This window comes from Rattus rattus, chromosome 1 (genome assembly GCF_011064425.1).
Source record: "Rattus rattus isolate New Zealand chromosome 1, Rrattus_CSIRO_v1, whole genome shotgun sequence".
In the NCBI taxonomy this organism is placed as follows: domain Eukaryota; kingdom Metazoa; phylum Chordata; class Mammalia; order Rodentia; family Muridae; genus Rattus; species Rattus rattus.
The window spans coordinates 162,593,762-162,736,767 of NC_046154.1; the positions used below are offsets into that span (position 1 = coordinate 162,593,762).

The 143,006-nt window shown below is 44.9% G+C and overlaps 5 protein-coding genes and 1 pseudogene across 5 annotated transcripts; 3 read left to right on the forward strand and 3 right to left on the reverse strand.

Annotated features, from left to right (window-relative positions):
• The first annotated feature begins 10,047 nt into the window (after nucleotides 1-10,047).
• Bpifc (BPI fold containing family C) lies at nucleotides 10,048-52,853 on the forward strand. Its single transcript, XM_032890765.1, has 15 exons — nucleotides 10,048-10,171; nucleotides 14,996-15,116; nucleotides 18,687-18,815; nucleotides 20,944-21,099; nucleotides 21,224-21,287; nucleotides 23,580-23,640; nucleotides 30,910-31,001; nucleotides 32,721-32,897; nucleotides 34,645-34,698; nucleotides 36,102-36,272; nucleotides 37,061-37,128; nucleotides 47,989-48,031; nucleotides 49,598-49,661; nucleotides 50,716-50,792; nucleotides 52,387-52,853. The coding sequence occupies exons 1-15, from the start codon at nucleotides 10,048-10,050 to the stop codon at nucleotides 52,507-52,509; spliced, it is 1,524 nt and encodes a 507-aa protein (XP_032746656.1). The 3' UTR covers nucleotides 52,510-52,853.
• A 1,875-nt stretch (nucleotides 52,854-54,728) lies between these two features.
• Rtcb (RNA 2',3'-cyclic phosphate and 5'-OH ligase) lies at nucleotides 54,729-73,502 on the forward strand. Its single transcript, XM_032910254.1, has 12 exons — nucleotides 54,729-54,917; nucleotides 56,365-56,443; nucleotides 58,245-58,312; nucleotides 60,310-60,409; nucleotides 62,135-62,291; nucleotides 64,213-64,369; nucleotides 65,131-65,290; nucleotides 65,970-66,145; nucleotides 66,559-66,747; nucleotides 67,278-67,388; nucleotides 69,655-69,774; nucleotides 73,038-73,502. The coding sequence occupies exons 1-12, from the start codon at nucleotides 54,825-54,827 to the stop codon at nucleotides 73,143-73,145; spliced, it is 1,518 nt and encodes a 505-aa protein (XP_032766145.1). The 5' UTR covers nucleotides 54,729-54,824; the 3' UTR covers nucleotides 73,146-73,502.
• A 13,846-nt stretch (nucleotides 73,503-87,348) lies between these two features.
• On the reverse strand, nucleotides 87,349-88,740 carry Ascl4 (achaete-scute family bHLH transcription factor 4). Its single transcript, XM_032890766.1, has one exon. The coding sequence runs from the start codon at nucleotides 87,834-87,836 to the stop codon at nucleotides 87,399-87,401; it is 438 nt and encodes a 145-aa protein (XP_032746657.1). The 5' UTR covers nucleotides 87,837-88,740; the 3' UTR covers nucleotides 87,349-87,398.
• A 3,151-nt stretch (nucleotides 88,741-91,891) lies between these two features.
• On the reverse strand, nucleotides 91,892-92,639 carry LOC116889972 (annotated as a pseudogene).
• Nucleotides 92,640-99,092: 6,453 nt separating this feature from the next.
• On the forward strand, nucleotides 99,093-124,685 carry Prdm4 (PR/SET domain 4). Its single transcript, XM_032910263.1, has 12 exons — nucleotides 99,093-99,347; nucleotides 99,422-99,626; nucleotides 103,330-103,463; nucleotides 105,786-105,971; nucleotides 108,132-108,926; nucleotides 110,638-110,787; nucleotides 111,876-111,994; nucleotides 113,396-113,481; nucleotides 114,542-114,669; nucleotides 115,226-115,540; nucleotides 117,009-117,177; nucleotides 123,170-124,685. The coding sequence occupies exons 3-12, from the start codon at nucleotides 103,331-103,333 to the stop codon at nucleotides 123,483-123,485; spliced, it is 2,397 nt and encodes a 798-aa protein (XP_032766154.1). The 5' UTR covers nucleotides 99,093-99,347; nucleotides 99,422-99,626; nucleotide 103,330; the 3' UTR covers nucleotides 123,486-124,685.
• A 1,776-nt stretch (nucleotides 124,686-126,461) lies between these two features.
• On the reverse strand, nucleotides 126,462-142,148 carry Pwp1 (PWP1 homolog, endonuclein). The gene is made up of 14 exons (XM_032910273.1): nucleotides 141,986-142,148; nucleotides 139,840-139,898; nucleotides 139,530-139,714; nucleotides 137,701-137,883; nucleotides 135,981-136,091; nucleotides 135,229-135,359; nucleotides 134,747-134,808; nucleotides 132,758-132,854; nucleotides 131,994-132,055; nucleotides 130,480-130,591; nucleotides 129,297-129,387; nucleotides 129,080-129,201; nucleotides 128,045-128,150; nucleotides 126,462-127,317 (listed from the first exon to the last, which is right to left on the reverse strand). The coding sequence occupies exons 1-14, from the start codon at nucleotides 142,055-142,057 to the stop codon at nucleotides 127,208-127,210; spliced, it is 1,503 nt and encodes a 500-aa protein (XP_032766164.1). The 5' UTR covers nucleotides 142,058-142,148; the 3' UTR covers nucleotides 126,462-127,207.
• Nucleotides 142,149-143,006: the final 858 nt, after the last annotated feature.

The following is a 143,006-nucleotide window of genomic DNA, read 5'->3' on the forward strand; positions in this document are numbered from 1 at the left end:
GACACACCCAAAGAGGGCATCAGATCTCATTACAGATGGTTGTGAGCCACCATGTGGTTGCTGGGATTTGAACTCAGGACCTCTGGAAGAGCAGTCAGTGCTCTTAACCGCTGAGCCACCTCTCCAGCCCTAGTTTAATTATTCTTTTGTCCCTTTTCTATCTTACTGAGGTCCTGCTCCCTCACTTTCAAGCAGTCAAGTTAGTTCAGGCTTTTCTCATTGCTCCCTGCTGCTAGGAAAAATAATTTGTTCTTTGACAAAAATCCCTCTGGTGCCCATTTCAGAGTGACATTTCCACTTCCGGTCTTTGACTCCAGTGGTACTAATGTGGCCACCAGCAGTATGGTAAAATGTGGAAATATTCTGCACCAATTGGTAAAATAGCCTTCAATCTTAGGGCCTAGAAGGTTTGTCTCATATCTCACTGGCCCATCCCTTTGGGCCCAGTCTCCACCCCAGAATCCACCGTGTGTGTGTGTGTGTGTGTGTGTGTGTGTGTGTGTGTGTTATGATGTATATATGAGTGGGTGTGTTTTCACCTTTGTGTGTGTACGTTGCATAGGCAATCGGTTGGGTATTCCCTGTCTCTCTCTTCCTAATTGTTTGGGCAGAATCTCTCACTGATGCGGAGCTCGCATCTCAGCGAGACCTGAACCCTTCTATGTCTACTACATACCCAACATCTACCTCCCTCTAAGCAGCAGGGCTACAAACGTGCATTGCCACATTTGACTTTTACGTGAGTACTGGGGATCCAAGCTCAGCTCCTTCTGTTTGCACAGCGAGCTCTTTACCCAATAATCCATCTTTCCAGCTCTCCAGGATCTCTCGACGGTCCTGCCCCCGACCCCAGTACAATTACAGGATCAGAAAGGCTTAGGATATCCTGAGTACAGGATACTATTAATACCCTGCACTGTGCACTGTACACACACACACACACACACACACACACTATTTTTTTTAAACCTGGGCAGGCACAGTGGTCACCTATAATCCCAGCACTTGAGAGAGAATACATCTGGTATCAACTTCAGCCCTATGCATTCAAGGGCATGCACACACACACACACACACACACACACACACACACACACACACACACGTATGACATTGCATGCTCACATTCGTTCACACCACATACACACATCCAAACAAATAAAAATAATAAACTAGGGGCCATAATGGGGCTGGAGAGATGGCCCAGTGGTTAAGAGCACTGACTGCTCCTCCAGAGGTCCTGAGTTCAATTCCCAGCAACCACATGGTGGCTATCGACCATCTATAATGGGATCCGATGCCCTCTGAAGACAGCTACAGTGTACTCATATACAGGGCCATAAGGTTTCTGCAGCCTAGATAAAGAAAAACATGAGCAGTGGTTTTATTTTTCTTGTTTTGGTTTGTTTGTTTGTTTGTTTGTTTGTTTGTTTTTGAGACGGGGCTTCTCTGTGTGCCTTTGGCTGTCTGGGAACTTACTCTGTAGACCAGCTCGGCTTCTAACTCAGAGATTCGCCTGTCTCTGCTTCCCAAGTGCTGGGATTAAAGGCTTGCGCCACCACCGCCTGGCCATGAGCAGTGGTATTCATTATCTGGCCACTGTTCACTTACTTAGGGCCCTGAGGCTCCCTTTGGTTGGATCTTACATACATAGAGGAGACTCCTGAGAGGCCAGGCGAGAGAAGCAAGCAGGTCTGGGTAGGCTTACTAAAGATAAAGACAGACTCTCACAGGTGAGTCGAGACACTTTCTAATGCTGGGGCCCCTCCAGTAATATACTAATCTGAGCCCGGGCCCACTGTGTGAGTTTGGTGTTCTATACACTAGAGAAAACCAGTAATTGAAAGGATTAGTGAGGTAGCCCTTACTCCCCTCAAGCCCTCACATCGGTGTGCTGCTTTGCTAACATGCTCTCTCCACTGACACCTCTCTGCTCCAACAAGGGGACGTCTTTTTCCATTTCACCCAAAGGCCCAAGAAAGAGGAGCGACAGCCCTGCTTGCCTCTCCTGCCCTGAGCACACTGTTCTGTCCTTTGAAAGCAATTCTCTAGACAATCCATCTGTCTGCATCCTCATCTCCACCTCTGTGGTCTCACCTCTACAACTACAAACTCTGCAGATCAAACTTCTCATCTGCGGTAACCAAGCCCCACCCTGCCCCCTTACAATGACCTGCTTCTGTTCACCCGGAATGCTCCCAAGGTCTAAGCCCCTTCTAATGTTTATCTGGCCTCACTCCTCCTTCTCTCCAAGCACGGAACTCTCAGAAATATCTCTGTCTTGACCATCTTTCTTGACTGTTTTAAATCCATGTGACTTTGCCTGTGTGAATTCAGCAGTGATGGCTTGTCCAAACTGTAAACACCCCAAACAGGAAGCGAAGTTCGTATGGGTATTAATCATTTGGCTGCCATTGAAATAAGTCTATACCACTATTGCTATTGGCATCTGTCATTTAGCCGACAAGCAAAATAGGTTGGCATGAATCCACGGGGCGGCATTAATTGAACAAGCAAACAATTGTTTACTTATACATTCCAAACACGGGTGACATAACACTGGATGCAATGTGTTTCTTTTCCTTGGAGAGTATGTTTGTCTCGTCAAGATACATCTGCCTGACTACTTTGAGCCGGGCGCTGTACTAGACTCTGGAGCTACAGAAATAAAACACTCCCTTAGCGAAGAGACAGAGGAGTGAAGAGGCAATCACAATTCAGAGCCTTGAGCACCTCTTACTAAGGTCTCAGCTCTGCCCTGAGCTAAGTGGAAGCCTGTGAGGCACACGGGATTAAATTCATAACCTCAAGGAAGGAATGATTCATTCGTCCAATCCATCATTCAATGTTTGCCCATTGCCTACTGTGTTCCAGTTGCTGTCCCAAGTGCTGACACAATGAAGTCACTCCTTGTGGCACCGAAAAAATGTCCATTAAGGGGTGGGAGTGGGAACCCAACAATCAGTATTTAAATAATGATTAGGTTATAGCTTCTTAATCTAAGAATCACAGCTCCATATGATGTCTCATAACTGATGACACTGCACAAAAAAAAATGGTAACAGGAAAAGGTTATCTGAACACACAATCACCAAAAATTAATCCAAAAACTCATAATGAACCTAAAGTGTTTCTGGGAATGTACACCAGCGTTCCGCTGTGTGATGTCACTGCAGCCATCGCTCTGAACAGGTGGTGTGCTCACTGCCCAGGCTGTCAAACCATACAGCACCAGCATTTGCTGCGAAATACCTCAGCTCACACTAAAGACTATCTTGAAGCATGGACTTGCAGTGTTTTTACCGTGCATACGAGGTTTCATCCTCTCAAAGAAACACAATTGGTCTATTTACAGAAAACAAAGACTTTTTATTGCATTTGTGTGTGTGTGTGTGTGTGTGTGTGTGTGTGTGTGTGGTGTGGTGTGTGTGTGTGGTGTGTGTGTGTATGTGTGTGTGTGTGGTGTGTGTGTGTTTTGAAACGGGGTCACACAAGGGACAACGAGTGTGTGGAAGGCAGAGGACAACGTGCAGAGGTTAATTCTTTCCTACCATGTGGGTCCCAGAGATCAAACTCAGGCTATCAGACGTGGCAGCAGCTCCTTTACCTGCTGAACTGTTTTGTAGGCCATTTTAAAACAAACTTTTAGTACTTTTCCAGGATCATTACTCAGCACGTACGTGTTGAATTAATATATCTTTGGGTTTTGTTGCATTAGAATGTTTGGTTTTTACATTATTATTATTATTATTATTATTATTATTATTATTATTATTATTATTATTATTTTAGAATGTTTGATTTTTGAAACTGTTATTTTTTGTTACTGATTTGCGTCTCATAAAAAAGCATTAAATGGGTTTTGGATTACATATATCCAATGATTCTGTAATGGCCCTAAGTATACTTTTTGTACTGTACTTATGCAAAGTAACAGTCTCTATAGCGATGGTTTTTAAATAAAAATATTGATCTACTCTGAAAAAGATCATTGAAGGTGTTCTATGTTCAACAGCATCAAATATACAATAATTTAATTCTTTACATAAAAATAAATAAACACATCCCTCTCAATGGTATGCAACTTTCCTTTTGACCTTAACAAACAGTAAATTATATATATAATATATATGGCTGGTTTGTGTCCTTAGGAATTGATCCCAAGGCAAAAACTTAACTTTTCACCTCTGGCCTCAGCTTCCCTTTGTTACTTTAAAATAAATTTCTTTTTCGATGATCAGTAAATATTGGCTTTGTATGGGTATTTTTTTATAAGCCTATATAGCCAGAATAGAATAAAAAATTCTTGGGCAAAAAGGATTCTAGGTGAATTTTTTTTTCAAGAAGCAGTGTAGATGATACAGGCTTTGAAGGAAATTTAACTTTGAGGAAGAGCACAGGAATTGTCAGAGTCACAGTGGAGGGTCTTGCTTTGCATAGAGTAGACAGGAAAGACCCTCTGAGGTGGTGCTGGACATCCTAGGGAACGTGAAAGCCCTGGCACGAGTCCACCTAAGGAAGGCTGTGTGTGTGAGGCAGAGGAAACAAGTACAGAATAGAGGCAGGGTGTTCGGGGCATTCAAGAAAGGCCTAGTGAACTAGACTGCCTGGTAGTCCCCAGTGCGAATCCGGAGGAGGTCAATGAGGGAGCAGAGGCTGAGGAAGCCTTGGTTCTAGTGACATTCACACTGAGTGAGATGGGGAAGTGCTAGAGGGCTGTAGCAGAGCCAGCCAGAGGGGCTGACGTGATCCTACCTTCACATCCCCACTCACCACCCAGACAGGGACAAATACTGAAGCAGGAAGAGTAGAATGGAAGTTATCAAAGACTTACGTGTGACGTGACATGGGCTTGAACCAGAGACGAGCAAGAGGTCTATTTGCCTTCTAGCAGAGAGCAGCATGTGTCAAATGCCCCAACCCACATAATGCTATGATGCTTCGTTGGGGACTTTTTGTTTTGTTTTGCCGTTCTTGTTTGGTCATCTTGGCACAATGTGGAGTCATCTGAAAAGAGAGGAACTCAACTGACAAAATGTCCCCAACCGATTGGCCTGTAGGCAAACCTGTAAGGCAGTTTCTTGCTTAATGATTGATATAGAAGAACCCAGGTACTGTGGGTGATGTCACTACTGGGCAAGCGGTCCTGGGGTGTATAGGGAAGCAAACTGGGCAAGCCAGGAAGGACAAGAAGGAAGTAGTAGCTCTCCTCCGTGTTCTCAGCATCAACTCCTACCTCCAGGTTCCTGCCCTACTTGAGTTCCTACTTCCTTTCTCGGTTGGCTGTGCTTTAGAATTGGAGGCTAAAATAAACCCTTTCCTTCCTGAGGTTCTTTTGGTCATGGCGTTTGTTTGTTTTTGTGTTTTCAGATAGGCAACTGCCCCTTAAAAACAAGGTGGAAGACGTTTTAATTTTTTAGTATCAGTTTAAATTTCAAATCCAATATGAAGGAAAAAAAAAGTGAGAAAGATAGAGAAACCATCGTGTTCTATTCCCAAATCTTATTTTCACGAGGCATCAACATGTACATTTTGTTATGTAGATGAAAAATAGTTGATAAAATTACACCTTACAAATTTTAAAGACTTGATACTTCCTATGACTTATGTTATTTTTATGAGAATGTTCTGGTGCGTTTGGGGGCGGGCGGGGGTGAGCGGAGACCCTTTTTAGTGAAATGTGATTTGTTTTTATTGAAAATAAATTCTTCTCTCATACACTACATCCGCACCACAGTTGCCCCTCCCTCCACCCCTCCCAGCTCTCCACACTTCCCTCTCTCCCGGATCCAGTCTCCCTGTTTCCTCTTCAGAAAAGAGCAGTCCTCCAAGAGACAACAACCAAACACAATAAAACAAAATACACTAAGACAAGGCAGGAAGCCCTCATACGGAGGCTGAAGAAGGCAACCTAACAGGAGGAAGAGTCCCAGGAGCAGGCAAGAGTGTCAAAAACACACCGACCGGCTCCTATCGTTAGGAGTCTCACGGAAACACCCAGCTAACAGCCATAACATTTATGCAGAGGACCTGGTGCAGACTCACCAGGCCCTGTGCTTACCACATGAGTCTCTGTGAGCCCACATAAACCGTTTAGTTGATTCCATAGCCCATGCTCTCCTGGTGTCCTCCATGCCCTCTGACTTCTACAATCTTCTCTCCTCCTTTTCCACGGACATCACTGAGCTCTGAGGGGAGGGACCAGATGGAGACGTCCAACTTAGACTTTCTCTCTGCATAAAACCTGCTGCGGGTCTCCATCTGCTGCGGGAGGAAGCCTCTCTGAGGACAACTGCACAAGACACCAACCTATGAAAATAGCAGAGTATCGTGAGGAATCATTGCATTGTTCTGTTTTGGTTTTGGTTTTGCCAGTCGCGTTCGGGTCTACCCTATGTTTCTTGGCTATCCAGACTCTGATTCTGGGCTCCCTTTCGCGGTGTGGGCCTCAAATTAAATGAGATGTTAGTTAGCCAGTTCCGCAAATTCTGCACCACCATTGCCCCAGCACAACTTGCAGGCAGGACAGACTGTAGGTTGGAGGTTTTGTGGCTGGGCTGGTGCTTGCAGAGAACCTTCCCGCACTGTGTTCAGTGAGCTCTGTAATGTGACCCTGCTGTCAGTTTCCAGAGAGTGACCCTCTGTCCTAATATCAGCCTGGGTTATTTGGGGATCTCCACGAGACCAACTCAATCAGCAACTCAACCAAATGCAAGCCAGTCCCACCACGAGAAGCCTGGCCTGGCTACAAAAGCTGGTCAGTTCAGACCCTGGCCCCTCTGTTACTAGGAGTCCTCATGAGCATCACCTCCATGGAGATTCCAGGAAGTTTCCACTGCACTTGGTTTTCACACCACTCCCCGAATGTCCCCCAATTCCAGCCTTCTCTCCTCAGACTCTCTCCCTCCATCCCTTCCCTAACCTGCTCCTTCCTGCTCCCATCCCCACATCCACACATAAAATCTATTCTATTTCCCTTTCCCGGGAATATCCCATGCTTCCCCTCGAGAGTTCTCCTCTTACCTAACCTCTCTGGGTCTGTGGATCGAGTTTTGATTATCATTTACCTAACAGCTAATAACCACTGATAAGTGAGTACGTATTTGGCTTTCTGGGTCCGGGTTACCTCACTCAAGATGAGTTGTTTCTAGTCCCCCCCCCTTTTACCAGCAAATTTCATGATGTCATTGTTTTTAACAGTTGAGTAATAAATGCGCCATTGTGTAAATGTACCGTGATTTTTTTTTTTTATCCATTCTTCTGTTGAGGAATATCTAGGTTGTTTCCAGTTTCTGGTTGTTATAATCAAGCTGCTCTGAACATGTTTGAGCAAGTGTCCCTGTAGTACAGTGGGGCATCTTGGATATATGCCCAGGAGTGGTAAAGCTGGGTCTTGACGTGGATCGATTCCAAACTTTCTGAGAAGCCGCCATATTGGTTCCCATGGTGGTTATACAAGTCTGCACTCCTACCAGCAATGTAAGAGTGTTACCCTTGCTCTGTATCCTCCCCAGCTTGTCGCTCGTGTTATTGGTTTGGAATCTCAAAGCAATTTTAATCTGCATTTTCCTGATGGCTAAGGATGTTGAACATTTCCTTAAATGTTTTTCAGACATTAGATATTTCTTTGTTGAGAATTCTACATTTAGAGCTGTACCCCACTCTTATGTGGTCCATTGCTATCTGGTTTCATGAGTTTTTTTTTTAATATACTTTGGATATTACTGTTGGATGTGGGGTTGGTGAAGAGCCTTTCCCACTCTGTAGGCTGTCATTTGTCCTTTTGACAGTGTCCTTTACCTTGCAGAAGCTTTTGAATTGTTAATCTTAGTGCCTAATTTATTGCTGTTCTGTTCAAGGCATTGTCTGCTATGTCGATGCTTCCAATGCTACTCTCCAGCTCTTTCTACTAGGTTCAGGGTATCTGGCTTTATGTTGAGGTCTGTGATCCACTTGGCCTTGAGTTTGTGCAGGGTGATAAATATAGGTCTACTTGCATCTTCTATAGCAGACACACAGCTTGACCAGCACCATTTGTTGAAGATGCTGTTGTTTTTCCAATGGATATTTCTAGCTTCTTTATGAAAAAAAAAAATCAGGTGTCCATAGGTGCATGGATTTGTCTAGGTCTTCAGTTCAATTTTGTTGATCAATGCGTCTTTTTTTTTTTTAGTATCAATACCTTGTGACTTTTATTTTTACTGCTCTGTAGGGTTAATCAGGGATGGTGATTCCTCCAGCAGTTCTTTTATTGTTCAGGATTGTTTCAGCTACTCTGGGTTTTTTGTTTTTCCACATGAAGTTGAGAGTTGTCCTTTCAAGGCCTATAAAGAACTGAGCTGGAATTTTGATGGGAACCGCTTTGAATCTATAGATTGTTTGCGGTACAACGGTCATTGGGCTATGTTAATCCTACTGATCCACGAGCATGGGAGGTCTTTCCATCTTCTGATATCTTCAATTCTTTCTTCAAAGACTTGAGGTTTTTATCATACAAGCCTTTCGCTCGCATGGATAGAGTTAACTCAAGATATTTTATATTATTTGAGGCTGTTGTGAAGGGCGTTATTTCTCTAATTTCTCAGTCTGTTTGCCATTTATATATAAAAGAGTTTTTTTTTAATTACTTTTGCATCCAGCTACTTTGCTTGAAAGTGTTTATCAGCTGTAGGAGTTCCCTGGTTGGACTTTTAGGACCACTTAAGTATACTATCGTATCATCTTCAAATAATGATACTTTGACTTCTTCCTTTCCGATTTGTATCCCCTGGATCTCAAGTGGCCTGTGGTTGAGTAAAAGGTGTCTGCCTGAGTTGGGATCTGGGAATTAGCAATGAGGGAGGAGAAGGGAAGCAGAGGCAGGCAATAGTCTGTGGGATCCACAGGAGGTAGGGACAGGGAGAAGGGGAGGCCGCAGGTGGTGTTCTGTTGCAGCACTAAGGACATCCTGTGGATTGGGTCAGAGAGAACAGAAAGATGATCATGGGGTTTTATCCCAGCATGAAAACCCTAAGACACATCCATTTTGCAAGTGTGAGAGGGGTGTGTCATGAACCATACCTGCAGGAAGTGGTACAACAGAGAACATCACAGAGGAAACTGAAGCTGACCCAGGAGAATGATTTCACCCAATAGACTATGGATGGGTGACCAGAGTGCAGGACCTGGAACAGGGTGTACACACACACACACACACACACACACACACACACACACACACACACGTTGTGTATTCCATCGGGAGAGCTGAACAGAAGGCCCACAGGTGCTCAAGGACCAATAAGCAATGAGTAGCAAGCAGATGGTTCTGACTGGCCCATTTGGAATGTTCAGAAGTAGAGGTACAGCAGCTCAGAAGTGCAGGGACAATGAAAGGAAATCTTTTTGGTTTATTTTGTTCTTTGGTTTGTTTTGAGACTCTCAAGAACTTGCTAAAGAGCCAAGGCTGGCCTCAAACAACTGACCTTACTGCTTCAGCCTCCTAAAAGCTAAGATTACAGGTGTGCACCACCATGCTCGGCCTAAATGAGAGCTTGACTGCTATGCTAAGAGCTTCCATCAAGTCCTATAAAGGGGAGCTACCAGTGGTCTTTAAGCAGATGAAATATTGCTTCATGGCCATAAGGCTACACGACTGACTTATATGTTCTAAAATGAATTATTTTTCTGCATCTCACCCCAGAGACCCAGGATCCTTTTCATGGTATAGACCTACTGAAGCTATTTTACTGCATTGTGTTCTAAGTGTGTGTGTGTGTGTGTACACGTGCATGTGCACATGCTCATACACACATCCAGCTCACTCCCTAGCCCATGGGAAAACAAAGATGAGGGGTGATATTCAGGTCATCTCTACACCTACAATGTATTTTGCTATACATGATGCCTGAATGGATGGATGCATAGATGGGACAGCAAATGGGAAAAGGCCAAGATGGATGGTTAAAATCAGAGAAGTTAGCAATGAGACTTAGAAGGCCTAGAAACAGTGGATGGAGTGGCAGATGATGAAGATATTTAAAGGAACTCTATGTTGATCCACTACAGATGCAAACAAAGCAGGTCCCAGTCCTCTGGGCATGCTTCCTCCTGTGGAGTCTCTACATCGCCTCCTCCCAGACTGTTTACCCTGGAATCAAGGCGAGGATCACCCAGCGTGCACTCGACTATGGTGAGTCAGATGTCAGAAAGAGGAATCTTCTAATAGTCTCAGAGTGGTCTCTCCACCTTGTAAGTCATAGCAGTTAACAGATCTGCATGGATGTGGGTGTCCGTTCTACCCTTTTCCTCAATGCCCAGCCTTGGGTGTTGAACAGCTGGTCCCTATGTCACAGGTAGCAGGAGAACCAATTGAGTTCACCTGTGCAAATTCAGGATGGAGTCATGGAGATGAGAAGGCGCTGTAGTCAGAAAGCTCTCAGCATCTACAGTAACAGGCTATGAGTACGCTTCTATGTCCTCGAGTCGAACGTATTCCAATGAGAGCCCTGTGAAGAAGCTGATGTCACTTCACAGAAAGAGACTCTGTGCTGTCAGGAGTCTCATCCCAGCAGAGGGCTAAAGCAAAGTATAAACTCGGGTCCAGCTTTAGTCAGGTTTCCATCTCTGTGACAAAATACCTGAATAAGATCACTCATGAAAGAGAGAAAGAGAGAGATGCTTTGCTCCACGATTCCAGAAGTTACAGCCCACGGTCATGTTGCTTAATGGGCAATTCTCTTGTTAACTCTATGCCTGTGTTGAGGCCCACTGAGGTGCCCGTGTTGGCAGGGATTATGCAGGTAGAGCAAATTTGGTCATCTCGTGACAGTTGAGAAGCAGAAAGAGAGGACACAGCTACAGACAAAACATTTCCTCCAAGGACATTTCCTCAATGACTCACTTCCTCTGACCCACTTCCTTAAGTTCCCACCTCTTCCCAGTAACCCATTGAGTTATGAATCCATCAATGAATTTACCCCCCAATGGAGTTAAAGCCCTCATAATCCAGGGTCATGCCTTCACCACTTGAGTGCTGAAGAAATATTTTCTCTTTTTTCCTTTTTATATACATTTATTGTTTTTTCTTTTTTTCGGAGCTGAGGACCGAAACCAGGGCCTTGCGCTTGCTAGGCAAGTGCTCTACCACTGAGCTAAATCCCCAACCCCTATACATTTATTTTTATTTTAGTTTTTGAATATTGGGATTGGAGCCCAGGGCCTCAGACATGCAAAGCAAGTGCTCTCCCAACTGTTCTGAATCTCTAGCTGCACGGGATTGGGGATTTAGCTCAGTGGTAGAGCGCTTGCCTAGCAAGAGCAAGGCCCTGGGTTCGGTCCCCAGCTCCAAAAAGAAAAGAAAAAAAAAAGTCTCGCCTGAATCTCTAGCTGCTGGATAGACCTTTTTTAAAAATGTTTTATTGTCCTATGTTAACTATATGTAATTAATATAAAATTGCATGTTTCACTGTGGCATTGTCATACATGTATGTAATGTATTTTGATTGTATTCACGCCTTTGTTACTCTCCCTTCCTGCCTTTTCAATTTCACTAATTCCCTTCCTTTTCCTACCTAGCCCCCATAAGTGCGTGTGTGTGTGTGTGTGTGTGTGTGTGTGTGTGTGTATGTGTGTGTGTGTGTATGAATTTGTATCCTGATTAGGGTTGGTCAAAGAAGCATGGGTACCTTATCAGTGACAACACCACAGATAAGAATGTGTCTCCCTCCCTCATCAACCATTCACTGTGTATAAATCCTCAGGGAAGGGTGGAGCTCGCTAAGCCCTCCCACTCCCATTACAATGTGTCAACAGGCCCGATCAGTGCATATCTTGTGTAGTTAATCACAGCTGCTATGTGTTCAAGAATATAAAAACTACTTCATGTCCAGAAATCAGAGCTCCACACTTCTTCCGGATTCCTCCTCTAGCTCTTAGACTCCTCCCCTTCTTGAGCGATGTTCCCTGAGCATTGGAAGCAGGTGTTAGAGACACCCCATTTATGACTGAGCATTCAACGCTCTCTTATTCTCGGTACTTTAACTAGTAATGAGTCTAAAGCCACTACTTACCCCTTCAGAAAAAGCGCTCCTCAATGTGAATAAACATAGGTGTTCAGGAGGACATCTGACAGGCGTCCAGATAACAAAACAACTTCCCACTAGGGCCTGTGTCCTTCTCAGCCATGGGCTTTTGATCAGATTTACAGTATGACATACAAACTACCCTTGTGGACCAACTAGCAAGTCCAATCAGAAAGTGGTTGGCTACCCCACAACAGACTTGCCACTAATACTCCAGTAGGCTCACCCTGCCTGACTGACTGATATTGTTTTACACAGGACTCACAGTTGAGAAAAACTGTTGGAAATTCACCCCAGCCTTCTGTGAGGCACCTTCTGGCAGTAGGAGAAGTAGGCAGCCGGGGGTGGGGGGGGGGTGGGGGGGCTGCAGCCAAGTTCTAGTGTGGTTTCTGTATGTTTCAATCAATATGTCTTCAGCAGTAAGGTCTTGATTTCTAGTTCTGTGAACACTTACAAGCAGTAACAAGAGTCAGTATGGTTTTGCAGAACTTGCTGACCTCCCCAATCAAACATGGGGAAATATTTCCACACAGGTAGATCTCACCCTACAACATATGCCTATAGTTTTGTTCCTCATGCCTGATGACATTCACTGGCTATGGGATCATGGGCAAGTCAGTGACTCAGGCCGAGCCTAGGCTAGCTCCATTTGAGTTGGGGCAATGCCTACATCACTGAACTGATTTGAGACTTGAAGGGAAGAACCCACATAGAGTATGGACAGCCTTGACACATACAGGCCCTCCATACAAATTAACTCTTATTATTAGCCATAGCAGTGGTACGCCTCCATATGTTTACAGAACACACTTTGCTGTGCGTGTCATTTTAAAAACCACGCTTATGGGGTTGGGGATTTAGCTCAGTGGTAGAGCGCTTGCCCTATGGCGCAAGGCCCTGGGTTCGGTCCCCAGCTCCGAAAAAAAAAAAAACAACAACAACAAAAAAAAAAAAAAAAAAAAAAAAAAACACGCTTGCTTCTTTGTCCTGGCCGCGCTCTCACCTTAGCGCTGAGATCACACTCCCACCACCCCGCTCTACCTCCTTCCCGGGGCCAGCCTTACTTCCGATTCGCCCATTCCTTCTGGCTAGCTTTGCGGAGCCACCAGCAACCATCCCAGCTGCCCGCTTTCTCCTCCTACCCACCTTAGCTCTGAGGATAGAAAACTCTAGACAGTTTTATTATTTTAAAATTAGCCAGCTAACTCGATGGCTGGATGAAGAATTCCCTGCCCTAACCCTATCAGCCTGCTCCCTCCAACCTCCTCGGCCCCTGCTCGTGGTGGAAGCGACAAACTCTAGGTGCCCCAAGACCTACATGACTGCAGCTTCCTCCTTGTTCCAAAGCCTGGTCCAAATTCTCTTCCTTCCCTGCGTCCCTTCTCTTCCTCCTGGGACATGGAAGTCCCGCCTTCTTCCTTTCACTCAATAATTAGCTTCTACCTTTTTTTATTGACACAATCGAGAACCAATTAGGGAAAAAGTACCTCCTTGTGTGTCTCCCCTTTTCTGTCCAATGAAAACAAAACGAAACAAAAAACTCTTCTCCCATATACAAATTGAATCATTAGTAATAGCTTCAGGCTGCTTATCGAAGTGGACGTAATGGTGACGCCCGCCTCTCAGCTGATTTAGGAAACGAGTGAGTTCACATGTACAAAGCATTGAGAACGAGAAAATATTGGTGGCTGTCCCTTTCATATGCGTGACTAGATCCTTTCCTGGTCACCATCATTGCCAAGTCCCAGATGAGAAAAGTGAGAGACACAGAGGCCACGTCCCATAAGCTGGGTGTGTGTGCCCCAAGTGCACGACAGTGCTGGGTCCAAGTCTGAGCTCTTCAATACTACCTTTGGTTCTTACCTTTAACTCCTTTATACCATGTCTTTATAACCACCTATTACAACAGCAGCCACAGCATTTCAATAGGCTACTATCTCTTCCTCCTCTCCAGGGAAGATAGATCAACTGGGATGAACTAAAGGGAGAAAGGCAAGGTTAACAAATATTAGCTTTTTAAATAGCGTCTATAATTTAGCGTATGTGTGTATGTGCGCATGCGCGCGCGCATGTGTATTCAGATATGTATGACACGGTGCACATGAGGAGGTCAGAGGACAACGTGTCCTCTGTCTGTCCTACTGTGTGGATTCTGGGGGTCAAACTCAGATGGACAGGTTTGGAGGTAACCTCTTTTTCTGCTGAGTCATTTAGCCAGCCCGGGGGCTTACTTTTACCAGGTTCTCTTCAGCCCACAAGCTCAGAGCAAGGTGTTCTGTGGTGCTGCCGGGCAAAGAAATTAGTAAACCAAACAGAAGCAGTACTAGTCACTTCTTCTGAGTAAGGTAGTCCCTTGGAGAATCTGTGCTTCCTTTCCACTGAAAAACGGAACCCGGTAAGCACGCAACCTGCTCACTTTCTTTTACTGGAATTTCGGTGGTTCCCCAAGCCTCATGAACCTTTTGCCAAAACATCTGAGTTCAAAGAACCTGGAAAGAAAGAAGAAAAAGAACTATGAAGTTGGAATTGGCCACAACCCAGATTCTGGGCCAAATTGCTCGGAATTGGCTCCTAGCTCCCCAGAACCCATACTTTCTTAAGCAAAAATTAACAGATCAGATATGATATACAAGATATATGTCGTGCCTGGAGTAACGACAGCATCCTTCGAAGACTACTTTGTGTTTCCATAACAACACTGGGCACGTAATGAAAACTTCTCATGGTAGCCCCGTGGTCTCAGACAAGCTCCTGCACCTCTCTTAAGACTAGAGTTCCCCTATGTGGAGCCAAGAATACAACACCTCTTTTGTAGGGGTGTTGCGTTCTTCTCTGACATCCGGGCTTGCTCAATGCCGCGTCTGTAGGGTTAAAGATATTGCGTCACCGCCATCTTCCTTGTGATCAACAAACACTTCCTGCATCCCTCACAGGTCTTCAAGTTGGGATGGAAATACTGGAGCAGCTGGCAAAGGAAATCGTCATCCCAGATTTGAACGGTTCTGAGTCTCTTAAGTTTCTGAAGATCGACTATGTAAAGTACAACTTCTCAAAGTAAGAGAGCGGCGCAAGGGGTTGGGGATTTAGCTCAGTGGTAGAGCGCTTGCCTAGCAAGCGCAAGGCCCTGGGTTCGGTCCCCAGCTCCGAAAAAAAGAAAAAGTGGCGCATGCTGACTTAAATCGCAAGGGGCTCAAAACCAGTGGGGAAATCTATAGCAGCCCTAACTTATTTATCTTCTTTTTCTGTTTCATCTAAGTTCTGACTTCTATTCCCAAGTTTGCCTCATAGTTCAATATAGCTAATAAGGTTCCAACCGTCTGAAGTATATTTCATGTAGGTAAAAGGGGAAAATCTCTTAGAAGCCCAGTTGCTCTAAGTTAATTTAACCTCAGCTATGCTAATTTTCTTTTTGAGGTTTTGTCTGAGGCTCTAAGCTAAGCACATTCCATCTATACAACTTAGTCTCATGTCCAGGGATGTTTAGGGAAGGGGAAATGGGTATTTAAATGGCAACAGGGACCTAATAGGATTGCAGAAAGAGGGGAGGGATGTGTTTACAAACTTGAAATCAATCCTAAAGGGGGAGGGGAGAACAAGTTTCCTATGTATTATCTAGCATTAGAATTTACCATTTGCCACAACGCTTTTTCAGTTCCCTTTCACTCTGACACTTTCGGTAATAATCTCCCTGGTGTCAGTGACGACCTTCTATAAAATCACAAGGTATCCTTGTTGCAAAAGAGATGGTACAAGGAAATTCCCTTGCAAATGCCCTCACCTGCAGTAAACCAGCTGTTCAACCTGTGTTTCTTGAGCGGCTGCCTCACAGAGGGCTTTGTTCTAGACACAAGGAACGTTATAGTGAGTGCAGGTGTAAGTCCTTGCCCATGACGGTCTGGGGAAGGGATGGGCAGTGCATCTGTATCTGTAAGGATAAACATTTAACTGTGGTGATAATGACATGGCAGAAAAGTGCAGGGAGTTAGGTGCTGAGAGAGATGAGGAGAAATTAGTTGCTGACACATCAATACAACTTTAAACCACTCCTGGGCATTTGAAAGGTGACTTGTGTAACAGAGAAACTACATTTTTACTTACTTAATTTTAACTCAGAAAAGCTGACTCTTACTCAACCGTAATGGTGCGTGCTTATAATTCCAAAACTACACCAACCAGGTGAGGTGGCACACACCTGTACTTGGGAGGTAAAGGCAGGAAGGTCAGGAGTTCAAGATCATCCTTAACTACGTGTCAAATTCAAGGGCAAAAGAGGGATACACAAAAGACCAACAAATTAATGTGTAGACAAGCTCAGCATAGCTGATTGTCCGGGAGAACACACATCCATTACACACCGAGGGTGGCCCTTCCCACCCCTGACAACCTAGCCTAGAAACTTTCTAAGAGACATGCCCAGAGGTTTGCCTCCAAGGTGATTCCAGATCATATCAAATTGAAAGTCAACATTAGCCATCACAGTATATATATGTAGTCTTTTGACCCAGTAATTTTATTTCCCGGCATCCTCCCTGGGAACATTTAGTCCACAGTAATATGTGTGTTCCCAGTGGCATTGTTTACATGATGAGAACGGTCTAGAGAAGGATTTTGAAGTATTCTGTAGCAGTTATAAAGAATGGATTAGCTAGGTGTAATGGCTCAAATCTTTAATTCTAGACTCAGGAGACAGAGGCAGGCACATCTCTGTGTTCAAGGCCAGGCTGGTCTACATAGTGAGTTCTAGGACAGGCAGAGCTACATTGACTCTGCCTCAGTTAGAGACAGAGAGACACAGAGAGACACAGACAGAGGGGAAGAGAGAATGAGATAGACCTTATGTGTCAACTGAGCATATTTAAAGCCCACTAAGTGAATTTCTGCCATTCTCTTCCCACAGTGGGAAGGTAGAGGACAGGTAGGAGACCATGAATAGGGAAGGAAACAGCTGCCTCATTTATCTGCTAGCAAAGGTATGTTTAGACTTTTCACAGTCTCAGGTCAGAGCGACCTTTCTCCTATGCAGCACCTAGGCGTGGGTGAACTCGTTTCAATGTCGTCTTTGCATCCTCCCTGTGAGGGGCACTTCTTTTTAAATCACCGACTGGAAGAAGGTTAAGCACCTTGAGGTTGTACAGCTAGGACAAACCTTGACTCCAGGTCGAGCGCTCATTGTATAACATGCAGTGGCGTGGCCCGCAGTTAGGAGGAGTCTGAAATCAGATTGCTGAGGGTTCCAGATCTGGTTCTACCACTCACAAGTGACTTCGTAGGCCTTTCTTATATTCTTGTATCTGAACTGGAGCTTACACATGCACCACAGTCCTACAGGGAGACTGTGGGGGACACACAGCTATGAGGTAAAGTGGTTACCAAGAGGCCAGGCAGTTGGGGACCACCCACATCACAATAATTTGTCATTGAGCATGTAGTTTCTCTCTTCATGGATGACAGGCAAACCCACTGCCTTACAGGTTCCCGGGACGACCTGTTTGACAGCTCAGGGAATCTTTCAAGAAATCAGCTCTACTCAGCAGCTAAGCTAGGGAAAGTGCTCGCCACATGGGAGCACCTGGAAGCAGAAGGAGAAAGGCAGGCTTTGTCGTTCCAGTGAGTGGAAGTGGGGATACAGATGATGCACGTGCCAAACACCTGCCAGTGTATGACAGTGTATATGACAGTCCCCTGGAAAACAGCAGCTGCTTCATCAAAACAATGGATGGCATCCCCTTTACGAAGTGGTGACACTGGTATTTAAAGAAATAAAAACACAATGGCAGTGTTGTACCTGTTTTTTTTATTTTAAGAAAACACAAAGGGCTAGGGAGACCCCCTCAGTGGGCAGCCAGAGAAAGGAGGCTCACTGGCTTTTGCTGGCCACCAGCCTGCCTTTAAGTCTCTCATCTTCTGTATCCCCACTTCCACTCACTGGAACAACAAAGCCTGCCTTTCTCCTCTGCTTCCAGGTGCCCCCATATGGCAAGCACTTTTCCTAGCCCAGGAGTTTAGAAGAGCTGATTTCCTGCAAGATTCCCTGAGCTGTCAAACAGGTCGTCCCAGGAACCTGTAAGGCAGTGGGTTTGCCTGTCATCCACGAAGAGAGAAACTACATGCTCAATGACAAATTATTGTGATGTGGGTGGTCCCCAACTGCCTGGCCTCTTGGTAACCACTTTACCTCATAGCTGTGTGGCCCTCACAGTCTCCCTGTAGGACTGTGGTGCATGTGTAAGCTCCAGTTCAGATACAAGAAGATGGGAAGAAGATGAAGTGTAATAGAATAGAACATCTGCGTCCTCCTCTGGCTTCAGTATACACACACTTGTGCATGCATAAATGCACACACACACACACACACACACACACACATTAAATTTTTATGAGAAATAGATTATTTGATTATTTACAAATTTAGTTCTAAGCTTGATTACTTCCTCCCACAACTAGACTCAGGGCCTCTTGCTAAGAGGACTCATGAGACCGTGTGCAGACACCCCACTAGAGAACTAAGAGAGCTCTTCCTCTGTAGGAATTTGCAATCTCAGAGCAGCTCCAGCCTTTCCAAATTCACTCGCCTTATCTATGTCCAGAAGCATTGCCCTCACTTTCTTGTTTCTTGTTTTACAGCATAAAAATCAACGCCTTTTCATTCCCAAATACCTCACTGGCCTTTGTACCTGGGGTAGGAATCAGAGCACTGACCAATCATGGCACTGCCAACATCAGCACCAACTGGGATGTCAAGGCTCCACTTTTGTGAGTATTCCACTAATGTCCCGTACTGGTAAGGGGGAAATGGAGATAATTCACTGCTGTTTTCTATATAAGCTTCTTTCTCTCCATACCCATACTTTCTCAAGAACAATATCAGGTGAGTGTTGGCTCAGGAAATCCCTGCTTTGAAGGGAGGTGGAAGAAAGGTGCCCTCTTATAGAAGTAGAGGAACCGAGCATTTAAGATTTCCTAAGACATCTTAAATCCCACCTTTAGTTCCAGAACTAAGGAGGCAGAGCCAGGCAGATCTCTGTGTGCTCAAAGCCACCCTGGTCTGCAAAGTGAGGATGGCCAGGGAGGACAGACACACTGAGGGTCTGTCTCACAATAAATAAAATAAATAAATGTAAGAAACTTCATTGTCTATTTTGCAATATGACTTATTTTTGTCTCTCATTCATAAATAACTACTACACCAACTTGGTTTTTATATAATCCTGTTGCTTTTGATGAGCCCCATCCAAAATATCCATTGTAAGACAATACTTTTATGGTCTGACAATGTTGCAAAGCACATTAAATGATGCTATCTATGTAACTATGTATCTGTCATTTGTAAGTGTTTCTTTCTCTGCACATTGTTAGGAAGGATCCGTTTGTTTTGAGGTTTGCTTCATTCTTTTTCATTTCCAGGCAATGTCACATTACATGAGGGTAATTGTTTATTTATGAGATTCCCCTTCCTGTAGTTTGCTTTCAGAATGTTTACGTCTGATCACTTATGTTGACCCTTCATAGTATAAACCAAATTGCTCTGAACCTTCTTTGTTTGTGCCAAGAACATGTATCTAAGGGCTTCTTGGTGTCTATCATCAAGAGTAGAAGTCTTGAGTGGCAAGTATTGTGTTCATGAGAAAAGAAATACAAAATCTGCATCCAGGCCAGAAAAAAATAAATCCTAAGAACTTGAAGCCAACTGGGAGAAAAATTCCTATATACTCCATCTTTTCAGTTCACTGACCTGTGCCAGATGTTTAGTGCATTTCCCCGATTGCAGGGTCAACTGATGGAATGGAGCTTCCTGTCTCACATGGAGACTGGAGGGTAGCAGTTAGCTTGAGCCGCACTCTTCTCCAATCGAAAGATCCCTGTACCCTCACATAGAAGAGAAAGGGTTGAAGCCAGGTGTGGTGCCTCAATATCTGTAATTCAAATACTTAAGAGGCTAAGGCAAGAAGACTGCTGACAGCTCGGGCTATGTACTGAGTTCTTGACCATCTGGGTTACAGAGTGAGATCACATCTGAGAGAGTAGAAAACAGGAAAAGGAGGAGAAGAGAGGGATGAAGGAGAGGAAGGAAAGAGTAACAGAAGGAAGCTGTTGGGTTGGAGAGATGCTCAGTGTTTAAGACCACTGGCTGTTCTTGCAGAGAACCCATGCTGGATGGTTCAGGACTGCTGACCCTGTTAGACACCTGTATAATAGAGGGGGAGGGTGTTGAACTCAAAGTATACCTACAAACTGACTTCTGTAGACAAGTCTTTGACCCGGTATGTAAGTTTGGTCTGTCTTGATTAGTACCTCAAAATAACACATTCAACTATTCACTAAGGTACTTTGCAACAATTTATTGAGTGCCTGTAAATCATTTCCCTAGTCTAATAGATTCCAGATAAACAGCATGTTCCCCTATAAACAACACAGATTCCTATACTTCCTCACTTCTTTGATGGTTTAGCAGTCATGTGTTGGGGAATTATTCTGTGTAGGGCCCTCTGCAAAGTCTTAAGTAACATATGATCCACTGCCTCAAGGGCTCCCCACATGCTAAGCATCCCTCGCCCAGGTACACCCCTCCTAGGTAAGGTGTTCACCCCTGGTGCTCCCTCTAGAAATGAATACTGTATGTAAATGGTGCCCCATCTTGTCTTAGCCACAGCAGCCCCAGAGCACTGGGTACCACACAAGCACAGCATCCCCCACCGCCCATTTCCACTCGCCACCTCGTTCATTCAGGAAGCATTCATTCGGCACACACGATGCTCCTGAGTCTGTCGCAGATATTAGGGACCCTGATCTGAACATGACAAAGTCCTTGTCCATAAAGAGTGCAGCGGACCCATCTCCATGTACAGCGCAGCCTTGGGTAACCTTTCCACTCTCCGAACAGCCAAGACTCGGGAGCTGCCGATCTGTTTCTCTCTGGAATCTACTTTACCGGCATCATCGTCTTCACCCGGGATGACTTTGGTCACCCAGCTCTGGAACTGCAAGACTGCCATGTACAAGTGAGCCATGCCCGAGTCTCATTTTCTGGAGGCCTCAGGTGAGTGACAGCAATGAAGTGGAGGGGCCTAGCCCTGAGCCGGAACTTCCGGCTACCACGCAGAGAAGTCTCCCACTGGTGTCTGCTGGTCTCTGATAAGCTCCCGTTTTCATTTCTCCCCCAGTGTCCTGTATAACTCCTTTGCTGAGCCCATGGAGAAACCCATTCTGAAGAATTTAAATGAAATGGTGAGTGTTTAGAAGCTAGACAACCACTGTCAAATGGTATCAGCCGGACTATCATACTTTGATAATTTTATCATAATGCTTATTGAGCGTTAACTGTGTGCTAAGTGCCATCCAAGACACTTTCATTCATACTAGTGTATGCAATTTAATAATTTCTCATGGTTCAAGGACTGTGGCCGGAGACACAGAAATGAATAAAACTACATTTCCCTTCTTCAAGTTTCCCACCACAGGATGGACAAGCATTTTGTTCCTAATGGAGGCCTGGCTAGACTATGAACTACTGAGAAAGAAAAGAAAAGAAACAAATATTAGTCAAATATTAGAGGAAAACAAATTCAGGTTTATAAAGCAATACCTGAACCAGGGCTTGAATTTAATACATGGTCACGTGACAATGAGACTGACCCTGAAGGAGTTTAAAGAACAGGGAATTTTGTTTATTTAGGGAACTGGGCCTCAAGATATAGGTAAAATTTTGGTAGGTGGGGAATGGATAAGGGATGGCAGGTATTCCCAAGAAATAATTAAGAATACTTTTAAGGGGTTGGGGATTTAGCTCAGTGGTAGAGTGCTTGCCTAGCAAGCGCAAAGCCCTGGGTTCAGTCCCCAGCTCCAAAAAAAAAAAAAAAAAAAAAGGAAAAAAAATAAAGAATACATTTAAAAGGCAGAATAAGTTAGGTTGCCTTCTAAAACATTAAACGTCCTGAATCTAGGAGTCAGGGCTTGAAGGAGGGAAAGGTGGAATTGGCCATGTTCTTGATTCTTCTCACCATAACCTACCCTGAATCCCTTTCTCACATTTTGGAGGGATTAAGGACAAGGATAAAGGGAAGTAGAAAAGAAAGATGGGGCGGGAGCCTGGCACTTTCGTGACCCCAGTGCCTGGCTCTGTGCCTGCTAGACAGCAGGTGTTTAATGATTAATGACTGAAATCAACACGCACTCCAAAGCATGAAGCAGCTTGCCCAAGGGGACTGTAGAACTGGTCAAGGTGCCCTGAAGCTGTGTGGCCTTCTTTTATGCCCATCTGACAGGTGGCAACTACCAGTGAATATGGACCCTGAAATGTTTTAAATGGAGTGCGGTCCTGTGGCCCCTTATAGCAGGTTGATGAATATGAATTAGGGGTTAGGAGAATGGCTCAGTTGGTAGAGTACTAGTATAGCATGCACAAAGCCATGTGTCTGGTCCCCAGCCAGCACCACAGTGTGGTTGAGCATACCTGTAATTCTAGCTCTTGGGAGGTGGAGACAGGAGACTCAGAAGCTCAAGGCCAGTAAGTTTGAAACTAGTCTGAGCTACATGATTTCTTGTCTCAGAAAAAGGCAGCAACAGAGTTACCAAATACAGAGTGTGAGCTACAGTATCCTATAGACTCTTATCGGTTTCTCCTCACAACCGGAAGAGGTAAAGCTAATAATCATGTCCATGTTGTAGTGGGGAAACTGAGAGCAGAGTGAGAGTAAATTGCCAGTGGTTTCCACTCCGGGGCCTGGCTGCCTAGCCTCTGCTAAAACCACCGTGCTCTGTGAGGGTTTGTGAGCACATGGCTAACACATCTGTGTTTCCAACTTAAGAGTTTCTCTCTATAAGATACTTTCCTGGCATCCACTCGTTCAGAAATACAAAACAGGACTGGGAGTGTCTCTCAATTGGTAAAGAGCTTACTTGATGTGCATAAAGTTATGTATTTGATCCCTAGCATCACATAAACTGGAGATGGTGAGGCCCACCTGGAAGGTGAAGGCAGAAGTTCAAGGTCAAGGTCATCTTAGACTACATAGCAATTCTAAAGGTCAACATAGGCTACATGAAATCATGTCTGTAGGAAAGGAGAGGGAGAGGGGGCAATAGAGTCCTAAGTGGATTTCTAATTGTATGGCCTCTTTAGTTAGCCCAGGTAAAAGTGAAGGTTCCAACTGAAGCCACTTCAGGCAGGACTTAGAGCTGCTGGTGCAATGGGAGGTGGGGGTACCCAGATAGGAAAGACACAGCTAGTGTGGGAGCAGGTTCCTCTGGTGTGACGCCAAGAGTGTGGACAGAGCACATGCCGTAACATGTCTAGGAAGAAAAGCCAAGCTCTTTTATGGAGTTAATTGGGTGTGGTTCCAGTCGCTATGGAACTCAGCCAGAACTCAATGACATACTGCCCATACCTGTGGAGTCTGAAAACCAAGAGCGTCAACTAACTTCAAGGAGTGTTGCCATGGCCACAGGGATAACGTCTCCCAAGCAGAAGGCTTGTTTTCAATATGGTAACATGATTTTTCAAACGCTCTTTTGGTCCAGCTTTGTCCCATTGCCATCAGCCAAGTGGAAGAGTTCAACGTCAACATCAGCGCGCTGGAGGGTGAGTCTTGGAACTGACTTCTGGATGGTTCTCTGCCCAGCCTCAAACCTTACCGAGGTCTTTTTCTAGGCAACAACCTGCCCATTTGTCACTCACTCATATTTTTTCTTTTCTGCCTGAAAGTTGGAGTTCCAGGACTCCATATAGGACAGTGGACAATCCTTGTCACAGCGCATGCATGCACTTCTTGGCAACCAAGCAGCTTCGTTACTGCAGCAGAGAGGTGTTTCACGGTGATACACAGGGAAGCTAGGGAGAAAAACCTCTCCCTGGCTCTAACCCAAGCTATGGCACTAAATCCAGCTTCTTGGCCAGGTTATCTGCCCAACCTTCTCTAACCCCATCTGGGCTGCCTTCAGGATATATCAGTCCCCCCATCAGTACTCATTCTGCCTCCCTTCTCGCTCGCACCTTGGCTCTGCCCACACCGACCACTCTACGGAGAAGACCCTCCACTCTTCCTCCCTTCATTCCTTTGACAGACCTTTACTGGGCCCCCATTTCACACCAGTACTTTTCTGGTGTCCACAGACTTCCTACCCTTCTACCTTCTCTTGTCCTTTTCATTTCTCTTCTCTAAAGACTCAGCTTAAGAGACCTCGCTTCACACCCCACAGAGAAGCCTCCTCTCGCATGCTTCTTCATACATGTCTCTCTTTGCATCCCATCCATTTGTTTGCCGACACTGTACGAGAGAGCTTAGATCACCTGAACACTGATCTAGGGTGCCCGAGATACACAAAGCCTAGGAGATAGAAAACCCACCTTCGTGGGACTACCGGGAGGGAGCAGTAAACGAGCGAGTAAAACCTGTATTAGGGACATTAAGAGTGATAAGAAGAAAAAACAAGGGAGGGACTGAAGAGGAATCTCTGTTTTCGATAATGTGATTCGGAAATACACCACCGAGCAGGTGACATTAAAGAACGAGCCCAGGGGTTGGGGATTTAGCTCAGTGGTAGAGTGCTTGCCTAGGAAGCGCAAGGCCCTGGGTTCGGTCCCCAGCTCCGAAAAAAAGAACCAAAATAAATAAATAAATAAATAAATAAAAAAATAAAGGATGAGCCCAAAGGAACCAGAAAGTGAGTTTCCCCCCACCCCAATTCTGGGTTATCTCAGTCCTTTTTCCATGGCTGTGATAGAATACCAGAGGCTAGGTGGATTTATAAACAATAGAAAGATATTTTTCTGATGGTTCTGGAGGCTGAAAAGTCTAAGATTAAGGAGTTACATCTGGTAAGGGTTTCCATGACGAGTCTCAGCATGGCAGAAGGACAAGTGACAGCACACAAGACAGAAGAAATCAGGTAGGTTTTTAACAAGCCTACTCTCAAGTCCACTATCTAGTCATAGACTATTCCATGGCCTAGTCACCTCTTAAAGTCTGACTTCCCAATACCCATTCTGCTGGCAGCTAAATTTGTGAGGTTTAGAGGGATGTTCAAATCATAGCCTGCCTGCAGAAGAGTCAGGCAGAATAGATCATGTGCTCAAAGGCCATGAGGCAGGAATGTGCTCAGTGCATTGGAGAGACGATCGAGACCACAGTAGAATCAGAAGAAGGGCGTGGTTGAGAGGAGTTCAAGAAATGAATTTGTCAGAGAGGAGCCTAGCATAACTGTCACCCAACAGCTGACTGAAACAGATGCAGAGACCCACAGCTAAACATTAGGTGGAGCTCAGGAATCTTGTGGAAGAGTTGGGGGAAACATTGAAAGACCCAGAGGGCATAGGGACTTTACAAGAAGACCAACAGAGTCAACTAACCTGGACCCTTGGGCCCCACCAGAGTCTGAACCACCAGCCAAAGAACATACAAGGGCTGGACCTAGCCCCTCCCCTGCACGTATGTGCAGCTTATTCTTCATGTGGACCCCCTGACAACTGGAGCAGGGGCTGTCCCTGACTTTATTGCCTGCCTATGGATCCTGTTGTCCTAACTGTGCTCCCTTATCTGGTCTCAGCTGGAGATGTGCCTAGTCCTGCAGTGACTTGATATGACAGGGTGGGTTGGTACCAGGGGAGGGGGTTAGGGGGATTCAGTCTTTTCAGAGGAGAAGGGGAGGTAGTGATGGGAGAGGCTGTTGAGGGGGGAAATAGGAGGGGGCGGTCTGCAATTGGGATGTAGAGTGAATAAATAAATTAATGGAGAAAATAAATGAGTTTGCAGGTGGGGGAGGAGGTAGTTAGACTTGTTTAATGAGTTGTGTGGCTGTTGCCCCCCCTCAGGAATAGGGTCCTGCATCCTATCATTGTCTTAGGAACTGCCTGGGTGGTTTGGGGCTTTCTATGAGACCCCGTCGACTGACAATTCAATTGAATGCAACCCAGTCCTGCTACAAGAAGTGTCATTTGGTGACGAGATAGCTACTTGAGACTCCATATGCCAGTTAATAGGGGAATTTATTAAGATCACCTTCATATGTTTTAGGAAGTTTCTAATGCACTAGTTTTCATACCGTCCCTCACATGCCCCTCAATTTCACCTTTCTTTCCCTCCATTCTCTCCTTCTACTCCATTTCCCCTCTGGTTCTCACCAGATACTCCTGTTCCCATCCCCACATGCCCCCAATTCACTCGTAAAACCTATTCTATTTCCTCCTTCCAGGGAAATCCATCTAAGCCACCCTAGACCCTTCCTGTATACCTAACCTCTCTGGGCCTAGTGACCGTAGCTTGACTATTATATATTTAACAGCTAATATTCCCATATAGTCAAGTACATACCATATTTATCTTTCCCGACCTGGTTTACCTCACTCAGGATGATCTTCCCATAGTTCCATCCATTTGCCTGCCTATTTCATGATGTCATATTTAAGGGCTGAGTAAACACCCCATTGTGTAAATGGGTACCACATTCTGTTTGTCTGTTCTTCTGTTGAGGGACATCTAGATTGTGAAAAACCACAGTGATCATGGTTGAGTAAAAGTCCTTTGTGAGAGGATGGAACATCCTTCAGGCACATGGCCAAGAGTAGTGTAGCTGCGTCTTGAAGTAGATCAGTTCTCTGAGGAACAGCAATATTGATTTCCATGCAATCCTATTCCAAACTGGCTGTACATGTTTTCACTCCCACCAGCAAAGAAGTATTGTTCTGCTTGCCCCACATCCTTGTCACTTGCATTATTAATCTTAGCCATTCTCACAGATATACGATGGAATCTCAAAGTCGTTTTGATTTGCATTTCCCTAACAGCTACGGATGTTGAACATCTTTGAGTGTTTCTCAGCCATTAGAGATTCCTTTATTGACAATTATTCTCTTTTTTTTTTCCTTTTTTTTCAGAGCTGTGGACTGAACCCAGAGCCTTGAGCTTGCTAGGCAAGCATTCTACCACTGGGCTAAATCCCCAACCCCAATTATTCTCTTTTTATATCTGTACTACATTTGGGGAGGACAATATATAGCCCTGGCTGTCCTGTAACTCACTTTGCAGACCAGGCGGGCTTTGAACTCAGAGATTCGCCTGCCTTTGCCTCCTGAGTGCTGGGATTAAAGGCATGAGCCATAATGCTCTGATACCTGTACCCCATTTTTAAATTAGATTATTTGGGCTTGTGATATCTAGCTTCTTGCGTTCCTTATATATCTTGGATATTAGTGCTCTCTCAAATGTGGAGTTGGTATAAAAAAAAATCTTTTTCCATTCTGTAAGTTGCCACTTTGTCAGACTGACAGTGTGTCCTTTGTCTTACAGAAGTTTTTCAGTTTCATGAGGTCCCATTTATTAATTGTTGATCTTAGTGGCTGGGCTATTGGTGTTCTGTTCAGAAAATCATTTTCTGTGCAAATGCATCCAAGGCTGTTCCCCACTTTCTTTTCTAACGGGTTCAGTGTATCTGGTTTTACATCAAGGTCTTTGATCCACTTAGACTTGAGTTCTGTGCAGGGTTTTATGATAAATATGGATCTATTTTGTATTCTTCTACGTGCAGACATCCAGTATGACCAGCACCATCTTGTTGAAGATGCTTTCTTTTTTCCAGTGTGTATTTCTGGCTTCTATACCAAAAATCAGGTGTCCACGGGTGTGTGGATTTATATGTTGGTAGCTCCCGAATAATTAACAGGAAGACCTATTAAGTTTACTAACAAACTTTAAGCACCCTGACTGGCAGGTATTCATCTATTCTAACTTCCTAAGCTATTTCCCAGCCAAAGGCCTTGTGTTACTTGCAGTATGAGTCTGACTCTGGCTTGCTCTGCTCTGTGTGTCCTCATGTCTGCTCTCTCATTGCAACCTCATGGCCAATCCTTGGCAACCTCCTCATCATGTCTCCTCCTGGACCTGCTGCCTCACGGTCTCTCCACATGGTCTCTCTCCCTCCTTTCTTTGCGTTCCTTCTCTTACCCCTCTCTCTACCTGGGACCCCTAGCTGGGATCGGAAGTCTAACCTTCCTATCTCCTCTGCCCAACTATAGGCTGATTAGTTCTTAATTAACCAGCTGAAGTTAATTGAGGGGCATTCTTTATGTAGCATTGATACAGATGGTTCACTAATTCTGACAGTGCTAGTGTCTGGATTGTAACGAGATCTCTGGGCAGAGAAAGCAGCAACTAAATGTACAGTGTGCAAGGCTACCCCCCACAGAATGCCAATACCATCCCATTTGTATTACTATAGCCCTGTAGTACAACTTGAAAGCAGGGATGGGGAGACTCAGCAGTTCTTTGATTGTTCAGGATTGCAGGATTGTTTCAGTTATCCTTTTGTTGTTGTTGTTGTTGTTTTTGTTGTTGTTGTTGTTGTTGTTGTTTTTGTTTTTGTTTTTCCCATATGAAGTTAGGAATTGTCCTTTCAAGGTCTATAAAGAGTTGATTTGGAATTTTGACGGGAATAGCTTCGAATCTATAGATCGCTTCTGGTAGGATGGCCATTATACTATATTAATCCTACTGATCCATGAGCACGGGAGACCTTTCCGTCTTACGACATTTTCTACAATTTCTTTCTTCAAGGAATAGGTTTTGATCATACAAGTCTTTCGCTCGTTTGGTTAGTGTTACCTCAAGATATTTTATACTATTTGAGGCTATTGTAAAGGGTGTTATTTCCCTGATTTCTTTCCTGGTTCACTTGTAATTCATATATAGGAGGGCTACAGATTTTATTTTTAGATAATCTTGAATCCAGCTTCTTTCCTGAAAGAGTTTATCAGTTGTAGCAGTTCCCCGGTGGAATTTTGGGGTCACTTAAGTATATTACCATAGCTTCTTTCTGTCTTTTAGTCTGGATAAGGGTTTCTCTATCTTGTGGATTTTGTCAAAGAACAAACCCGTTATTTCATTGTTCTCTTTATTTCTATTTTGTTGATTCCAGGCCCCGGTTTTATTATTTCTTGTCATCTATTCTTTTCCGGTGTACTTACTTCTTCCAATTCTAGGGCTTTCATGTGCGCTGTTAAGTTGTTAATATGAGATCTCTCCCCTGTTTTGTTTGTTTTGTTGTTCCATTTCTTACACAGTCACTTAGTGCTATGAACTTTCCTCTTAGCACTGCTTTCGTCGTGTGCCATAAGCTTGGGTGTGCTGTGCACTCATTTTCATTCAATTCTAGAAAGTCTTTAATTGTTTTCTTTACTTCCGTCTCGACCCATTTTTCATTCAGTAGAGAGTTGTTCCATTTCCATGAGTCTGTAAGCTTCCTGTTGTCTCTGTTGTTGTTGACATCCAACTTTAACCCATGGTAGTCCCATAGGATGTATGGAGTTACTTCAGTTTTCTTGCATCTACTGAGTGAGACTTGTGTCCAAGTATGCAGCCAGTCTTTTTTTGAGAAAGTTCCATGAGGTACTGAGTAGTAGATATATTCGTTTTTGTTTTGGTGAAATGTTCTGTCTATAGCTGTTGGGTCCATTTGAATTATAATATCTCTGAGATCCCGCATTCCTCTATTTAGTTTTTGTCTGGATGACCTGCCAATAGGTAAGAGTGTGGTAGTGAAGTCTCCCACTATCCATGTATAAGGGTGAATATGTGATTTAAGCTGAAGTGGTTTCTCTTTTACAAACTTGGGTGCCTTTGTGTTTGAGGCATAAATGTTAAGAATTAAAATGTCATCTTGGTGGATTTCTCCTTTGATGAGTATGAGAGCATCCTTCCCCATCTCTTTTGATTAGTTTTTTTATTGTTGTTGTTGCTTTTTCAAGGTAGGATTTTTTTTTTGTGTGTGTGTAACCCTGGCTACTTTGTAACTCACCCTGTAGACCAGGCTGGCCTGAAACTCACAGAGATCTTCCTGCCTCTGCCTCCCAAGTGCTAGGATTAACAGTGTACACCAACACTTACCAGACTTGGTTAGTTTTGGTCTGAAGTCTATTTTGTTAGATATTAAAATGATTACATCAGTTTGCCTCTTGGATCCATTTGCTTGACATATCTTTTTCCAGCCCTTTACTCTGAGGTTATGTCCATCCTTAATGTTGAGGTATATTTCTTGAATAGAGAAGAAGGAGGGGTCCTATTTTCACATCCATTCTGTTAGTCTTTACATTTTTATTAGGGAATTGAGACCATTGGTATTGAGAGATATCAATGACCAATAATAGTTGATTCCTGTTATTTTGGTGGTGGTAGTGGTGTGTGTGTGTGTGTGTACTCAGACAAGTTGTCTTCTGACTATCAAACACATTTATATATATATACAATTAATTAATCAATGTCAAAAATATAAAATAGAACCATGTGGGCTAGTGAGGTGGCTCAGTGGGGGAAAATGTTTGCCACACAATCCCCAAAAACCATATGAAAAATGGAGAGGAAAATCTGTCCCCAAAGTTGTCCTCTGACCTCCACACAAGCACTGTAATATGTGTGCAGGCACAGTCACACACACCACACACAACAACAGTCACACACGTCACACACAACAACAGTCACACATCACACACAACAGTCACACACATTACACACAACAACAGTCACACACATCACACACAACAACAGTCACACACATCACACACAACAACAACAATAATATAATAATAATAATGTTTTAAAAATTAAAACGGAATCACAGGCATTGCATGTGAATGTTTCATGAACACGTTCATAATAAAAAGGTGTGTCAAAATTTTGCTAATGTTTCCCCGATAGTTGAAGATAAATACTTATTTTTTCTTTTGACTTACCTCTTCTTCCTGAGTTTTCAAATGGTTTCTTATGAAGCAGGAGAATTGGTGTTGCAAACATCATTCATAGGTCAGGCTTTTAATGAGAATAAATGTTCTTTTCTTTTCTTTTTCTTTTTCTTGGTCATTTAGTTTTAACCAAGATTGACAACTACACTGTGCTGGATTGTTCTCTGATCAGTCCTCCAGAAGTCACCGAGAACCACCTTGACTTTCATTTGAAGGTAACTATTGGTCTAGAGCACCCAGCCGGCTATGGTGAACATTGAGAGGATGGGTTATGTACAGAAGAAAAAGCACGAGCACGCTCTTCGAGCATTTTCATTTCCTATAGCACCTGCCGCACATCTACACACGTGAGCTCTCCTGACCACCCTTTCTTGGTGACTGTTTTTTATGTCTATCTTCTTGGTGAGAAATATCAAGGCATTTTTGCCTCTTCCCTCCGGGAGAAGATTCAAGGCTAGGAGCCTGCAGGAAGAATGACCGGCATTTATTAGAACCCAGTGCATCAGGGGGTGCTGAGGAGATGCTCAGTTGGGAACATACTCCCTACACAAGCCTGAGGACCTAGGCTGAGTCTCCTAAGGCCCATGTGAAAAAGGACAGGCAAGGCGGGACACACGAGGCAGCAATGAAACGCTCCCTAAGGTTTGCTGGCCAGCCATCGGGTGAATCCTCAAGCTCTGGGTTCACCGAGAGACCCTGACTCAAAATATAAGCTGGAGATTGACTTAGGAAGACATTCAACATCAACCTCTGAACTACACAAACATGCACACATACAACCCACACACAGCGAGAGAACACACACGCATGTACACACATGTACATGCACCCACAAATGCAAACGAACACTCCACATTCTCATGTACATGTGAGGAATTTAACACATCAGTGGATTGTACAAAGTAGCAGCTTTCTCTGAGGCTCTCTATGGAAATCATAATTATATAAAAATGGTGGTTACTGGTCCTGGGAAAGCACCATTGTGTTTGTGTTCAGTCTTATCCAAGTTTATATCTTTTTTCTATAAACAGTCTTTTTTCTGAAACAGGGTCTCACTATGTACCTACCTCTGGTTATCCTGAAATTCACTGCGTAGACCAGGCTAGACCCAGATTCATAGACCTCTGTCTGTCTCTGCCTCCCAAATCCCGGCATTAAAGACATATGCCACTATACCTGATACACTACAGGTTTTGGAATAAAAATTTGTTGATATTTCCTTCATTCACAGTCTTTAAAATCAGTTAAGGGCTGTTCGAGATAGTGTATTTAAATAATGCCCAAGACCTAATCAGACCAGGATTGAGCATGTCTCCAAAATGCCTCATTAAGCCACTCAGAGTCCCTGTCCCTCCTGAGTACTTCTGTGGCTCCCTAGTTATCCAGCAGTGACATATTCTAAAGGTCTAGAGCTAGTCATCTGGAAGGCTAGTACATAAGCTATACGGACGTACACCTCGACTGACAGCACCTCCCCCTTTATCTTAGAAAGCTTCAGCTAGGAGCATCCCTAGGGTTAATAGAGAGTCATAGATATTCTCTAAAGTCTCCTGAGCTCTGGGCCTGGAGAGATGGCTCAGCTGCTGAGTGAGTACACTGCTCTTCCAGAGGACATGAGTTCTAGTCCCAGCACCCACATCAGCTGGCTCATAACTCCAGTTCCAGGAGATCCAATGCCTTTAAGGGCACCTACACTCACACGCACATACAAAACACACGTACACATAATTTAAAATAGATCTCTTTTTATTTTTTAAGCCGAGAGTTTTAAAGCAAAGCTATTAGCCAAGGAGCTTAAAGACCTTGTCATGGTCTCATCCTTTTCTGAGAAGCTTCTGGGATTTTCTTTGTCCTGACTTGAGAGGTCCCCGTTTCTTTGTCTGCAATACTTGTGCTTTCGCCTGATAGGTGGATTTCCTTTCTGCCTCCCACAGGGTGCGTTCTACCCACTGGAAAGCCTTGCTGACCCTCCCTTCACACCAGCTCCCTTCGAGCTCCCAGAGAGCAGAGATTCCATGCTCTACATTGGCGTCTCTGAGTACTTCTTCAAATCTGCATCATTTGCTCACTTTGTATCTGGGGCCCTTGGTACCGTGCTGTCCACCAGGGAGGTGAGTAAAGCCTTGGAATGGTGGTTGTGGCCATCATCTTTAACCGTGTGTGTGTGTGTGTGTGTGTGTGTGTGTGTGTGTGTGTGATCATCACCACCACCACCACCATCACCATCTTCACCATTATCACCACCAGCATCTTCACAATCACCACCACCACCATCACCAACACCACTATCACCAACACCAACACCACCATCTTCACCATCACCACCACCACCACCTCCACCACCATCACCACCATCATCATCATCACCACCACCATCACCACCACCACCATCACCATCTTCACCATTATCACCACCAGCATCGTCACAATCACCACCACCACCATCACCAACACCACCATCACCAACACCAACACCACCATCTTCACCATCACTACCACCACCACCTCCACCACCATCACCACCACCACCACCACCACCACCACCACCACCACCATCACCACCACCACCACCATCACCACCACCACCACCATCACCACCACCACCATCACCAGCACCACCATCTCATCACCACCACCATCACCCCCACCACCACCACCACCACCACCACCACCACCACCACCACCACCACCACCACCACCATCACCACCACCACCACCACCACCACCACCACCACCACCACCACCACCACCACCACCACCACCACCACCATCACCACCACCACCACCACCACCACCACCATCACCACCACCATCACCACCACCACCATCTTCACCATCACCACCACCATCATCACCACCACCACCATCATCACCACCACCACCATCATCATCTCCTTACATTCTGCCAGTATAAGGATTTCTTATTAGTTATCACAACTTATTTATACCATCAAGCAGTAATGCTTGATCCTCATTGATTCTCTCTGCCATGTGCCTCTCTCTTTATCACAATGTCTCAGTTAGGGTTTCATTGCTGTGAAGAGAAACACCATGAGCAAGACAACTCTTGTAATGGACAGTGCTTAATTAGGGCTGGCTTACAGGTTCAGGGGTTCAGTCCATTATCATCAAGGCAGGAACATGGTGGCATCCAGGCAGACAAGATGCTGGAGAAGCCTAGAGTTCTACATCTCCATGCTCAGGCAGCAGGAGACTGAAATTCCACACTGGGTGGAACTTGAGCTTAGGAAACCTCAAAGCCTAACCCCACAGTAACATACTTCCTCAAAAAAGGCCACACCCACTCCAGCAAGGCCACACCTAATAGTGCCACTACCCTAGGGCCAAACACTTAAACACATGAATCTGGGGGGGGCCAAAGCTATTCAAACCCCCACACAACAACACCCTTCTCTGACTAGTCAACAAAAAATACCCATTTTAAATCTGTCCTTTCTGTGCATTGTAATCATATACACTGCTGTAAACCTTATGTTCACTGTGGTGAGGACAGCAGCACCAGGCGCCTTAGCCTTGAAAGAAATGCTTACCAGGTAAATTACTTAAGCACCTTGAGCCTTGGGGAATCTTTGAAAGTGATAACAATAACTGTAGAATGTTTGTATACAGATTGTGCACGTAGGACACAGTGCTCTCCAGTGAAGAGGGGATTTCTCAAAAGGAATGTGACTTTGGGCAAGTCTCTGGCCTTTTCTGGGTCTCAGATTTCCTAAGGTTGAGCTATGAAATAACCTTTGGGGCGCTGTGTCTTCACAGTTCACATTAGCGAGGACTCTACCCTTACCCCGAGTCAGCCCAGTTCACTGCACTTACGTAGCACTTTTGTTTCTGTCTTAGATTTCCAACTATTTCAATCAAAACGCTCAAGGAATTGGCAGCGTGCTCTCCAAGGTGAGTGCCTGAGGTTTGCTCCTCAGTGCTCAGTGGTGCATATGTTGTCACTGAAGTCACTTCTCAGAGACTCTTGGATTCTCCGCGTTCTCTTCTGATCCAGGCACGGGTCAATTCACCTTTCTATTATTTTTTCTTTTCCATTCTCTCTTCCTTTTCCTGCTTCTCTTCTCTTCCTTCTCTTTCTCTCCCTTTCTGCTCCCCTTTCTTCATTTCTTGACAATGTCTTAATATGTAACTTGGGTAAACTTGCGATTCTCCCTGCCTCAGCCTCCCATATACTGGTATCATAGGTGTAAACGACCATACTTGGTCAAATCAAATATCCAGAAATATTTTATGCATAAAATACAACTAAAGCATTGTAAATTTATAAAATAACCAATCCACAAAAATACCATCACCCTTAAAATAATTCATTTAAATATAGAAATGACTAGTTTGAATACAGTATTTAATCCTTAAATTACTTCATTCATTTATTATTGATTAATTAATTTATTTATCAGCAAGGTCTCACTAATAATCCGTGCTAATTCAGTTCAATATTTAACCCAGGCTAGTCTTTAATTTTTTTTTTTTTTCCCGGAGCTGGGGACCGAACCCAGGGCCTTGCGCTTCCTAGGCAAGCGCTCTGCCACTGAGCTAAATCCCCAACCCCTAGTCTTTAATTTTTGATCCTCCTGTGTCAGCATTTCAAGTACCAGGATTACAAATGTCTTTAGTAAACAACTCTTACTATTACTCCTTCATAGCGCCCCAGGTATCATACGTAATGGACCTACAGGCTTCAATTCATCTGGAAAGTCCGAGATGCTTCAGAGAAAGGCACTCAGGGTAGACAGATCTTGGGATGAACCTCAGTTCTACAATTTACTCTGTGAGAACTATGAGAAAAGCACTTAGCTTCTTCTCAGCTCATGCTCCATTGTAATACAGCACTATTGCCCCGAGGTGGTGGCACATGCCTTCAATCCCAGCACTCAGGAGACAGAGGCAGGAGAACCTCTGTGAGTTCGAGGCCAGCCTGGTCTACAAAGTGAGTTCCAGGACAGACTACACCGAGAAATGATAGATGATAGGTAGATAGATAGATGATGGGTGGATGGATGGACAGGTAGGTAGGTAGGTAGGTAGGTAGGTAGGTAGGTAGGTAGGTAGATAGATAGATAGATAGATAGATAGATAGATAGACAAATAGATAAAAAATCAACCAGCACTATTTAAAGTTTTATTTAAAGTTTATTTAAAGTTTTGTGAACAGTAGATAAGAGATGATAAGAGGTATTTTCTCTTATAACTGAACAATGCAAGATTCACTTAGCACAAGTCACCCCAGGTTTGCGGTTTCCCCTCATCAGCTCCTGACTCTCCATCTTTGTTTCTCTCCCTGAATGGAACAGATTGCGGGGATCTACATCTTGTCCCAGCCATTCATGCTGCAGATCATGGCCACAGGGCCTCCTGTGGTCAACTTACACCCAAACAATTTCAGCCTGGAGCTCCCTGCCGCTGTCATCATGCTCACTCAACCGGAGAACTCTACCATCCAACCCATCGTCTCCATGGACTTCGTGAGTTCAGGGATACAGGAGGGCAGCCTCTGGGCATCAGTCCTGTTTCTGCTGTGAACCTTTGGCCAGCAGTCTCTTGATGTTTGAAGTAAAGGGACTCATAATTAAGAGTGAGGATAGAGTAGATAATGAGCTGTCTAAAAACAGACCCGCCAACCCATAGATGGAAGTGGCCATCTATGGAGACAGAAGAGCTCATGAACCTGTGTGTAAAACATCTCACCTATTTCTACGTCCCGTGTTCGCTTCCATGTACATTAGAAAGCTGTAATCGAGATTTCCTGACCAATTAAAGGTGAAAGCAGTACCTTGATGGTAAGCAAAATTGCACACACGAATGAGAAGAGCCGTTTGGAAAAGGCGGAATTAAAGAGGGCGCTGGGGCTGTAGCTCATCATGAGATGCTCACCTAGCGTGTGCAACGTCCTGGGTTTAATCCACAGCACCACCAAAGACTAATTGAAAAGAAATCCTCAAAGAATAAACCTTTACACTTAGCTTCTCTCCCTGCAAGACAGTATTTCCAGAGCCACTTATTTGTTTGGCTTTGAGGCAGAACCTCCCATGTAGCCCAAAATGGCCTTGAACTCTCTTCATTCCTCCTTTCAAATCCTTTCAAATGCTATTTATACTCGCATGCATGCTGCCCAGATGTAAAGATAATTCTTGCCGACATCCGTCGAGTAAGAGGAAACTTTGAGCCTATGATGTCTCCACCATGGGAGATTATAGTTGTGGTCTAAATGGGCAGCTACTCACCTCATTAACAAGGGCTTTCTCATCTTTAGGTTGCTAGTACCAATGTTGGCCTGGCTATTTTGGGACAAAAACTGATCTGCTCCTTATCTTTGAACAGGTAAGATGAATCGGTTTGACTTGCTGGAAACCTCGGTAACAAATTAGAGAACATTCCCCAAAGACAAAGGGACCATTGAGAAAACAAATTGCTTTTACCACTGTGGGACTGTGAGTCAGTTCAGTGCCCTATCTCTAACAGGACAGATGAGTGCAAAGGTTGAACTCGGTAAAAGAAAATCGCACTTCTCTTTTTTCTCCTTTCTTCCCATGTGAGCAATGGTAAGATAAAATAGGGACAAGGTCATTGTAAAGATCACACTATCAGCATCCATTCTGGTGATGACTAAAGTTCCTCTAGGTGACTCAAGAGAGGGTATATTAAATGGGGATATTGCAAGAAAGGGGGTTCATGAGAATATTTGGGTGCAGTATACATCTTCAGAGATTAAGGGACCAGGTTTCAAAACCCCTCATTGACCTCATGGCCATGGTCAAGTCTTGCCTTAGTAAGGGTTAGCATTGCCGTGAGCAAACACCATGACCAAAAGCAATTTGGGAGGGAAAGGGTTTATTTGGCCTAAGTTACATTCCCATTGAAGGAAGCTTAGCCAGGAACTCAAACTGGACAGGAACTAGGAGGCAGGGGGCTAATGCAGAGGCCATGGAGGAGTGTTGCTTACTTGCTTGCTCCTCACGACTTGTTCAGCCTACTTTCTTGCAGAACCCAGGCCCACCAGCCAGGGTGGTACCACCAAAAATGGTGTGGTCCCACCTCTATCAATCACTACATCAATCACACTCTACGGGTTTGCCAAGGGCCTGATCTTACAGAGGCATTTACAGTTAGGTCCCTTCCTCTCAGATAACGATGGCTTGTGTCAAGGTGGCAGAAAACTAACCAGCACAAGTCTATTAACCACTTCTACTTCAAGTCTCAGTTTCCTTATGTGTAGCATAGTAGAACCGGACTGATCCAGTACCCCTCGAACTCTAACATCTGGGTTCTATTACTAGAATGCAGACTTTAGCAGGATCTTGGCCCATAACCTAGCTAGTCTCAGGGGAGGTGATAAGGTATGAAGGGGCATGAACAGTTTCTACATTCAGATCACTCACTGCACGCCACCTTCAAAGTCTGTGATCACGGAAGTCATGAACCCAAACTACCCAAGGGGAGAGTTTACAGAAAGATGAACTGACCCAGGATAAACTAATGGAAGAATAAGAGGTAATAAAAACAGAAAAGAACCAAATAACTAGCAGGAGAAAGGTGGCCCACCTTCCTACCTCTTTCAATAAAGTCATGTTAAGTAGAAAGGAATAGAAAACTGCATCAAGATGATAACCAGTTGTGCAGTGAAAAGCTTCGCACCTAGGCAGTAAACTAGATCAGCCATCACCCCCTCAAAAACATCAGGGTCTAAGAGTATGGGATTGGGGGTTGGGATTTAGCTCAGTGGCAGAGCGCTTGCCTAGGGAAGCGCAAGGCCCTGGGTTCGGTCCCCAGCTCCAAAAAAAAAGAACCAAAAAAAAAAAAAAAAAAAAGAGTATGGGATTGGAAGATTAAAGTTTTTCATAAAAAATATTCATTATACTATACTGTTTTACAAGAAGAAGAATCTAGTTTTAAAGGGTACTGTAGAATAGAGTCACACAGACAAGTGTTCTTGGGATGTTACTCAAACTTGCCCTCTAAGCACTACTGACTTTCCAGAAGGGTTCAAAGATAGGATATCTGGAGTTCAGCAAACTTAGGGACCGAGGAGAATGCATTCAAAGATCTTAAAGGAACAGCATTTGGGCATGGTGGTGTCATGTTTAATCCCAGTGCTGAGGGGCAGAAACAAGCAGATCCTGGGAGCTTCCTGGCCAGCCAAACTAGTTGAAACAATGAGCCTCAAGGTCAGTGGGACACCTTGTCACAAACAAACAAATAAACAAACAAATACAGAGTGATGGAGGAAGACATCTGACTGAGAACTCTGGCTTTCACAGGAGCACACACAGATGAGCACATCACACACACACACACACACACACACACACACACACACACGCAGGGCATGCATACACACATGCACATACAAGGTTTAAAAAGTTATGAGTAGTGTCAGAGTAGAAACTGAAGGAATCTGAAGGTGACTCCTACAGACGATGCTGTATTAAACTCAGGCACTGAGCCGGCTTTGGGCAAGGTTTGTGGGTGGGCAAGGTTTGCCTCACTTGGGCAAAGAGCCAGGGAGTAGCACTTAGCAAAGTTGCCCAGGCTGGGCTGAAAGGCAGTCTTATCCTTGGGGATGGGAGCAGCAGCCCCGCCTTCTGCATCATTCCCAAGCCAACTCCTCCACGCTGGGGCTCCCAGCTGGACCTTTCAGGCTGAGCTGGTTTGGTATTTGGCTGATGTCACAGAGAGTCATCAGGAAGGGCATGGGTGGAGAACCATGAGACAGACATCAAAGGAGGAGAACCAGGCAGTAATACAGTGTCTCCGAATAAACTCCCAGCCTGCCATGGCCTTCTAACCAACCCCTGGCTGAGCTGCTTGGCTTTGGTAGTGTGGATATGAGATGCAGAAACTCAAGGCAACCTCACGGAGTGGGATTCCGGTGAGTTAGAGAGCATGCCTAGCTGGGTTCGGGTCCCAGCACTGACATTTGTCAGCTGGGTAGTCTCAGGCAAGTTCCTTAACCTGTTAAACAAGTATTCTAAACCTCAGCCTCCCCTTTACCCGCTACAAGGTCACTTCAAGATTCTCCCTATTGAGAGAAGTTGTCACTCCCCTGTCTCACACCAGGCAGGGGCTTTGGGAGACACCCTCTGTTCCTCTTTGTTGTTGAGCTTTAAGTTCTACCCGGTCCCAGCACGACACCCTCTTTACTTTACTTTTCTTCTTCTCTCATAAATTACATCTGACTACAATTTCCTCTCCCTCCTCCCCTCCCAGTTCCCTGCCTCCACCACCTCCTCTCTCCCCCCAGACCCACTCTTCCAGTTCCCTTAACAAGGGAACAAAACAAAACAAAACAAGGCTGGAGAGATGGCTCAGTGGTTAAGAGCACTCACTGATTGTTCTTCCAGAGGTCCTGAGTTCAATTCCCAGCGACCACATGGTGGCTCACAACCATCTGTCATGGGATCAGATGGCCCCTCCTTCCGTTTGTCTGAAGATATTGAATATCTTATATGAAGAGCAGGCCTCCCAAGGGTTACCCACCAAACATGGCTTAACAAGCTGAGCAACTCAGTAACAGAAGAAGGCCCATGAGAGGGGGCCCACACCCGACACAGCCTAAATGACCAGGAACCAAAGTCCGGACAATGCAGACAGCACATGACGTCACTTAAATCCAACCGTGCTCTTGTGCAGTCACTTTCTTGTAGGTTGAGTTATCACCCCGAGGTGACTTGGCGGTCACAGCGCTTAGACAGCTTACTCTCAAGGTCACAGAGCTGTCCAATGGCTGGGCCAGAACTGGAACCTATTTCAGAGGCTCAGGTGTTTAATTACATTGTTATCTTGCCTTTGGCATAGGAAAGAGCTAAGGTGTAGAAAGTAGCACTTAGATCTGGGACTTAGGAAATATAGCTGTCTGAGTCAGGACACCCATGAACCCGGTGTCACGCGAAAACGAAAACGACAATTCATCGTTTCTTACTGCTAAGCATTGAAAGGCAACAAGAAAAGGCATGGAACAGAGTGTCCTTCATGGAGACAATACCAGCCCTCTCGCTGATGTTCCAGTAGAGAAAAGGAAGAAAGAAATGGACAGCCAGGAACACTGATCATAAACTTGACCTCTCTGGGAATGTCTAGTCCAGACTCGGTGTCTGGAGTCAGGCGTCTCTGGACATTTATGCTGCCTGTTACTTAGTGGGTGTGTGAAGTGAAACAAGCTATTCTAACTTGAGTGTCAGCTTTCTAGTCAGACAAGCATCACACTTGTGTACACATCTTACACACAAGGAAAGCATCTTACATCTGTACAGGCTGACGTATGAGTAGGTGGGATGATGGGTATGAAGGCCCTGGCACAAAGCCTAGCCGGTGCTGCTAGTCAGTTCATTCTCTCTTCCCATTGCAGGATCCAAGCTTGACCACCTAAGATGGGGTCCCCCAGATGCATGGCAAGTCAGAACGGCCTTAAAAGCTGTAGAATAGGCCCCCTACATCACAAGACACATACCTGCTCTTCTGTCGTGGAGCCCTTTGAGCCAAACAGAATTGTATTTGAAGGCATCGCTAGCACAAAATAGGTACTTTGTAGATTCACAGGCCAAGTTAAATGATAATCTCTCTTTCTTGGTCTTCATTCAGATATCTTAATTCTACCCCTCAATCACTTGTAAAGTTAGTTCGAGGCAGTCCATCGGGCCTGAGGAGATGGCTCAGTCAGTTAAGTCAGTTTGCTGCACAAACGAGAGGATCGGAGTTTGTATCCCCAGAACCCACATAAAAAGCTGGTCAGGCGTTGTGACAATGTCTGTAACCCCAGAGCAGAGAAGGCAGACGGGCAGACCCCTGAAACTCCCTGTTCAGCTAGCCTAGCAAAGTCAGGGAGCCCCAGGGTCACTGAGAGTTGGGAGTGGTTGAGGAAGACACCCACCATTAACCTCTGGTCTTCACACATGAGCACACATGTATATACATACGTACACACACACACACACACACGCACGGGGATGGGTACATACATAATGTATACATAAAAGCACCTTAACGAAATCAAGTGTACATTACTGTTGATTCACTTAAAACAAAACAAAGCAAAAACAATTTTTTTACTTTTGTATGATGAAATTTCGGGACATTCCCAAATTCCATACCTATTATCATGATCAACACACACACACTCACACACACGCATGCACATACACACACACTCACACACACTCATACACACTCACACTCACACACACAGACACACACACACTCACACACTCACACACACACACTCACACACACACTCACACTCATATACACTCACACTCATACACACACTCACACACTTAACTGCACACTCACACTCATACACACACTCACACATTCACACACGTGCACTCACACACACTCACACGTGCACACTCATACACACTCACACTCACACACACAGACTCACACACTCATACACATGCATACACATGCACACTCACACCCGCTCACATACTTACACTTTGATATATACTTATACACACTCACACACATTTACACACACACACTTGCACACATTCACACACGTACACATACTCACACACATGCTCGCACACACACACTCATACTCTCACACACTCACACTCACCCACCCCACACTCACACTCACCCACCCACACACATACACTCTCACACTCACATACATGCACACACACACACACACACACACACACACACACACACGCCCTGCAGCTTCTCCCAAGCAACATAGTGAGAAAGTACAAGTACAGCTGATTATTAACTCTTCTTCTCAGAGGTGGGGCAGGTAGATATTTCCCACCATGAGCCATCTGAACACATATCCAGATACAATGAGTCTGTAGTTTCCACTGTAAGGATGCTTTGGACTCTGGTAAAGGAGGAAACTGAATGGATTCTTCTCTGGAGAATTTCCAGGGAGGAACTAAGACTAAAACAGTGGAGAATTGTTGCCTGTTAGTGGGTATTTCTCCATGGGGAAAAAAAGGTTAAACCTACAGCTCGTTGGGTTTGTGTGTGTGTGTGTGTGTGTGTGTGTGTGTGTGTGTGTGTGTGGTTTGCTTGGCTTGGTTTTAAGTTCAAGGGCAATTGTATTAGAGTTAAAAAGAAAAACCCTGGAGCAGGCAAGCTGTAAATCTCAGCTGAGAGAGCCAAGCTGTTTGATCTCGGCTAGGAGGTCAGCCCAGAAGCAGATGCATAGCAAAAGGGGAAGGAGGGGTCAGAGAGAGGGGGGAAGCCCAAAGCCTTAGGGAGAGCACCACTAAAGCTCTTCAACTATCCGTCCTAGTTTCCAAACCGCAGCCCAGCTCCCCTGACTTCCTAAAATTTTGTTTAGAATGCCTTAAACCTCAAAGGGACCCCCATTCCATTCCAGCAAGTACTCTGTACCCATCTCTCTCTCTCTCTCTCTCTCTCTCTCTCTCTCTCTCTCTCTCCTCTCTCTCTCTCTCTCTCTGTGTGTGTGTGTGTGTGTGTGTGTGTGTGTTCAGTAATGATTTCTTAAGCACCTATTTTGTTCCTTGTACTGTTCTTGGCCCAGAGAACAGTAAGAAGGACAATGGTCCCTATCTAGTCTGCAATTAGTGGACTCAAAGTATCATTCTAGAGGCGTATGACGTGTTTTCCTCAAAGGACAACTTGTTTTGCCCCAGGACTGCCTTTCCCCACTGTACACACATGTCTGTACGTCCGTCCTTCTAGTCCCCACTGACTTCTCCCCCTTTTCACACAGTTTTAGAATTCCTGGGTCATCTTTATTGGACGTAAATCCACAAAAGAACCACCTTTGTATCATCCTCTGGGAACTTAAACTCTTCAGGCCCTAGCTGGTGGCTGAGCATTGAATGAGCACCTAGGAAGCTCTTGGCCTGTCATCTCTCAGCCCCTTGCATCCTCAAAGCCTCTAGAGTGAAGATTGAATTCCACGTGGTGGGGGTCACCCAGTGTGGGCAGCCTCATCTGGTTCTCCGGCACCATTTTCCTGTGCTCTCTCTCTCTCTGGGATTCTGTTCCCTCAAAAGACCTCTGCTAGGCCCCCTTCCCTCTGCCTTCCAGTTTTCCTTTTCAACTCTGCCCATCCTGGTTCAGCTCAAGAAGTCTTCCTTTGGGAACTTTCCCCCGCACCTACCAAGCCAGGTCAAGTGTCTCTGTCATGTGATTCGATGACTCGTTTCTTCCCTTCAGATCATTCATCCCGATTTGTGGTTAAACTTTGTTTGTCGATAATGCTCCCGACCTCCCACCAGGCTGTGGGCTCCCTGAGAACTCTGGCCGGTCCGATTGTGCCCACGGTCATCTCTAGCACCGCCCCCTGAACTAACACGTTAGGTGCTCAAGAAACATCCGACTGAGCCATGCTGGGTGCTGAGATGTGTACTCAACACCGAGATACAATCATTAAGACTAGATCTCATCCCTTAAGAAGTTTACGGTCACAGACTGAAATAGAAACAGGAGGGCAGAGGGCATCGGGTAGTAAGTAGGACTGGCTTTCCTCGTCTCCCTTGGGACGCCCGTCGGAGGACCCCTGCATTTGACCTTGCCTCTTGGCTTTTGTTATACCGATTTCACCATATTGACTCAGGTCACGGATGGCCTCTCACTATGCTTAAGAGTTTGCAGTTTTACTCTGGTTTACAACACAGGTAATACGCTTTCTCTAAAACTTTTTAAGTGGGCTGTATTCTCTGTGTGCCTGCATGCATGTGTGTTGCTAAGAATGGAACCTTGCGCCATGGGCATACTAAGTGGGCTCCGTCCCTGCGCCTCACCCCTAGCCCAAGAGAGAGTATTATTTGTCTTCAAGGAAGGGCCCTTTGATCTTGCTCGCTTCCTTCTCAACCACTCTATGGCCCAACAGTAGGAGTTTGCTCGAGGTAGCAGCCAGATAGAAGATAGTTCGAAAACTGAAGTCAGGCGTCACCTAGTGGTCTGAGTTGGGATTGTCTTTTTCAGAGCCAGGACAGTGGTTTTGGTTTCAGCAGCTAGAGACAAGAATCCCCTAGGAAAGGAAGATGTGAGCACGCCAAGTGATTAAGGTGGCCCTAGGAAAAAGGCAGCGTATAGTTCAAGCGCTTCCCAGGCATGCGCTCTTGTGCAAGTGCTCCTGAGGCAGCCGCGCACGCATTGACTGGTCAAGAAGGAAAGGAGACTTAAGGCCGTGCTCCCACATGATTTCTACATGAGAATAGACAGCGTGCTCCGGGCGGGGGGTGGGGGGGGCACCTTCCTCCCATTTCCTCAACAGAGCCTTTTAAGATGCCCCATGGATCCTCCAAGATCAGTGCCAGGGACATCACCTCTGCTCTGTGCCACATTTAAGGTTTGCAGCATTACTTGTGGGTTGAAAGCTATCTCAAACCTGGTACCTGGTAATCAGTTGATGCCTCCATGAGAATCTGTATTTTAACTGCAGTCACAGAAAGATTCTCAGAAGAGGTAGCAGGTACTCAAAAGAGCTGACCAGGCCAGCAATATGGATTAGAAGGTAGAAGTGCTTTCGGAGCAAGCCTGACAACCTGAGTTCAATCCCTGAAATCCACTCATGGTGGAAGGACCAGCTGACTTCCAACCTCCAAACACACACACACACACACACACACACACACACACACACACACACACACACACTTAATAATAAATAGTAACAATAATAACTATTATAAATTGTAAAAAAGTGAAGGTTAGCCAATCAAAAAGAAAGAAAAGGGGCCCAGTCCTAAAACAGAAAACACCCCAAGTGAAAGAGAAAATCCAACACATCATGAAATGTGTAAAGAAAGGAAATCTCTCTCAGGTATAAGATCTTCCTCTGCCCCTCTAATGTTTGGAGACTCCGGCCTAAGGTATATTACATATATTTAAATGTAATATAGAAAATGCATCTGACTGTGGACGGAGTTAAATTGAAGCACGTGGGAGGCAATAATGTTATTTTAGGTGAATATGTGTTATTTTGGGGTATGCATTTCTTTTGGATATGCATTTGGTGCCAGTACCTTTTTAAACCTCAGCTCAGTAATGCTTGGTGGATAAAACAGCATCTCATTTTATAGTTCCAGGCCGATGAGGATAAAATTCAAGATTCAAAAGCATCTATAGTCCATGCAGAAGAGGCAAATGGGAGGCAAGGTAGAGGGAAGTCTCTTGTGCTGTGTAACCAACTTGAACTTTACTATGAGCCATTAAAAAGTTTTGGTCAAGGGGTTGGGGATTTAGCTCAGTGGTAGAGCGCTTGCCTAGGAAGCGAAAGGCCCTGGGTTCAGCCCCCAGCTCCGAAAAAAAAAGAACCAAAAAAAAAAAAAAGTTTTGGTCAGGGATGTGTCTTCATCGGACAGATCCATACCACAGCGTACCCTGGGTGTGGCAAAGAAGGTGGAGTGGAGAAGATCAAGTCTAGAGATGGGCAGATTCAGAAGAAAGCTGGAATAGACCTGGGCATAAGTGAACCACAGAAATCTAAGGAAGAGGGGAGATGAATGGACATCAGGAGAACCAGGTTCTAGCCAGGCGTATTGCACAGGGCTGCAATCCCGGTACTCGGGAGGTGGAGTTCAGAGCCAGCCTCGGCTACGTAAAAAGATCTTGTCTCAAGGTGGGGAGGTAGCTCCTGCGTTCTTATCCTACATTTACCATTTATTCACTTTTGACTTCAGTTTTCTAATCTGCAAAATGAATTACAAGTTCTAATTACACTAATTACAAGTTCTCCCTGTTACCCTCACTGTTGGATAAAAATGTGAGGCCGGTACCCTGGGGAAAGCCCTTAGGAGGACGGGAAGAGAGTGTTGTTTGGGAAAAAGATAGAGAAAAGGCGTTGTTTGGTGGGGTGTGTATGGTGTGGGGGAAGGGGGAAGGGGGAAGGTCGTGCCTCTGTGGGCCCATTCAGAGGCCCCTTCCTCCCTGAGGTACCAGCCACATGACGGTGTAGTATAGAATAGAGTTTATTCAGGGAATGAGGAGGGGTGTAGAGGGAGGGAGAGGGAGAGGAGTAGAGGCCGGCCATGAGCATGGGACGGGGGGGATAAGGAGCAGGCCCTTTTATAGTGAGTCAGACACACCTGACTGTTGCAGGTAACTGTGGGGCAGAGCCTAGATGAAAGGGCAACAGAGAGACCATGTGGCATCTTGCTATTTGACAGGGAATCACAAGAAAGTTATGTGCTGGCCTTTGGCGTTTTGCACAGTGCAGTAATAATATACTAGGTACCCATGCTGACCTTTTACAGCATTATCTCGGTCAATTTTCACACACACACACACACACACACACACACACACACACACACACACACACATACACCTATTTCACAGTTGGGAAAACAGAGGCCTAGGGCAAGTCATAAGATCTACACAGTGTGCAAAGATGCTTTGCATTCCAGACTGCCAACCGTAAAGGCCCACATGTAGGCCAGAGCACTGACGGAGTCACTCCAAAGACAGATCCAAGCCGTCTGCTTGGTTCTAGTCTGTTTCTTAAGCAGCTAATTACCAGGGGGGAAGATGCATGCTGTAGACTCCATGGCCTTCCAAGTCTGTCTGTGGATCGTCTGTTGGTGTTTGTAGTAATATCTTGCCAGGTAGCCCAGGTGGGCACAAAATTCCTAATCCTGATTCAGGCTCCTGAATGCTGAGTTCGGAAGTGTCCGCTGTCATACCTGGCTATGTGCAAGTTTTTCATTAGTGATTTGTTTTCTTTTTTTCTTTAAAATGTTAAAAGGTAAAAAGAAATCTACTTTACTTTTGTTGTTTTGTTTCTTATTATTTTGTTTGGTTTTTTTTTTTCCGTTTTGTTTTGTTGTTTTTGGGGAGCAGGGTTTCTCTGTGTAGCCCTGGCTGTTCTGGAACTCACTCCATAGACCAGGCTGGCCTCGAACTTAGAGATCTGCCTGCCTTTGCCTCTGGAGTGCCAGGATTAAAGGTGTGCACCATCATTTCTTATTATTTTAGAATTTGCCTTTCTTTTACAAGAAAATTTTTTTAGATTTTATTTAATATGTATGAATATTTTGCATATATGTGTACCATGTGCCTGGTTCCTGCGGAGGTCAGAAGGGTCATTGGATCCCCTGGAACTAGAGTTACAAATGGCTGTGACTCACCATGTGGGTGATGGGGAATTGAACCCTGGTCCTGTGCAAGAGCAACAACCGTTCTTAAATCTTAACTTCGGAGCCACCTATCCACCCCCATGAGTCTACCTTCCTTCAATCTCCTCCCATTTCCTTCCAGATTCCGCCTCTCTTTGCCAGAGAACAGCCCGCGGGATGCTAAGGTAGGAATGCAAGCTCTCAGGGCTCCCTGAGAAAGGCCTGAGAAACAGAATTCTGTTGTCCCGTGGCTTGTGTATGTTTTTTTTTTCCCCGGAGCTGGTGACCAAATCCAGGGCCTTGTGCTTACTAGGCAAGCGCTCTACCACTGAGCTAAATCCCCAACCCCGTGTATGTTGTTCTTGATGATTTTTCAATAATTCTAAGTTTTAGCTTTGGAATTTATTGTTCAGTTGTTTGGTTGATTTTGCAGCACAGGGGACTGAACCTGGGGCCTTTACATGATTCATTCATTTACAGTTTAAGCCCCTGAGCTTAGCAATATACTTTACACATTACAGAGCTTTGAAAAGAACTGTAAAGACTATGTGTGGTGCTAGAAAAACAGGCATTCTCATGGGGGTTTGTTACCTAGATAAAATGACCCCCTCCAGTTAAATGTAAGCTCCAGAATTTTGTGATTAACTTCATCACCCTGCCTGGGAGTAGACACCCTGTATTGGCTATTTTTCCGTGGCTGTGATAAAATGCCATGGCCGAAAGCAACTTAAAGAAGGAAGGATTTGTCTGGCTTTATGATTTCACAATGGCAGGGATGGCCTGGTCTGGTAGCAGGAACGAGAAGAGGCTGATTACATTTTCAAACTTGGAATGTCCATACTCTTAGATGTCAAAAACCTCAGGCAGTCCAGACTTTCTAAGTTCACAAATGATGCTATCACGGAGGGTGTAAGCACATGGCTTTTGGTGTCAAATTTCCTGGGTAGCATTCTGCCTAGCATATGCTCACACACTGAACTTTTCTTTTATTGGATTCTTTTTACATTTCAAATGTTAACACCTTTCCCGGTTTCCCCTCCGGAAACTCTCCATCCCCTTTCCCCTCCCCCTGCTATGTCATTGTTTCCATTAGAACTTCTTACTGAGCACAGCAATGTTCAAGACACATGTCACCCTCGTGGCATTAACATTCTCCACAGTGATTCTCTAGCAGGGTCTTAGTCCTTCAGGGACCTGTGTCTATCTTGACCTGGAGTGGGAAGAAGCATGATACAGGGACAAATGCTGGAGATGCTTCTCAGCTTTCCAGAGCACACCAGCCAGCCCCCACAGCATGTGAGAGAATGTGCATGCTATTGCAACGATTTGGAGGGGTACAAATAGTGAACCGATATACAGTGCGTATGTGAAAATAATGTTGAAAAGGCTGAGTCAGCATTTGGAGCGGGGGTGGAGGTAGGGATCACTCAGGAGGGCGGAGAGGATCAGCATGGTAAGTGGTAGGAAATAAGTAAGTAGTACGGTCGTTGTTTCTCCTAAATTACTACATGCGCTACTATCCCAGCTCTCTGTTTGCCATCACCAGTGTAGAAGGAACCAGAAGCGTCGTCCTGGTAGGGAGGAAAGAACCCGGTGGCATTGCTTCCCACAAAGCATTATGGTCCTCCGGGGAAGCTCTGCTCGTGGTTTCCTACCCAGTTGAGCTCCGGGGACTTGCGTACCCAACCGAGGTCTGCTGCTCTCAGGGATTCCCCAACTCGGCACTGATCCAGTCCCCCTTTGCATTCTAGGTTGTGAGATTTGAGAATATCCTGTCTTCCATTCTTCACTTCGGAGTCCTCCCACTGGCCAACAGTAAGGGCTTCCTTAAAAAATTACGAGACGCTGGTATTGGCTAGGCTGTGGGTTTTCTTTGGACCGTTTACCCTGATGCCTGCATGTTTAGAGTGTCATTGTGAATTGGGGTCAGAGCCAGAACTTTGCAGTGTACTGCATTAAGAGCTGAAGGAACCAGTTAACACGTTTCTGCTCGTTAGCAGCAAAATTTATAAATTCAGCAAGAAAGGCTAACTTAGTTTGAGTTAAAGAGATAAAACGTCTGTCTCCTCCAGGTCACCTGGAAATGATAATATTCTCTGTTAGTTACGGTTTTCTTTCTTGTGAAGAGACACCATGACCAAGGCAACTCTTATAAGAACAACGTTTAATTGGGGCTGGCTTACAGGTTCAGAGGTCCAGTCCATTATCATGGCAGGAAGCCTGGCAGTGTCCAGGCAGACATGGTGCTGGAGGAGCTGAGAGTTCTCCATCTTGATAGGAATGTAGCTAGGAGAGACTGTCTCATAGGCAACTAGGAGGAGGGTCTCAAAGCCCACCCCCACAGTGACACACTTCTTCCAACGAGGCCACACCTCCTAAAAGTGCCACTCCCTGGGCCAAGCATATAAAAAGCACCACAGGGATGGAAGTGAAAAATGACACTGAGGTTATTCTCTGGCCTCTGCACACATGTATGTGCACACACATAATACACACACATAATACACACACACACACATACACACACACACACACACACATATATGTTTTATGAATATGTAGACAATGAAAAACATAGTCAGGCATGGTTAGTACTTAACTGAGAAAAAACAGAAAGTGTTTTTGTTTTGTTTCAGCATCCAAATATTCACAATTACGGGTACTTTTTTTAATGAATGTAAATTAATTACTAACCTGTCCAACAAAGTGCTAGGGGCATATCAGTGTGAAGTAAAACAAGACCAGGAACAATGATAAGATTAAAGTATAAAAAAATGCTTCTCGCTCATCCCTTTCTAAAAGGTCTGCGCAAACATCTGTACCCGTGCCCAGTTAACTACCTTACGCCTTTTTTTTTCCTACACTGCAGCAAAATTGCAGCAAGGGTTTCCTCTTCCCAACCCCTACAATATCTCATTTGTCAACTCGGATATTGAAGTTCTTGAGGTAAGAGTCTGAATCTCTTCTTCTACTATTTATTTTCACAGTAGAGCAAGCTCCCTGTTTTGCTCATTACTGTTTCTTTAAAGATTTATTTATCTTATTTTGTACGGATATGTGTGTGCATGAGTGTATTATGTGTGCCACATTTATACTGGTTCCGCCCTCGATCCCTTGGAATGGGAGTTACAGTCAGTCGTGAGGCACACAGTGTAGATGCTGGAAACTAACCCCAAATCCTCTGTAAGGACAGAATTCTCTTACCCATGGAGTCTTCTCCTCTCTTCGCTGTGTTTCGTTTTGCTTACCATAGACTTTTGCCTGCCCACAGAGTTTCATAAACAAAGCACCCAGCTATTAAAGCTTATAAATGACAATAGAAAATGTAAAAGTCAGACCGAGTCTATTTTCACTTTGAGGTCATGTTTAATCCCCCCTCAGAATAACGAAAGCAGTTTAAAAAGTGTTTTTATTTCACCAAACAAGTTGTAAGATTGAGATTATGAATATCATTTTATGAATAAAGAAAGTAGACCCAAAGAAGTGTATATATAGTGTCTTGGGTAGAAAGAAAAATGGGCGTTGTATTAGGCATTTCTCTTGTAGCAGTGACCAAATGCCTGACAGAATACAGCTTAGCACTTGGGAGATAAAGCGTTTGTTAGGGTTGGGGATTTGGCTCAATGGTAGAGCCAAAATGGTAAAGCCAGCGCAAGGCCCTGGGTTCGGTCCCCAGCTCCGGAAAAAAAAAAAAGAAAAGTGTTTGTTGTCATGGTGGTGGTGGTGGTGGTAGTGGTGGTGATGGTGGTGGTCGTGGTTGGTTGGTTGGTTGGTTGGTTTGGTGGTTGTTTTTTGGTTTGGGGTGGGGTTTTTTTTTCCTTATAGCTCAAAGGGACATAGTCCACCACAGCAGGGAAAGGTGTGGTAAGAGAAACATCAGATACCTGGTTCCATTTCCTAGAAGTCAGGAAGCAGGGTACAGGAAACAGGCCAAGCCATAAAGGCTGAAGACATGGCCCACCGGCCCGCTTCCTTCAGCAAAATTTTACCGCCTGGGGTCCAAAACTTTCCAAAGCAGTGCCACAAGCTGGTGGCCAAGTTTCTAAACATATGAGGCTGTGGAATATTTTTTCATAGGAACTATGACAGCTAGGAACCTAATTGGCTCTTTGACCCTTTCGGTCAAATGACTCTCAGGGCCTTCCCCTGAAGACCATCCTCAGGAGGCTCCCTATTGAAAGCCGCTTCCTGGGAGCTTCTAATGAACTAACTTCACGGGACTGCTGCCCCTTCTTCTCTGTGTTTTGTCGTTGTGGTTCAGGAAAGTAGAAATATGTTTCAGAAAGCATCTCCTGCCTACACACTGGTGCACACTTCCTCACAGCTCCCAGGCTCCCTCCTCTGCACTCCCCACTACCTAAGTCATATCTAGGGACAGTAATCCAAAATGGTGACTTCTTACATCAGGGGCCCTCACATAGGGCACAGGGGTTGAGAACGGCTTGATGCTTTAGGGCCTGACAAAGAAACTTTCCTCCCCTCATGCAAACCCAGATATGGCCTTAATTAAAAAATTGCCTTCATCCTGCATTCCTCTCAGGGTTTCCTTCTGATTTCTACTGACGTGGCACATGAAACATCCTCAAAGCAACAGCCAAATCTCCACAGCTGGGGGCATCTGAACATGGTACATGGACCACGGAGAAAACAGCCAATCTACTGACGGCCTGTGCGCAACCTACCCCAGGAAGTAAACAGCCTTCAGTCCCACAGAAACAGTAAACTGGAAGGTGAAGGCACCTTGGGTATTAAAGCCCTTGTGAAAACAGTCTCTTTCTGGAGCCCTAAGAGACCTAAAGTGAGGCCGACTGAGTTCAAGTGCAGAACAGGGGCAAGGTAGTGGGAGTGGGCTATGTATGTGAGCATATGTAAGCACGTTGTGTGCCTGTGTTTATCATTTGTGGGAAAGAGTGGGGCATGTGGATCTGACCAGGTGGGTAAGGAACTGTGTGTGTGTGTCTGTCTCTCTCTCTGTGTCTGTCTGTCTTTCTCTGTGTGTCTGCCTGTCTCTCTGTGTGTGTCTGTTTGTCTGTCTGTCTGTCTCTCTCTCGTGTGTGTGTGTGTGTGTGTGTGTATGTGTGTAAGACTGTCTTCTCTACTTTCGTTGGACTTTGTATTTTATGTTTACTATTACTGTCCTGTGCTTAATTAAAATTGTTTTCTATCAATGTCAGTACCTGTGTGTGAAAGCTCCTGCCCTGAATTTATTTTAATAAAATATGACAAAAAAAAAAATGGAAAAGACTTCATTCTCTTTCCAACTTTGGCAAAGACTGAAGTTCTACAAATAGCAATATTAAAAGGGAGTTGAGAGCCTCTTAAATCTTTCCACGGCCGTCCTCTGTCATTTGTTTACCTTTGTGGACGTGTCCTTTCAAAGATGGATGAAATGAGGGCTGGAGAGATGTCTCACTGGCTAAGAGCACTGACGGCTCTTCCAGAGGTCCTGAGTTCAATTCCCAGCCACCACAGGGTGGCTCACAACCATCTGTAATGGGGTCTGATGCCCTCTTCTGGTGTGTCTGAAGACAGCAACAGTGTACCCACATACAATAAATAAATAAATAATTCTTTTTAAAAAAAAGATTGGATGAAATGGTAGTTCAGCTTTCTAAACCTAGGAGTTCACAGTTGACATTGGTTATTAATCAGCAGGGTGAGACTGCACAGAGGAACAGGAGATGGGACAGCCAGGATAGATATGTAAAAAATGAACAGAAGCCACACCCTTTGTTTAACTCCTTAGGCTACTGGGGGATAGAAGAGAACTGTGTAAGTACTTAACACCCTGGTCTGGCTACCGCTCCACTTTCATTTCTGTGGCCTTCAGAGCCACTCTATGAAGAATTATGATCCCATTTCATGGAAGTGAAAACAGAGGAATTTATCACACAAAGGTGGTAATGGCAGAGGTGAAAACCGAGTCTTCCTGATGGCTACTGTGGTGTTCTTCACAGAGTAGGACTATCCTGCAAATCACTGCAAGCTCTCTTGTCCCAAGAGCAAGAGCCAATTGAGTTTAAAGGTACCCTCACAGGACATACTCCAAACAAAGCTGGGCTACAAAACACAACGATTCCCCAGCAACTGGAGTTCACTCATCTTCGCAGGGCATCGCTGGCCAGAGCAGATTCCCTTCATAAACATTTGTAGAAATAAATGATACACTGTCATGATGTGCTTCTTTGGGATGCTCTTTTTGTAATGGAGAATGTTCCTTGTATATCCTCAATTTCATTCTTGATACATTACAGGCGTCTAATGTGTCGTTCGTTAGTATTTTGTCTTGCTCAGCTGTTTCACTAATGGGGGCATGAACTCCAAACTACACATTCTATATAGTCGTTGACCTGATCTGGAGTAGAGTTTTCAGGAGCTGCTCAAAAACATTCCCAAGCAGCATGTCTTCAATAGCGGTAGTCAGGAGATATTCGCAAGTGTACCTCTGAGAATTCGGGACCAACCTGGATACATAGCGAGTTCCAGGCTCACCGAGGCTAAATAGCTTTACTCTAAGACCTTACTTTTAAAAACAAAACCAAAAACTTATTAAGACCTTACTTTAGAAAAAAAAAAAAAGAGAGAGAGAGAGAGAAAAGGGGGGGGAAGAAGGAAGGAAGGAAGGAAGGAGGAAGGAAGGAAGGAGGGAGGAGGGAGGGAGGGAGGAGAGAGAGAGAGGAGAGTAAGAGAGAGGGAGGAGAGAGAGAGACAGAGAGAGAGAGAGGAGAGAGAGAGAGAGAGAGAGAGAGAGAGAGAGAGAGAGAGATCAAAAGTCCAAGATTAGTGGTGTAGCCCATTGTAACATGATGGAAACGACTCGTGCGACGCGTTTTGAGCCTCGGCGCCTGCCATCTTCCCTCCTGGGGCGGAGCCGGTCGCGCCTGCGCACTGAGAGGCGGCGCTGCGTGGAGCCGGTGGACAGTGCGGCTGTTTCTCTTTCTACGTGTAGCCGGGAGCTATCGCTAGCTCGCCGCCACCATGAGTCGTAACTACAACGATGAGCTACAGTTCTTGGACAAGATCAATAAGAACTGCTGGAGGATCAAGAAGGGCTTTGTGCCCAACATGCAGGTGAGTGGGGGCAGTGGCCTTCGGAACTGCAGGCCGCGACTCCACCGCGAACCGGTCTCCTCCGCCCAGCGCCGGGCGGGCCGACCCCTGCAGGGTTCCACGTCTCCCTCCCCAGCGCTGACCCACAGACTCCACGCACGGGATCCACACACGAGGACAGTTGCAGCGGGGGGCTCACGCGTGTTTTCCCCACGCGCCATCAGACAGGATGTGTTCCTGGTCTTTCGAGATTTCTGTGAACTTTTCCAAGTTGGCACCGCTAACCTGAAACTGTTCCTCTCGAGTCATGGTAGTTATTTAGAAAAGGTTTACAGATGGCATTCTCCAAACTTAACTGGCTTTTAATGTAACGACACATCGGCAAGATTCAGGCTTTTAATTTGCTTTTCGAGAAGGACCCCCGAGGATCAGTTGGTGGCTGACCTCTCTGTACCCATCAAGGAAGACAACCCTGACCTCTTGTCTAGCCCACTTCATTTTCTCAGCCTGGATGATATGTTTCCACTGAAGATTTGGGAGCGAGAGACCAGGATCTGAAACCCTGGGCCTGATGTTTCCACCATCGTTTGTACTCAGGGGTTCCGTTAGAGGAAGAAAACACTTGGGAGGTTTTGGCACATGTTAAGTGACTCAATCCCTTAAATGCCATGAGAATGCAGTAAGGGTTTGCAGCCCTTTTAAGTTACTGATAGGCTTCCCTTGGTGGCTTGGGGCTATAATCCCTGGAGACTGGGAAATGGAAGATCCTATGTGAGAGGACAGTTTATTATATGAAGCCAGCTAGAGTAACTTTAAGTAAGACACCCTCTCAAAGCACAAAATTTTATTAGAAGTGGTAATGCACGCCTCTAATCCCAGCATTCAGGAGGCAGAGGTAGGCAGATCTCTTAAATTTGAGGCCAGACTGGTCTGCAAAGTGAATTCAGGACTTGTTACACAAACCCCTGTCTCGAAAAACAAACACACACAAAACTTCCTTTTGCACCACTCTACAAGGTACTAGGGAGGAAAAGTCCACAGCAGTGAAACAGTGTTTTCCTTTGTTGTATGGAAGAAGGGAAGGTTGGTTAGTAGAGTTACTTGCTAATTTTTTAAGTGACACATGAAAATTGTACATTATATCCATATATATGGTGTTTTATTAATATATATGGTTTTTATTAATATATATGGTGTTTTTAATAATGTATAAGTTATATAATGGCAAAATCATGGTAGACATATATCTTCTCAGAAATTTTATGAGCAGTTATTTTGATTTTGAGATAGTTGATTAGAATTTACTGGTTGAACATTTCCAATTTAAACCCAGGTCTAAAATGCTCTAAAATCTTTGTAGTTCATGGTTGTAAGTTTTTCTCTTAAAGGGAGTGATGTGGTAGTTTCATGCAGAATGAAGCAGTACACTTGGGTTCAGACAATGTGCTTTTCTTTTCTTTTGTATCAGGTTGAAGGGGTGTTTTATGTGAATGACGCTCTGGAAAAGCTCATGTTTGAGGAGTTACGGAATGCCTGTCGAGGTGGTGGTAAGTACACTAGAGATTCTCATGTGGTGTGGGCAGCACCTTCCCTGGTCCCTGAAGAAAGGAACTCGACCAGTGTGGAGTAGTTTTAAGGAGTGAATCAAAGTCCTTATATATTTGTGACCACACGCTGGGGCATGCTGCTGTATTGGAGTTTGGAGCTTGGGACTTGTTCTCAGGTAACTGCACCCAGTAATAGCCAGTGCCGCTGTTCATCTGCACTCAAGGTGCCTAGTTTTTAAACCAGTACTCTTTTCCTTTGGGCGGGGGCGGGGGGTGCTTCTCAGCTATATTTATTAATACCACACTGTAAAGTAGGACCAAGACCACAGGGCACACCAGATTGCACAACAAAAAGCAAAACCGGTAGTCTTAGCTGGCATACTAGCTCTAGTGAGTGTCAGGCTTGAGACTTATTTCACATGGCTGTAGGCTGGTGTAGAGATCAGGGCGTAGTGCTCTAGAACGATACTCTAAAGTGGTAGTAGGATAGGATCTTTTAGCCCTTCTCAGTTTTAGATTAACAATAAATTCCTTCTTCCTTGCTTGCATATGTTCACTTGTGTTAAATGGCACTGCTTTGGCTCTGGCCCAGTGAGTAAAGTGCCAGCGCTATAACAAGAAGACCTGAGTTGGGATCCCTAGCACCCTGTAAAAGTCAGGTTCAAGGGCACCTCTGTGATCTCAGCACTTGGTGGAGCAGAGCTTGCTGGTCAGTCAATCTAATCAGTAATTAAGACCCAGATTCAGTGAGAGACCCTGTCTCAAGAAAATAAGGTAGAGAGCTAGAGCGATGGCTTAATGGAAACAGCACTCGTTACACAAGCCAGCCTTGAGACATGGGTTCAGCTCCTAGGACACATGTAAAGACAGGAGGATAGAGCTGGCTCCACAAAGCTGGCCTCTGGCCTCCCTGTGTGTGCACACAATTATAGAGTGAGTAGATCCTAGGGAAGGCACCTACTGTTGCTCTGTGGCCTCCACATACATGCACACACACACATTATTTTTAAAAAAATAAACTGCAAACACTTGGGAAAGCTGGACTTGTCCTCCATCTGCCCTGACTCTCAAGCCATTGTTTGGGTTCCCAGCTCATCCCCATTGCCCTTCTTTGTCACTTGATTAAAACACTGTGACTGATTTGGTGTAGTTTTGTTTTGAAACAGTCTTGATCCCCTGACACTTGAGTTGCAGATGGCTAGAGGTAGTGGTGAGCTGTCGTGTGGATGCTGAGACGTGAACCTGGATCCTCTGTAAAAGCACCCAGTACTCTTTTTTTTTTTTTTTAAAGATTTATTTATTTTATGTATGTGCGTACACTGTGGCTGTCTTCAGACATATCAGAAGAGAGAATCAGGTCCAATTACAGATGGTTGTGAACCACCATGTAGTTGCTGGGATTTGAACTCAGGACTTCTGAAAGAGCAGTCAGAGCTCTTAACCAGTGAGCCATCTCTCCAGCCCCTGCACCCAGTACTCTTAACCACTGAGCAGACGTTCCAGCCCCACTGTTGATATCTTTACTAGGAGTTATTGAAAGAGTACATTTTATACTGGCAACATAAAAGTTAATAGTTAATGGCTTTTATCCCTACTGCATTTGCAAACCAGCTTCTTAAGCACACAGAGCGCTGGCAGGCATGTTGAACTGTCCTGTGTTTCCTGTGAATGTGCTTTTGTCTTGGAAGTTCTCTCCCCACTTCCATTTCTGTAACTACTGCCTCTTCATGTATGTAACTAATGTTGGACATCAAATGTGTCGTTTTTCTAAGACTGAGGTTTTGGGTTTGTTTGTTTTCAGGTGTTGGTGGCTTCCTGCCAGCCATGAAGCAGATTGGCAATGTGGCAGCCCTGCCTGGAATAGTTCATGTGAGTCAGAGTCAAGACCTCAGTCATCTATATTGTCTAAAGTTTGTTGAAAGAATGCGGGCTCCACCTAATTGACGCTGGTGTCATTTAGACTATGGCCTTTGATCATAGCAGTGACCCTTGGAGCTAAGAAGTGAATCTGAATGGCCTCTTAGTCTCTGGAATCTAAGCATTGTAGGTCGTTATTTCTCCCCAGTACACCTTTCTCGGTTCTACTGTGGCTCTGTACAATTGGAGAGGAGATAAAGAGAGTGAGCTGAACCCAGCAGAATGAGACAGGACCACCTACCTAGCTATCTAGTGCCCTTGGAGCAGTGACAGTAAATAGTGTGGAAGTGGATTTGTGAATGGGCCTCTACTCCTCTAGCTTCAGACTTCACCTGCAGAGTATTGGGAATAGTTCCATTTACCAGCCTTCTATGAGGCTTCTTAATGCTGGTTGCAATGCTGTGCAATGGGGGTAGAGGGTTGGGAGTGGGACTGATAAAAGTTGTAGCTTGTGTATTTATGAATTGATGGTTCTAGTTTTCTCTGTGTCCTCACCTTATTTGACCTCTTTCTGTTTGGCATGCCATCCTTCATCTCAGCCAGAGATGTATGAAGTATACTATATTCATGTTACCAAGCAGATTTCGTTTGTGAAACTCCTCATGACCTATAGACAAACCCTGGCAAAGCCATAGTTCGCCAGTGTCTTAAGACAGTTTCAAAAGGTAGCAGCACCTTTACTTAGTGTGTGATTCTCCCGAGAGTGCTACTGAGGCTTCTCTGTGGCAATTAGACTTCATGAAAAGACGTCCTTAACTGTATTCAGCCTCGTAAATAGATAGGAGTCTGTAGATGAGTGGCCCTCCAATAGAGACTCGGAATTGCTGGAGACCAGCTCCAACTACAAGGTCCAGGTCTTGAGATGGGGAAGGGATATCAGCAAATGAAGATATTGACCACCCACTGACTTTCAAACACGTGGCCCTAAGTAGTTCTAGCCATCTTTATTTATTTAATCACAGTCCTGTTTGCCTTAGCAGTGACATCATTGGTTATTTTATTAAAAGAAATCATAACGTCAGCATTATAAAAGCTCTCTTATTACAAAAGACCCCCAATAGTTTCTATTCCTCCTTCTCCCTTCCGCTGGGTCAATCACCCCCTAACCTTATTTTGCACTACAAAGCACACTTTCAGCAAGCCAAAAATAAATGTCTAGTCAGGCGTGTCCTGTAGACACGAGCACATACCCAGCTCGTAGCAAGTGCGGTTACACAGTTACACAAGGCGAGAGACAGATTAAACACTTGTGGGTATCCGTCCAGTCAGCCGCCATGGTGCGGATGAAGACATGCTCATTATACCAAGAAACCTTTCCTGATATGCACTATCAGTTCCTGATACCATCCTTCTAAGAACCATTTTCAAGTCTGTGTTAATCAGACATAGCTTCCCCATTTTAGGTCTCTGTGGATCAGACATACCTTCCTCAGAACAGTTATGCAAACAGGACCCACTGCTGTCCACAACTGCCTCAGGTTCAGTGTGACAATAGCTGTTTCTCTAGGGACAAGACTATGTATCCTAAAGTATCCAGGATTAATGGTCACATTTGCAGGATCGACAGAAGCAGAGAGAGGAGAGGAGGGATTTGTCCCTCAAAAGAGTATTGAGAAAAACAGAATCATGCACGGGGCTTTCAGCCTGTGTGGTGTGTGATCCCGGCCTTGCCCATAACTGACAAAGTGAAACTAAATTCTGCTATGCATTTAGACAACATAGTGAACACGAGGAGAGCTTGTAGCACTCTCGATCTAGGTACTAAGCATAGACGCCACCGAATTTACCACAGGTCCTTGACAGGAGGGGAGGGGTCTCCATGGCCTCACCACAGTAGAGTCCATCAGTGCAGATGCTGCATGGCCACTGCCACAGAATCAAGGACAGGCCCATCAGGCAGCTAGGGTGCAGAGTGGAACAGCCGTGCTTCATGTCTCTTTCTCTTCCAGCGGTCTATTGGGCTTCCTGATGTCCACTCAGGCTATGGGTTTGCCATAGGGAACATGGCTGCCTTTGATATGAATGACCCTGAGGCAGTTGTATCCCCAGGTAAGGTCCCTGTCCCCTTCTGGGATTACAGTGTGGCTTCTCCCTGTGTTGTGTGACCTTTCTGAGACAGTGGATTTGTGTGCATTTCTCAGTCTCAGTGTATTCTTGAGGCCTTCTTTTCCACGTTAAACTTTGTTTTAGTCAGTTGAGCTGTTAAAATATCAGCCAAGCTACTTATTGAAATCTTTGGGGACTTTGTCAGATGCCAGGCAGTATCAGACACTGGCTACAAAAGAGACACTTCTCTGGCTCCCTGTGTGCACCCCTGGGTGAATGCACATCTGTGTGTACCACAAACGAGAGGCTGTTGATCAAAGGAGATGTACACTGTTGGTGAGACTGAATTGATGAAGCCGTTGTTGAGAACAGTTCATGGGAATTCTTTTAAAACATTTAAACCTTTCTATGACTCAGCCATGCATTTTCTGGGTATGTATCTAGAGGAACTGAAATCATTTCAAAGTGATATCAGCATTGGTGTGTTTACGCTAGCATTAATTCACAGGAGACAAGCTAGGGAACAACCCAAATGTTGGTTAAAGGATGAACAGGTAGATGAGAGTGGGATAGTACTCAGGAAGAAGGAGATCCTGCCTATTTGGTATAGCATGGGTGAGCCCACGAGCAAAATAATCTACACCGAGAATGCAAATACCACGGCCCACTCACATAGAGAATGGTGGTTGCCATAGTAGAGGGAGGGTGGAGAGATGATGTGGGAGATGTTGGCTGAAGGATTCAGGTTACAGATAAAGTGAATTACAGTCCTGGGGACCTAATGTACAGTATGGTGGGTACAGAGACAATAACATACTGTGTGCTTGAGATCTGCCAAGACATCTGGTCTTGAGTTCTCTCCCCAGGGAAAAGGTGTGAATGATAGATATGCTAAGTAGCTTAATTGTGGTGATCGTTTCATGGCGTGTACACATAATACTTCACATAAAAACTGTACCTCATCGGTTATCTCAATAAAGCTGGGAGACATGGTTCTCAGAAATACTCAAAATCCCATTTTTGTATGCAAATATACTATAGACCCAAATGTTCAGATCAGGAAAGAAGGGGGGCTGAAATATCTTTCCTATTTTAAAAATCATGTTTATTTAATGTATATGATGTTTGATCTGCATATATGTCTATGTACCGTGTGTGTGCCATGTGCCTGGCCAAAGAGGGCATAACTGATCCCAAGGGACGGTGAGGTTGCGAGCGACCTTGTAGGTGTTGGGAATCAGCTAGGGCCTCTGGAAGAACAGCCAGTACTCGGCTCTTAACCTCTGAACCATTCTCCAGCCTTCTGGAATATCTTTAAAAATTAGAGAAAGAATAACAATTTAGACTAGCAAAAGGCAAAAAGTTGGAAGTCATTAGGAAAAAATATAATAAAGATACACAGAAGAAAAGGTCACCGAAGGCAAAGGTTGGCTATTTGAGAAGACTGTCAGAACACATCAGAGCCTGATGTGAGAAGGATACAGGGAGACATGTTACTCCTTTTCCTCTGTCTGCCATATTCCCCACTGTTGGTGAAGTGTGTGTGTGTGTGTGTGTGTGTGTGTGTTACTTGCATGGTTTTAGTGTTGGCAGACTTGACTCAACAGAGGGCCGCATGCTTGTCTTTGAAATAGTGAGTATCCTTTTAACTCTGTATTAATACTAAGGAACTTCAAGTAATGCTTTAACTATCTGATTTTGCTAACATTTGACTTCTGTATGTTGTAGGTGGTGTCGGATTTGATATTAACTGTGGTGTCCGCTTGCTAAGAACCAATTTAGATGAGAGCGATGTACAGCCTGTGAAGGAACAACTTGCCCAAGCTATGTTTGACCACATCCCTGTCGGGGTGGGATCGAAAGGCGTCATTCCAATGAATGCCAAGTAAGAGCACCAGTTCTGGGAAACAGAAAGGGAGGGGGGAAACCACACGCTCTGGGCTCGGGTCTAGACTCTCTGCTTCCAGTTTAAACATTTCTCAGTCGCTCCTTAGGAAGTGCAGACAAGTTGCTTTTTAAAACCATGCTCACTAGAACAGACCTTGACCTATACTTGCTGGAATACACCTGTAGTCCCAGCCTCGGAGGAGGATCACATGGTAGGATCATTTTAACTCAGGAGTTTGAAGCCGCCCTGGGCAGCATATAAGACTGTGTCTAAAATTAAAAAGAAAAGGCATGTGGCAAGAAAGATACCTCAGTGGCTAAGACTACTGGCTGCTCTTCCAGAAGCCCAGGGTTCAATTCCCAGCACCTGTATGGCAGCTCATGACCATCTGTAACTCTAGCCCTCTGTTCTGATTGTGGATCCTGCATGTACATGGTGCACAGATAAATGGTTGGGCAAAACTCCCACATACATAAAAATTGATTAATTAAAAAAAGAGAAAAAGCCATCCGTGATGTAGAATCAGAGCATAGGGCACCGTGCCTGATGTTTCGTCCAGATGGTGAGCACCGCTAGAAGAAAGCCAAGCGAGTGAGAGAAGCAGTGGTGAATTAAGCTTGGACGAGATGTCAGGCTTCAGACCAGAGATCTTTGCCTTTCCGACAGGCATTGTTCTGAGTTCCATTCAGTGAACCCATTCGTCTCCATCTCCTTCTCATCATGGAACGGAACATGTGCTTTATTTACTGAGTCATGCAGTGATACAAGGCCAAAGTGCTACTGTCTGTCGGGTACCTGAGGACAGGGCTACACACTACTCGTGTATAACCACACACCAACCACGCACCTGACACTCAGCACAGTATTCACTGCATCAAACCTGCTTGTAGCCAGGCTGGCCTTGAACTCATGGGCCCCTGCCTTGGCCTCCCAAATACTAGGATTGCGTATGCACCACCGTACCGTGTGCCTATCAAGTGTGAGTCAAAGATGTCCTTTGACATCAGCACTAAATGAACTCTGCATTGTAAGTTTTAGCAGCACATATTAATGCAGAAGCACTCTTAACTGTTACCTTTCACACATTCCCGCCCAAAAAGAAAGGAGGAACAGTTGAGGGGAGTTACTTTAGAAGATGCCTAGCCTTGTGTTCATACAGTGCTGCTCCACTGAAAAGCGAACATGAACAGTGAGTGACACGAAGCATCTTTACAAATACTGAGGTGGGAGTTTTGTCCTAGTCCACACTGTTTGTGAAGGACTGTCATTGAGGGAACCAGAAAGGGAGCGCTAAAAGCTGAAGTCTCTTCTGGCTGTGCTCAGGAAGCCTGGAACTTGGGTGAAGGTGAAGGCTTCTAAGTGGTTAAAGACCATGTAAAATGGAGGTAGATAGTAATATCTGATTACGATCACAGCTTTTATTTGGATAATTAATTGCTCTCAGGAAATTCAGAATCAGAGGCACAAATATAATATAAAAAATAGTAATTAAAAAGTACATCACAGGGACTGGTGATGAAGCTCAGTTGATAGTGTTACCTAGTGTGCACAGAAACTAAGCACAGTGGTATACTTGGGAGAGAGAGCCTGAAGTATCTGAATTTATGGTCATCCTTGGCCACAGTGAGTTCAAGGCCAGCCCAAATTACATGAGAACCTGTTTTCTTTGTCTGCTCTTAAATACAGCAGACCATGAAAATAAGTGGAACTGTAATCATTGTAATGGCACTGCTGCAATTTTAAATGGTGACCATGTGACTGCTTTCCTCAAAACAAACAAACTAGAGGACTTAAACTCCAGAACAAAACATAGTACATAGGAAGTGGTAGCTGTCACATATTCCCGTGCTCTTTGAGATGTTCCTTCCTAAGTTTTACTGTCCATTGCTGTGAAATGACTTGAGTTCCCTTATCCCAGAGACTTGGAGGAGGCATTGGAGATGGGTGTGGACTGGTCCCTGAGAGAAGGCTATGCCTGGGCTGAGGACAAGGAGCACTGTGAGGAGTATGGAAGGATGCTACAAGCCGACCCCAATAAGGTCTCACCCAGGGCAAAGAAAAGGGGCCTTCCTCAGGTACGTCACTGCAGGGCCAGGGCTACGTCAGCTTCTGTGAAGGGGACAAAAAGGCTGTCCTCGGAGACTGTTTTTATACTACATCAAAAAGAACAGAAATCTGCCTGCTTATGAATCATTTTTCTGAGAGGTTATGCAGAGCTTTCAAATACTCATAAAAAACTCTGAGTTATAAATGTATAGGAGAAAAGCGGGGTATGATTTATGATTATGAGGTCTACAAACTCTGTCAGAGTTTAGATTTTAAACAGTGCTTTGAAAATGATGGAGGTAGTGAGGTGCTCGGTGGGTGGGAGCACAAGCCTCCCAGCTGGGCTCAGTCTCCAGAGCGGAGTCCAGAAATGTGAGCCCGGCCTCTCCATACATGCCGCTGCACACATGCCCACGCATCATACAACAGCAGTCATGAGACAGTCTCTGTGACATGGTGTTTCCTGGTACCAACATAAAAAATGATGTAAAGAAAATCATTTCAACCCGGGGCGTATCTGAGAATCAGCATTCTTCCTGGAATTTGTCCCATCTCAATGATACTTAAACTTCTGTATAGAATACTTACTGTCTGATGTTCTAGACCTCCAGAGCAATCCATGCTGTTTTTGAAACGTAGTAATAAATTTAGAATTTTTTCATTACATGAAACACTATAAGGCTATTTTGTTGTTCCTTTATTTCACCTATTTGCTTTTTTAAATGTTTGTTTGTTTGTTTGTTCTTAACTAGAATAGAAAACGTTTAATCAGACATTCTTGCATTTACAGTTGGGGACCCTGGGAGCAGGCAACCACTATGCAGAGATCCAGGTTGTAGATGAGATTTTCAATGAGTATGCTGCCAAGAAGATGGGCATCGACCATAAGGGGCAGGTGTGCGTGATGATCCACAGCGGGAGCAGAGGCTTGGGCCACCAAGTAGCTACAGGTATATTCTAGACCTCAATTTTTACTTGGAACTAAAATGTGTATTTATGGGGGGACAAGACAAGATTGCTAATTGAGTGCTAATTGGAAGATAAATGGGTTACAAAGTGAAACCCTGTCTTTAAAAAGAAACTACGATTGTAATAAAACATATGCTCTACTCATTCACTCACATGTTGGGAAGGAGTGACTAAACCCGTGTTGCTGTTGTACACATCCCATTTCCCGCTTCTAAAGGCAAATGCTCTCTGGGTTTCACATACTTATGTCACTCAGATTCTCAATCAATACTTCTTTATAAAAATGAATTTAAAGGCTCTGTGTGTGTGTGTGTGTGTGTGTGTGTGTGTGTGTGTGTGTGTGTGTGTGTGTGTGTGTGTGTGTGTGTGTGTGTGTGTGTGTGTGTGTGTATCTGTCTACTTGTCTGTATGTGCCCATGGGGGCCAAAAGAGGTTTGGGTTCCCTGGAACTGGAGTGAACAGACAATGGTGAGCCACTGTGTGGATGCACCCAGGCCATCTGCCAAGAGCACCCAGTGCTGTTACCTGCTGAGCTGTTTCCAGCCCCAAATAGATCTGAACTGAGCAAATAGGTGACCACAGAAGTGTACTTTCTGCAGTCAATCTGAGTGGTTTATGTAAGAGAAACTTTGAGGGGTCTGACCTGCGGTTCTGCTGCAGACGCACTGGTAGCTATGGAGAAGGCCATGAAGAGAGACAAGATTATAGTCAATGACCGGCAGCTGGCATGTGCTCGGATTTCATCCCCAGAGGGACAAGACTATCTAAAGGGAATGGCTGCCGCTGGAAACTATGCCTGGGTTAACCGCTCGTCTATGACCTTCTTAACCCGTCAGGTAAAGTAAAATTGCTCTCTTGAGTTTGTCAGGAAGTTAAGCATGTTTGGTTTTAGAAATGTGCATTCTAGATGCTAGGGAAGTGTCTTAGGGTTTTGGTGTCGTGGGCCAGGACAGTACAGCAGAGTGACTTAATTTTGCCTTGAGCCTCAGCAAGAATGGAAATGCTGTTCTCTGTGATTGAGAAGGCTGGGCAAGAATTGTCTCTGCAGGCCAGATCGGAGTAGTGAGCAGCCTTTCTGCCTGAGGTAGACTCTGTAGCAAGCCTATGGTCTAACCGGCAGTCCCTGCTTCATATGGAGACTAGTGACTGCTGTCTTAGAACTCGGAAGTCCACCGTTCACTAGCTGGAAGCAGAAAAATATGTTCTCAAGAGTAGAACTGGCTGCTTGTAATGGAACCTGTCCCTCTAGGCTTTTGCCAAAGTCTTCAACACAACCCCTGACGACCTGGACCTGCATGTGATTTATGATGTTTCTCACAACATCGCCAAAGTGGAGCAGCACGTGGTAGACGGAAAGGAACGGACGCTGTTGGTGCACAGGAAAGGGTCCACCCGCGCTTTCCCTCCTCACCATCCCCTCATAGCTGTTGATTACCAGGTATGTGACCCGGGGCTTGTGTTTGAGGAATGGGATCAGGAGTAGGGAATTCTAGAACAGGTTCAGTAAAGCAGGAAAACAAGTGTGAAGAAAATGTCCTGTTCCCATGACAGCATGGTTCCTAGTCTGCACCAGTGACACCCCAGCCCATAGTGAGTGCTGTCTTAGTGCCACACTATGTAGGTTTTACTCTCCTGAACTGAACATGGCCTGGAGGTTATTGAAGGCAGAGAGAGGTAGTGTTGCTTTACCTTACTCTTATGGTTTTGCAGATGAGGAAACAGTATGGAAATCCTAGCCATACTTCCCTCCAGTTGATTTTCTATACTACATTCTGTCTGTTGCAGCCCTTATAGCTTCCTTCTCTTTGTTTTCCCAAGGAGTCAGAAATCCCAAGTAACGCCTTAGTGTAGCTACAAGAGCACTGAGTTTAGAGGTTAGGGTTCTTCACAGTTCTACCACACAAGAAATTTCAGGCATAGAAAGCACGTGCCTTTCTGAAATGTGATGTTGGTTTTGTGTACCCTCAGCTCACTGGACAACCAGTGCTTATCGGTGGCACCATGGGGACCTGTAGTTATGTTCTGACTGGCACTGAACAAGGCATGACTGAGACCTTTGGAACAACCTGTCATGGAGCGGTAAGGAGAAGGAAAGCTTGCTTAGAAACGTTCTGTCAGTTTAGCTATGGTGCATCTTGACAGGTAAATACCTGATTAAGTTTAGTGCGGTTTGAGTGTGTCCTGACTGCCTCTTGCAAATTATTCTGTTCGTATACTCTACTCTTTAGTGAACTGACTGTAGGACCAGATCCATCCTCATCTTCAAGTGCAGAAAATCCAGCTGGACAGTGGGCAGAGTCGCTGAGTTTATTGCAGCTGGCTCATAAGTGGCCTAAGGAATTGTACTGCACTGAGTTCATGACCCTGGTCAACAGGCCATTGGACCTACTCATTTGTCTAATTGTTCCTTTCCTTTGACAGTCCACTTCAGATTTGGGGGTATGCACTCTTTGCAGATCAGCACCGTCTGTTTCTGTGTGTTGCCTCATGTCTTCTAAGCCACCTTTTAGTGAACTGTCTGTAGACAGCCAGGAGACTCAGGGCTATACACTGATCTGCCACAGTTCAGCTGTGCCACTCTAGGACAAGAGGAACCATAGTGCGACGTAAATGGCCATTGCTGTGTTTGGAAACATTTTACTCACAGCACAGGTGGTTGGCTGAATGATCAAACCGCTTAGTCAGTGTTAGAGGGGAAATAAAACCCATCTAGATGACCGCCTCAAACACATCTTAACATGCCTTTCCCCTCTAATCACTCCTTGTTTCCAGCCATCTGCCCTCCTAGTGTCACCCAGTGAGTCTTACCAGTGTGAGCTCCCTGCTCCTCTAGAGGCATGGACAGCATCTGGATTCATAATCAGTGACCGTGGTTCCGTTTGGAAGGGTGTTACCTGTATCTAGTGGTAAAGCCACGAGGCTGCTAAATAGCTTAGGAATTGCAGGGCTGCACTTGATAGTTATGTAGTTCAAAATGTTAAGTAGAGAAACATTTAAATCACAAAAAGCTATATATAACAGAAAAATAACATTTATATTGACATATAATCAGTGGTATTTAGAAGCATACAAAAATCTTTACAAAATGCTTTAGGTAGAAATTTATTTTCAAAAAAGAATGTGATGAGGCTTCTTAATAAAGCATAGATGATAAGGTTAAAGTAGAAAAGAGGTTTGGTTTGTATGCGTGCTCGTTAGCGGTGTGCATGCATTCGCGTAGTCAAGAGTCCTGCGCTGGTTCTCTTCCTCTATCCCTCTCCACCTTATTTTGTGAAACAGGCTCTCACTGAAGCTGCTGCTCACTGATAGCTAGACTGGCTGGCTAGCAAGCCCTTGGGATCCTCCTGTCTCAGCTTCCCCAGTGCTGATCTGACAGGCTTGTGTACCCATTCCTAGCTTTTATATGTGGGCCAGATTCAAGGTTCCATGTTAGTCCAGCAAGTGCTTTATCTACTGAACGATTACCATAGCCCAGGTCATTCTGCTTGATCTTAAAGTTTTTATAACTTTATTTTTTTCTTTGGTGCATGTGGGTATGTCAGGACTTGGGGTAGAATGTGACATAGCATGCATATGGAATTCTGCACAATTCAGTAGCTTTGGGATCTCTCCTTCCATGTTATGAGTTCCAGAGACTAAACTTGGAGGTTAGTTTTGGCAACAAGCACTTTTACCCACCTTTCCAGCTCAATAACCTGTCGGGTTAGGTGTTTGTTTGTTTGTTTGTTTGGTTGGTTGGTTGGTTAGTTGGTTGGTTGGTTGGTTGGTTTTAGTATAAGATAATAGGAAAACGAAGACTCGTATAGTGGTCTTAGCTCCTCAGAAGGCTGATGTAGAAGTACAAGCTCAGGGCCTGCCTGGACCTTGTCAGCAGCAGAGCAAGACTTAGCTCAGAGGTGAACAAATAAGTCGGGTGAGATCGCTCAGGGGGTAAAGCTCTTGCAAACCTGATAATCCTAGTCCCAGCCCTGGCACCCCCACACCTGTAATCCCAGCCTCCTACACCAAGATGGGAAGACTAGAGATTCGCCAGAAGCTCACACACCGGGTTTCCTGGAGTTCACAGCAGCAGCAGAAACTAGAGACCCTGCCTCAACCAGGTGGAAGGAGAGAGCCCACTTCTGACCTCCACACACATGCCACAGCGATTGTACATACATGTGCTCATGCACTCACTAACAGTAAAGAGGGAAATGAGTAATACATAGTAGAATATGATCATGGTGAGAAATTCATTATCAAGGAAAAGGCATAGAATTCCAAGAGCTTAAACTGGAGTCAAATGGCGTTTTAGTTCGAAATGCATAAACTGGTTACTCCTGTCCTTGGTGCTTTCTCCCTCTAGGGCCGTGCTTTGTCCAGAGCAAAATCACGTCGTAATTTAGATTTCCAAGATGTCTTAGACAAGCTGGCAGACATGGGAATCGCCATCCGGGTTGCGTCCCCCAAGCTGGTTATGGAAGAGGTAAGTGGCATCGGGAAAGTATTTAACAGAAAGCCGTAAGGCATAGCCTGCGGGCAGAGGCGGGAATTTGGGGTCACAGAACTGAGATAGGTTGTCAGTGGCTTCAGTTTGGGTGTTTGGGGTTTTGTAATTTGCTTTTTCACTTTTTGCTGTTTTGAGAATTCCATCCACAGATAAAACTTGTTTTTGTCGTGCCTGCTCACCTCACCCTTGCAGTTCCTCCTTATTACGACCCCACCACTCACTGTCGCAGAGGAGGCCAACTCCAGCCTCCTCGGCCTTGAAACAGCCCTCAGGTTCCGTGTAGAAGGTTCACAAGTGTGAGCGAGCTACTAGTCCTGGTTCTGATCTTGTTTACCTCATTTTATATTATATTGCCCTTTGTTCTGAGATGAAGTCTATTGCAAGCTAATCTATTAAAGGGATTTTTACTGCTCGTACAGTTCCTATCTACATTACAGTGTTAAAAGTAGGTTGTAAGGACCAGCGTGGTGACCTGAATCCCCAGGTCCCATCTGTTTGAAGATAAAGCTTACTCTTTCAAATTGTCTCCAACAGCCACATGAGCACTGTGTGTGCCACAGACAGTAGAATTTAGTTGTAAAAAAGGGGGGGGGGGGTGGCTTGTTTTTTTCTTTTCTGTGTTGACCTGGCTGTGCTGGGACTCACTCTGTAGGCCAGGCTGGCCTCAGACTTGGAGAATTGCCTGCCTTGCCTGTCAGCCTCCTGAGTGCTGGGATTAACCGTGAGACACCACCACCTGCAATTGTAAAACCTTAGGAGTCATGCATAGACGTAGTTTAAGATGACCCATTGACTCTTGCTATTCGTTCTTCACTTCTCTGCTCTCTTCTCCTGCGTCCCCATCTCTTCTCTCCCCATCCCACCCCCCTTCCCTTCCTGTGCTCAGGGCTGGCCTCATCACTCCTCTCCTCTCCTCTCTCCTCTCTCCTCTCCTCTCCTCTCCTTTCCTTCCTCCTCTCCTCCCCTCCCTCCTCTCCTCTCCTCTCCTGTCTCCTCTCCTGTCTCCTTTCCCCTCCCCTCCCCTGCCCCCTTCTCCCCTCCTCTCCTCTCCTCTCCTCTCCTCTCCTCTCCTCTCCTCTCCTGTCTCTCCCTCCCCCTCCCCTCCCCTCCCCTCCCCTCCCCTTCTCCCCTCCTCTCCCCTCCTCTCCTCTCCTCTCATTAAACCTCTCCACGTAGGAAAAAAAAAGACGACCCATTGACCTTGATTTTGTACAGTTGTATGATTACATTCCAGTTTAGGACAAATTTGAAAAAGGAGGGAGTCGTGGTTAGAGAGAAACAATTTGTGTTTAGTTCACAGAGAGGAAAAATTGTATTTAAATGATCTGCATGAACTTAAAAACCCAGTTATCCCACCTCTCCTTCATTTTGAAGAGCACTTACCACCATGTTTCCTGATGCTGTTTTAAAGTTGAAGTTGTCAAAGTTTCTCTGTCCTTTTAAAAATGCAACTCCTAAAGCCCTTTACTCAGTGCTACCGGGTGAGCCGCTGGGCTTCTGGTCACAGTGGACATTCACATGGCTTCCCTTTGTTTGCTGCTATAAAATATGTTGTAAAAGCATGTTCATTCTTCAAGCTTTTGATAATTAGAGGCCTCAGGGAGAATTACTGAGCCAAGCTTGGGTTTTTTGTTGGTTTATTTGGGGGGTGTGTGTTGTTGTTTTTTGTTTTTGCTGTAACTTGATTTTTACCTGTTTTGAGGAGTACTACATTTGGGGTTGGGGGCTGGAGCCATGGCTCAGCTGTCAAGAGCATTCGTTTCTCTTTCAGAGGCTCTGGGTTCAATTCCCAGCAGCCACATGGATTTTTAAACCTATTTATAACTCCAGTTTAATTAACTCTGCCCTCTCCAGGCACCAGACAGAGACATAAAACATACAGAACACTCCTACACATAAAATAAGTACATCTAAAATAATAATCACAATCGAAAAGGAAGTAACTGCTTAATTTACACAATGTGGAACACAAAGAAAAAAGGATGTGTGAGGGCCAGGGGACAATTTAGTGGAGTCAGATCTCTTGTACTTAAATGAGTTCCAAGGGTCAAAATTGGGTTACCAGGCTTCCGCATTCACACTGAGCCATCTCACTGGCCTGTCATGCCGCATCCTTCCTCTCTGTGGGGTACCTGGTCCATTGGTCTAGGTGCTCCACAGTCTGTGTTCTTCACTGGACCTGAAGGGGAAACGGCAGGGTCTGGGACAAGTGCCGTGGTTCCAGTCTCCTCTCTGGGCACCCAGGTAAACACTGGGGGTCAGGAACAGTGCCATGGGTCTGCCTTTTCCCTGGGGTGTTTGCACGACAGGCATCGAGGGGAGGCAGATCCCTTGGTCTGTATGGGAGTGAGGGCTGAGTATACCACCCATGGGGGTGGAAGAGGAGAAGGCCTTCCCTGTTGGTACTTAATGAAGAGACAACTCTTGCTTGTTCATATTGGTTTATTTGATGGTGGATGTGAATGCATACCCCTTATTAAGGGTGAACCAGGGATTAAATACCTTTTATGGGAAGGAGTACCAAGGAAGGGAACTCATTGGCTAAAGGCTTGGAGCTGTCTAGATACCTTACTCCAGTGTTTATGCTATGTGACCCGGTGCTGGTTGGTGGTCCTCAGTGGGGTGTCATGGTTACGTATTCCAGAGCAAGGAGAGGCAGGTAGGGAATGGCTTCTGAGATTCCCATGGTTTGAGCTCTTTCAATCTTACCATTTCTTATGCCTATATGATACCAAGGTCTTACATGTCCTACACTGGCCCCTGCTTTTAAGTATACAAATAATATACATACATACACACACACATATACATACACACACACACACACACACACACACACGCACACACACACGCATACATACACACACACACACACTTTTTTTTTTTTTTTTTTTGGAGAAATTAGAAAATTCAGATGAATATGTAAGACTAAGTATTTATCTCATACTCCTTTCCAGCATTTAGTTTACTCATGTTTTTAACCTTGGCTAATTTTTTTTTCAGACAGGGTTTCTCTGTGTAGCCCTGGCTGTCCTGAAACTCGGGCTGTCCTCAAACTCAGAGATCCCTCTGCCCCTGCCTCCAAAGTGCTGGGCTTAAAGATGTGAGCTACCACACCGGGCTAACCTTTGCTAATTTAATAGAGAAAATAGTATCTGAGTATTTATTTCAAATAAAGCTTAAAAGTTTGAAAGATTTCCTATTAGTGGATTTTACAGTGTTCAATTCCTTCCCTGTAGGCTCCAGAATCATATAAGAATGTGACAGACGTCGTGAACACTTGCCATGATGCTGGGATCAGCAAGAAGGCCATTAAACTGAGACCAATTGCTGTTATTAAAGGATAGACCCGAGACTGTCAGCATCTCTGAGGTGCCCATGGACTGAGATCCCTAAGACACCCACTCGAGGCCTGACAAGATCCGAATGGCAGAGCTGTCACTATGCACACCACAATGGCTGCTGTCACACACAGGTTGGAAGATAGCCTTCCAGAAGACTTGTATCTCTGTTGGGAGCAGTCAAGTGAACCTGTCCCACGGGGTTCTGTGACTCTTGGGGTGTGGGAAGGGATGAAGAAATGCCCTACTTGGTCATACAAGTCGGTAATCAGCAGAGTGGACTTCTTTACACCAAGCTCTGTTTGTAGCCCAGTAGGTATCATGAAAACATTCTATTAAATAGGTTTTTGAATGTTTCCTTTCTTCTCTTACTGTGTCAGTTTTGTCCGCTCATCTTTGGCATTTCTCTACAAGAAGCAAACTCAAATTCCCTTCTCATGGAAAGCACCAACTACCCAAAGTGTTTTAATCAAGATACTAGACAAGGGCACAGTGGGGGATGTTGAGGACATGTGGTATGCTAAGGGATAGGGCAAAGGAGAAAGTAACTTTCCATAGCCTTCCTGTCTGTCTTAAGCAGAGTACCTGCAGCATGACGACAGGTGATGACTCACTAGTGAGGCTGGCCCGGCCAGCTTCGAGTAATGCTTTGCAGTGACACCACACTTACATTTTTATTTAACTATTATGAAAGCACTAAGTGACCACAGCTAGGAATAGTTGCTTTGTGTGGCTATCTTTTGTCACCTTGTGAGATCTTGCGTTGTAGATGGTAACATCTTAAAGATGCTTTCTATTATGTCAGGGAAGACATAGTCAGAGCCGGAGGCAGCTGGTCACATTGCCTGGCACTCAGGAAGCAGGGGTGAATTCTGGTGCCCAGCACAGAGTGGGCCATCCACATTCATGGTGGGTCTCCCCAATCATCCCAATGTCGACTTCCTCACAGGCATACTCAGCTTGTCTCCTAGATAATTCTAGAGTCTATCAAGGTGACTGTGCTAACAGTCACAAACGAGAAGGCTGTGCATTTTCAGTCGGGCACTTTATATACATGGGTGGGAGGTCATAGGACAACTTGCAAATGTTCCTATGTGGGCTTTGGGGATCAAACTTAGGTTGTCAGGGTTGGCAGCAAGTGACTAATACTCGCTGAGCCAACCAGACAGACTTAATGTCATTGTTGATTCCTGTCTTTCCTGACCTTCACCTAAGTCTTGCTAGTTCTAATTCCTGGACATCTCTAGTCCTCCCCCTCTTCACTTAAATCCCTATCTCATTCTTAAGATACTTACCAGCTCTCAAAATACAGCAGCCACACGCATCCTTTTCTGGTAACCCCCATCCCAACTTTCAGTTTGTGTAGATGAGCTGACCACACACGGGCTCACACTAGAACACACAAATTGCTTCTTCCAGTTCCTGACTTGAGGAAGTGGCATGTGATAATTAAATACTGGAAGTTCTTTCACTCAAGAGCAAGGTGCTGTCTTCCCCCAGGGTTGCTAGGATAGTATAATAAAAGTCTAAACCTGTTAACAGCCATCTTGCTACAGAACCACCACCTCCCCACCCCCCACCCCCCACCCCCCCCACCAGAACAGAACCCACGTACAGGTTCTGAAGGGAAGAGAAAGCATGAATCCAGTGCATTTTGGGAACTCATGGATTCATCTGTCCCAATATTAGGAGAGACGTGGACTCAGTGTGTATGTGAAAAGGGACCATCAGTGTGGTGGTGGCCTATTTGAAGCATAGAAGGATCAAGGATGTCGCTGGAATTTCCAACCCAATAAAAAACATACTTCAATTATTATAATTAGAAGCTATATGCCTAGATTGGGCAGATTTAACACTATACTAACTCCTGAGCTATGAGACCCCTTGCTACCTGCAGCTTCTCCTGGCCATATGGATCCAGGCTTCCTCTTCTTCCATCCTCTCTCCTTCCCCTCGCATCCTCTTCTCTCTACCTGCCCCATTCTCAAACCTCCAGTCCCATCTTTCCCCTCTACTGCCCAGTCATAGGCTCTAGCCTTGATTGATCAGTTAAAATAGGGAGAAGGTCCACATGAGATCACCAGAGTATATGATATACTGCTCATGGGCAACCCCTCTTGAGGAAGCAGAATAAACATTAGAATACAAACAGCACCAGCCAACCCACATTTCCCCCATTTTGTCCAATTAAAAGGCTCTTTCTCTTACAGTAACAATACACAGTAGGAACTATTTTGAAGCAATTATGAACATTAAGTATGAATTACATTTATAACTGGGCAATAAAGTCCTAACTAAAATGATTTACAATTCGGTACCTCAATCATGTTCGATTTTAACTTTTATTACCATCTGAACACCATCCTTTCAAATCAAGAACATCATCTTTAATGTTAAATAACTTAAGTTCAATTGTGAGACTATAACTAGTCTCAGCCCCATCAGAGATTTGAGAAGGAATAAATATTATCTGAATATGTAGGACTCACAAAGACATATTTTGCAAAATTTATACAATTGGCAGAGAGAAACAGCTGACTCTGGTCGATCCCCAATATTCCTTATCATGTTGGAGCATCTGTCTTCATCCTTCTGGCCCAGAACCATATGACAGACCTTATATGAAGCAGGACTTATGAAGGACTAGCTTACCCTGTCTTGGCAAAGCTTAACAGTCAACTATCCTGCATTCATTTGTCTTTTTTTTGGGGGGGGGCAGTATTTTGTAGATGAAATTGGGGCATTTCTTGCCCAGTGGCTAGCTTGCCACAACTGAAGCAACTTTGCCTGGGGGTAACGATACTCAATATCATCCTTGAAGTAGAATGGGGGTACTATCAGGAGCAGATATGTCTCATACTCAGAAGATCTTTTAATAATGACATAGCACTAAATGTCATATTCTGGGGATCTCTAATGCTTTTGAAGACCATCTATCTCTATACAGCATAATTGAATTGTTAAACATTGGTTATTCTTAGCTACTCACTATTTGAATAATCTTGAGAACACTGTTATAATTAACTAAATGAGAGTCTAATCTGACCATGAGTTTACTATCTGGTTCTTAACTTGCATTAAGTTAAGAACATCCCAAACAGTTTGTAATAGCAGCTACTAAAAAGACTGGGTCTAAGCCTTGTATTCTTAAATGAGTTGCATAGGTTCAATGCCTACCTAACAGCAACAAAATTAACTTAAAATTTGTATCACTATACAACAAGACTGCAATGTTTGTGGGTTGGTAAAGGATGAGGAGATGAACTATTGTGGACATGGTTTCTGGGAAAAGCATCTGCTTTATTGCATGTGAGCAACCACTTACATAGTGAAAGCCTAGTGACTGTGATGGTTGTATTGGTCTGACCTTTCTTTGCTATGCTCTCATTCTTCCCTGATTGAATGGGAATATTAATTCTGTGCCTCTGTATATTGGTCATTTATAATTTATTTTATTGCTGTTCATTTAAGAGATTGCCTTGAATCTCAAAGAAGACTTAGACTTTCAAGCAAAGTTGGAATTGTTAAGCACTATAGGAATTTTAAATATGGACAGAATGCGTTTGTGTAAGGAGATGAGGACAAGACGAGGTGATGGTTTTAAGTGATGGGTTTGGATGTCAAGTTGACAAGCAACATAGACTAAAAAGCCTTTGGACACACCTATGAGAGATCAATTAAGGTAGAAATACCTACCCACTGTAGGCACCATCATTCCACAGGCTGGGAGCGAGGACTGAAAGAAAAAGAATGAGCTGAGCATTCATTGCTCTATGTTTCTTGAATGTATATGTGCGATAACACACTCTTGCCTTCCCCACCATGATGGAAAGCACATGTGAATTGGGAGCCAAAGTAACTCTCCCTTAAGTCTCAAGGTATTCTTTCATAGTGACAGGGAAAGTAACTACTACAGCAGGATTCATCATTATTAAGCCATTTTGATTTGGGGTTTGGGGTGTCCATGTCATGAAAATTCAAGTAAGGCTGATTTTAAAATACTGGACCAATTTATTTGCCAGAGAACAATTTAGGGCAGTATAATACTCCGGTGGTATCATAGCTATTGTTCCGAGGATTACCCAGACTCACAGTGAAAAGGAAAGCAGAGAGACAGGAAAAATGGGAGACATCTCCAAAGAGGAGGACGCTGAGCCTGATTCACATTGCAAGCAGTGCTGGGCAGCTCGATGAGGAAGGAAGTGTGAATCCAGTTAAAGTGAAGGTCAAGGCAGGCTCGAGGAGATTGTAATTGTTAAAGACCTTAGCATCACAGGGCTGGGCTTTGAGGTTTCAGAAGCTCAAGCCAGGCCCGGTGTCCCTCCCTCTCGCCCTGCTGGTTCAGATGTAAAAGTCTCAGCTACTCTCCAGCATCGTGTCTGCCTGCACGCTTCCATCCATGACCAAGCTCTGAACCTGTAAGCCAGCCCTAATGAAATGTTGTGCTTTATAAGAGTTTGCCATGGTCATAGAGTCTCTTCACGACAATAAAACCCTAACTAAACAAGAAGTTGGTACCCAGAACTGGAGAATTTCTGTGACAGACCTGACCATGCTTTTGTTTGGAGAAATGTGGACTTTGGGACTTAGAATTACAAAAGCAGTTGACTGCTTTAAGTTTGGCTTAGTGGAACCTACTAGTAATAGCATGAAAGACGGTGGTTCCGAGGGTGATTTGAGCTGTGGGTGCCCACCTTAAGAAGTTTCAGAAGAGAAGACTATCTGTGTGTGACCTAGAGACAGTTAGAATGTGGCTGCTTTTTTGCCCTTGTCAGAAAAATCTGCCCGAGGTTAAATTGGGTTTTGGATTAATTTTATTGAGAGAGGAAATCTCAAAACAGCATAGTATTGACTCTGTTATGTGACTACCAGTGTTTACTCTTATACAGAGTGATGAAAAGGAGCAAGTTGAGCAAGAAAAATAGAGAAATTGTACAGTTTGAGAACAGGGGTTCCAGGAAGTGGAGCTAATCCTGTGTTATCAAGGAGATAAATGGATTAAAAATATTAAGTGATGTAAAAGCTAGAGACAGCAAACCAGTAGCTAACATTAAACTAAATGGACAGAAACTTGAAGCAATCAGGGACTAGACAAGGCTGCCCACTCTCTCCCTACTTATTCAATATAGTTCTTGAAGTCCTAGCCAGAGCAATAAGACAACAAAAGGTCCAAGGGATACAAATTGGAAAGGAAGAAGTCAAAATGATCACTATTTGCAGATGATATGATAGTATACTTAAGTGACCCCAAAAGTTCCATCAGAGAACTACTTAACCTGATAAACAACTTCAGCAATGTGTCGGGGTATAAAATTAACTCAAACAAATCAGTAGCCTTCCTCTACACAAAAGATAAACAGGCTGAGAAAGAAGTTAGGGAAACGACACCCTTCATAATAGTCCCAAATAATATAAAATACCTCGGTGTGACTTTAACCAAGCAAGTGAAAGATCTGTATGATAAGAACTCCCAGCCTCTGAAGAAAGAAATTGAAGCAGATCTCAGAAGATGGAAAGATCTCCCATGCTCATGGATTGGTAGGATTAATATAGTGAAAATGGTCATTTTACTATAGCAATCTACAGATTCAATGCAATCCCCATCAAAATTCCAATCCAATTCTTCATAGAGTTAGACAGAACAATTTGCAAATTCATCTGGAATAACAAAAAACCCAGGATAGGGACAACTATCCTCAACAATAAAAGGACTTCAGGGGGAATCACTATCCCAGAACTCAAGCAGTATTACAGAGCAATAGTGATAAAAACTGCATGGTATTGGTACAGAGACAGGCAGATAGACCAGTGGAATAGAATTGAAGACCCAGAAATGAACCCACACACCGATGGTCACCTGATTTTTGACAAAGGAGCCAAAACCATCCAATGGAAAAAAGATAGCATTTTCAGCAAATGGTGCTGGTTCAACTGGAGGTCAGCATGTAGAAGAATGCAAATTGATCCATTCTTATTGCCCTGTACAAAGCTTAAGTCCAAGTGGATCAAAGACCTCCATATCAAACCAGATACACTCAAACTAATAGAAGAAAAAGTGGGGAAGAATCTTGAATACATGGGCACTGGAGAAAATTTCCCAAACAAAACACCAATGGCTTATGCTCTAAGATCAAGAATCAACAAATGGGATCTCATAAAGCTACAAAGCTTCTGTAAGGCAAAGGACACTGTCATTAGGACAAAATGGCAACCAACAGATTGGGAAAAGATCTTTACCAATCCTACAACTGATAGAGGGCTAATATCTAATATATACAAAGAACTCACAAAGTTAGACTGCAGGGAGACAAATAACCCGATTAAAAAATGGGGTTCAGAACTAAACAAAGAATTCACAGCTGAGGAATGTCGAATGGCTGAGAAGCACCTAAAGAAATGTTCAACATCTTTAGTCATCAGGGAAATGCAAATCAAAACAACCCTGAGATTTCACCTCACACCAGTCAGAATAGCTAAGATTAAAACCTCAGGTGACAGCAAATGCTGGTGAGGATGTGGAGAAAGAGGAACCCTCCTCCATTGTTGGTGGGATTGCAGACTGGTACAACCATTCTGGAAATCAGTCTGGAGGTTCCTCAGAAAATTGGACATTGCACTACCTGAGGACCCAGCTATGCTTCTCTTGGGCATATACCCAAAAGATGCCCCAACATATAACAAAGACACATGCTCCACTATGTTCATAGCAGCCTTATTTATAATAGCCAGAAGCTGGAAAGATCCCAGATGCCCTTCAACAGGGGAATGGATACAGAAAATGTAGTACATCTACACAATGGAGTACTACTCAGCTACCAAAAACAATGACTCCATGAAATTTATAGGCAAATGGATGGAACTAGAAAATATCATCCCGAGTTAGGTAATCCAATCATAGAAAAACACACATAGTATGCACTCATTGATAAGTGGCTATTAGCCTAAATGCTCGAATTACCCTAGATGCATAGACCACATGAAACTCGAGGACGACCAAAATGCAGATGCTTCACTCCTTCTTTACAAGGGGAACAAAAATACCTATAGGAGGGGATAGGGAGACAAAGTTTAGAAAAGAGACGGAAGGAACGGCCATTTAGAGCCTGCCCCTACATGTGTCCCATACATATACAGCCACCAAAACTAGATAAGATGGATGAAGCTAACAAGTGCAGGCTGACAGGAACCAGATGTAGATCTCTCCGGAGAGACACAGCCAGAATATGTCAAATACAGAGGCGAATGCCAGCAGCAAACCACTGAACTGAGAATGGGACCCCCGTTGAAGGAATCAGAGAAAGGACTGAAAGAGCTTGAAGGGGCTTGAGACCCCATAAGAACAACAATGCCAACCAACCAGAGCTTCCAGAGACTAAACTACTACGCAAAGACTATACATGGACTGACCCGGGGCTCCAAATTCATAGTGAATAGACTTCTTGGGGTACCAGTAGAAGGGGAAGCCCTTGGTCCTGCCAAGGCTGGAACCCCAGTGTATGGGATTCCATACACTGTTGTTGGGGGGCAGTAATGGGGGTTGGATGGGAAGGGGAACACCCACATAGAAGGGGAGATGGTGGGGTTGGGGGCTGATGGCCTGGAAACTGGGAAAGGGAATAACATTTGAAATGTAAATAGGAAATACCCATTTTAATAAAAATGGAAAAAATATTAAATGAAATAAAGGGTGTGGTGACCCCAGGACAAGATCCCACCCAGCTAAGCTTCCGACTTGTGAAAAGGAATTAAAGAAAAGCTCAGAGCCAGGTGTGGTGATGCACACGTTTAATCACAATGTTCAGAAGGCATAGGCGGGAGAATTTCTAAGTCTGAGGCCAGCATGGTCTACAGAATGACTTCTGGGACAGCCAAGCGTAGGCAGTGAAGGAAACTGTGAAAAACGGAAAACTGACAAATATATATTTCAACAACGGGGCATATTCCAGCCCCAGCAAACAGCAGAGTTTGGCAGCTTAGGCCATGTAGTTCTGGCTTTAGAGTCAAGGCTATGAGAATGGGGTTACGGAATCTCCCTCCATGGCTAATGAAAGCTGCTGAGCCCAGGGATGTGTCAGGGGTGTCCTGCAATGGAGGCTTTGAGAGAAGCTGGGGGTGAAACCTGGATTGTTTTGGAGACCCCACAAGGGTGGAGATGCCAGAGTCATGGGATACCTGACAAGAAAGCTGCTAACAGGTAGTGGAACACCAAGAGAAAGAAGTGTGTTGCAGTTAACAAACCTGAAAGGAGTTGAAGATGGGAAGAGCGCTTTGACATCAAACATGGAGACGCAGAATTTGGAGTTTGCCCGGCTGGATTCCGGTCTTGTTTTAACCCAGTATTTCCTCACTATGCGTCCTTTCCTCCCTCTTGGAATGGTAATGTATATCCTATGCCACTGTATGTTGGAAGTTTGTGATCCTTCTTACTTTGATTTTACAGGGGTGACTTAGTTAGGGTTTCTAGTGCTGTGACAAAACACCATGACCAAAAGGCAGGCTGGGGAGGAAAGGGTTTCCTTATTCAGTTTACACTTCCAGCTCACAATCTCATTGGAGGAAGTCAGGACAGGAACTCACACAGGGCAGAATCCTGCAGGCAGGAGCTGATGCAGAGGCCATGAGGGTTGCTGCTTACTGGCTTGCTTCCCCATGGCTTGCTTGGCCTATCCTTTTATAGAACACAGGACCACCAAGCTCAGGGGTTGCACCATCCACCATGAGCTGTAACCTCTCCCATTGATCACTAATTGAGAAGATGCCTCACACCTGGACCTCATGGAGGCATTTCCTCAGTGGAGGCTCCTTTCTCTCTGATAACTCTCGCTTGTATCAAATTGACACACAAAACCAACCAGCACAAAGGGTTACAATTAAATGATTAACATGAGTCCCTGAAGAGACTTTGGATTTCTAAACAAGGTTGAGACTGTTACAGACTATGGGAATTTTGAAATTTGACTATATGCACTTTGAATCATGACATGGCTACAGGTCTATGGGGACCAGGGAGTGGAATGTGATGGTTTGAATAAAAATGGCCTCCATGTGGCATTTATTAGAGGTATGGTGTTGGAGTAGGTGTGGACTTGTTAGAAGAAGCGTTGTCATAGGAGCTGAGCTTTTGATGTTTCATAAGCTCAAGCCAGGCCCAGTGTCACTCTCTCTTCCTGCTGCCCACCAATCCAGATGTAGAACTCTCAGCTGCTTCTTTAGTACCATGTCAGCCTGCATGTTGCCCTGTTTCTCAACATGACAAAAATGGCCCAAGACTCTGGACCTATGAGCCAGCCCCAATTAAATGTTGTCCTATACAAGAGGTTACCATGGTCATGGAGTTTATCCCCAGCAATAAAACCATAACTAAGACAGTGTCATTAAGGAGAAACCTTGGGCTTTGCACCAAAACAGTAGAAAAGATTTCCTGAAGGCAATACTCCAGTCATCCAGAGTCGCAGGATGGAATAATACAGACTCATCTAGAAGATTTCATCTGAAAAAAGAGTGAATGAACAAAGGTCTAAGGCTGTCTTAGTTAGGGTTTTGCTGCTGTGAACAGACACCATGACCAAGGCAACTCTTATAAAGGACATTTAATTGGGACTGGCTTACAGGTTCAGAGGTTCAGTCTATTATCAGCAAGGCAGGAAGCATGGCAGCTTCCAGAAAGACAAGGTGCTGGAGAAGGAGCTGAGAGTTCTACGTCTTGATCCAAAGACAGGCAGGAGGAGACTGGCTTCCAGGCAGCTAGGAGAAGGATCTCAAAGCCCACCCCCACAGTGACACACTTCCTCCAACAAGGCCACACCTCCTCCAAAAGGCCACACCTCCTAATAGTGCCATTCCTTGTGCCAAGCTTATTCACGTATTCATGACCACAAAGGCATTCTGATTCAAGTAAGGCTTTAACTGGTAAGTGTTTTTCCAGATCAGCCTGGAAGGTATAGTCACAGCAGCCGTAGTCTAAAAAAGTAACCAGCCTACATCTCAAGTTGGAAGCAGAATTTGGTGCCGTATATACACATACATATACACATATATATATACATATACACATACACATACATATACATATACACAAACATATACATATACACATACACATACATATACATATACACATACACATACATATACACATACAAATACATATACACATACACATATATATACATATACACATACACATACATATACACTGCATGCTTTTAATTTTTTTAAATTTAGATTCATTTGTTATTTTTTGTGTATTTGAGTGTTTTGCCTGCATTGAAACCCCTTCTGAAAAAACCCCAAAATGAACCAAACAAAGTAGGGTCTCCCAGTTTTGAGAGTGACATAAGACTTGGAAGAATTTTAACAGTGGTAAAATTGTTAGACTATGGAGACGTCTGAAACTGAACTTAGTGCGTTTTACATAATAAGATGGCCATGGGCCAAAGCAGAATGCTATGGTCTAGATGTAACACAGCCCCTAAAGGGCCACAGATTTGAACACTTGGTCCCTAGCTGATGCTACCTTGAGAGGTTGTACAATTTTTAAGAGAAGTAGGGAATCAATGGAGAAAGTAGCAGGGTCAAGCCTTGAGATTTATAGCCTTGAATCTCTTCCTGTCTTGAATTGTCAGGTGCAGCCAAACTCCCCTCACCTTGGAGCCACAGGCTTCTATGCCTTCCCCAGGTATAGCCTGCTCCAACCATGAGCCCAGATCAGCCCTCCCGGCTTAAGTCTCTCCTCCACTGGGTGTTTCCTGAAGCAGTGAGCAAAATAACGAGAGTCGTCAGTTCCTCTCTAAGCCTCGGGCTCTGCGTCTTTACAATGGAGACGACACATCCATCCTTTCAGACCGTTGTGAAAACCAGCTGAGAATAGTACCTAGAAGGGCTAGCCTGCTCTACAGAATAACCTCAGGACCTGCTAGCATATGGAATGAGCTGCCTTCAATTGTTTTAAAAAAAAAAAAAAAAAGGAGGAGGAGGAGGAGGAAGAAGAGGAAGAAGAGGGGGAGGAAGAGAAAAAAGAGAAAAAGCAAAAGTATATCTGAAGATGAGTAGGTGCCTGGATTGTTCAACCCTCATTTGTTTAAACCTCTGGGAACTAGATCAGATTATCTCCCAAGCCCCTGCCTACAGCCCACAGATAGAATTCGTCCACAAACCACCTTTAGAAGTGGCCCTCTCTAGGCCCACTCTGAAAGCAAAAACCAGTTCGGAGAGTTCTGATGTCTGGATGGACACCTTTCTGCCGTACGCAGCTGCGGTTTCATTCTGGCTGCAGTTAACGACGGTGAGAAAGCAAACATGAAAGGATGACGGACAGGTCTTCAGGCGAAGGGCGCAGACAAACAGCTATGAGATTAAACGCCAGCCTCCCCACCCAGAGAGCATACAAGGAAAACACACGTGCAACTCAGTGACAACAATCAAAGGGCTGGAGACGCTCGTAGTTGTCCTGGGCCTGCCCTGTAAAGGAACTATAAAGCAACTTCAGGCCTCCCGCTCTACCCCAGTAAGCAGGGAGTGAAAGATGTTCAACGGCCAACAGAGAAAGGTCAAAGGGGGGGTATCTAGTGGGATCCTACCTGCAGCCATAACTGCAGTGGAGGATTCTGGGAAGCCACATTTCTAACCAAAGCCTCACTTCCAGGGTGACAAACGAGATTACTAATTTTGTTTTTTTCTGAAGACAGCAAAGATAACTTCAGGTGCTTTAAAGAGAACCTGCCTGAATGGAACTTCAAAGTTTCTGACAATGGCATCCCTTTAGGGCCTGTGTACTCAGTTACCATGGGTACTGGCACATTCCCGTAAGTTTCCCTTGGCCAGATGGGACGGGACTTTGAAACTTCAGGTAAGGCTTTGCCTCAGGTGGCTTAAAGAGCAAACGGTTACTTCTTAACTCTGAAGAGTCCAAGATCAGGGTTCCTTTTTCCTTGCCCTCAGGGAGTGTGTGTCACAGTAGCTATCAGGATATCGGGGTTCCAGGAGGAATATCTGACTGCCAGGAAGCATCACCAAGGGGGAATTCTAGGCTGGGGAAAACCAAACCACCCAGGGAAGACTTCAAAGAACATAGACACCTCTCTTCTTTCACAAACCCTTTATCTCTACAATGTAACATTCCACTCCCTAAACAGTACCCGGGCTTGGTTTTGTTCTTTTAGAAGGCACAGTGTTCTTTAGCTTAGTGGAGCGCTCCATCCCAAACAAGGGAAGAGCAAATGTTTTGAAAGTTCTCGTTCCTGGGGCCTGACTTAACATTCGTACCTCACCCCTCCACATCTCCTGTGAAATAGTAGGAAAGAGATAAACAACACTGTGGGGGCCGGCATCTGACAGGACAAAGCTGCCCTGGGCCTCAGAGCCAGGCAGACAAGGAGGCAGCTCAGCCGGTCCTGGTAACACTGACTGGCTCAAGGCATATAATCTCTTTCGCTTCATCTTCTTACTATTTACTTTTATTTTGTGCAAGTGCTTTGCTGGTATTGTGTAAGGGCGCCATTCGTGTCCAGTGTCTATGAAATCTTTAAGGGGGCATCCAATCTTCTAGAACTGAAGTTACTGATGGCTGTGAGCTACCACGGGGCTGCCGGGGACCAAACCCAGGTCGTCGGAGAGCAGCAGGTGCTCTTAACTACCCAACCATCTCTCCAGCCCCCTACTTCTTCTTCTTTTTTTTTTTTTCAGAGTTGGGGACCGAACCCAGGGCCTTGCGCTTGCTAGGCAAGCGCTCTACCACTGAGCTAAATCCCCAGCCCCCCACCCAACTTTTTAAAAATAAAAAGAGGGTGGTTCGTTTGTAGACAGTTTCATCACACGGAGCTGGCTATGGAAACCTCTCTGGCCTTGCATTTAGCAAGGCCCTCCTGCCTCTAGTTCCCAAATGCTGAGACCAAACGTGTGCACCACCATGCCCAGCTCAGGAGCAAGGTCCCACTGGGATACACTCTGTTTTACATTGTAAGTGAAATATATGGGTGTAACAACCAGCCCACAAATATTTGAGAATAAAATAAGGCAGAATTGAAAAATTAACAAAGTCTTAGTAAGGAAAAGATAGCCTCTGAATAACGGGGCAGGCAGTAAGAGGCTGAGTGAGGTGTGTTGGAGAGTGCTTGGCTCCTCTTAGCTCAAGCTACCTCTAAAGAAAGGGTAACTCATGAGCTTAGAACGAGCATATGGTTGGGGTGTAGGCCAGGGAAAGGGCATTTGACTGGCATGCATTAAGCCCTAGATTCAACTCCCAGCACCCCAGAAAGGGGGGGAGGCTGGTGGGGTCAGGAGCTTTAGAAGTTTACCCTCAGATGTCAACAAGCATCTAGCGAATTCTATAATTCATAACTGTTTGGGTGAGGTAGAAGGAATGACCATAGTTAAATATCGAATACGCTGGAAAGCTTTCAAAGACAAATGGCTTGGACGTGTAGCGGGTTCTACCCAACCCCGTCGTCCATAGCTCTCATGCCAAAAGGCACTGACTGAGTCTGTTTGCTTCTCATTTGTCAGGTCAGCGTCAAACACCAAAAGGCATCAAGCATATTTGCTTTTTTATTTTTTCCAACCAAAGGTTAGACGGCATGAGAACGGTACAGGGGAACATACAGAGAAAAGGGCCAGGGAAACAGTGGGCAGAAACTGGGAGAGGAGATGGCCATTCAGATCTCCAAAAAGATCATTAAGATCGCGACGCTTTATTACCTGCCAAAGTTCCCAATCGAACTCTTGCGGACAAACCAGTATGTGTCAAGCATTGTCCTTTTTAGCACGGCGATTCAGGCCGGTGTTCGGGTCCAGCAGATGCTCCACGAATGTCTTATAGAGTGTTATCTCAGCCACCTTCACCTTCAGTGATGTGTTGATAAGATTTCCAGTGCATTTCCCAAAAGGAAAGGGATGAGAACGTTCCTCTCACATGAAGGACTGTCCTGTGTGTGTGTGTGTGTGTGTGTGTGTGTGTGTGTGTGTGTGTGTGTGTGTGTGTGTGTGTTTCTTTTCTGGCAAAGGTTCCTTACAGCCCTTTGTGTTTTTAAAATCACCGCATAGATTTGAGATGGTCCTTCTGTGCTTCATATATACAAGAAATGAGTTTCCTTAAACATTTGTAAGCTGAAAGCTCTGAGCGAATGAAGGTGGAAAGGGGGAAAATCCCCAAACCCTCTAAACATTAAATTACCTTTCTTTTCTAGATCCAGAAGCACTTAATTGTTTTTAAGAACTGAGCCCAGAGAGGCAACCATGAAAGCTTGGTGGGCAAGGGCGCTGCTAGCCACGCTCCTCAGGCTCGCTGCTACAGGGCGAGGCTCCGGAGGACGCTTTGGACTCGCCATCGCTGTTGAGGTCCGGCCTGTGACGCTCCAGCAGCTCCTGCAGTTGCTTGATGTAGCCGATGGCGGCGCGCAGCGTCTCCACCTTGCTGAGCCGCTGGCCAGCCAGCTCGCGCGGCAGGTGCTGGCGGAGGCGCGCGTAGCCCTCGTTCACACAGCGCACGCGCTGCCGCTCGCGCTCGTTGCGTTGGCGCAGAAAGGCGGGCTCGGCGACGCCCCCCGGCGGCAGGGACGGGCACGGCCGTCTTCGCGCGCAGTCCGCGGCATCCTGGCGCGCGGAGACCCTGCAGGGCTCCCTCCGGGCCAGCGCGCCCAGCGGCGAGGCTCGTAGCGGGGAATGCAGGGCAAGCAGTCCAGCCGATTTGCATTTTTCCATTCCTTGCGGAAAAGCACGCAGTTGACTCACCTTGAAGACCAGACTGGAAGCTGTCGTAGCCGGGATGCTGGTCCATCCAGGCTTCCCGGTCTGTCTTTGGAGAAGTTTCTAGGTCCAGAAGCTAGGTACCTGAGCACACTTGGAGGGGACTTTGCATGGTTTCCGAAGCTCGTTGCTCTCCTTCGGTCTTTATAAAGCTTCAGAGAAGAAGGGGCAAAGATAGAGGACGAGCCTTATCCACGTTTGTATCCATGTGCCTCCTCTGATCTTAGTTCAAGAGTTAACAAAGGGTCCCAGCCTGAATAGGCGATCGCACTCTAAACAAATTAATCTTTCAAAGCTGCCCAATTGCTGTAATTCACTCCTGGGTCTGCAAGTGTGGCTATCAGGGAGCCCGAACTTGTTCAGGAATTGAGCAGAGACCCTCCCAAGGCACAGACCGATCGGCTGGCCGGCAGAGCGAAAGTTTACTCCGGCGTTCTTCTTGAAAATCCAAACTTGACTGCCCTTTGTGGTTTCCGGCGTTCGGGTCTGATGGAAAGAGCTTTCAGAGTGTTTGCAAACATAGCCCGGCTCTTTTATTTCTCGGGAGGTGGAGAAGAAGCGCTCTTCAAAGGGAAGACTGCTCTCTTGTGGTTAGAAGATGTGTCAAGTCCTCCTTGGACCTCCGGGGAAGCCCGAGGTTTTCTTCTGCGAAATAGAATCTTTTAAAAACCAAATTAGACACTTTTCAAAGGTAACAAGAATAAACTGTATGTGCTTTAGCATCAAATTTAAGGATTGGCAAATTGTGTTCTAACTTGACGCCCTTTATGCTCCTTCTGCTCTGTAAAAACACATCAAAAGCCCGAACAGTAACACTTTTAGCCAGTTAATTCTCAGAGTGCTTACTGTAAACACACCTTTAGTCCTGCCTCCCAACCTCCTCTAATCCCACTCAGGATATAATGATATCTTCCCAGCAAAGCCTTTCCCATTGTATTCTGTCATTAAGTTTATTTCTCCCTTGAGGACTGGAAAACAGCATTTGAAAAGAGGAGAGCCCCAATCCTAAGGAGAAAGGATTTGGCTTTGAAGGCTTGTCTTTTTAACACCCCCCCTCCCAACGTGCGCGCGCGCGCACACACACACACACACACACACACACACACACACAAATGAATAATTAATCCATCTGTACTGGTAAAGGGCTTTGAAGATGAAAGTGTCATTAAAAATCCAACTATACTGGTTAATGTCAAAGACTTATCACATGGAAAAATCAGGTTTCCTGTACCGCAAACCAACACATTAAAGGCATCTTCTACTTGAAAAGTCCAACTTAAAAACAAGTGATGCAAAACCCCCTAAGTTTATAACCAGACTTGCCTCCTTTCTGGAAGCTGGGGTGTCGCCCTAACATGTTTTTTTGTTTTTTCTTTTCTTTTCTTTTTTTTTTTTTTTAAGGAGTCCTCTGCTTTTTTGTTTACTAAAGTTTAAAGTCTAACTGATCAGCCTGAAGCAACTGGAAAAACATTTGCATCAAGGTAAGTGAAATAGAAATAATTATTCCTTTTCTGCATAAGTTAGTCCCATTTTAGAATGTGTAGCTCCCCCAGGAGCTTATACTGGGCAAACAACTCAATGTGGCATCACGAATTCTTACGCCACGAATTCTTACGTCATCACTTTTGCATGAGTGGAGAAAGCCTCCTGCAGGGCACATAGGCTCCAGACCCTGAGTTCCTGCGTATGGCCAGGTCAGAGACTTTGAACTTCCTGCTAAGAGTGACAAGAGAAAATGAGATAATTCCAAACAGGAGCATGACATAGGTCTGTTTTTATTTCTCAGGCTGACAACAAATAAAATAGACTGCAAGCCAGGTGTGGTGGTGCACACCCTTTCATCCCAGCCTTGGGGAGACAGAAGCAAGCCAGCGTGGCTTACATAACAGGTTCCAAGCCGGCCGGGGCTGTTTTATTTTTATTAAAAAAATAAAATAAAATAAAACAGGTAAAGGCCAGCTAACAACTGCCCGTGTTGAGGACTTGGGGGAGGGGCAGAGTCATAAATCACTCAAGGGTTCGGGGAAGGAATGATTATAATTCACAATGTATTTATTTTCCTACTAACTTTGATCCAGAACTGCTGACAGTTTTGTCCCACAGAAAGAAATACATCTCTACAGGTTTATGTGTAACTACAGATAAACACTGAGCACAGCATCTGTAGTGAATTAAAAAGGAAACCAGGGCTGGGCCTGGGGCTGCATACAGTAATCCCAGCTACTACGTTGGGAGGCTTGGCAGGATGGTTGCAAGTTCAAGTCCTATATGGTGCTACCTGAAGATATGTTTTCCAGGCTGACCATGTGGTATTGGATAACCGATTTGTGTGCTCGCCTCTGGGGAAGATTATTTCCCTGCTATCAGCATTCTTAGTAGCCTGTAGTTCCCTGCATGGGGCTGAGGCTTCTTGGGTTTTCCCCTGTTCACATTAGCATGTCTATGGCTGCTTGTTCTTCTTCTGCTCACGTTTAGACAGTAGTGCTAGTGAGTCTGACTTATGTATTGAGGAATATATATATAATGTTTATAATATATATAGATGTATGTTTCAACAATTAATGAAAAAAGAGGCTGTAATTTGAAAGAGAGCAAGGAGGTGTATAAGGGAGGGCTTGGAGGGAAGAAAAGGAAGGGGGAAGTGGTGTGGCTATATTATAATCTCAAAAAAATGTATAAAAGAAATAACTGGTATTTTAAAAAATAAAAGAAACCTTAAAAAGAAAAGAAAGTTCAAGGCCTGCCCGGGCTGCAGAGTGAGTCAAAGCCAGTCAGGGTAAAACTGCGTGACTGTGTCTCAAAAGACGAAGTAAAGAGACGGATGGGGCTGGAGAGATGGCTCAGCAGTTAAGAGCACTGACTGCTCTTCCAGAGGTCATGAGTTCAAATCCCAGCAACCACATGGTGGCTCACAGCCATCTGTGATGAGATCTGATGCCTGAAGACAGCTACAGTGTACTTATATATAATAAATAAATAAAATCTAAAATAAAAAATTAAAAGTTAAAAAAAATCCAGTACTCTTTTAAAAAGAGAGAGGGGGAGGGTGATGGTGGATGGTAGTGGTGCACACCTTTGATCCCAGCACTCAGGAGACAGAGGCCGGTGAGTATCTGTGAGTTTGAGACCAGTCTGGTCTACGAGTGAGTTCCAGAACAGCCAAGGCTACACAGAGAAAACCTGTCTCATAAAACAAACAAACCAAAAGGGAGTACATGAGGAGGATACAGGACACAGTCTGAATACTTCTCCATAAGGAAAAGACTAATACAGATTTTATGTTATTATTAAAAGTAACATAAGTATGTTTACATATGCTATATGTAAGCACTTATAGGAGTATAAAATGTATTAAACGAAAAAAGAAAATTTCAGACTAATGTTAACAATAGGAACATGAAACAATTTTACATGGTTTATTTATTTTTGTTTCTGCCTTTGAAACAGGATCTCACTGTGTAGCCCAGGCTCAAATTCGACATCCTCCTGCCTCGGCCTCTTGAGTAATGGAATAACACTGTAACGGGTGACGTCCATGCCTTTATGTGTTTGTGCAGACATGGAGAATGCAGTAGAAAGATGTATACTAAAATTTTGTCGGTTGCCTAAAGAGTATGTCACTGGGCTTAGAAGCATGATCATTGTCTTTCATAGATCTCACTGCTGTTTGCTTAGTACGAATTGCACACGCTTCATATTTTCAAATTGATGAGTTTTAAAATAATAAAGAGGGAATGTACATAGCATATAAATGATACACTGACTCGAGCCAGACCTACAGATTTATTAGTAGTAGTAAAGGCTATTGGACCAAGTTTTCTTATAAATTCTTTCTCTGGGGAATGTGGTGTAGTTGTTTGCCGCACACTTGACATGAGCAGCAGCATCCTGACGCAGAGAGGCTGAAGTGATCCCAGGAGACCTCGGTCACCATATTGACAAGGAAACATGAAGAGTGCATATTACTTAGCAAGGTCTATGGGGATGGGACAAACATTTCCTCTTTTTTCTTTTTTTAACAATTAAGTCAATTTATTTAAACAGTTGACTTAGGCATCTGCAATGGTGACTTCGACCTCCACTCCTGCCTCAATACTGATGGAAGTAATCCGCTTAACAATCTCAGAAGGACTGTGTAAGTCAATGAGTCGCTTGTGGATTCTCATCTGGAAACGATCCCACGTCTTGGAACCTTCACCGCAAGGTGTTTTTCTGGTAGTGTCTTGGTAGGCATGCACACCGGTCCTTTCTCTTTCAGATTCTTCTCCTTTGCACCTCTGATCAAGTCCGCACAAACCTTCTCCAGCGACTTCACGTTGCGGCTGGTGAGCGTGATTCGAATCCGGTGAATCGCCACTTCGGGCTCCACGGGAGTCTTCCTGGTATCTTTAAATGCCATGGCTGAGGCGCGGCTTCCTGACCGACTTGTTCCTCAGCAGGAGCGAACAGCAGTGAGTCAGGACAGAGCAGACTGGACAAGGCTCCACAGCATAGCACGCACCACAGGTCTCCCAAACATTTCCTCTTAAAGAGGGGAGGGGTCACAAGAAACTCCTTCTAGGTTCCATCAGAGCTATAGAAACATAGGTAAGTATGATAGGGCATACCTGTAAACACAACATTTGGAAGGAAGATACAGGAGGATCAGGAGTTCAAAGCCAACCTTGGCTCTAGAGAGAGCTGAAGGCTAGTCTCAGCTACACTGGATTCTGTCTCAAAGAAAAGAGGTTTAAAAAAAAAAATGCCCGAGAGTGGTGGTAAGACTTTTCTATTGTACAGTTGCTCACAAGTTGCTCGTGCTCCCATAAGCAATACTAATAAACTTACTTACATGTTGAGTTGCATGGAACCTTTCTTAGGTCTGTCTGCTCCTTCTCTATTTGAGGTGAGTGCATGTTTCTTTTAGGTTTCGGCAGGAAGGTTACGAAGCAGGGAGGAATAGGTACAGGATTTATAAAACTCTAGCAAAAACCATCCACATGCTAACTTTACCATCTGTTTCCATCTAAGTTTCTCTCCAACCTATGATGTCTCACATCAGGCTGGATAGGTAGAGATTCAAATTTGTTACAGCACCCAAGATTGCTTGGAACTCGGTTTGTGCCATCTCATTTGGATCTGTTCATCAAAGAGGAAGAGGACTCACTAATAAAGGTCAAACCCATTAGGTTTCAAGGTGTCCCTGGGGAAGAGGAAAATTTCCACCCTTACAGCTCTCGCACGCACCACCGGCTCGATAGAGAATTGACGTTGGCTCTCCTTGCAAAATATTTCATGTTGCATTACTGGTTCTCTGGGACTGTGACATAGAGGTATACATGTGCTTCTGGGCCTGGGCCTGGAATTTGCATAATGCACCACAAGAGATAAACAAGGATCCATATATTAGGATCTCATGCTAGAATTCTACTGGGTATAATTCAGTCATAAATTGATTATCTTACATGGGTGTATTCAATTATCCCTTCTCCAGATAACTCAAGTATTAAGTATTTGTATCACAATGTGCTGAATCTACCAAGTCTAGCTGTGGCGATTTGAATAGGAATGGTCCAAAGACTCAGGTGTTTCAGTGCTTGGCCCATAGGAAGTGGCTATATTAGGAGGTGTGGCCTTCTTGGACAAGGTGTGGCCTTTTTGGAGGAAGTATGTCGACGAGGGGGCAGGCCTTGAGGTCTCATCTGTTCAAACTCCTCCCAGTATGACACACAGTCTCCTGCTGCCTGCAGATTAGGATGTAGAACTTTCTCCTGCACCACGCCTGTCTGCTCCACGCTGTCACGCTTTCTGCCACGAGGATAATGAAACTGTTTGCCAGCTATAGGGTACCTGTGCTAAGATCCTGTTCTCCAATTGGTTCCTGATCCATCAATAAAGACGCTAGCGGCCAATGAGCTGGGTGGAATAGGCAGGACTTCCGGGTCCTGGTCCGCAAGCTAGCAGAGGTTTGGGAGAGAGGAAAAATATTCACCATTCTTCGGTGAGGGGAGAAAAGTCAACCAGCCTTGTGAGATCTTGGGTAGAGCGGCCGTAGGCAGCTTCTCCAGGAGGGAGGCTGCGGTGTTGAGCTGGGACTGAAGGTGACCGAACGACTGAAGTTAGGACAGATTTAGGATTTAGGACAGATTTGGGAGTATTGGGAAGGGCATGTTAGCTGTGGTAGATTGGAGGTGCCCAGCAGTTGAGCCAAAAGGGCAGGTTGAAATGGAACAACTTGTGTTTTTCATCTGTGAATCCAGTATTCTCTGGGTGGGAGCATTAAGGCGGGTAGCAAAAGCTACACGCAACAGCCAGCCCTAATTAAATGTTTTTCTTTATGAGAATTGCCGTGGTGTCTCTTCAGAGCAATAGAAACCCTAAGACAACTAAACTGCTAGTCTGTATAAAACTATATTTTTAAACCCCAAATCATTTGGAAAGATGAAAGTCAGGAATGAAAGATGAAAATGAAAGATGGAAGCTCAGAAAAAGGGCATGACGCCATCTCAGAGTATGGTAATGGGTTTGTCTTCTCTAGCAATTAAAAGAATTAAAATGCAGGAGAGACGTTGATAGATATTCACCCCAGTCAAGTGGCAGAAAAGGCGTTTCCTTCAGTGGACTTCCCTTTATAAACTTTGTAATCTTTGTAAACCTCAAGGTAGGGACGTGGCCAGGGCTGCATCTGAGGGGCTCCAGCAGCCAGGCTCCTACCCCAGACTTTCCAGTCTTAACTGTCACAAAGGTCATTTCCAGCCCCTCAACAGGACTCTCCTCAGATAATGCTACTTTTAGGTGAAATGTCTGAAGAAAAACCCCCCAATCCCCGAGCTCCCCCAAGCTCAGAAACGTGAAATCCCCCCAATCATCGTCCTGGAAATCTCCACCCTGGAATGCTCTACCGCGCCCGCCCCCCCCCCGCCTTCCCCCCCGCCCCCGCCCCCGGCTCAACTCCTACATAAGCACTGTGCTTTGTCCAATGCCCCGCTCTGTCTGCTCCCCTTTGGGAGCATTGGCAGCTACTCCTGAACTTGTTTCTCTAGACCCCGGATCCTCCAATAAATCTCTTTTTATGAAATTTGCTGCCTGGTGTAACTCATTGGACGATGACAAGAAGCCATGGAAAGAAGGGAAGAAGTGACAGGAAGGAGCAGGGCTGAGGCTCCTGAGTGCCTCAGCTCAGCTGGAGATACCCACCCCTGGGAGCTGCACCGCCTTTCCTGAGGAGGATTCCTCTCAGAGCTACGTGGTTCCTGGGCTTCACCTTCCCATCCAAGCAGAGAGGCCACAGAAGTGATACCTGAAATCTCAGGGAGTCCCCATAAGAGCTACATATGATACGTGGGAAGTCAGAATCCCCTATTGGAGTTCTTAGTTTTGTTAAAAGAATTTAAGAATAGATTCGAACGGGATCTCAAGGACAATTTGTTAGAGTTTAAAAGGAAAACTCCCAAGTTAGGCAAGCTGCTAATCCCCAGCTGTGCAGAAGGGAGAAGGAGAAAAAAGATAAGGTGGTAGGAAGGTCAGCCATAGGATGGTTGGCAGTCTAGATCATTCGAATGGGAGGTTTAGAAAGAGCAAGGAAGCCCAGGGCATTAGTTAGGGTCTTTAAAAGCATACTTAAGGATCTAGCCATCAGCCGAAAGAAAAAAGTCAAAAGAGAGTAAGATAAATAGGTCTTTCTGAGTTTGGCTTCAGAAAGATGAGCAAACACCAGCTGAAGTTCTTGGTGGTTCTGGTAGTAGGGGATTCACCAAGGGACAGGAATTCTGGAAAGGAAAGGGACATCTAACATGAACCAGCCTTCCCAGGAATGGTCCCCTGGCCAGGGCCCTTCCCTATTAGATTAACCCTTAAGAGAGGAGGCAGCGACCTGTCTCCACCTAGAAGTAGATTCCATTTTTTTAAAAAGATTTATTTATTTATTTCATGTATGAGTACACTGTAGCTATCTTCAGACATACGAGAAGAAGGCATCGGATCCCATTACAGATGGTTGTGAGCCACCATGTGGTTGCTGGGAATTGAACTCAGGACCTCAGTGAGTGCTCTTAACCGCTGAGCCATCCCTCCAGCCCTTACATTTTATTTTTTACAGCACAGGTGTTCCATCTGGAATCATTGCAGCAACCCAGGATGATGCCCCAGACCTCCCCACTGCAGCCAAAGAATTGCTGAGGTGCAAAGATACAATATCCCCATCACACAGATGCTGCAGCCACCTGAACCATGAGTCTTGCCCTCGGGGCCAGTGTTTCTTGTCACCCTTCCATAAGAGGAGCTTTAACTGACCTCAGAGGTCTCAGGGAGTCTCCACACTTAGGGAGGCCCAAAGCTACAACCTCTCATCCAGTATTTATGTCTTCCCATCTAAATCTAATTTGCCCATGAAACAGTTGCTTTAATGTGTGTGAGGAGGTCAGGGTTCAGGACATGCAAAAGGAGGTTAGGTGAAGATCAGTCGCCATGTAGAAGGGAAAAGCTTTATCATTCTTTTTCCACACCCTTACATTCTAATTTAGAGATCGTATTATTTCCAACAACAGGTAAAGAGCTGTAATTATTCAGTGTTATTTATTAGTGTTTTAACTGTCCTTTTCAAACATTAAAAAAAAGTTAACCTTGTCTACAAAGACTTTCATATAGAGATTAATAGGTAGGAGAGATAGGTAGGCAGATATATGGGTAGGTAGGTTGGTAGATAGGTAGGTAGATAGGTAGGTAGGTAGATAGGTAGGTAGATAGATAGGTAGGTAGATAGATAGATAGATAATAGATAGGTAGAGAGATAGATAGATGATAGATAGATAGATGATAGATAGATAGATAGATAGATAGATAGATAGATAGATAGATAGGAAGGTAGGTAGTCTGTGAGTGCACACACATCAGCGAATTGACCTCAGAGCCTCAGGATTACCAGGCAAGCATTCTACCACTGAGCTGCATCACTAGCCCAGCAATTTCTTTAAAAGTTTATTTTTATTTATGCCTATGTGCATCTGTGTGAGTATATATGTGTGCCTGCACGTGTAGGTGCCTTCTGAGGCCAAAACTGCATATTGGACTCTCTTGAGCCGGAGTTACAGGAGGTTGTCAGCCACTGGACATAGGTGTCAGGAACCTAACTCGGGTCATTTATAAGAGCAGTATATACCCTTGACCACTGAGCTATCTATCTATCCCCTGTTAGTTGGTTTGCTTGTATGGCGTGTATGTGCATGAGTACACACGCATGTACACGCATGTGTGTCATGCCGTGCATCTGGAGTTCAGAGTACAACTTTTAAGTTGGTTCTCTTTATCCACCATGACTGTTCTGGGAACTGAAACTGTTAGGCTTGGAAGCAAGTGTTATCTGTTGAGCCATCGTGGAAACTCTTTAAAAATAAAGAAAATGGATGAGTACGTGATGTGTGTGGGCACATGACCATGACACACATGTGGAGGTTAGAGGACCACTTTGTAGAGTTGACTCTCTCCTTTCACCTTTGAGTGGGTCCCAGGGATCAAATCATTAGGTTATATAGAAAGTATCTGTACATGCTACTGGGCTACATCCTGCCAGAATCTTCTGTAGCCCAGTGTGGTGGCTTGAATACGTTTGGGCCTGGGAGTGTCACTATTTGGAGATGTGGCCTTGTTGGAGTGGGTATGTCACTGTAGGCATGGGCTTTAAGACCCTCATCCTACCTGCCTGGAAGCAGTATTCTCCTAGTGACCTTCAGATGAAGATGTAGGACTCTCAGCACCATGCTCCCACCTTGATGATAATGGACTGAACCTCTGAACTGGTAAGCCAGCCTTAATTAAGTATTGTCTTTATAACAGTTGCCTTAGTCATGGTGTCTCTTCACAGCAATGGAAACCCTAACTAAGACGTCAGGTTTGTCTAGAACTTACTATGTAAACCAGAGTGACCTTGATTTTCTGATCCTTCTGCCTCAGCATCCCTAAGCATTGAGATTACTTGTGTGTACCACTGTGCCCAGCGTTTTACTTTTTAATGCATTAGTACATACGGCAAAGCTCACCAATCTTAACTTTACTATTTGATTAATCTTAATAAACATATACAGGCATGCAAACATCATCTGAAACAGCCCCTCATGTCTTTCTCTGTATAGGTAATTTCATCTCTTCACCTGTCACTAACTCCCAACATCCATCAGAGCTGTTAGTAAAGTCTTGGCCTTTTCTAGAAGTTTATACAGACTTGTAGTCTTTTGTGTCTTATGTTATTCACTCAGTGTAGGAAGCTTCTAGAGGTCTACCTACCTGCAAATAGCCTGTTACTTTTTAATGCTGCCTAGGGCTCCACTACAGTGATTTGGTGTAACTATTTATTGGTTGATGTATATTGAGATAGTTATAGATCATTATTAACAAAATTTCACGGAACTTAGTGCATATGTCTTTGTACATACATACATACATACATACATACATACATACACACACATACACACATATATTCCTGTGTTGGTACTTAGGTATGATTAGTGAATTGCCTGGTATAAGATATTGCCATATACAAACTGACAAGGGGGCCCAGAGGGTAAGGCCCCTTTTGATCCCTGGGACTCACATGTGGGGAAGAGAGAACCGAGTCTGTAAGTTGTTCTCTAACCTCCACATGAACGTTTGCTTTCTTGTACATATCCACTCACCCACCCACCCACCCACACGAATAAACATAATGTAAAAAGTAGGCTGTGGAGAAGGTGGTGTGGTTTTTAGTGACCATTCTAAGCACTGCGCATGTCCGTGCAGTAGGGATGGAAAGGCAAAGAGAGAAGAAGAAAACCTGCACAAATCCCAACATCATCATTTATGAAGTGTAAGCAGGGAAACTTCACATAGGGTACCAGAGCTTCAGAATCGAAACCCAATTACTCCTGGGCCACAGCACCGTCTGGTCCAATCCTATATTTAAAAACGTAGTCGTGTTATGTGGATTCATGCTTCCCTACTTGACGACATGCCATTAGGACCGAAAAGCAGAGTCTGGAGAACCTTGGAGTTCAGAACGCACCCCTAGCACGTGTATCAGTTTTAGTCTCCTAGCAACAGCGGGTCGATTACTCGGCGCTCGATTGGATCGGCACCCACCTGAGCTGCAGAGCTCTGGGTGGAGCGTCTCTAAGCCCGCCCACTCCCCCCGCGGCTCTGCCGTACACACGCACAGAGAGGGGGCGGTGCGTACCTACGGAAGGGAGGGTCGGAGCGCAAGCAGTGGGCAGGTTGCACGTACGCAGAATGGCTGGGAAGCCGGAAGCGGGCCCCGAGTGGCTGAGAAGCCGGAAACGCGCCCCCGAGGGTGCGGCCCTGAGAAGGCGGCGGGCCTGACCGGGCGGGGCCAGGCGGGAAATGTTTGGGGAGCTGTAAACTGGGCGCGGGGTCCCGGGAGGCAAGTGCGTCTGGGCCGACTTCTGGCCCGATGAAGAGCCAGGCGACTGGGCCAGTGCTCCCCAGCGCGGGCCTCAGGTGGGCGACGCGGCCGGGCGGGCTAGGGCGGCCGGGGCAGGGAAAGGCCACGGCTGATCGCTTTTCTCTTCTAGGTCGGCCAGTCTTGCTGCCAGCGCTTCTGGGAAAACAGCCCCGGGCGCCGCCCAGCATGCCCGGCATTCGGCGCCGAGCGCAGCCGCCGGCCCTCGTAGACGTCGGGCGATGCGGGGAGGCGCGGCCACCGGCGGGATGTGGTAGCACGTGACACCGGCCCCAGTGCGCTCCTATCAGACGCCGGCCCCTGCCCTGGACGCGCAGGTGAGGAGGGCAGGTGGGGAGGGCCGTGGGAGCGGGGCGGACACCCTCGGAGAGGGCGTCTTTGTTTGGGTGCCTTCGGGGCACGCGTGTGACCTGAAAATGGGTTTGAGCACCTGAACCCAATAGAAATATCCAGAGTACTAGTTGATTCCTGGTGTGATTGTTCCGAATAGCCACACATTGTTAGCTGCTTGGCACCTCTTTATCTGTCGTTGAGTTATTTTAGCTTTTGCTATTTTAATTTGGTCTGTTATCTTCGACCTTCACCTTTGGGTTTGCGGGTTACAGTAGCCAGGGATGGTGGAGTGCGGAGATGAAGTTATTAAATTGTGCGAGTCTCGTGAATTCTGTGCTAGAAGGTTCTGTGCTAGCACAGCACAGCAACAAACCAAAGACCGAGTAGTGTTTATTTAGCTGGTATTTTCTCCAAAAGCTTCTAAAAAGGCTGTCAATAGAATGGGGGGAAAAACATATTGATTGAAATTATTGGAGCTGGTCGATGCATTTTTCAAAGTGACCATATTTCTGTTAGTTTCTTAAATGTCATTTCCAGAAAAAAGTGTGAGGTCTGCAGCCAACAAATGATTTTGTAGGTCGGTTAGAAACATAAAAACAGTTACGAATGATTTGTGGACGACACAGTGGCAAGTCAGAACTCGGTATCCTTACTTTAGGCCTTAGGGCTTCATTTGAGATAGGTAGAATGGAATTGCCTTGTTGAATGGAAAGGCTCTTTGGGAATCACAATGTACATTCCTTCCTGGTGTCTTCTGTCTTTGAGTGCTTGTTACCTTTGGTTTGTGGCTGTTGAGGACATCACATTGTGGGGACTCTTATCAAAGCAGAAATCTGCTGAGCCTCCGTCACTAAAGTCTGGTTTGAGCTGGTTTGAGAAAATCCAGGATTATTTCACCCTCTTCCTCCTCCTCCTCCTCCTCCCCTCCTCCTCCTTCTTCTTCCTCCTCCTCTTCCCCTCCTCCTTCTTCTTCCTCCTCCTCCTCTTCTTCCTTCTTCCTCCTTACTCCTTCCTCTTCTTCCTCCTTCTTCTTCTCCGCCCCCTTCTTCTTCTTCTGATATTATATAGACTTTCAGGAGCTTTCAGAATGGGAGGTGAAGCCATACACTTTACTCTGCTGTAATAAATTACTGTAATCTGTGTGTTGTAGGCCTTGTGGTTCTGGTGATGGTTGTGTTTTAGGTATTGTTGCAGGTGAAAAAAATTTAGAGAAGTCTGTTTTAAACTAGCTGTAGCCTAGAAACTTTGCTAGTTAAAATTGCTAGTTAAAAGTACCAGTGGTTTCTTTAGGCTCTGAGTTCCCATTCTTCTGTGAGAAATGAAACTAAATCTTTTTTTTTTTTTTTTTTTTTTTGAGCTGAGGACCGAACCCAGGGCCTTGTGCTTGCTAGGCAAGCGCTCTACCACTGAGCTAAATCCCCTTTCTGTGAGAAGTGACATATTTTTGTTGATCTATGGTCCTTCAGATAGTGTACCTCATTTGCCCGTGGTTCCAGCTGTCTTTCTGGGTGACAAGTGGGTGTGTCTTTAACATTTTTTGGATGTAGTTGATATCCAAAAGCTAGTTTTATGATTACCATATAGATAGAGTGTAACTCTAGAAAAGGTCTGTCCATGTAGGACTTTATACCCCACAGTATTAGCCAGGTTCTAATGTAAATAGAACTGTGAAAAAAAGCAAAACCAATTTTTTTTTAAATAGGTAGTCAAGTTTCATACAATCAGTTTGACTTTTTTTTAAAGATTTATTCATTTATTATTTATAAGTACACTGTAGCTGTCTTCAAATACATCAGAAGAGAGCATCGAATCTCTTTACAGATGGTTGTGAGCTACCATGTGGTTGCTGGGAATTGAACTCAGGACCTCTGGAAGAGCAGTCGGGGCTCTTAACCGCTGAGCCATCTCTCCAGTCCCAAAACCAATTTTGTTTGTAGTTTGTTACTAGGTTAGGAGATTGGGAATCTTAAATTAGGTCTGAGTTCAAAACTCAGCTGTACCTCTGAGTAGTTATGTGATTTTTATGTTGTTTTTTTGACCTTAAAATCTAGGCTTTTTTATCATTAACATGGGACTGAGGACTAACGTACCAACCAGTCCAGGGCTGGGGAAGTGGCCCAGTGAATAAAAGCAGCTGTGTAGGGAGGCCAACAATTCCAGCCAATTCGGTCCCTGGAACTCACATCAAAAACTGTAAGTCAAGCAGTCCTCAGGGAGATGGGAGTCAGACACAGAAGATTACAGGAGTTGGCAATCACAGCAACAAAGGAGGAGGCAGGAGTAAACCACTTGCCTGTTGTTTCTTAGCTACCTGGGCTCACAGGAAGAATATGCTGCAGGAAATGGAGAGAAAGGATGGGAGGTCACTGAAGGTCTCCTTTAACCTCCTTTAAGAAGTCTAGCTTCTGTAAATGATAATATGACAGTCTCTAAATTCTGATTAAAACCTATTATATCTGCATATATTTAAATTTTTATTTTTAATTTTGTGTTTGTGTCTATGCCTATGCACTGTGTGCATGGCCCTCTGTGGCCATAGGAGGGTGTGGAACTCCAGAGTACAGGAGGTTTCTGAAAGCCCCCGATGACTCCTGGGAACTGAACATGGTTACTGGGGACTGAATTCACGACGCCCTCTGGAAAATAGCAAGGGCTCTTACCCCACGAGCCATCTTTCCAGCCTGTGCATTTTTTTTTTCTTTTTTTTTCTTTTTTTTTTTTCTGGAGCTGGGGACCAAACCCAGGGCCTTGCGCTCGCTAGGCAAGCGCTCTACTGCTGAGCTAAATCCCCAACCCCGTGTATTTTCTTTTGAGGCAAGATCTTGCTCTGCAGTGTAGACTGACCTTGAGTTTACCAGGCAGCCCACAGTAATCTCGGCAGTTCTCTTGACTCAGCCTCCCTGTTTCCATGCCACCACACCTAGCTAAAACAAATGCCTTTGATAACAGCCACCAATAATGCCGTTTCATAGCAGCATTCCCCGTGTGGTGCGGTTAGTGACAGTGCAGGATGGACTGTACAGAAAAGGCAACTCTCCTTTGCAGGGTGGCCGATGCTCCTCCTTCTATTGAACTACTTTATGATTTGAGACCTATGTTATGTCTTTGACACTTAAATCCTCTACCTTACTTTGCAGGATTAGTGTGAAAATTCAAAATTGTTTTAGTAGAGTTCTAGCAAAGCCTGTATGATGAACCTCAGTGTGTGAGGGTAGTAAGATTATTGCTTACTAAGGTATGGCTACAGATTTTAAGGAAATACTGATTCTTAGGGAGAGCATGGTGCGTCTTTCCATCTGAATGGGTCTTAGGATTATTTTTAACTCACTGTAGAAAGGGTTAGTAAAACTATCCCAGTACTTTAAAGAGAGTGCCCAGAAACTACTGGTTTGAGCTGATAAGCCAAATGGAGACAGTGATTACAATGAGATTGAAACAGAGTAAGCCACCTTGGCTATTGCTGGAGAGCGAAGACTTGTGTTGGGTTTGGAACAAGGCAGATTGAATCCACTCCTGTGTGTGTGTGGTGTACAGCATTGTTATGCATTAGCTAACCTTGAATCACAGTTCCTTGTTCTGGTTTCACTGACATATGTATAAAGAGAGTTGCTCAGGTCCTATTGCCTCTCCCTAGATTCTTGGCTCTTCTAACATGTGGACTCAATGGCTGTCTATGCTTTTTCCTAGGATGAATGACATGAACTTGAGCCCAGTGGGGATGGAGCAGCTGTCTTCATCCTCTGTGAGCAATGCCCTGCCAGTCTCAGGAAGTCACCTGGGTCTGGCTGCCTCTCCCTCTCACAGTGCCATCCCTGCCCCAGGTGAGTGGGAGGGGGCATTGTGTTCAGTTCTGAATGTGTTCAGGGTAGTACAGGGTAACTAGTGCGTGGCCTCTGCGAAGGACTGTATCCTGCTGGACAGGGAGGAGCAGCTTTTTTCTGATGCTCTCTTTTGGGTTAGTCTCTCTCATCCAGAGCTGAAACTGACTTGGCTTTTTGTCGGGGCGCCTCACACTCTTCTGGTTGACCCTTTGACATCATGCCCTTAATTAATAGAAGATCGGTTGGCCTTCCCCTGTAAGTTCCAACGCATTGAGATCGGGCTTGTTTTCTTTTAGATTGGAAACTGAGCACCTGTAGAAATGTACAAGGCCTGGCTTTGTGGGAAAGTGGTGCAGGGATGGAGGGCTTCTGTGGAACTTCCTGTGAGCATGCGCGTCCTCAGACACACAGGAGGGCCTTGCTCTTCTAGCCCATGCCTTAATACACAAACTCCTGTTGTTGTTGTTGTTGTTGTTGTTGTTGTTGTTGTTGTGAGGTTGTTTTGTGTGAGAACTGGTCTCACACACCCTGGGTTGGCCCTAGTCTTAATAGAACCATGATGGCCTTGTGTCTTGAGCCCCCTGGCTCCACCTACCAAGTGCTGGGATTACAGGCCTGTGCCACCACTCCTGGTTCTGAAGACCCTGTACTGTCCCAGTTTTTCTTTTCCTATTAAAATGAGCAAGGACATGTAGCGTTGTAATGTTGTATTGGACTTTATGTGTAATATTTTAAATAATATGGAAGAGGTATTTGATTCCTCATAGAAAATTATGTCCCGAATTAATAAGATGTAGCAGCCAAGTTATATTAATTGAAATTAGCATCTCTTAAGTGTCAACAAAAGAAATTTTAAAAAATTAAAGTTTATTTATGTGACTTGTGCATGTGTCTTGTCTGATTCTTGTTGAAAACATGGTGCTTCCTTATACACTGATACCTGAAGCAGCAGGCCCAGGGTCACTGTCTGTACCACATGTGTGCCTGGTACCCACAGAAGCCAGAATAGGGGTCAGATGCCCTGGAACCCAAGCTGCAGATGGTTGTGACCGACCTACCATGTGGGTGCTAAGGTTCTGACCTTGGGTCCTCCTGTATGTGAGCAAATGCTCTCAGCTGCTTAGCCATCTGTCCAGCCCCACAAAACAAAACAAAAAAGCCCTAAAAGAGCATAGTGGAATATGCCGTAATCTCATTGTTTTCAAATATAGGAAGGAAGATCAGTTGAAGGCCAACCTTTGACTTGGAACTGTCTTTGAAACTTGTTAACCCGTCTGTTTATCCCTTAACTATTCCTTTTAGGAAACAGTCTTACAAAGAAGAAAACGTTTATATTAAACAATATTCCCTCTGGTCAAAATATGCAGATTAGCACTGAGAAAGTTGGCAGGTATTCATTGATGGTTAGGCACAGGAAAAGTCATTTAAGCATTTTGCAGATGAGTACAATCCAGGGTGGATGTAGTCTGAGGTCAGACGTTTTTATTGTGACATACAGTGCGTAGAGAAAAGGGCTGAAAATACGCACATACAGATCTACGTTTACCTTTAATCTGGACAGATCCCCGGTACAGACAGACCTGATTTCTGTTTGTCATGTTTTTAGACAGGATTTCACTATGTTGCCTAGGCTCAAATTCAAAATACTTCTGCCTCCGCCTCCCTGGTCCTGGGGTTACATGTGAGTGTTGTAAAAGTGAGATGTGCAGTCATAAAAGAACACAGAGGTGTACAGAAAGTCATCACTGCAAGAGATCATACTGGGAATGGGTTTCGTTTTTGATAACTTTATTTTAAAGATTCATTTTTGATTTTATCGACTTGTGGGTGCCCATGAGGGCAGGTGCCTTGCAGAGGCGAGTCCTGGAGCTGGAGTTGCACTGATACGGTTGTTGGCAGTTGGCTAATTCTGGTCCTCTGGTGGAGCAGCGCGTTCTTGTAGCCACTGAGCCATCTCTCTGGACCGTTCTGTTGTTTTTAATACTATTTTTTTTTCCTTTTAGCTGTTACTGAAACTACAGTGTTAATTGTTTGGATATTTAGGAGAAACACAATTGGATGACTAGCGTAGCACTTTAAAAATACCTGATTTGCACACTTGCACACTGGTCTAATGTGAGGGCCAGGTTTGTTCATGCACATCTGTGATCCCAGCATTTTAGAAGATTGTAGTCGAGGTGAGCTAATAGACCCTTTCTGAGAAGTATCTTGGGTTATAAAGTGCTACCAGGGTGAGATTTTTGTTTTTGTTTCTGTAAGTTCTAAGAGTTTTTCTCAGTTGGTTTTAGGTACCAATCTTTTAATTTAAGAATTTTTTTTTAGGACTTCCAGTGGCAATTCCAAACCTGGGTCCCTCCCTGAGCTCTCTGCCTTCTGCCTTGTCTCTGATGCTCCCCATGGGCATCGGAGATCGAGGAGTAATGTGTGGGTTACCTGAAAGAAACTATACCCTACCTCCACCACCTTACCCTCACCTAGAGAGCAGTTACTTCAGAACCATTCTACCTGGTAAGTTTTATAGTTACTTGTTTGGTGGGGGCAGGGAGGGGGATGACCAACTTTTGATCAGTGTTGGGAGATTAGAGTTGACATCTTTTTTCTCTCATATTTGGATAGCAACCCCTGGGTTTGTCATTTGTATCTTTGCTTAGAATATGTATACAGTTCAGTATTAAAGAAGCAACTTGAATCTTGTTAGCACAGTTTTAGTTTTTCTAACTGTTCTAAGTTTTTTGAAGTGGTGGCATGTAGAAAGGCACTTTACCACTGAGCTATGGCTGATGCCCTTTTTATTTTGAGACTGGACAACTAACGCCCTGTATATGAGAATGACCCTGCTCCCAGTCTATGCTTTCCACCTGCAAAGTGCTGGAGTACAGCATGAGGGGGTTTGTTGCTGGTTTGAGACAGGGTCTGTCTTATGTGTAGCCCTGGAATCTGCTATAAAGACAAGGCTAGCCTCAAAATTTGAGTCCTTCTTTCTGGCTCTGCCTCCTCCGTATCAAAATTATAGATGAGCCCCAGCATGCCTGGCTTGTGTTACCATTTTTTTCCTCACATCTGTATACGTATATGGTGTGCAAGCGTGTGTATGAGGACACAGGTATCCTTTGATGCATGTGCATATGGAAGCTAGAGGTTAATGTCAGTTGTCTTTCTCAGTTATTTTCTACCTAAATATTGAAGCAGGGTCTCTCACTGAACTCAGAACTTGCTGATTCAATAACCGGTGTAGCTAACCAGCTCACATCAGTGGTCTATGGGATTACAGGGGGCCACCATGTACGCAACATGGGACTTACATGTGGGTGTTGGGGATCCAAACTCAGACCCTTTGGCTTACGTGGCAGTGCTTCACCTGAGCCAGCTTCAGTTCCCTGTGGTACGATGTTAATCAGTCTTTTTACAAAGCGAACTATGATCACGGAATTTTGGTTCAGTGTTTTTAGTTCTGTACTTCAACAGCTACCTCTCTTAAAGTTTATTGACTTTTATTCTGTTATAAATGTATTATATATACACTTTTTAGAAAATTTGGCAAACGGGGAGAAAGGGAAGCCACATCTGTCTTTCTGGTACACTTTTATCTCGGCGCACTGGTTGCAGGTGTTCGTGATTAAGACTGATTTCTCTGCAGTTGGGTGCCTTTGTACTTAGTATTTCTCCTACTACTGGGTGATTTTTCATAACCACTTTCTCTCCTTTTTTTGAAATAGGCTATGTGGTTCTGGCTGCCCTAAGGACTCACTATGTAGACCAGGCTGGCTTTGAACTTACAGAGACTTGCCTGCCCCTGCCAAGTCCTGGGATTAAAGGGGTGTGCCACTGAGCCCAACACCTGTGATGGTCTCTTAAATAGCATAGCCCTGTAATTCCAATGTGTGGGAGGCTGAAGCAGGGAGACCAGGAATTCAGAGTAGCCTTTGTCTCCAAAAATAAATAAATAAAAATCTACAGATTAGATATTTGATGGTTTATTCTACCAGTGGCCAGCTTGATTTTTCCAGACTTTATTGATGTTCTTATGGGTGTCTTCTCTGTGTATACAAAATGCACTCAGGCATTTAGGGAAGGTTGCTGTAAATGGATGTTTAACGCAAGACAGTATGGTCATTGTTGAGTTTCATAAATACACTGTGTTTTAGTATATTCTTTCCCACTAACAGTTCTGCAGGTCAGGTCCCACATCCTTGGAAGCACAACTTTGCATTTGAGATGTAGTTTTACAGTAAGACTTTTATCGAGGCCCTGGGTCTGATCCCAACCTGCTCCTGTCCCCCTCCCCCAAAAAAAGTTGCTATAAAATATGCTTATTTTGAATAGTTTAATGTGTTTTGATAGTTTTATAACAAGTTCTTAAATTTATTGTTTATTTACATATTTTATAGAGCAGAGTTTGGCATCTTAGGACCAAAGCATTGCAGTCACATAGCTGTGAGAGGTCGGTTTCGTGTAGGTTGTTCTTAATGGGCATCAGATCGGCTTCATGTGCTTAGGATTTGAGTTCTATAGAGAAGCTCAGAATGGTATATGCGCTACTTGTACAGTCATTGGTTAAAGAAGTAGTAGGCTTTTAACTTAGCCGTATTAGTAAAGAAATGGTTCCCAACACTTGACATTTATGTTTAACAATGTGCTAAATATCTCTGATGTCTCTTCTTTTCTCAGGCATTTTATCTTATTTAGCTGACAGACCACCTCCTCAGTATATCCACCCCAACTCTATAAATGTTGATGGAAATACAGCATTATCTATCACCAACAACCCTTCGGCACTAGATCCCTATCAGGCCAATGGAAATGTTGGATTAGAACTAGGCATTGTTTCAATAGACTCTCGCTCTGTAAACACTCATGGTGCCCAAAGTCTTCATCCTAATGATGGCCACGAAGTAGCATTGGACACAACAATCACTATGGAGAATGTCTCTAGGGTTACCAGCCCAATCTCCACAGATGGAATGGCAGAGGAACTTACAATGGACGGTGTTACAGGAGAGCATTCCCAGATCCCAAATGGCTCCAGAAGTCATGAACCCCTCTCTGTGGATTCTGTGAGCAACAACCTTACAGCTGACACTGTAGGACACGGTGGTGTGATACCCATTCATGGGAATGGTCTGGAGCTTCCAGTGGTCATGGAGACAGACCACATTGCAAACCGGGTCAATGGGATATCTGACAGCGTCCTCAGTGATTCCATCCACACCGTGGCCATGAGCACCAACTCTGTAAGCGTGGCACTTTCTACCTCACACAACCTCGCCTCCCTAGAATCGGTTTCCCTCCAGGAAGTTGGCCTTAGCCTAGAGCCTGTGGCTGTCTCTTCCATCACCCAGGAAGTTGCCATGGGGACAGGTCATGTAGATGTATCCTCAGACAGCTTGTCTTTTGTACCATCTTCACTGCAAATGGAAGACTCCAATTCAAACAAGGAAAACATGGCAACCTTGTTTACAATTTGTAAGTGTGCTTCACTGTTCTTCTGGAAACACTTTTTGTGTATTTTAAAATTGCATGTGTTTGAAGGTTTTCTCTGCATGCATGTGCATCTGTCATGTGCATGCCTAATGCCTGCAGAAGCTAGGGCAGTGCTGGGCTCCCTGGAACTGGAGTTACAGGGAGATGGTGAGCCAATGTGGGAATCAAACCTGGGTGCTCTGTAAGAGGAGCAAGTGCTATTAATTGCTGAGCCATTTCTCTGGACCCCAAATGTTGGTCTTAAAATACCATTGTCCTAACCAGTGTTTGTCATAGTCAGATACTGGTTAATGGAGTGTAGAAAGGAATTTCATTTTGGAATTCTCTTTGCCCTCAAACTGTCCTTTTATTAATATGGTGCCATTTCCTCAAGTCAAATAATAAGGTGTAATTCTTCGTTCTTACAGTGATGCCCTGGAGTAGACAGACAATATAGTCATGTCTACATTTTTCCATTTAATAGTCAGGGCGTTTTCCCAGACAGAGCATTACAGGTGTAAAACTTAACATAGATAATCTTGGTGATATACATTGCGCTTTCTCAGCATATGCGAGCAGGAAAGAGTTGCTAGATACTGTTATAACTGGGAAAATGTAGGTTGACGTGCAGTGATTGTCTTAGAGTGTATGATTACTGTGGTTGGGCATGTAAACGTTCTTTTTTATTAGGCAGTAACAAAAAACATATTTGATTTGTTGGTTTCACTGTGTGCATAATCCATGCAGGAAACTTTCAAATGCTCACTGTGTGCTGTGCTCTGCCAGGGCAGGGGACAAGGCAGTGTACCAAAACAGTACCAGGAGGAACCTGTAGCTTGGCAGCTGTGGTACAGAATAACAGTAAAAGTGTGACATGGGGTCAAGCTCATGGTGCTTAAGGAGCTTGAAGAACAACTAACTGGGTGTGGAAGGGTCAGGGCATATTGGCCACAGAGGGCAGCGGATGTTAGCCTAGGCCTGCAGACAGGCAAGAGTGCAGGCAGTGGATGGGAAGACAGCCGCTGGCACCCCTAAGTGCCTAGAGTAAAAGTCATAAGTGGTTCAGGTGGCCGCGGTGGGAAGTGGGTCTGAGGGAACAGCCACCTGCGGAGAGAAGCAGGAGCTGCACATGCAGGGCTTTTAGGGTGAGTGAGGGTTTTAGAGCAAGGACTGGTGTGGGGTTCTACTGCATGGAGTTGTTAGATTGGCTAGAGGCAATTACTGTAGGAAGATAATGCTGAAATGAAGTGAAAGGCGAGTAGTTCCTTACAGTGGAAATAACTTAAGATGAAGGAGGGAGGACATTATGAGGTCATTAGCGCTGCAGGCGGGTGGGATAAAGGGCTGGTGCTGAGGAGAAAGCTCAGGTTCCTGAATGAGACGCTCATGAGTGTGCTGAAAGGAGGGAGAGGGGGTTGTCCTTTTGGGAGGGAGGGGTGATGAGTCCATTTTAGACACTGGTTCAGTGAGAAGTGCTCAGTAGAGATAGCTAAAGAGCCCTGGAAGAGGTTATCTGAAGGTAATAATCATGTCGTGGATCGGATGCAACTGTCTGGAAAGGGTACAGGAGAGCTTCTGTGAGGAGCCCTCTGTAGTAGTCTTTTAAGTCTCCAATTAATAAGAAGTGTAATTAACTAGATCCTTACCGATTGCATTTAGTAATTAGCATTTGATAGCAAGTGGTAACTTAGCTTATGACATGTGCTGCCTACAGGGTGCACGCTTTGTGACCGCGCCTACCCCTCAGATTGCCCTGATCATGGACCAGTGACTTTTGTTCCTGACACACCAATAGAGAGCAGAGCAAGACTATCCCTCCCGAAGCAGCTTGTTCTCCGCCAGTCCATTGTGGGGACAGATGTTGGTAAGACTATTGGAAGAAACGACAAATCCCATCCGATCTCCTTTATGGGGTGGAGCTGTGAAAGTATACGTGTGGAATTATTGACTAGTTGGTCAAAAAATCAAGTCGCTTCAAATTTTAGTAAAATTGTGTTAGGGAATGGTTGACTTCTCTGATGGTGAGAACAGTAAAGCCTATGAAAGCTTACATGGGATGCCTCTCCTGAGAATCAGAATTGAATAGAAGCACAAATCCTGGCCTGTGACTTTGACAGCCTCTGTTCTCAGGCATCCATTCTCAAATACCAAGCCACCATGCTTCTTAAAACGTGTTTTCTAGTAAAATGTGGAAATTTACCTCTGGAAATCCCGTGGTACAGAAGATAGGCAAACTCTTAAAAAATGTACTTGTATAGCATTTTTCTCTTGAGGAAATCCCAGTTATCAGGGCTAACCCATATCTGGATTTAACAGCTTCTCAGTTACTGTGGCAGTCCTCTGAAAATGCAAAATTAGACTTATTATTTTCAGCTACAGCTTGGGCATGAATCTTGAAAGCACTAAACAGCTTAGATAATAGTCATGCATATATTAAGTGTAAGAGATTTTAGAATCTTGATTTATTTTATATAGGCTACTATTTTTTGATAAAATGTTTTCTGGTTTCTTATTCTAAAATAATGTGTTTGGAAGGAAGTAGGTTTTGTGTGTATACAGCAGGAATTTGATTTTGTTTCTGCATTTCAATTTAGCGTGTGTGTGTGTGTGTGTGTGTGTGTGTGTGTGTGTGTGTGTGTGTGTGTGTGCGTGTACAGATACAGGCATGCCATGATACACAGACCTGCCATGTGAAGTTCAAAGAACGCCTTTTCAGAAGTGGAGTTCTGTGGGCAGAACTCAGGTCATCAACTCTCATGACAAGTGGCCCTGAGCCATCCTGTTGGCTACTTTTGTCTGTTACTTTAGGCTAGGACCTACACGTCTTAGCTGTCTCAGGGTTGTTGACACATCAAGTGAATGTAAGATTCTTTGTCTGGGTTAAGTGCCTGTCTCAATACCCTTATTAGAGGTTTAAATCATTTTGTGTAGTTGGTGTCCTTCCGTTGATAGGTGTGTGGACTGCAGAGACCATTCCCGTGCGGACTTGCTTCGGGCCTCTAATTGGTCAGCAGAGTCACTCCATGGAAGTGGCAGAGTGGACAGACAAGGCCGTTAACCATGTCTGGAAGGTCAGTGCTGCAGAAACTCTGCTGACTCTTGGCTGCTACTGCTGGTTTTTGTAGCCCAAGCTGACTTCAAACTGAGGCCTCCTCCTCAGCGTCCTAGAGGTTGGGATTGCGCCATGCCAACACCTGCTAGACATTCTTGGGGCAGTTTTCATTGTTTACAGCATGGCAAGTCAAAACTAGCCAGGACTGGGAATGCATTCGCCTGTCCCTTATTTTATATTACATTTTCTCTTATTTCTGGTGTAAGTTTTACAGTAGATACCAGCTGCTGAACAAATAGGGATAAACTGTTGCACTTTCCATTTTATGGATTAGTGCAATGATTCTTTTTTTTTTTTCCCCCCGGAGCTGGGGCAGAACCCAGGGCCTTGCGCTTGCTAGGCAAGTGCTCTAACTGAGCTAAATCCCCAACCCATAGTGCAATGATTCTGATCTCTTTAAAAATCTTTATCTTATGTGTTTGGGTATTTTGCCTAAATGAATGTGCAGCACTTGTGTGCAGTGCCTGTGGAGGCCACAAGAGGGTGTCAGAGCCCCTGGAGCTGGAGCTGTAGACAGTGTGAGCTTCCCTGTGGGATCTGGGAAGTGAACCGAGAGCATCTGCCCAGAGCTGTGCTCTTGAGCACTGGGCTGTCTCAGCCCCAATCTGAGTCATTTTATGCATTTTGATTCTTTTTTTTTTATTAAAAGATTTATGTCTATACACACCAGAAGAGGGTATTAGATCTTATTACACATGGTCGTGAGCCGCCATATGGTTGCTGGGAATTGAACTCAGGACCTCTGGAAGAGCAGTCAGTGCTCTTAACCACTGAGCCATCTCTCTGGCCCCTGGCATTTTGATTTCTTAAGGCTGTTGAGGATATGAACTTTGTTTACAAAATAAAAGTTATTTTTAGTTAACTAAACATTCCTTCATTATTTGGCTTAGGAAACAGTTTTAGAATTAGGTACAATTATTTCTATAGTTTCCTAATGGGAATATAAGATTTTGACATCAATAGTTGTACCAATAACATATTTATATAGACTCTTAAAGAATGATGGGTGCAGAATTGAAATGGTGAAGTGGTGCATCATAGGGGACTTAAATTTTAGTTATGACTGGAAGATGGGTAGAGGTGGCTCTCTGACTTAGGGCAGTCATTCCCACTGCACCTATCTGGGAGTTGCGATGAAAGTGGATAGATAGGCAGACGGTAGTTTACCTTTTAGCCAAAGGTACCCAATAGTGCAGTCCCTCTGTACACGGAGCGGCACCTGCAGACCTCTAAAGCTCTCGCGTGTACTTCTAGAAACGAGAAGGGTGGTGACAGTAGTGGAAGGGCACTAGCTAGCACTTACTAGATGAGTGAAGGGAAGGTGGCCAGGTCACTTCACATGTGTTGCCTTTGCTGGCAGATATACCACAATGGCGTCCTAGAATTCTGCATCATTACAACCGATGAGAATGAGTGTAATTGGATGATGTTTGTGCGCAAAGCCAGGTAAGGCCTCTTTCCTAATGGTATCCTACCATTCAGATAGCTGTTCAATAGAAAACTTGGCATAAACTGTGGAAGAGCTGATGGACACGTGTTGCCACTGGTACCTCGATGTCCTTAAGCCAGGCCTTCTCAGCATCTTCAATCTAGTAGCAGCTGGCTGGTGGTGACTGCAAAGCGGAATGTGTCTTTCTTTAAATACACATTTTATTTGGCTTCTGGGTCAATGAGAAATGATACAGTCATCCATGAGTTTACAAGTCAGTGCCTCTTCATGTCTTTTTCAGGCTACTATTTAAGTTCATTTTTGTTAGCTTTCTATTTTCATAGATATATTTGTCATGAAAAATTTTTAAGACTTTATGGACAATGTGACTCAGGCCTAAAACAAGCAGTAACTAAGACTTGGGAGCCTGAGTCAGGGATCTCTGCAAGTTCTGGTCTGGTCTGGGCTACATAGCAAGTCTGAGGTCAGTCTGAACACAGTTTCAAAATAAGCAGGTACACTGCGTTTTAATTTGTTTTGAGATAGGATCTCATTATGTACTTCAGCCTGGCCTGGAACTCCTGTAATCAGCCCTGTCTTTGCATCTCATGTGCTGAGTGCCCATGCTTTGCTACCTGTTCATTTCGCATCTACTAACAGTCGGATGTTTCAGACTAAAGGGATACCTACCTACATACTAAAGCAAGATTAGGTTTCTTCACAATCCCTAATAGGGAGGGTACAGAGTAACAGAAACAGTAGGGAAAATAGTTCTGTCTAAGCTGTCATTGGACTCTGCTTACAGAGGGTATGGTATGATGAGTGTATGTCAGAATGACTGTACTTGAGAGGTGGGCAGCAGACAGAGCTTATGGATAGGATTGCTGGGCTTTAGTTTGAACCACAGCAGTGAAGAAAAAGTATCCCTAGGCAAGTGTGATACATACTTGGAGCCCTAGCTATGTATTTAGAAGGCTGAAGCAGGAAAATTAATTGAGGCCAGATGTTAGCAACCAGCCCAAGCAACATAATGAGACCCTTCCTCTTACACTTGCTCTGTTGAATGTGATTGTGTAGGAACCGTGAAGAACAGAATTTGGTGGCTTATCCCCATGATGGAAAAATCTATTTCTGTACCTCACAAGACATCCCTCCTGAAAACGAGCTGCTTTTCTATTATAGCCGGGATTATGCTCAACAGATAGGTGAGTCCATGAGACTTGTCATCGTGAGTCTAGGGCAGTCCCACCAGGGACCAGGAAGAGGATTTGATAATGATTTTACAGTGGCAGCTTCATGCTGGCAAGCTGCCAGCTCTGTGTGTGAGGTGACAGAATCGGTTCTTCTTCTCTGGGCTGATGCTGCTGTTTCAAACAATCAAGCTTTCATTGTTGGACTTTGAATCGGGGGTTTGTAAATTCCTGAAACTGTTCTTGAGCTTCTTGAAAGTCAGCAAAGACCCTTCGCGTGGCTCTACCGTGTTGCGTGTTACAGTTATAGGTCTACCTGAGAGCTTGTGTGCACTACAGAATGTAAATAGTTTCTCCAGGAAAGAAGACCTTATCAATTCTGTTTACCAAGTGCTTCTTGTGTGCCCTGGGGCACGATTTTAAATGGTAGGAATATGGCACTGAACAGGTATATTAGTTTGACAGTGAGTTAGACAGTTTGGTAGAAGGAGAACTTGTAATCATCAGTTATTAATGTCAAGAATAATTTCAAAATTAAACTAACAGGAGATATTGATTTAATTTCTTAAAGGTGTTCCTGAACACCCCGATGTGCACCTCTGTAACTGTGGCAAGGAGTGCAGTTCCTATTCAGAGTTCAAGGCTCACCTGACCAGCCATATTCACAATCATCTCCCTAGCCAGGGCCACAGCAGCAGCCATGGGCCAAGCCACAGCAAGGAAAGGAAGTGGAAGTGCTCCATGTGCCCCCAGGCCTTTATTTCTCCTTCTAAACTCCACGTTCACTTCATGGGTCATATGGGCATGAAGCCCCACAAGTGTGATTTTTGTAGCAAGGCTTTTAGTGATCCAAGCAACCTACGGACACACCTCAAAATACATACAGGTAAGTATGTGTTGAGCCGCTGGCTTGCAGTTTTTATAGTTGTAAGAGTTTGGAGCCGTAAGGACTTGGCAGAATGAAATTATTGAAAGTAGAGTTGTAATATGTTATAGAAGGTATGCAGATAGCCATGGGGTGCGATTGGACTGTAAATCTGTGTGGTAGAAACCTAAGGCTCCTGAGGGTGTTACTTCCAGTTACCAAGGTGTTTCATTTTTAAGGAGCCCTACTGTGCAGTTTTTATATTTGAGCTTCCAGTTTCTAAATTCCATGTCAACCATCTTTAAAAAATGATTTGTTTGTATTGTATGTGTATGACTCTTTTGCCTATGTGTGTACCACGTGCATCAGTTCTTTGGAGGACAGGAGAGGGCATCCATCCCTGGAATTGAGTTACAGGTGGTCGTGAGCTGCCACAGGGTGCTGGAACTCAACTCAGGTCCTCTGTAGGAGTAGCCAGATAAGCAGATTAACCGTTGGCCATCTCTGCAGCCTCTCAGCTCTTCCCCTCACCTCCTCACTCCATACATGCTCCGTCATAACCAGTGAGGTCTTAGCTTTCCTGATTGAATCATTTCCTCTACAGATCACTAGAAGGAAGTTCCATTTCCAGCCTGTTGTTTTCAGACAGGGTAGTTTAAGACCGGGCGTCCTGCAGAAGCTAAACACCCACTGTAGTTTCCTTCCTTCCTTCCTTCCTTCCTTCCTTCCTTCCTTCCTTCCTTCCTTCCTGTTTGTTTGTTTTGTTTTTGTTTTGTATTTTCCCAATTTGTTAGCCCTTTTCCTAGAATTCTCTTAAAATATAATTGGAAGGATTTGATTTCATTTCTGCTTTGTGAGATCATACCACGTTGTTTTTGTTTTGTTTGTTTTTTTGTTTTTTGTCTAAAGAAAGAGAGAAAGAAAAATACAAATTATTCAATGGAAAGGCCTATGGACCTGTAGATAGATGGTATAGTTGGCGAGTTATCTCTCTTTTGAAGTGAGTCATCACCTCATGCTTGCCGAGGATGACTTTGAACTTCTGACCCTCCTATGTCAACTTCCCAAGTGTTGGGCTCAGAAGCGTGCACTGCTGTTCCTGGCTAATGTGGTGCTGGAATCGAATTCAGGGCTTTAGGTATGCCAGACAAGTACTTTACACTTTAAAATTGCTAATCCCAAGTTCTTTTAAATTTGGTGGGGACTGATATCATAAAATGCCTTTTCCTCAGAGTTGTATATGTGCTAGCTGTAAGCACGCACTTTCAGCTGAGAGGTCCTAGGAGGGCAGGCTAACTGGCTTTGCTCGCTTTAGGTTATACATGGACTGACTTAAATTGTTTTTAGATAGGTAGCATAGGAGAGTGGAGTGCCAGGCAGGAGCCAGTTCTGCTTGATTCTTTCTCGGGTTCTTTCTCCAAACTTGCTTCCTTGTCAGAGAATCTGTTGTTATTTCATTCTCAGTGTGATGTCCTGGAATGATTTGCAGGTCAGAAGAATTACAGGTGTACTTTGTGTGACAAGTCTTTCACGCAGAAGGCTCACTTGGAGTCTCACATGGTCATCCACACGGGTGAGAAGAATCTCAAGTGTGATTACTGTGACAAGCTATTCATGCGGAGACAGGACCTCAAGCAGCATGTGCTCATCCACACACAGTAAGTGTCCTGCACTGAGCATGCCACTTCCCCGAGCTGAGCCACTGTGTGTGTGTCTCTGAACCTGAGGTGCTGAGTGCTGTCTGCTTCTCCCTTTACAGGCTAGTGTCCAGATAAACCAGCAGTCCTCTGTCAGTCTCGCCCTAACACCCAGGTACTGGGGTAGGGCACGGTAGACAGACCACAGGCTGATATCCTCTGGCTATTAACTTTCTATTATTGTTATAGGGGCCAGAGCTGATGGTTTCTGGCAGTTGACTCCTGGTAGCAGCAGGGGATTAGAAAAAGAAACTTAATTACTTGGGCTCTTTAATTCAGGGGCCTCTCATTGTCCAGTTGGAGCTCGTTAACTCTTCCTGACAAGGAAAAAGAATAAAGAGAAAGTTGTGCATAGACACACACGCACACTCACTCACTCTCAGCTGGGCCTGACCATCAATTTCACTGATTTTACAAGTGCACATGCATGCTTATATGTATATAAGTACATATGTATGTATGTATGTACACACCTACAGACGTATAAGCATGTATATACACATATACATGTTTGATGAATGGAACAGAGTCCCATCCTTATCTTTTTTCTCAGCCTTTTTTAGCTTCTTAGACAAAAGTTCTTTATAAAATTACCTCACAGGTAAAATGTTGCACAAAAAGAAGTTACTAAAGGATGTTGATGGTAAGTTCAAAGTGGTATTTCACAAATTCAAAGCAACAGTTTCATGTGGCCTTATTTTATCTTACTGCATACGTGTGGCCTTCTCCTTTGACTTGACCTAGAATGAATGTTTTTCTTGTTCATAATTTGTCCCATGACTCTTTTATTCTTGGTGCAATTTATGAGAGCTCATTGTATTCCTTATTACGTGACCTTTACTTATTATTCTATGAGGCAGGGGCCCGTTCTATTCTTGATTCTAACTTTATTATATCTTTTTGGCAAGTTATCTCCTTAAACTTTCTCCCTAAAATTATTTGAATCAAATCAGGAATTCTGTAAAGTCATTAATTCATCTAAACAGCATTATTATACGAAAGTACCTCTTTATATTGATCTGTAGGAAATTTGCACAGTGTGGTGAAATCTTGGGACGAAGTCTCCAAGGTCCGGCCCCTCAGAGTGTACCCATCCCAGCCATGCACGATGGAGGGCCATCTCCAGAAAACTTGCTGGCTTTCTGTAGCCTTTCCTACATGTCTTGTGCCAGTCCTTAGGCTGTACTATGGAAGATTTCATATTTTTATGTTCTTTGCATTCATTTTTATCCGTGTTTTTAGAACATTAAGTTTTTAAAATGGCGTCTTGGATGCTTGATGCTCAGTGCTGTGCTGGGGATAGAGATAAAGATATTGTCCTGATCTTCAAAGAGCTCCAGACTTGGAAAGTGAATCAGTAAGTCGGGAGCTCCCATGCTGAGCTGCACTGGGTGCCGCAGCTCCATACCAGTGCAGCCCTTCAGCCTGACCTAGCAGTGTACGCCTGTAATCTCATCCACTTGGAGACAGAGGCAGGCAGACTGTGAGTTAGAGGACAGTCAAAACAGAAACGGGGTGCTGGAGAGGGAGCGCAGTGGTTAAGAGCAATGACTGCTCTCACAGAAAGCATGGAAGCTCACGACAGACTATGACTCCAGTTTCAGGGGTTCCAGCCTCTTTAGGCACCAGGCTGGCAAGTGCTGCACAGACATATGTGCAGGCAAAACATTCCACACACAACAAATAAATGCTAAAGGCTTGACGATGATGGAGCAAGCCTTTAATCCCATCACTTGGGAGGCAGAGATCTCTGTAGGTTCAAGGCCAGCCTGGTCTACAGAGCCAATTTCTAGGACAATCAAGGCTGTACTACACAAAGAAACCCTGGCTTTAAAACAAAACAAACAAGACACAAAGTCTTAAAACCAAAGGGTTGGTAACACAGTTAAATAATAGAGCAGTTATCTGTCCTGAGGCCTGGGGTCCGGTCCCTAGTACAGAAGAGGAGCACATAAGCCACCCTTAGGGATCTGGCCACACTCACTCCCTAGTAGTTTGAGCTTAGTCTTAAGATCAGTAGGAATTAAGAAACTAGAAAGGATAAGGAGTTAGAATGCTATTCTAAATGGCAGCAAGGGTGTGAAAATACCATAGGCAGAAACATAGAATATGGAACATGTTTCTCTCTGTTAGAAAAGAACAGTAGTTTGGAGAGAGTGGTGAGAGGCACACCCTACATCATAAACAATCTCTTTTTTGAGATACGATCTCATTTATCCCTAGTTGGCCTTAAACTCACTACGTAGTTAGGGAGGACCTAATATAATTAGTGCTGTGGTCACAGGCATTTATGCAGTGCTGGGGACCTAGCACAGGCTCTCTACTGAGCATTCCCTATTGAAAGTCTGCCGAGGAAATTAGATTTCATTCTCAGAATAATGGTGAGCTGTGAACAGATTTGGCTCCCCTACCTACTGCCTTCTGGGGCAGTTCTATGCTAAGGATGTGTGTGTGTGGTTAATAGAGAAACAATTTAGCATTTTTTAAATTGGAGTTTTTAATTTACATTTCAAATGTTACTATTCCCTTTCCCAGTTTCGTGTCCATAAACCCCCTATCCCATCCCCGTCCCCTTCTATAAGGGTGTTCCCCTCCTCAGCCACCCCCACCCCCGATATTCCCCTATACTGGGGGTCCAACCTTGCCAGGATCAGGGGCTTCTCCTTCCATTGGTGCCCAATAAGGCCATCCTCTGCTACATATGCAGTTGGAGCCCAGGGTCAGTCCATGTCTTTGGGTAGTGGTTTTGTCCCTGGGAGCTCTGGTTGGTAGGTATTTTTGTTCTTATGGGGTTGTAAACTCCTTCCACTCTTTTAATCCTTTCTCTAATCCCTTCAATGGGGTACCTGTTCTCAGTTCAATGGTTTGCTGCTAGATTTCACCTCTGTACTTGACATGTTCTGGCTGTGTGTCTCAGGAGAGATCTGTATCCATTTACTGTCTGCATGCACTTCTTAGGTTCATCAACCTTATCTAGTTTTGGTGGCTGTATATATATGGGTCACATGTGGGGCAGGCTCTGAATGGCCGTTCCTTCAGTCTCTGCTCCAAACTTTGCCTCCATATCCGCTCCTATGAATATTTTAGTTCCCCCTTTTAAGAAGGAGTGAAGCATCCGCACTTTGGTCATCCTTCTTGAGCTTCATGTGGTCTGTGGATTATATCTTGGATGATTCAAACTTTTGGGCTAATATCCATTTATCAGTGAGTGCATACCATGTGTGTTTTTCTGTGATTGGGTTACTTCACTCAGGATGATCAATTTAGCATTTTTTAAAAGTTTAGTTTACCAGTAGTAGTTGTATATATGTAGTTGTGCAGACATTTATGGACTTTAAGGAAAGGGGTATCATGTTTGGTAACATACCTACCTCTTTTGTTTAGGATGGTCAGAGGTTAGTTAATTCAAGGGGCATGGGTTGCGGGGGTTATGGGGGTGGACACCAGGCAGGAGATTGCCTAGGAATGTTTTACTGGATCTGGGCGTAAGACATGGTCTCTCCTGCCATTAGTCATAGCGGTCGTAGGCAGGTGCAGTAGACAGTGTTGTCCTCAGCTGTGAGCGAGTGCTGGGAGACGGGAGTTCACTGTAAACCTTATGTCCTAAAGAATCTCTGAGGCGTCAGGATCTAGTGTAGCTATCAAAGGACTTTTTTTGCTCCTCTTTCTGTTAGAGAGTTTTGTTTAGCCTAGATTGATCTCAACCTCCTGATTAGCTGGGGTCACTGGTGGGAACCACTATATAATCTTCTAAAGACGTACTTATTTGTGTGTGTGTGTGTGTGTGTGTTTGTGTGTGTGTGTGTGTGTGTGTGTGTGTGTGTGTGTGTGTGATGCACACATGCTGTGGTGTTCATGTGGAGGCAGAAGACAGCTTCTGGATCTGCCTTCTTCCATGTGAGTCTCGGGAATTTGTCTAACTCAGCTTGTCAGGCTTCAGGCAGATGTCTTCCTTGCTAAACTTCTTGCCGGCCATATAAAGGGTCTTTTACAATAAAGTCTTCATTAGTTTCATTAATACTGTGAGGTTTTGGTTAATTAGACCCTGATAATCAAACAGAAGTTGTACAGTGTGAGAGGTGAGAAGGTCTCTGGGGTCATGTAAGTGCTCTCCTCAGTGCAGATGCTCAGACAGGGCTTTCACCAGCAGCAGCCCGGCAGGAAGACGTAGTCATGATTACACTTCGAGTTGGGCACTTGGCAGAATGAGCTGCAAGTTCCCTGCCTGGGCCTCCCGAGCTGTGAGGAAGTAGCACTGTTTGCTAGGCCCCCAGCCCCTAGTGTGGAGGTCGGTGGTGAGAGGGGCGTAAGTGAGAAAAGAGCTTCAGTTTCTTCTCTTAAGACACATTTTTTTTTCTTTTTTCTTTTTTTCGGAGCTGGGGACCGAACCCAGGGCCTTGCGCCTGCTAGACAAGCGCTCTACCACTGAGCTAAATCCCCAACCCCCTCTTAAGACACATTTATAGGCTCCACATTCTCTGCTCTAGCTAAACCCAATTCCAGAAGTCCCACCTCACCATGGATGTTAGGGCTTCTGAATAGGAATTTGGGGCTGTGGGGGATGGGAGAGAGACTCGGTCCTAATACTGCCTGTTACAGACACAGGAAGGGGCGTGTTAACAACTGGATCCCTCCCGACTTAGTGATTCTAGTGTAATTGCCTGGGACCAGAGCCCCAGCCTTTTCCCTTCCTTCCCCTACTGTGCTGAAGTGGGGTTATAGGAGTGTACCTCCACGGCTAAATCTCCCCTCCTTACCCTTTCTTAAGACTTGTTTTAAACTATGTGTGTTTGTGCACACAAGGATGTCGAGTCAGAAGAGGTTTCACTGCCTCAGGTTTCCTCAAGCTGACCGGCAGTGGTAGCCTTCAAGGTGGGTACTGGGCACTGACATCAGCTTCTCTCTGCAAGAGTGGTCCACACCCTTGACCCTGAGCCCCTGCAAGTCTTGCTGGTTTTAAAAAGGGCCCCACGTGACTGAATGCAGCACTGTGGGACATACTAACTTTCAAAGTGTCTCTGGCAGATGTTGATGTTATTTCTTTCTGAATAACCCATACTCAAGGTAATTTGGGGGGGAAGGGGGAAGTTTTGTTCTGGGTGAGCTTCTGTTAGCTTCTGTCCTTTCATTCTGACCCTTACCCTCTGCAGAGGTTTAAACATAGGTTTAACACTTCTTTTTTGGGAGGTGGGGGCTGAAGGTTTGTGCTATGAATTGAAACCAGGATCTTCCAGGTGCAAGGCAAGTGCTCTACCACTGAGCTAAATCCCCAGGCCCTAACCATTCTATAAAGGAGGAACTTTATGTAATCTGTGGTCACTGTCATGTTTCCATATAGCTCTCTTTTTATCGGCATATGTCTTTATACTTTCTGCAGCTTGTCCTATCGGTTAGTTTCAAGTTTGGTCCCCCACAGGTGAACCCAGTATTTTATGATTTGTTTAGGAGGGAGAGTTTTAGTTCTATGCTTGCTTAGTGTGCTTAAAACAGAACTGTCAGCTTCCTTGACCTTGAAAGGTGGGCGCATCCTTTGCTTCCAAGTTTATATTTCTCCTGTGTATATCCCTTCTGTCTGTCTGCCTGCCTACCCATCAGTATATACACATACATACATACATATATATATGTATGTATGTATGTGTATATACACACAGATGTAGAGATTCCTGCTTATGGAAATGTAAAACTGAAAGCCACCAGACTGTGAAGAACAGGAGAAACCAGTTGCAGACTGTTTTGTAAATACTGCATATTAATGAAAGGGAACAAACTGCAGTCCTGGGTCAGCTTGAGTGAACGTGACAGGCTTCACGTTCAGTGTAAGACACCTACCCTGGACGGTCCCGTTTGCATAGTACTCTACAAGGGAAGAGCAGGCTGGTTCTAACAGTGATTTATGTGGCTCCGTTGTTGTTTACGCCCCAAGCAGATGTCACTCTTACGTTTCTCTTAGAGAACGCCAGATCAAGTGTCCGAAGTGTGACAAACTGTTCCTCAGAACAAACCACTTGAAGAAGCATCTCAACTCTCACGAGGGAAGACGAGACTATGTCTGTGAGAAATGCACGAAGGCTTACCTAACCAAGTACCACCTCACCCGCCACCTGAAGGCCTGCAAGGAGCCCGCCTCCAGCTCCTCCGCCCAGGACGACGAGGACGAGGACGGGGACTCGGGGGAAGACGGTCTCCCAGGCTCCATGACGACAGAGGGCTGCAGGATGAGCAGTGCCGTTTACTCAGCAGATGAGTCTCTCTCCGCACATAAATAAGAGGAAAAAGCAACTGCTTTGGATGGCACATACACTGGGGAAACAACCAGCCCACTGTAGCGGTTTTATAGGAAATGCTTTCTGATCCCTAACCCGCTGTTAAGAGTGGACTGAGTGGGGTAGCTAAAGCACTTACAGAGGTCTGCCCAAATGGATTCCTTACGGCGGGCCGGGAGACGGCGGGCCGGGAGACGGGCATGCGTCTGTCTGTCTAAGGAGGGGGTGGCAGTGAAAGGGCCAGCTTTTGATGCCTGTTCTTTATTTACATGGTAGTTTGGGAGATGCACTTATGCGTGAGTGGAAGTGCCCTTTTGTCCAAACAAATGTGATTTATCTCACATTGTTCCATTTCCCCTCAGCCAACGTGACTTGCCATCCCACTGCTCACTACATATTACGCACTCACTATTGTAAGGTATGCATTTCAGAGAGAATTGTACCACAGCCTGTCAGAGTAATACCTGCCTACCTTCTGGCCATTTGGGAGTTTAGATCCTGCTTCTCAGTCTTAGCAGGGGTTGAGAGGGCAGGTAAAGAAGCAGTCCCAGTCAGAGGACAGTGACTGATAGAGGGAAAGGTCCAGAAACCCACCTTCCATGGAAGCTAAGGTTAGCCACCTGGATATGTGTACATGTACATCTTTGTGGTCTAGCCGTGTCTCTGTCTTCAGGAAAGCCTTCAGTCTTTCCTTGAGGACCTAGAATATTAACAGTGTTCAAATAATGCCTGCTGGGTAGTCTCCAGTCAGCTAGCGCACACACGGGCTCACCTGACGAGATTGGTTCTTCCGCCTACAGGATGAGGGGATGCTTTTTTTTTAAATGTAGGTTTACTTTATGAAAACCATTAAAATGTTGCTAGCTGGAAGCAACAAGTAGTTCCAAATGCATTGGTGGGTTTCAGTTAGGCCTTCCCAGTTGTCTTCCTTGCTGAATCCTCACCAGCCAAGTGTAGAGGATCCCAAGGATCTGGAGGACAGAGAAGGCTTATTAGTCACCCCTGTGAGCAGGCACACCCAGCTTTTGTCCAGAAGCAGACACCCTGAACTTGACGGGATTGATGGAACCTGCCTTCCTGCTCAAGGGCACAACCTTGGCTGACTCTGCTGGGGAGGATTTGCTGCTAATGTATTTATAGAATGAATTTATTTCATTCAAATCTGTATTCCTCTAGGAAGAATTAAAATCCTTTTTAATGAAAGTATGGTGTTTCTCATACTCTTGTGGAGGAAGGACTTGAGTGTTAAAAAGAAGGAAGTGTTTTAGTTGTGGCTCTGAGGTCATATCCTAATTGTTTCTGTGTAATGGTTCTCAGAATGCTGCTGGGCTTTCTAGCCTCTCCTCCCGCCCTTAGGGTGGGGCTTTACTGTTGTCTTGGAAACCAGCAGTTTCCAGTTGAAGACTAGGTCTACAGTTGAAGGCCAGTGCATGAAACCTCACTTGTCACCATTAGTGTTCCAAGTAATGTCTCCCCTTTTCTCAGGAGCACATGCTGGGTTAAGTTCTGTGCCCTGCACAGAGATGCTCCTCAAAATACGTAAGCTAAATACATACTCCAAACTACAAGAGAAGAGGAAGGGCAGAAAGTCCTTGCTATAAGGACGTAGCTTCTACCTTTCAGCTCTTGGGTTTAAGCGACACATTTTCAATTACTCTTCTAAGAGATAAAAACTCTGCCTTGTTGCGGGTCATGCTGACGGCTGTTGGCTCAGAGGGCACACTGGCAGACAGGATATGGTGAATGTGTGCTCTGGGTCCAGCTCAGAGCTCAGCTGGGATTTACTGTGTGAGGACAGTTTGTAACCTTAGCCATTACACAGCCTACTGGGTGCAGCTTAATAATACTGAACTTTACACTTGCTTATATTTTTTTTTCATGTTAGTACAGATAGATCCTAAGATAACTGGATACATACTGGCCCAGAAGTCCTAGGCTTTGGAAATAAGACAGGAATAATTTCTTCGTGGACTAAAGCCTAGAAGCATCCACGATGCCGGAGGTGTAGCGTTGCCATGTGCTTTACCCCCAAGTAATACCAAGTATTACACATTAGATTGTACGTGCTTTAGTTTTACATCAGGGACAGTGTAGTGGGTTTAAAAACCCACAAGACTGAGCAGTGCTTTGTGCTAGAATGTTAGGGTATCTAGGTTATCTAAACTGTAACTTGCTCATCAAGAGACTTTTCCAAGCCCTTCCCGGGGCCCTGGTCATTGCATACTGTTTTGTTGCATGCCATTGTATGTACATCATGTTAAAGTCTAGGAACAGGAGTCTGAGGTCCTATCTGAGAAGATAAGGAGCGAAGTGCACCGTAACCCTAGCTCTGTAAAGACAGCTGGACTTTGAGGATCAATAGCTCTGTAAACCTGGTCTGAAAAAACAAGTCATAGGTGTGAGACACAGGATGGAGCCAGGAAATTCAATCTCAAGCTCAAAGCCAGTGGAATCACTAAGGGAAAGCACAGTAAGTCTCCACTACAGGTTAATTTTATTATCACAGTAACAGTTCGTAGGTTCTTACTCTGGCAGGAGTGATGGTGGTTCAGACAGGGATTAGACAGTCGTCCGTCAGAGAGCTCTGCATCCCGTGCTTTCCCAGTTATCTGCCACACAACAGTCAGTGTGGAAAACAGGTTTAAGCACTTGGGTGGTTTCATTCTATTCTGGAAGTTTATAATGATCACGTAAGTTCTGATCAGACCTGAGAAATGCCCTGGCATTCTGAAAATACTGAATAAGTAAAAGTGAGGTGAATTTCAGTGACAGATAGAGCATTTTACTGTATTACTTCAAAAAGTATCGACATCATGAAACTTGGAAATCAGCTTAGCAACTAAAGTCTGGGAGGAGTGAGTGGCTAAAGGGAGCAGTATGAGATTCCTGACCTCAGACCGCTAAATCCAGAGTACTTTATGGGCTTGACAAGTTCGAGTTTATTTGAAGTAACTAAACAGAATTTACTGGAACCAAAACTCACAAGGTTACAGAGTATTACTCTGAAAGTTTATTCTCTATTTAGTAAAATATTTTGATCATAGAAAATTGTATGAATTAGTCTCTAAACGTTTTTAGAATATTCACATTTTAAACAAAATATCCCTGGAAAACATGTAAGTTTATAACCAAAGGATGGTAGCATTGTCAAAACATGATTGCTATGCAAAAGGTGAAATGCCTTTAGGGATCACATGTAAAACAGTGGGCCAGGGAGACTGCTCATGTCAGGTTTAACTTGCAAGCCTGAGGGCCTGAATTCAATTCTAGAACCTACCATGCATATGGGTAATCCGCGCCTGGGAAGATGGAGGCAGGCGGATCCCTGAGCAGGCTGGCTGGCTGGCCACACGTCCTAGGAAATGTACACATCTCTCCTCCCTAGCGCTGGGACAAGCACCAGCCACATCAGCCTGGCTAACACAGCAAGTCCCATCTCAGAAGCTTCAGTTACCATGTATTTTATAAACCTATAGTTCCTACTCAGATGGCCTGTTTAAGGAATCATTTAAAAAAAAATTTTTTTTTATTTCCAAGAAATGCAAGAACTCTGTACAGTATCCAGTTGAAGGCAGCCCAAAGGCTGTGGACTGCCACCAAAGCTGCAGAGAGGAAGGGCAACGGGAACGGAGTTTTGTTCATCTGTGGCTGCAGACACATGTGAACAGTTTTAGGCCAGTTTTTAAAACTCCGGGCTAAGTAAGCACACCAGGAACTGATCTTTGTCAGGACTCCATTGGTGTGTGTGGGCTCTCGCTCCTACAGGGGCCACTAACAGATAAACCTTTCATGCTGCCAACGGCCAGTCTCTCCCGTCTTCCAAACGCTTCGTTTACTGAAAGAAAACATGAGATAAGGAGGTAAGAGAGCATCCTATAAGGAGCAGAGTATAAAACAAGGGTCTGCTTCGAGGTGAAAACATTAACACTAAGTGAGGCAGTAACCAACTTGGAAGCCCGATCAGTTAACGTACTGAGTGAGTGAAGCTTTTCTGAATCGTCTTTCTGTACATCTCTTGGGCTTGTCCTATTCTCTGATCTACCTGGGACAGGGCTCTGCCTCAGGTTTTCTTATTTCCCTCTGTTTTTATCGTGACCACACTTAGATAGATAATCTATACATACTTAGAAATTCAAATCAGAGCAACCCAGACAACCTTCGGATCCTTCCTCATGGGAGGGAGAATTTAGTGGAGACCTACTGTTTACAGACCACACCAGACAACCTCAAGACTGTCAACAGTTCCTGTTCTGAAGGGGAAGTTGTGATAGCTGGGGAAGGAGCACACTGAGGCACTCGGACGGACAGGGGGAGGTGAAAGGGAAGGCTCTTCCTTGAGACTTCTATATTGTCTTCCAGCTTCCCACGAAGCTTTTCAATTTTAAGGTAATTAAACATAATTTACACTTTAACTCTGAAGGCCAGCTTACCCGTGCCCATCCTCATTTCTAAGTAAGGACTACAGGATGCGCACTGGACGGGCCTTTGCCATCTACTCAGCACATCAAATGCCAGCCCTGTTCTTATGCTCTCAGAAGGAGCAGGAGCTTGAAGGGTCTCACCTGAAGACACAGTGCTTATGTCCCAAACCCGAAGCCCTTCTTTCTGTCCTCCAAAGGCATAAACAAACGGCAAATCAGGGCAGCATGAAGAACAAAAGAGAACTCCCTGGGGAGAAAAGAACAGTTCTAGGCTGGTCATGACACCACTATGTTGTAGGTCCCATTCTTCTAGGGCTCTCTTACCAGAAAGTTAATTCATCTTTTTAAACAGTAACAGTGATACTATAGGTCACTACCAAGCCTTTTTTCCTAAATAGTCTCTCTGCGTGTGTGCAGGCTGGGGAGCAGGGATTTCTAGGCAGATGCTCTACCACCTGCAGGACTCTGCTCTCTTTTACACCGTGGTCACCAGCCTTAGCAGTCGTGCCTCTCTCTAGCTCCCCTTACGTAAACATTCAACATTCCATTTTTACTCTAGATATTACACAAAGTATGGCGAGAAAAAGAAAACTTCAGTTAGAGAACTCATTTGGGAGTAAATACTGAATCAAGTAGTTACACACACACACACACACACACACACACACACACACACACACACACACACACACACCCCTGGGAGGAGCTAAGAAACTTCATGCCTGCCTGCCTGCCTTTCAGTAAGCTAAGTGCACGGACACAGTTTTAACTGCTGTGATAGTCACTGTGCCGCCAGTGTTACTGTCATAACTCAGGGCCTACACAGCCAGAACTCGCTGTCTGTTAGAGAACACTACTTACTCTACATGTTTGCTCACCTGCATATCATCAACTTGGATGCGGACAGAGCTAGCTATGAGGAGTAAACAGAGCCCCCATAGCTCTAGCGCCTGACTTCCACGATGTCCTGAGGCAGCCCTAAGCTAAGCTGAGGCCACTCCCTGCCCTTTCCCCAATCTTCTTGATCAGATCGAGTTGACTATGAAATGTGTGAACCAGGAAGAATTCAGATAGTACCTCCCACCATCTCAGCCTCACACATCCGTGACTGCAGCGAGTCCCGGAAAGACAAGCACATAGGTCTGACACACAGTAAAGGCGCCAGGGGATGCTCACCATCTTCATGTCTCTAGAATGAACGAGACTTGGCCTATCTCCTAAGATGTCCCAGATCTTCACAAATTTGTCTGCTGAAGCGGTCACAAGGCAGCCTTTGATCTGACTGCTCAGATCAAGACCTGGAAGAAAAGATCAGTTCAGAAGCTACTGCCTGCGATTTAGATTTACTCTGTCATCACATAATGCATTTGAAAGAAACGTCATTCTTGCTCACCAGAGATTTCATCGTTGTGTGCATTAAGTGTAAAAATCGGCTTATCTGAGCGCGCATCCAGATTATATACAAATCCATCATCTGTACTGGCCTGCAGGGAAGGACGGGCAGAGCGTGTTATAGGACACTAACGTGGCCATGGAGAAGTACATAAATTACAGTAAAACCTGTTTAACCTGTGAAGTCAACACGAGAACGTCTTTTGTATGAGCTACATTCATGAAGCAGGAGAGAGGAGGGAAATGGCAGTCACTGCCCGGGGCAGACGGGGACATGGGTGTGTGGTGCAGGGGCGGTAACTCGAGAGCAGTGGGCTGGCACAGAGTCTGGGTGAGCACGGCTGCTGAAGCAGTGAGCTGAGGAGCACAGACAGGGGCAGAGGGAGGAAGAAGATGGATGCTGAGCTGGTGAGGAACGTAAGAAGAACGGCACGGTCAGACCTGCCTCAGGATCGCCATGGCAGTGGACTGAGAGATGGAGATCAGCTGTGAGGCTCTTCAGAATCAGAAGCAAAGGGAAAGACCCAGAGCTCTGCACACACAGCAACACCAGTGCAGACGGCAAAGGTGCGAGACAGGTGCTCCTTGCTACAACGCTAGGCCTATTTCTGCTTGGTTGATGTTAGTAGAACGTTTGGAAAGTCTTTACTTTCTTCCTATCTGGTAGGCAGTGCTATTAATCACTGGCAACCCTCATCTCTAGAGTTTAATTATGCATAAGGAATTAAAGTGTCTTTTGGACTGATTTAACCATTAAAAAACACCAAAAATAGGTAGGAGGAGGAGGATTTGCGGGGTCAAGCGAATAGTGTGGGCTACAAAGATCCTATATCAAGACCTTGAAACAACAGGATATTATTATTAGTATTTCAAAAATATAAGCGGTAAAATTATTTAATGGAATAGTTGAAAATTATCTAATTCAAAAACTACTAATTTTTTTTTCTTTTTTCTTTTTTTTCAGAGCTGGGGACCGAACCCAGGGTCTTAGCAAGCGCTCTACCACTGAGCTAAATCCCCAACCCCTACTAATATTTTTTTGAAGTTAAGTAATTTTTTTTTTGTACTGTTACACAACACACTTTATTTCAATTCTAAGGCCCAGAAATTTCACACTAGCAGAGAAAATGCTTTTCTGAGAATTTCTCTATAGTGGAATTAGAAAAAACAATGCATATTCTTACCAAGAAATGGCACGGTGAGAAGTGGTTCCAGGTCACTCTCTCGATCTGCCCACTAAACCTCCACAGACGGTGGTTCTGGCTGGGATCTCTGCAGTCATACAGAGCCACGGATCTGCACACATGCGTGCTAGGGTTACGTTTAGTTCAGTGAAATGGTAACAGCAGCATTGCAAATTAAGAATTCAATTATCAAAAGCCTGTTTTAAGGTTCTGAACTGAAGAAAAGAATAAGTTCCACTGTGTTGGGTGGGTGGGTGTCCATTATGTGTGCATGTTTCAGAGGACATGGACCCTTGGAGTCAGAATCGCAGGTGGCCGTGAGCCATCTGATGTAGGGACTAGAACTTAGGAGAACTCGCTTACTGACTGAGCCACTCTCCAGCCTGCTGAACTGTTTGGATTTATTTACGTATCAGAGTGTTCTACCTGCATAAATGTATGTGCTGTGTGTGCATGCCTCCAGAAGCCAAAGAAGGCGTCAGATCCCCCTGGAACTGAACTTAGGGTGCTAGCAACTGAAACAGGATCCTTTGGAAAAACAAACTGTCCCTAACTGCTGAGCCTGTTTGTCACTGTGGCTCTAACCAGGGCCTAATTCTTCTGCAGATCAAAGCCTTGACTTGTGGATGAATCCTATTTCCAAAGTCCTGAGGAATTCTTATTTCCCTTCCCCAGGTCAGGCTCAGAGCCATGCAACTCAGGATCCAAGCACGGGTGTTCTAGTCAGGTTACTGTGTTTGGGGAAGTAAGAGATACAAGTCTGTCTTACAATTCTTCACAAATCACATCTAAGAAAAACTGGAAACTTAAACTCTTCTAAAGGGTAAGGAATCAAAACAAAGACTGCTAACTGGTCTGATTCTGCCTGCCACCCCTCCCCTCAGATACAATCTGTGATCAGGGTTCCTCCATTTCTTATTCCCATAGCTCCTGCCATGCAGTGTGAGAATGCTCTCTGTAGAGACAGAGCACATCTCCCAGGTCATATGACATTGGGGTAGAGGGAAGGAAGGGAGAGGAAGTCCACTAGCTCCGAACTAAGTCTCCAAAGGCCTTGGAGTATCTGCCTTTGGAGAATCAAATGTCTGTTTAGCCTAACCAAGACACTCGGAGCAGTTCCCAGCTGAACTCAGTCTACGAGGACAGAACCTCAAAAGACAAAAGTGACTGTCACTGAGCTTCTATCACAAAACCTGGCTAACTCATACATCTTTTAAAACCAGGAAGTTGCTAGTTCCTATAATTGGGTTACTATGACAAAAACCTCATTTCTTTTTAGAGAGAATGAAGGATCAGGGTTGAAAAACAGCACTCACAATTTAAACACGTAGCACCTCAGTAGTACAGCCTGTGCAAGCATCAGATGGCACCCCTACCTGTCTTGTCTTGGTGCAGACAGAACTCAAGGTCTAGTGCATACTGCGCAGTGGCCTTTCTGAGCTACACCCCCAGGCCAAGTACTTTTAAATTAGTTCAAGGACAGTGCAACAGCAGTATGAGAAGTGCTTTCTTACTTGTCATAGGACCCAGAAATCAGAGTCTGTGCTTCAAATGGATGAAACTGCAGAGTCTGAACCTAAAGGAAGGAAAGGTAAGAGACCTATCTTTACCCGCCTGGAGTAATATTGCGAGTGTGCTGAGACACAACTGACTGTTCTATGCATTCACCTGAAATTCCAACAGTGTGTAATCCTTGTCTGTTCTGATGTCTGGAGAGGGTCTCACTGTATAGGCATGGTTGGTCTGAAACCTGGCTGGCCTTGAACCTCTGCCTCCTCAGCGCTGGGATTGAAGGCATGTGCCACTGTGCCAGGCCAAGGAGCCCGTCATTAAACACTCAAAAGGGAAACTATCCTCAAATACAGGCTGGACCTTCTAAGAAGAATACAGCACTCTTCAAACCTTGTGGTGGACACTTGACCCTTAGAAGAAAGGGGGAGCAGAATGGAAGGGGCGAGTGCTCAGGTCTCGGTCTGGCTGCTCTCAGTACAGGAGCAGAGTTCTGAGGTCCACTACAGTCTTTCCGTACCACTGCTGTGACGACTCCCTTACCCTCGCCCCAGCCTCAGGAGGCTCCATGAGCAAGTCACAGGACATTAATGTTCCTGATTCCTATTCTGTAAGATCCCAGGATTGTATCCACCACACAGGGCTAAGTGAACCTCACTGTGCTGCCCAAAGCACTTTGTAATCACAGACAGCCATGTACAAATGTCCGACGACTTTAGCCAGTGACCTGCATTTCTTTAGAAGCCTTCTCCTCACTGAGTAACCATACCTTGTCTGTATGTGCAGTAAGCCTGGCTGCTGGCTTCCCCACAGACAGATCCCACAGGATTACAGTGCTGTCTGCTGATGCACTCGCCAGCACGTTTCTGAGAAACATAAACAAAAGAGAGAAGTCACTTTTAAAACAAAGGGCATTAAATGTACGTTCACTTGTAAATCAAAACAGTAAAATACTAGGGCATTTAAAAAACAATCCTTAAGACTTACATTTTGAAGACTACCAAAGATTATCAAAATAAAGGGAAGCATGTGAAAGTGGAAAGACCCTCCTTCTGTACCGGAAGATATAATGTTGAGATGCAAACAGCTCCTCCAGGTTGAGCTACGAGCTGATTACAGACTCAGTCACACCAACACATTCAACCCGCTCTGCTCAAAAGCTTACTTAACTTCAGCAGAAAGTGGCAAGATTCTAAAATTTCTAAGCCTGTACAAGGGACCCATAATAAAACTGGGAAGCACACAGTTCCCAATTTTAAAATTAATGGGAAAGTTAAGAGTATCACAACAAAATAGATAGATCCATACACTAACCAAACAAAGTAAATCTCAGAAAATACATTTTATTTTGAGCCACTGCATGTGGGTCCTGTTTAAGAGCAGTAAGCACTCCTAACCACTGAGCCACTTCTCCAGCCTGTTTGTTTGTTTTTTGGGGATGTGGTCTCCCTGTTGCCCGTCTCAAACCCTGTGCTTAAGCAGTATTCCCGCCTCAGCTTCCCAGTGAGTTGAACTATATGTCTGCTGCCCACTGGGTCGTGGCTGTGTTTTAGTTTGCTTTCTCCATAATTAGTATTTTTGACTTTTAAAAGTGCCAAGACAATGAAATGTTCAAGTTGGGGGAATGACAGTGATGACATTTTCAACAAATGAGTCTAGGACAGTGGCTATCCTTGTGAAAAAGTCTGATCTCCATCTCAGCACCCACACACCTCAACATGGATGGCAGACTTAAGTGTGGGAGCTAACACTCTAAAATCCCAGAGCAGCTCATTAACACTCATCTTGATGACCTGGGTAAGGAGCACTTCTCGGACGCAACTGGAGACACGTAATCAACAAAATGGTTTAAATCAACAAAACGATTTACAAAGAGAATGAAAAGACAACCCACAGCATGACAGAAATATTTGGAAACACAGGTCTAGCTAGGTATTATTCAGAACATACTTTTACGATTTGGTCTGAAAAGCACATTTCCCACACATAAGGTCAATGAGCGCTGTGATGCACAACGCCGATCAGAAGAAACGCGTGCACAGTTCAGTTCTGGGGGCTGAGGCAGACAGGGCTTGAGAGCACTTGGGTGACAGTGAGACTACATCTTTAAAAAACAATGCCAGATATAATGGCCCATGACTTTAATTCCAGCTCGTGGAAGGCAGAGGCAGGTGGAGCTCTGAGTTGGAGAGCAGCCTACCCTACACAGTGAGCTTTAGGATAGCCATAACTACAAACCAAGACCATGTCTTGAAAAAAAAAAAAGAAACAAAAGAAAACAAAACCCAAAACACATTCTAAAAACATTTAAGCAGGAAGTGGGATGGTGGTAGCCAGGGATGGGAGGAAGGGGGAGAAGGTATAGAGTTCAGTCTGGGAAGACAGAAAATCTCAAGATGGAAGTAGTGGTGGCCTTTGCCCAATGTGAACGTACGGAACTAGAGGGGTCAAAGTGATGGTTCTGCGCTCTGAGTACTTGACCAGAGTTTCAGATGAAAAAGTCAGTGAAATTCGAAAATGTAACAAAGTGAGGATAGTGTTTGCTGGGGAGCACCAGTGTCCCAGGCACCGCTGTCACTGTGGTACACACTCCCCAGTGGCAAAGCCTGCCAGGGGATGAGTGAGCGCACAGCTGCTGCCCGAGTGATATGAACTGCAGGAATGGGAGTAAGGTGGACACAAAGACCCCAGCACAGCAGACGGACAGCGCAGGAGTGAGCTACAACACTCAGGCCACATTACACACATGCAACTTTACCTGACTGTCTTATTCCAGGAAAGGTCAAGGACAGCATCAGTATGTCCTTCTGCTGATGAACTCTGTAAAACATTTTAATTATTTAAAAACCCATCACGAACTGCCATCCTACTGTCTAATTATCATTGTAAATCCTCCTCTTCAGAAAGAAACCACAGCAACTCATAACCTGTCAACACTGCCCTTCAGCTCTCCCCAAACCCACTTTAAAATCTACAAGAAAACAGGTAATTCTTCACACAAGTAGGTGAACAGAAACTCAGGTCCAAAACTAGCACTGAGAAGAACAGCTCTTCTACCTGAAGACTCACCATCTGGACCATCCGTTCTGTGTGATGATTACAGGCCAATGTTTCATGTGGACCCTGTAACTTCCTGTCCTGTTCCACCAAAGCTATCTGATTGCAAAAATACATGTTCCTACACCCCCCTCTCCAGTAACTTAGCCCAGTTTGTCTTTTCAAATATCTACTCCTCTTTACCTTTTTCCCTTTCTTCTTCTTCTTTTTTGAAAGCTTGCTTCCCAGTGTGAAGACTGGTTCTAGAGAGTCCACGATATCCAGGTCCCACACCTCAATGACAGGGGTCATGTTTCCCACAGCAATGTAATTTCCTATGGAAAGAAACAGTGCCCTTCCCATTACAAAACTAACACCAAACCTGCCAGTCTAGCACATCACACTGTGCAATGACGTGAACAGTGCTTCTCAACCCCACTGCAGACACCATCGTGGAACCCTGCAGATCTCACGGTTCCCATGCCATCCCTGAGCTGCTGGCTTGAGAGTCAGATACTGCAGGGATAAGGGTCAAGTCAAGACCATGAGCACCAGGAGAGGCTGGTTACACAGGACAAGGCCTTCGTTTTACTTTTACCTGTTTTTTTTTTTTTTAAAGCTTTTTGAGACAAGGTCCCAGTATATAGTCCAGGCTGGCCCGGAACTTAAGATTCTCCTCTCCCAGTTCCCAAATGATACACTACCATCCCATAACTGGCCCATTAAATGTTTTCTGAGACAGGCCATGCCCCTAAATCGGAGCTGGTAACATTTTACACTAGGCTTTCATGAGATCCAATAGATCTTTCATCCCATAGTGTAGTGGCTTATCTAAAGTCTGGAGGCACACAGACCCCAAGCAATTAAGTGACATTAAACTAGAGATTACGTAAGTACCGCTTCACACTCTCAGAGACAGTTCTGACCCATGAAGAACAAACAAGTTTCCCGATTACCAGTAGCCGCATCTGGGCTAGGATCAAAATTCAGCCATTCCACACTCAGAGGATATGCAGACAGGAGTATGTCATGGTGGACATAGAAAGACTCCTCTTCTTGATTGTACACTAAAAAGAGTGGAAAGAGAGACTTTAGTAAGAGAGCTCTCAGCTACCTCAGAACACTTAAAACTAGACAGGTGATGCACTGACAAGAGAGGCCACGGTCACTACTCCCATAGCATGTCTGTCCAGTCTAACACATTCTCACTTCCTGGCATTTTCCATGAATATGGCCAGCCAGATAAATGATTCTGTTTCCTTCAGCACAAAACACACCCTAGCCTAGGACTGATGTTATCAGCTAAAGGTCTAGCTGATTTTAAGTCAGAAAAAACAAAAACAACATTGGAGGAAAATAATAGTCCTTAGAAATGTAAATGTCTGCCAAAAATTATTTCACTATTCCAAGAGTTTATGAAGACTAATAATGCAGACCAAATATTGAAGGGGCTCCCTTTCAAAAACAGCAACTCACAAAAGCAGCTCTTCAACATTCATGGACACAGAAGGTAAGGAGCAAAGTCACATTAAGAAAGCCCAATAAGCAAGTTCTACTTGTCCCGTCTCCTTTAATAGGCCCTCTATTAAGGAAGAAGTTATAACATAAGGTGAGGACTTTTGTTTTTCAGATCTCTGATTACGGGACAGATTCTGGGAACTGGGAAATTACATGTCACATTCTATCTGCTGAGAAGGCATGGTCTTGCAAAACCTTGGCCACCACCAATGTGCGGCATACATTGTAAATTAAACTGGTGGTAATCTAATGACCTCAGATGTGCATGCATTGAACCAATCTCACAGACACTAATACTATTTACATTTCTTTTGCATGGATTCTCTTTCTCAGCCTCCCAAATGCTGGAAAACAGGCCTACGTCACCACTCTCAGACAGAATTGGTCTTAGAAAGATAATTAACCTGCATGGCTCTGGGCTAACAGGAGTTAGGACAACTTCATGTTATACATGTGATCGTTTAGAAGCATTTTACAAATATTGACAGAACACCATGATATGGGGGCTAAAATGGACAACTAGTAATTACAGGTTTCCCTATGAGTGGGGAACCCTCTGGGGGTCAAATGACTCTTTCACAGAGGTCGCCTAAGATCATTGGAAAACACAGATATTTACATTGTGATTCCTAAGAAAGTTATGAAGTACAACACTCCTGGTACACAAATAGACCTTCGGGTAAATGTATACAGTGAATAAATCTTTAAAAAGAGTGGTAGTTCTGTGTTAAGAAAACAGAATATTCTGTGAAGGAAACTATCTCAAGTAGCTAAAACAAACAAGAAAACAATGCAGGACAAGGTCACCTGTTGCTCTTGCAGAGGCCCGGGTCCTAACTCCCAGTGCCCATGGCTTCTCACAACTGTCTGTAACTACAGTTCCAGGGAGCTAACACCCTGTTCTGGTTTCTCTGGGCACCAAGCATTTACACAATGCAGCACACAGTTACATTCAGCCAGAACATCACACACAAAGAAATAAAAACAAGAACCCCTTTCCCCAGGGACCCATCTCTAGATGCTACATGCCTAGAATGACCAGCACAGGATGTACGGTGTAAACGTGGTGTGTTACCAACTCATGAGGTGCGCAGCAGTGTGCCCTGCCCTGTTTTAGCACCCGCGGAAAGCTTTCTAGTGGGCATTTCCTCTACTCACCGTGCACCTCTAAGTTACACTGCTCTTGTTCGGCACGGCCACAGACAATGAGGTTGTCGGTCGGCTTAATCAAGAAGTCTTCATGCTCATACTGTTCCGTGTCTTTGAGGGTGACGTATGGATCCTGATCGTTACTGCCATAGACCGTAAGCCCCAACAGAGATTCGCCAATGGTCTCAGCATCTGTAATCAGAATCCACCCATCAAAACAGAAAAGTTAAAAATCACCCTGACAAAACTTTTCCCCAAGACTTCTAGTTTTTGGCTTGGGTCTATTGTATTACCAACCATACTGCTCTATTAATAGAGGAAGCTGTACAAACTCCCACGTCATTTCTATTTGACATGTGGGATGAATTCCTAAGTCTTGGAAGTCACAATCTTTGAATGAAAGAATTAAACCAAGAATTTAACCTTTTTAGAAAGCATTACAGCTCTGTTCAGATTTTCTACCTTGTCCCATATAATTAGAAGGCAAAGAGAGGTAGCTTTGAGTATTTTGAAAAAAATGTGTTCCCCAAAACAGTTATCAACAAACCAGTTGTTAGTTAAAAACTAAGACGGCAGGCTTCACAGTCAGCTAGGCTGCTCTGCGGGCAGGGCTCTCATAGTCACACAACTGTGCGCGCCACAAAACTCAAAAGGGAAGCTTTACACTACCTTTGCAAGGGCAGCCACGCGTGGACCTAGGGTGACGCCATGGTTTGGATCTGACCTATCTTTTAAAGGCTCTGTGTTAGGGAATGGGTGGCCAGATGACAACCTTCCATGAAGGGATTAAATCCTCTGAGTTCTGACCTAAACCAAGGATTTATAATGTGATGGCATTATTTCTGGCTGGTGGGGAGCAAATGGTAGGGCCAAAATGGAAAGCAAACCAAATCCAAGCTCCTATGAAAAGGAACAGCACCCGACCCCACAGTGCCTGCCACACAGCCCAGCAGTACTGTAATCGTGTCCATTACTTGGTGGGGCAGTGAAGCTGAGGATGGTGACACCGCCCGAGGAAAGAGGGTCGGAGCAGCAGCAGCAGCCAAAAGGCACAGGAGATCAAGAGAACACATGGGATGAGAAAAGCACCTTCTCCGGTACTTGCTGTGTGTTCTCCTTTACGTAAGGAACAACACGCTTCTGCAGACCACCCTCGCCCACTGAAATCGGAGAACAGAGTGGTGTGGTGACTTCACTCAGCTGCAGCAACAGCGGAAACAACTGAGCTGATGTTTGTTTTATGTGCCAGCTCACTTGTTTTTCGGGTGTTTTAAGTTGGGAGTTGCTGAATTCTGAGAATCCCACAAGGTTCCAGAGTCCACAAGGACTCCAGGTTCGGAGTCACACGTTATAGAGCTCATAACCCCCTCAGAGTGACAACGCTGGAGACCACACAGAAGGCCAGGAACTGAACTGCAGCGTCTACCGGTTCTTTACACTCACTGCTCTGCCTCCTGTGCTGCACAAGCGGCTTTCTCAGTGCTGTACTCCCCGGCTTCCTACTGGGTCACTGCCCTTGCTGTGCCTCAGCCCGCTCCTGCCAACCAGGCTGCCTCTCCTCATTATCCCCAACAACAGTGCTGGAGCTGCACGGAGCTCACACGTCAGTCAGATGGTCACGACCCGTGCCATCAAGTAGACGGTCTCCTTAGATCTCAAAGCTATACCTTAGACCAGTGGATCCGAGCTTCCCTCTAAACCAGTTTAGGAAACAAGTCCAAATCTTGAGCCAAATCATCGGACCTGACCCCAGGGAGAGTCAGAGACGAAAGCTGTGGATAAGGCAGCAGGACCTGGAGCGCTATGGGCAGACACAGCGGAGGTGAGCCACTTCCCACCTGGGTTGTCCTCTTGGTCATAGTTATCTAAGTCGTACTCTGCCAGCTCATCGTCGTCCAGTGTACGGTCGTCTTGTGGATCCCCATCCTCCAGCGGCTCCGTAGGGCGGGCCTGGGTCTGGGCTCTCTGCATGCCATCTTCTGAAGGACTGCCTGCCTCCTCTTCCTCACTCCCACCCTCCTCTCTGAGTGAAACAGAGAGGAAAAAGACGTCACCCTGATGGCACCTCCTAACAACAGGCACATGACACAACTTCACCTGGACTTGACCACAGTCAGCAACACTTGGAAACTACTTGAAATCACTTACTGTAACTTTTCTTTTGCTTCAGCAATGAGACGTTTCACTTCCTCTTTACTTAGCTCTACCTACGAGGGAGCAAGCACTTCATTAGAGCATATTTACACACATCATCGGAAGCCTTTGAACTGGGTCTTCAGGCAAATGTTAACCAAGAGCCATCAAGACATCTCACACATTGATCTAGGCTCTAAATTTAAGGAGGCGGGGCTTGTATAAAGACCCCTCCCACCTAACGCTGTTCAGAGGTCATGTTCACTCTGCTCCTCTACCTTCCTCAATATTCAAATAGGCTGGCTTTTGGAAAATGGATCTGTGGTGGCCATTTTTCTTCCAACTACCCCAGACTCCAAGGGCGCCTCCCTCTCTTGCTAGAGGTCACCTATTAACAAACCACATAACATTGGTCCTCTGCTTTTTCCCCAACATCCCTGCCAAATGTAAATAGACTCTTTCAGGGAACCAGTTCCCCGCCAACTTCCCCCAATCTTGAATTCCAGCTCTATTTTCCCAACTTCCAGTAACATTTCCCACTTGTTTATCTTTTGTTCTAATGGAGTTCAAAAACTAAGGCTATTCTTTTCAAAACTGGCATCCCCTCACCTAAACAGCGACTCAATGCCTTTAACACACCTAAGGGCCAGGCGGTAGTGGAGGCAGAGGCTGGCGGATCTTTGTGAGTTCCAGTCCTGCCGTGCCTACAGAGTGAGCCCTGTCTGGAGAAAAGAAAAGACCCTAACACTACGACATTAAGCTTGGAAAGGCCAACACTGGTTTGGTATTGTTTATCTACTGAAGCCCACAGTGTGGGTTGGCCATAATGGCAAAGCTCCAGGACTGAAGGTGAATCAATTGCTCCAGATCCTCAGTAGCTCGCACCTCTGACTCCAGTGTTTAGGAAGCTGAAGCAGGAGGATTGCCATAAGTCTGAGGCCACCGTGGGCTACAGAATGACACCCGGTCTCCAAAACAACAACAAAGGATTCTGTGATACAAGAATTTTCCTGAGAATGACATTCAATTCTGCCTGAGAAAGATCCAGAAATTAAAGACTGAAAAACACTGGGAATGGGTAGGTCAATCAGTAAAGTGTTTGTTGAGCACGCATAAGAACCTAAATTCCATCCCAGAATCCACTTAAAAGCTAGGTGTAGTGTAGAGCACACCTATAATCTCAGCCCTGAGGACTACAGAGACAGAATTCCTGGTGCTTTGGCTAGCCACTCTATCACAGTTAGCTAGCTCTGGGTTCAGTCAGACAGAGCACACATACACAAACACATGAACACATGAATATTTGTATTGCTTGGGGTTGGCACATGAGAACTAGGGATTTTTAAGACTCTCCTAATTCTTCGAAAGCTGTGGATGTCCCCTTAAAAATAAAAACAATTTCCTTTTGGAGAAATTTTAATGAGGTGATTTGTTGTCCCTATGCTATAAATATATACTGATTGTTTGCTGTTGGCAAAACACCGAAGAAAAACAGTGACTAAACACTATCTGTACTCTAGCGGAATTTACACCTCTAAGTATTTCCATCCCTCATCGCATGTAAATTCATGTTCAGGCCACCCCGTGTCTATCACAGCAACCTCTTCACTTCTTTCAGGACACTTACACCTCCCCCCGCCCCCCGCCATCCCGAAAGTCAAGTGCAAAAAACCAGGGCTTTGCCCTATTTCGCTCCAACATATCCCGGAACTCTAGGCTCCGCTTCGCTTGCAGAAAACACCTAGTGTAATGAACAAAACCGGTTGAGTAACCGCCCCCTTTGCCACAGTCTCCAGCTTTTGTATGACTTCCTTCATAATGTGTCACACTGACACCTTGTTCCCTCTGCCCCAGAACGTTTTATCTGGATCAGCGTAAGAAACTCCTAAGCAGCAAGCACCCCCGCCCCTTCCCAGTGCACAGAGTCCACGTGCTCGCGCATCTAGGGGGTGGGATCAGGGTTCCAGCTCCTGACAGGAAGGAGCGCGTTGTCTCTACTCGCCCTGGGCAACAGAGCCACACTCCGTGGCTACACCTCACGTGGCTACAGTCCGGCCAACCTTAGCAGGTCCCATCCAGTGGCTCAAGCCCGGCGCGTGCGTCCCCAGACGGGGCCGAGCCCGCGGGCATCCGGAGGCGACTCCCCACACACAAACCTCACCTTGTCTGGCGTCTCTTTGGCCACGCCGCGGCGGACCCAGGCCACGCAGGTCACTTGGCGGCTGCGGTTCATGATGTTCGGCTTGAACCCAGCGCGAACAAGACACCTGGTCGCTGGGAGAGGCTATGAGCTCCACGTAGAGGAACAACGCGCAGGCGCGGGCGCCTGCCTGACGTCATTAGCAGGCGCCAAGGGAAAGGGGCGGGGAACTTGCAAGAGGTGGGCGAGGCCGCATGCAAATAATGACCCTGGACAGTGGCTTCTTGGAGACAAAGGAAGAACTTGGAATTCTAAAGTTCTTGGGACTCCAGAGTTAAAATCCCGTACCACCACTCCATTTTCCGCGTTGTTCCATGGACTAAGAGATGACAAGTGGAGACATCTGTGGGAGGTTTATCTTAACCTTTAGATTAAATTTAGTTTTTAAAGGAGTTTCCATATATATATGGATTTATTTATTTAATGTGTACGAGCACATTGTAGCTGTCTTAAGACACACCAGAAGAGGACATCGGATCCCATTACAGATGGTTGTGAGCCACCATGTGGTTGCTGGGAATTGAACTCAGGACCTCTGGAAGAGCAGTCAGTGCTCTTAACCACTGAGCCATCTCTCCAGCCACCTTATATTTCTTTATTTTTCTTTTTTAATTTTTAAAATTCACTTTACGTCCGGCTCACTGCTTCCCTCCCGGGCACCCCCTCCCCCAATCCTTCAAGCCCCCTCCCTTTCTCTGGGTGGGTAAGGCCCCCTTAGTTAGACTCCCCCCCTACCCGCTGGCACTTCAAGTTACTGCGAGGCTGGGCACTTCCTCTCCCACTGAGGCCAGACAAGGCAGCCCAGGTAGAAAAACATATCCCGCATACAGGCAACAGCTTTTGTGATAGCCCGGTTCCAGTTGTTTGGGACCCACATGAAGAACAAGCTGCCCATCTGATACATATGGGGAGGGGCGCCTAGGTCCAGCCTGTATGTTCTTTGGTTGGTGGTTCAGACTGTGAGAACCCAAAGGGTTCAGGT

Excerpts from the sequence above, each read along its gene's own strand:
- Bpifc (XM_032890765.1), top strand. The coding sequence starts at position 10,048 with ATGCAAACAAAGCAGGTCCCAGTCCTCTGGGCATGCTTCCTCCTGTGG. Across the intron at positions 36,273-37,060 it reads CCATCGTCTCCATGGACTTC|GTTGCTAGTACCAATGTTGG; the intron begins GTGAGTTCAGGG and ends TCTCATCTTTAG. Across the intron at positions 50,793-52,386 it reads CGGATATTGAAGTTCTTGAG|GGTTTCCTTCTGATTTCTAC; the intron begins GTAAGAGTCTGA and ends CATTCCTCTCAG.
- Rtcb (XM_032910254.1), top strand. The coding sequence starts at position 54,825 with ATGAGTCGTAACTACAACGATGAGCTACAGTTCTTGGACAAGATCAAT. Across the intron at positions 54,918-56,364 it reads GCTTTGTGCCCAACATGCAG|GTTGAAGGGGTGTTTTATGT; the intron begins GTGAGTGGGGGC and ends CTTTTGTATCAG. Across the intron at positions 58,313-60,309 it reads CCCTGCCTGGAATAGTTCAT|CGGTCTATTGGGCTTCCTGA; the intron begins GTGAGTCAGAGT and ends TTTCTCTTCCAG.
- Ascl4 (XM_032890766.1), bottom strand. The coding sequence starts at position 87,836 with ATGGAAAAATGCAAATCGGCTGGACTGCTTGCCCTGCATTCCCCGCTA.
- Prdm4 (XM_032910263.1), top strand. The coding sequence starts at position 103,331 with ATGAATGACATGAACTTGAGCCCAGTGGGGATGGAGCAGCTGTCTTCA. Across the intron at positions 105,972-108,131 it reads CTTCAGAACCATTCTACCTG|GCATTTTATCTTATTTAGCT; the intron begins GTAAGTTTTATA and ends TTCTTTTCTCAG. Across the intron at positions 113,482-114,541 it reads ATGTTTGTGCGCAAAGCCAG|GAACCGTGAAGAACAGAATT; the intron begins GTAAGGCCTCTT and ends GTGATTGTGTAG.
- Pwp1 (XM_032910273.1), bottom strand. The coding sequence starts at position 142,057 with ATGAACCGCAGCCGCCAAGTGACCTGCGTGGCCTGGGTCCGCCGCGGC. Across the intron at positions 132,855-134,746 it reads TCCTGGAATAAGACAGTCAG|AAACGTGCTGGCGAGTGCAT; the intron begins GTAAAGTTGCAT and ends TATGTTTCTCAG. Across the intron at positions 129,202-129,296 it reads ACACAACGATGAAATCTCTG|GTCTTGATCTGAGCAGTCAG; the intron begins GTGAGCAAGAAT and ends CTTTTCTTCCAG.